At 41.2% G+C, this 142,394-nt stretch overlaps 10 protein-coding genes across 14 annotated transcripts; 7 read left to right on the plus strand and 3 right to left on the minus strand.

The window, feature by feature from the left end:
* The first annotated feature begins 8,548 nt into the window (after positions 1 to 8,548).
* Positions 8,549 to 14,203, plus strand: ip6k2b (inositol hexakisphosphate kinase 2b). The gene is made up of 5 exons (XM_061069352.1): positions 8,549 to 9,114; positions 11,532 to 11,763; positions 11,867 to 12,048; positions 12,186 to 12,361; positions 12,452 to 14,203. The coding sequence occupies exons 1-5, from the start codon at positions 8,901 to 8,903 to the stop codon at positions 13,064 to 13,066; spliced, it is 1,419 nt and encodes a 472-aa protein (XP_060925335.1). The 5' UTR covers positions 8,549 to 8,900; the 3' UTR covers positions 13,067 to 14,203.
* Positions 14,204 to 24,719: 10,516 nt separating this feature from the next.
* Positions 24,720 to 28,025, minus strand: LOC133000530 (uncharacterized). The gene is made up of 6 exons (XM_061070476.1): positions 27,985 to 28,025; positions 26,964 to 26,999; positions 26,736 to 26,817; positions 26,430 to 26,588; positions 26,182 to 26,274; positions 24,720 to 25,784 (listed from the first exon to the last, which is right to left on the minus strand). The coding sequence occupies exons 2-6, from the start codon at positions 26,993 to 26,995 to the stop codon at positions 25,458 to 25,460; spliced, it is 693 nt and encodes a 230-aa protein (XP_060926459.1). The 5' UTR covers positions 26,996 to 26,999; positions 27,985 to 28,025; the 3' UTR covers positions 24,720 to 25,457.
* Positions 28,026 to 30,621: 2,596 nt separating this feature from the next.
* Positions 30,622 to 36,500, plus strand: LOC132999995 (protein transport protein Sec61 subunit alpha-like). The gene is made up of 12 exons (XM_061069814.1): positions 30,622 to 30,728; positions 31,385 to 31,452; positions 31,573 to 31,638; positions 32,288 to 32,366; positions 32,448 to 32,579; positions 32,659 to 32,768; positions 33,149 to 33,302; positions 33,430 to 33,590; positions 33,726 to 33,923; positions 34,084 to 34,275; positions 34,366 to 34,442; positions 35,358 to 36,500. The coding sequence occupies exons 1-12, from the start codon at positions 30,722 to 30,724 to the stop codon at positions 35,542 to 35,544; spliced, it is 1,431 nt and encodes a 476-aa protein (XP_060925797.1). The 5' UTR covers positions 30,622 to 30,721; the 3' UTR covers positions 35,545 to 36,500.
* A 2,074-nt stretch (positions 36,501 to 38,574) lies between these two features.
* On the plus strand, positions 38,575 to 46,197 carry uroc1 (urocanate hydratase 1). Its single transcript, XM_061069245.1, has 19 exons — positions 38,575 to 38,811; positions 39,890 to 40,020; positions 40,445 to 40,538; positions 40,634 to 40,693; positions 40,772 to 40,900; positions 40,986 to 41,047; positions 41,182 to 41,248; positions 41,620 to 41,763; positions 41,848 to 41,936; positions 42,524 to 42,586; positions 42,701 to 42,880; positions 42,965 to 43,062; positions 43,158 to 43,230; positions 43,353 to 43,542; positions 43,634 to 43,732; positions 43,840 to 43,939; positions 45,319 to 45,400; positions 45,492 to 45,591; positions 45,711 to 46,197. The coding sequence occupies exons 1-19, from the start codon at positions 38,686 to 38,688 to the stop codon at positions 45,849 to 45,851; spliced, it is 2,028 nt and encodes a 675-aa protein (XP_060925228.1). The 5' UTR covers positions 38,575 to 38,685; the 3' UTR covers positions 45,852 to 46,197.
* Positions 46,198 to 46,809: 612 nt separating this feature from the next.
* Positions 46,810 to 52,772, plus strand: LOC132999906 (MAP kinase-activated protein kinase 2-like). Its single transcript, XM_061069705.1, has 10 exons — positions 46,810 to 47,438; positions 49,054 to 49,193; positions 50,131 to 50,195; positions 50,728 to 50,807; positions 50,916 to 51,042; positions 51,223 to 51,298; positions 51,422 to 51,546; positions 52,032 to 52,117; positions 52,208 to 52,288; positions 52,387 to 52,772. The coding sequence occupies exons 1-10, from the start codon at positions 47,139 to 47,141 to the stop codon at positions 52,600 to 52,602; spliced, it is 1,296 nt and encodes a 431-aa protein (XP_060925688.1). The 5' UTR covers positions 46,810 to 47,138; the 3' UTR covers positions 52,603 to 52,772.
* Positions 52,773 to 57,090: 4,318 nt separating this feature from the next.
* On the plus strand, positions 57,091 to 71,664 carry pfkfb4b (6-phosphofructo-2-kinase/fructose-2,6-biphosphatase 4b). Of its 4 annotated transcripts, none has more exons than XM_061069111.1 (14): positions 57,091 to 57,192; positions 64,482 to 64,598; positions 64,722 to 64,818; positions 65,573 to 65,639; positions 65,745 to 65,819; positions 65,906 to 65,962; positions 66,515 to 66,636; positions 66,713 to 66,920; positions 67,004 to 67,150; positions 67,240 to 67,344; positions 67,436 to 67,565; positions 68,164 to 68,226; positions 68,551 to 68,615; positions 70,682 to 71,664. In XM_061069111.1, exons 1-14 carry the CDS (start codon positions 57,150 to 57,152, stop codon positions 70,739 to 70,741), a joined length of 1,356 nt encoding a protein of 451 aa, XP_060925094.1. In that variant the 5' UTR covers positions 57,091 to 57,149; the 3' UTR covers positions 70,742 to 71,664. The 4 variants fall into 4 exon arrangements, with proteins under 4 accessions (XP_060925094.1, XP_060925092.1, XP_060925093.1 ...); XM_061069110.1 differs by lacking the exon at positions 57,091 to 57,192 and adding an exon at positions 62,892 to 63,062; XM_061069109.1 differs by lacking the exon at positions 70,682 to 71,664 and having other exon boundaries at positions 57,093 to 57,192; positions 68,551 to 69,384.
* A 789-nt stretch (positions 71,665 to 72,453) lies between these two features.
* arpc4 (actin related protein 2/3 complex, subunit 4) lies at positions 72,454 to 75,212 on the minus strand. Its single transcript, XM_061069113.1, has 6 exons — positions 75,154 to 75,212; positions 74,233 to 74,351; positions 74,034 to 74,145; positions 73,837 to 73,932; positions 73,181 to 73,351; positions 72,454 to 72,947 (listed from the first exon to the last, which is right to left on the minus strand). The coding sequence occupies exons 1-6, from the start codon at positions 75,154 to 75,156 to the stop codon at positions 72,942 to 72,944; spliced, it is 507 nt and encodes a 168-aa protein (XP_060925096.1). The 5' UTR covers positions 75,157 to 75,212; the 3' UTR covers positions 72,454 to 72,941.
* Positions 75,213 to 77,906: 2,694 nt separating this feature from the next.
* On the minus strand, positions 77,907 to 86,271 carry LOC132999897 (ras-related protein rab7-like). The gene is made up of 6 exons (XM_061069696.1): positions 85,936 to 86,271; positions 82,202 to 82,264; positions 81,536 to 81,662; positions 80,811 to 81,029; positions 79,397 to 79,525; positions 77,907 to 79,297 (listed from the first exon to the last, which is right to left on the minus strand). The coding sequence occupies exons 2-6, from the start codon at positions 82,252 to 82,254 to the stop codon at positions 79,202 to 79,204; spliced, it is 624 nt and encodes a 207-aa protein (XP_060925679.1). The 5' UTR covers positions 82,255 to 82,264; positions 85,936 to 86,271; the 3' UTR covers positions 77,907 to 79,201.
* Positions 86,272 to 90,480: 4,209 nt separating this feature from the next.
* si:ch211-157b11.8 (fibroleukin) lies at positions 90,481 to 93,645 on the plus strand. Its single transcript, XM_061069234.1, has 6 exons — positions 90,481 to 90,750; positions 91,362 to 91,557; positions 91,899 to 91,976; positions 92,061 to 92,173; positions 92,325 to 92,587; positions 93,303 to 93,645. Exons 1-6 carry the CDS (start codon positions 90,481 to 90,483, stop codon positions 93,643 to 93,645), a joined length of 1,263 nt encoding a protein of 420 aa, XP_060925217.1.
* Positions 93,646 to 107,038: 13,393 nt separating this feature from the next.
* On the plus strand, positions 107,039 to 113,522 carry gata2b (GATA binding protein 2b). 2 transcript variants are annotated; one of them, XM_061070342.1, is made up of 5 exons: positions 107,039 to 107,264; positions 107,768 to 108,358; positions 109,902 to 110,047; positions 112,264 to 112,389; positions 113,238 to 113,522. In XM_061070342.1, exons 1-5 carry the CDS (start codon positions 107,039 to 107,041, stop codon positions 113,520 to 113,522), a joined length of 1,374 nt encoding a protein of 457 aa, XP_060926325.1. The 2 variants fall into 2 exon arrangements, with proteins under 2 accessions (XP_060926325.1, XP_060926326.1); XM_061070343.1 differs by having other exon boundaries at positions 112,306 to 112,389.
* The last annotated feature ends 28,872 nt before the right edge of the window (positions 113,523 to 142,394 follow it).

The raw sequence follows: 142,394 nt of genomic DNA on the forward strand, positions 1-142,394 counted from the left end.
CCTCTCTGCACAATCTGTCCTCTGTGTCAATATAATGTTATGAGGTTTAGATACCGGTCATATTGAATTCACTGAACCTTTACCTAATACAACGGTCACCTGCCTTCACCCCCTCCCCTCTCTCTCTCTCTCTCTCTCTCTCTCTCTCTCTCTCTCTCTCTCTCTCTCTCTCTCTCTCTCTCTCTCCCAAATACACATTTTTATATCAGGCATGCACACACTTGCCCGCACACACACTCACATGCACACAAATCCCACACATTTGTGAGAGCAACCGCAAAAATCCCTTTTGCACGAAACCGGTGAACAACAGAGTGCACATGACAGCACGACCCCTGCACACAAAGGGGAGGACCTTCATGTTAATGATCTTTGCATCTGAACAGAAGTTGAGTTCCACATCTCGCCAGCCACCAGAAACAAAAAAAACACAAAGTCAGCATTTCATCTGCTACTCATTAATCTGATTTGCAAGGACAAGCAGGCCTTCTCTTTTTCCTAGTTTAAACACCTGACACAACAATTCATCCCATTCCCACTCTGTTCAACTGTCTTTAGGATTGCAAACAAGGATAGCATTCAAATTTAATGACGCTTTAGACTTGAGCTGAAAGTTTTAACCAGGTCTACATCCAATGTGACCCAATGAACTTCACTTATGTGGAAATCCTTAAATGGTAAATGTCTCCCTGCTTTGTTTGTTTTGGGCTGAATCTTCTGTGTGCACGGTTTCTGAGCTCAGGCACACTTTCTGTGTGCGTGGGTGGGTGTGTGGGTTGGTGTGTGGGTTGGTGTGTGGGTGGTTTGGTGGGTGGTTACGTGAGCGCGCTCACACAGGAAAATCAAAATATTATGCTTCTAGATTGTGGCAGTCGTCGGTGCCACGTGACGTCCTGTGGAGCACGTGGAGAGCAGAAGGAGTGGATTTGTTTATGACTTTTTTCTCTGCATACTTAGGTCATATGGAACTGGTTAGTGTGAGCTCCAGGGAGAAGTGCAGAAACTACAAGGGCTGCACAGACACAAGTATTTCAGACTGATCTCTTCCATCACACATTTACTCTGTTGCTGTCAACGAAACTGCAGATTTTGAAGACGCCACGGGGAACATACCAGAGATGAGGCAGCTTGTGTTTCTCTGGTGCAGGCTATGAGATTAGAAATGTTGTTTTCATTTTCCAATGAGGCTCCACCCACCAAACTTTTGCTGGACTCTACTGTACTAAGTCTGTTACTTTATTTGAATCCACCACAAAGTTGTAAATGCATAAAAATCCCTTTGTTAATAAGCCAAGTAAGTGCTTATTCCTGCACCACAAAACCAAACTTTGCATTGTGTACTTTTATTCTGCCCGGTAGGTTTTGCTGTGTTGACTGGAGAGCAGAAGCAAGTCCTTGGCTTTAAACTTATGACCGCAGTGCTGGTACTCGATGTTCATTCGCATTTATTTGATCCGCATGTCAATGAGGGGGAAAAAAGGTTGATTTATTCTTGTCCAGGAATGAGGGAGGCTGAAGTCAGGCCTTGTTTTGGTGTGTTTGTGTGTGATGGGAATTTTGAGTTTAAATCTTGCTGTAATTTGTTAGTTTATCTGTGTGTGTGCACGTGTGCATCTGTTGTTCCCAGTAGACCACTTGAGCGCTGTAGCCCTCTACTAAATAGGGAAAGTGATTACAGATAGTTTGACTGTGGTTACAGTGAGAAATCCCAGAAAAAGGATAACTACGGTGCAAGAGCTCTTTGTGTGATTAAAACAAATAATGATCTGAAAATCTAAGACCTCAAAGTCATTGACAGATTTCATATCTACTTCGAAAAATAATTGTTTAACCTTTTGACTATTTTAGTATTGGTTGTTTGAGTCATCCCAAAAGCAAGAGAAGGGTTGTGGCCTCATTGGCAGAGTGTAGGTGTGAAAACAAGAGCTTGTAGAGCTATAAGAGGTCACCACATAAAAGCAACACAGGCTATATATACCCCAAGGTCAAGATGCTTCACTATCGACTTTTGTATGACATATGTTTGTGCTGTTGTCATGACTTGAATGGAGAGAAGGAAGAACGTTTTCCATTTGATAATTCCGTTGCCACTATAATATCATTATGGTATTACTACTAGCAAAATGAACGCCCATGTTATTCAAATGCAACATCATCGGAGGAAAAGACCACAAGCAATTCTCTCCAACGAATGCAAAGAAGTGTTCACACTGAATATAAACCAAACCAAGGTTCAGTTTGATCCGGACAAAGACCACCTCTTTTGTCTGAACTAAAGTTTGGTCTGTTGTTCTGGGCTGTGGTCCAAAGCATGTGTTACTTTGGTTGGACTTAACTGAAAAGTTTGAATGTCCAGACCAAACTAGGTAGCTGTGAGAGATGGTTCAACTGCTTTATTAGTAAGTGACACAGCTGAAAATTCTTTGCTAGCATTAAACTTCTTTCTGAGAAATAAATGACCCTTCGTTAAACCGCTTTGCATCCTCTCCGATCTCAGCACAACCCAGGAAAGGCTTGGGCATCTCTGCCCACACAGCTCACACATACATCCCGTCCTGAGACAGTTCCCATGGTGATGCACTGGTGCAATACTAGCAGTGATCTGCTGATAACAGTTAAGTATGTGAGTGGGGACATCGCAACAGACAATATCATAAACAGTGACACTCCTGGAAGTTTGATGGCTCACACACTTCCATACAACACTCGTCATTTCTCCAGAATAAGCCTGCACACCTCTCATTGTTCTGTATCCCTTAAACCAGGCACTCCCTCCCCGCAGACTCTGAGAGAAGCAGTCAGCTGCTTTCTTCAAAGTGGGTCAGGGTCTGGCTGGTTGTGCCCTGGCAGGCTGAACGTGTCAGGCTGATAGCATGGTATTATCTCCAACAAGCTAAAGAAGCTGCAATCTTCTGGTGTCGAGGCATCTGGTGACAGCATCTAAGGACTTCTGAGGGCTTTCCCTCCACTGCTCGATGTACCAAGTAAACATTGTTTTATCTGGTATCTACAGTATCAGTGTTTTCAGGTGATCAAGAGTTTGCTTCTCATTGGAATATTGATCTGTTTGCAGAAGTTTACAGATGCACTTCCAGTTCTCCCATTGGCTGTAACCTGGAGGAGGAAGTTGGTTTACGAGGGTCAGCAAGGCAAATAGTGTCTCCCCCATTGTAGCACATGGCTGTGCACAGTTGCATTCCATAATTAATGGACTCTGCAGCTTCAGGAAAGCACTTGAGGAATGTATCAGTAGCATCTGAAGTTAAACTTGTAAGGTTTGCCTCAGTCTTCAACCAAATACCACAGATGAAGCTGGTCATAAATATATATCTTCACGTATACAGTGTGTCAAGATATACATTGTTGATCCCATGCTGGGAAAATGGACGAGTAGTATAGAATATGTACATAATAAACACCTTTCACTATTATTATATAACATAATATTTGTAGAGAAACACACTTGAGTAATGTTCAAAAGACCATTTGCATCTAAATGTTTATTTGATAGAAACATACTCCCATTGTTATCAGTCAGTGTAGAATTAATTTTTCCTATAGCCTCTGCCTCTGATAACCCCTCCTTGTGTAAACAATAAAAGAACGTACACCTGGAAAACCCCGACTTCCTGTTTATTGCAAACCCTCAAGTTTTAATATTAGGTGAAATACCTGGCATCAAAAGAGGAATTCCTGCCCCTCTGATATGATATTTACTCCCTCTATATTACTCTATTTCATTTTTATCATTAAGAGTTAAAGTTGTGTGATCAGATGAGCCTTTTATTTTTCCACCTTAGACAAAGAGACGGGCAGAAGGAGTCTCATGAGGAGCTGGGTCTGTGCTGGGGATGACAGGAGTAAACAAGCGTGTCCTTGATTTGGCAGTGCCAACAGCATTCGTCACTATCAACACGCTCATATTTACTAGAGTGGACCTCTGCCTAAACGAAGGCGCATATGGGCCCTTCCCCCCCACGTGACAAGTTTTTCTATGCAACCATGTTCCACTTCCTCACGTGTCTGGGAGTGAGGGGTTGGGCTTAAGAAGCCACTGGAAAGTGGGTTGTCAAGTTTGTTGAATATTATAGTTATGATTTCATCCCACATAAGTTCCCCTGCCCTCACAGCACAACATTCTTATCCCCCAGTTCTGTCTGTGCTGTGTCATCAGTACATAGTCAGTGCTTTCAAATACTTTACCTTCTCAAAAACTTTTCTTATATCCTGTAATATTCTCAAATCACAATCTGCCTCATTGGGCTTTACAGGGTGCAGAATTTTCTGCCTTTAACCCTCGACTTGAGTGAGGAAAAATTACCAAAATAATTTTTTTATACAAGGAAAGAAATCAGCAAGAGACACATTTGAGGGGTCGCTCTCCCAGGATGGGCAGATTTGCAATAGATAGAAATATCAAGAACACAACTACTCGCTCCTTCGGACTTTCTGCTGACTTTTGACCGTGGGGCCTGGGACTTGCTGGAGAAAGTCAGCAGAGAGTCAGTATATCTATAGGGTTCAGTGCATGTCAAGGCAATGCAGTCATAATCATAATCCACGATCAGCTGCCACCATGATCCACGGCCCACAGTGTGTCCGCAGCTTCAATCTTGGATATGCAACGATGTATGTGTATGTATTGATGAGACATTAGTGTGATGAAGAGGGAGAGGAGGAAAGTGGAAGAGGATTCCACTGGACAGAAGCTTGAGAGCCAAAGGCTGTGGCCCCTACTCTACGTTGTAGGATGTATCAGTTGCATTTTTATGTTTAGCAAGCTCTTGCTAACTTTTCCAAAATTACAAACCCTTGCTTTAATTTTTTGGTTTGAAATATAGTTCATTACTAGGCCACAGCTTTTTTACTGACCTGACCTTGCACACAATGTATGTCATTGTAAATGACAGTAATCAGTTCCAATGAGACCATGTAATATTCAGAATAATCCATTAGACAAACTGAGCCAAAATAGATGAATGTTAGACTTCAGTGATCGCTAAGCTTATTCTCTGCAGGCATGCACGTTGGTGCTTAAGCAGGCGAGAGTCACTGAAGTGTCGGTGTGATGAAGCTACAGGCTGACATCTCTCTGTGATGGTTACACCTCACATTTCAGAAGTTCTGTGACCCAGACCAGATCCACCATCTGTGTTCCTGGAGCCTGGATTACTATGACTGCTGTGCTTGTAGAAGGCCATCCGTTATCCTGTGTGTATGGAGGAGGTTGGAGATTGCATCATTGTTCTGTTTCATAGCTGGATTGAGGGGGCAGCGGCCTATTGTCCCAGGGCACGCACCCATGACACGAGAGGGGAAGCCTGGCTAAACTGACATAACACTGATGCATCAGTGAGGCCAGGGTGACCAAGCTAAAAAGATGACAACTCATGCTCTCCCTTAACAAATACTGTCTTGCCTAGCTTCAAAACCTGAGTTTTAAAATGGGCTGTTTGCTTAGCCTGTGGTGAGGCTGGATTCTGAAACCGTAAAAGTGAACTTCAGTAATTGAGGCACGGCAAGTGAAGACTGGCTGCAGGACTCGGTGCACAGAACCCTAAATCTGCTCAATTGCTGCTGCATAAAGAGCTGTTCACCTGTTATAATCATAATTTGCGTTGTCATCAACATGCTGTTGACGTGATTGACATCACATAAATTGAGGAATCTCCAGCAACAGATCGCTTGTCATCTTTTTATTAAACTTTTATTAAATGTATCACATACCCAAATCGTGCCAAATTTGACATTGCACTTTCTTGAAACCTTAAAGGCCAATATATGCTTGAGCGTATTTTGTAAAACGGATAGATAAGACCGCCCTATCCGTCGTGAAACGCCCTCTCCGAGTGCTTCGGACAGCTTTTCGTACACGTCTGATTTTTCTAACTTCTCCGTGTTGTGTCGGAGAGCCCGCGGACAGCTCTTGGCTGTGATTGGTTCGCGAACGACATAATTTCCGTATGTCGTCATTTCCGTACGACGTCATTTCTGTTCGACGTCATTTCCGGACCTGTAACTTCCTGATTCACAATAAACACATAAAGAAATACGATTCTACGATTAATGTGACGTGTGTGTTAAGCCAGCGGAGTTGTCCGGCTGACGGTGGCTCGTTCGAGCAATGACGACATGTGTGCACGGTCACAGACGGTTATAACGAGCTTTCAAAACGGCGCTAGCAGGCTAGGCTAGCGGGCTAGCAACCATGCTAACTGCGGTGGTAACAGTGCATAACCCCGCCGTCACGACTTTAATTCCACTTCTATCATGAAACTGTTTCTATAATAAATAATAAATAAATAAAACAAGACCGGGGAACCGCTGCGCTAAGAAACGATAACATCAGCATCTTGACCCGCTGGGTGTCACTTTATTTAGTTCTGTTAGTTGCCATGGTTTAGTGTGTGGGAGGCAGGCTGACAGAGAAATATAAACACAAGTGGACTTCTTCTTCCGATAATTGGGGTAGGCTTCTCTGAGCTCGTCTTCCGTTGCGCCACCTATGGGTTTGGCGGTGAATTTTATTCGACATACAGTGGTCGGAGAAGTAAAAATCAAAAAGACTCTTCGTCTCCCGCTGAGCCCTCTCCGAGAAACGTATACGTAGAAGTATATAAGAGCCTTAACAATTCACTGACATATATCAGACCGATTACATGAACAGTTCTTGAGATATGCAAGCCATAAACAATGAGAGTTTATGGATTTATGTTAGTTCCAAGATAAATAGCACTATGTGGGACAGACTGAAATTACACATCTAAATGCTTCACTAAAATGACGTGGTCTTCTAACTATCTAAACTTTGGAAAAAAAGAGTGGGTACACTGTCCCAGTTCTGATCATTTAATCCCCTCCCTACTCAGGTCTGGGAATCTTTCCTCCAATTTCTAATCCCAGTGCAGAACTGGAACATCAGAGATTAGTGTGTGATTAGGCGGTAACCTTCTGGTCACCCGAGCCGGTCTTACAGTACCTCCGATTTGTCTGGTCTGGCACACCAGTCAGACTCTTTAGAATCAGCTGCCCTTCACAAGACACATGTTTCATTTTAGTCTGTAAATATATATGAAGCTTGTTGGGGAGCAATAATCCTCAAACTAGTGAGGGCCCATGCACCACAATGTGAGGATCTTACCCACTATAACCTGCATTTTTGACCTGCAGGTAAAATCCTTGTTTTTGTTCCAGCATTATTGTAGATATGAGTCTGAGCCAACACAAAATAATGATTGTTTTCTGACATTTTATTTTATAATACTGTGAAAAAAGGGTTTAGGGCACCAAAGGAAATGTGACTAGATTGTGGTTAGCATATTATCTCACAGTGTGTTAAAATGTTCTTGTTTTAAACAAAACCTCAATAACAGACCCTCAAATATGGCTATCAGGGCTCTATTTATCAGAGCAGCAGCCAGAATTCAGTTATCTATAAGATGTTGTTTGATATTTAGGTGATACACTTTAAAGATAGTAGCTGTCCAATGAGTGCTAGGCTTGGATTGTGTTTAGTGTTATATATGTACATTTTAGTGGGAGTTTCTGCAGGCTTTTTATTAGCGGCCTAGGTGGAGTAATACTGCAGAAACTCTTGAGTCTTACTTGTACATTTGCGTTAAGACAAACACGTCATCCTCCAAACCTCTGGAATTCATTGCACAACTGAAAGCAGCTTCAGTCAGTCGGCCTGGATGGTTTTCAGTGTCCAGCTGCTGAACTGCAACACAAAAACACCCAATAGTACGCTTATCAAATCTCAGATTTCATTCTTCAAGGTAATTTAACCAAATGTAATGGTTAGTTCTGTTTTGGGCAGCATGCAGAGTATTTTCAACCCTCACATGATCAGCCCTGACTGAGTTGTCTGATGATGTAAGCCGTAAACATGGGGCCTAATCTCAGCCCGGCCATCACATATGATGTGAAGAGAATAACACTCTCAGTTAAGCCTCAGTATCTTGTGTAACTGATGTGAGACAAAAGCAATCCTCTTTAAAAGGTCTATCAACCTTGCTTTTTGATGAAGACATTGTTATTTACCCAATATACAAATATTCATTGATTATACAGGCAACATCTTTAAATTCTGAATTTCAATTTCCATCATTCTTTGCATGTATCCCCTCGTTATTATTGACACATGTCAAAAATGTTGGATTAAAGAGAAATGCCAGTGCAATTTGCGAGTTCCCTCTTGTCTTCGTTTTAAATTCTGCTGCTTCCAAGGACATTCGATGTTGCAAGAACCGGATCACGCATAACTCGCCCCCTGCAGCCCGTCTCCTCGGATGGGGGTCGTGTGTACAGTGAAGGAGAGGTGACTTGTTGTGTTGTGTTTTTGTGTGACTGGTGTTTTTCCTGCGTTACCCTCCCCCCCCTGTTTTCTCCTCTTCCTCTTTGTTTGCCGGATCCGCTTGATCCTCTCCGAGGTGTTCCTCCCAGCGACAGCCTCGGCCCTCCGATTGGCCGGCACGGCGGAGGGGGCGGGGCGGTCGAGGCTGTTTTTCTCGCTGCGGGTCGGCTGCGGACGTCAGTTTCGGTAAGAGCCTCGTGAGGAGCACGCAGCCTCCCGCTGTCTGGAGACGTGTTCCGCAGCTTCTCACGACCACCCACAGGGTCTTTTATCACACGTACACACACGGAGCACACAAGGGGACCGTTTCAATCCATCCTCCGACGAGGGAAAAACGGGGAAACCGCGGATTTGGTCCCTGGCTCCGTCCTTCCTGTTCAGCCCTTTGTTTTTCACAGCGAGCAGGCGACCGGCCGGCAGCGCCCCCGTGCGGCACGGCAGGATAACGCGTCCGAGGATAGGGAGCCAGACGAGCGGAAGAGCGTCCTGCCTCCCCCCGTGCGACGTGGGCCCCCCCAGCTCCCAGGTCCGATGCGGAGTGAGGATGAGTCCCGCTCTCGAGGCGCTCATGCAGGCGGACGGGACTCCGTACCCGGGCAAAGGGGTAATGCTTGAGCCCTTCGTGCACCAGGTGGGGGGGCACTCCTGCGTGCTGCGGTTCGGGGAGCAGACTATCTGCAAGCCCCTCATCCCCCGCGAGCACCAGTTCTACAAGAGCCTCCCCGCGGAGATGAGGAAGTTCACCCCGCTGTATAAAGGTAAGACCACCCCCTCCCTTCCCCTTCTAGATCTGCAGGAACTGACGCCTCGTCTGCTACAGTGGAGTGTGTATGTGTGTGTGATGTTGTGTTGATGCCCAGCAGTAATCCTGTCTCTCTTCTTCCTCGTCGTCGTGCACGTAGCTTCACATGCACGGTGCCCTCTTGTGTGCATGTAACAATAAACCCAGACGTGTCCAACATGCACGCAGATAATAATAATGTGTGGTTCTTCCATTTGCTCAAGAAAAGGCTGCACACACAACAGCTATGAATAGATGCTTCAATTCCTCTTTTACTGGCCCCACACATTGTGACTTGTGAGAATTGGCAGAGCATCACAGCCACAGTCTCCTGCCCCCTCCCTTGTACCCCCAGGGTGGACTGTGTGTGACTCTCTGCCAGCAGCAGCACGATTAAGCCAGAGGTCAGTTCCAAGTCCCTGGCTTTTAACTAGGCTACGGTTTCAAGTTTGAGATAGAGTTCCACACAGGGATCCAAAATAAATGGGCGACATCACTGAGGGAGTCATGCACGACTGCACAGGCCCACGTTGAGGAAAATTCCAAGGTGTCAGGTGCAGGATGGAAACACAGACGTAAACATATCTACGCAGGATATTCCGCTTGAAGCTGAATATCACTCACTCCCCTGGATGCGTTCAGGTCTGCGGTCTCTAAATAGTTTCACATTCAGACTGTAACACCCAGTACATGCTGATGCAGATGTCTGTGGGCAGCCATATGACGGTGAGGAAAGACATGCATGGTATCTGATGGTTCCACTAATGCATTATGGGACTATTATAAGATCTGGGATGTGGATTGGGAGAAAGAATTTCATTTTAAGAATGCCTAAAGGATTCATTGCCACATTTCACTGAACTAGAATTTGGCTGGAATTTATACTCTGACAGTGAAAGCAAGAAATATTAGGGACATTCCTGAAAGTGTATGTGTAGATGAAGTGATCACAAGTTAGGGGTGGAGCTTTAAGTTGTGCTACATCAGTTGATCTATATCAGGGGTAAATCATGATTGAATCTCTTATTCCAATGCAAAGACCTGAAATCTAAATTAGACGACCAAACCTTGATAATAATCTACATTCATGTCCATTCAAATAGTTGCTATCAGGTTGTAAAAATCTCACTGGATTGCCCTCTGGCGTCATCACAAGTTTACAAGCCGCTCTATTGATTTAAAGTCCCGGTGACTCAGAAGTTCCCACACTTGTATGAGGTGTGGTGACGGTGCAGCTCCTGAACCGACACCACAGTTCATCAGGACATACTTTAGAGGCGGGGCTTCCTGTGGGATGGTGATGTCAGTGCTAATGGCGTCAGAGAGGCCTCTGCCTGCAGCGGAAGGAATGCGAGTGCTGGGTCCTCAGGTCTGCCATTTTACATTCAACCACATCACAATCCCTCTTTTACAAACTAGCTATTGTTGTCAGGCTGTTTTTATTAATTACAAACCTGTCTTTTTAAATCTGACCACTACTACTATTACTACTTCTGTTGCTGGATACACGGTGGAACGTTTGTGAGTTTGGATGTTTTGTATTTGCCACAATCTTCAGTCGATCTGTTTCAACCACATCCTTTCTTCATGTCTGTGGTTTGATCCTTATCAGCTGCTGCAGCTGTGATGTTTATTCTCAGAGCAACACCTCCCCCACCCTGTCATAGACAGGCCCTTTTAGGGACTTTTACTAGGGGTCCATGGGGGGGGGGGGGGGGGGCTTTACTCCGGTGCCTGTTAGTGGAACATGTCATTAATTAGCATTGGGCATGAAGGTACACTGTGTTTCTTCAATCATCACGACGAGTCTAGGAACATCTGTTAGCCTCATCTGTTCTGTGTTCTTGAAATTGTGATGAGAATGGTTGATTTCACATGTGTTTTCTTTGCATACCACAACTTTTTAAGAAATGGACAGTTTGGACTGAATCATGACATGTTCGTACTCTGTACTATGGTTAAGTGAGTCTTCACTGTGGCTTGTATTGCTACTGCTCCATGTATGTTTCTGTAAAGAGAGAACTGTGTCACATTGTATTATTTCATGCATCATAAAACAATGTATTCAGATTTGTTGTGTGTTTTTAGGAGGATGTTTGGCAGTTGCTTAATAAATCTCCTTCTCAGTTTGACACATTTCAGCCTTGTGTGGTATTTTGTGTCTCTTGTTTTCTGATTGAGTCATACAAACATGGCTGCTTTCTTCCTTCATCTCTTCCTATTACATCCACATCCTGTGTGTGTGTGTGCGTTTACTAATGTGGGCATATGATCATGTCAGTGGCTGTCAGGAAATGTGTTTTAAATATGTAAACAAAAACATTGTATTGAGGAAAACTGTTACCAAGCAATTATTACTCTACTAATGACCACCTTCCTTCTTCTCCCTCTTAGGTGTAGTCTCAGTCAGCTTTGAGGAAGATGAGGAAGGGAACCTGTGCCTCATTGCCTACCCCCTCCACAGTGAATCAGGGGACCTGGAAAACAAAGACCCCTCAGCAGACTGCGAGCCCAAGAGCAAGATGCTAAAGTGGAGCAACAAGAAGCAAGCCGCTTTGCTTCTGGAGAATGACAACTACAGCAAAGACAGAGGTCGAAACAGTCGTAAAGAAGACAAGATCATGAGGTGAAGATGCCTGCCATAGCGCCGTCATGCATTCACAGACAACAAGATGCACCATGAATCCGTTCTGTAATACTAAAGCTGATATCTTTTCCCCCTTTTGCAGTTATAATCTTGATGAGGTGGTGGTGCAGCAGCAGCAGCAGCAGCAGCAGGCGGAGGTTCTTTACTTCAGCCTGGATGAAGGCAACGTAGTTCCACAGATCAAACACAACCCCTGGAGCCTCAAATGCCACCAGCAGCACCTTCAGAGGATGAAGGAGAATGCAAAGCACCGCAACCAATACAGTATCCTTTCATTAGTGGACAGCAGTTAGTTGGTGGCTCAGTGTCCATCGACGTAAATAATGATGCTTTATTACAAATGCATGACCTTGTTAGTTTGTGTCTTTTGTTGGTGTTTGTTCCTTGACCCCCTTTCAAAGAATTTATCCTTTTGGAGAATCTGACGTGGCGCTACAAAGTACCATGTGTCTTAGACTTGAAGATGGGAACTCGCCAGCATGGGGACGATGCATCAGAGGAGAAGAAAGCCAATCAGATTCGCAAGTGTCAACAGAGCACATCAGCCTCTATTGGAGTGCGACTCTGTGGCATGCAGGTATGGTAGAAATGCAGCTCAGCTTCACTAGTCTGGAGTCCTCTGTAAGTTTAGAGCTGTAACACTCATGTGTCTGTGTTACTCCTGCAGGTGTACCAGTCAGACTCAGGCCAGCTGATGTTCATGAACAAGTACCACGGTCGTAAGCTAACCCTCGCAGGCTTCAAGGAGGCCCTGTACCAGTTCTTCCACAACGGGCGTCGCTTGCGTCGGGAGCTGCTGTCCCCTGTGCTGCGGCGACTTCGGGAAATGCAGGCGGCCCTGGAGGCCTGCGAGTCCTATCGCTTCTACTCCAGCTCCCTGCTCATCATCTACGATGGAGACCCTCCCAGGACTCCCGCTAGACCCAGACACCGTGGTGGTGAAGAGGGGGATGAAGACGAGCCATCAGATGAAGAGGAGGACGAGGAGGACGATGATGATGAGGAAGAGGAGGGGGCCTTCGGTTTCCCTTGTTCTTCAGCGGGTGGCGGTGCCGGTGTGGCCGCAGGGAGCAGCAACAGTGGGAGTGGTCGCTCCTCCCACAGCACGGGAGAGGCCAGCAGCCCATTGGTGGACGTGCGCATGATTGACTTTGCTCACACCACTTGTCGGCACTATGGCGAGGACAGTGTGGTGCACGAAGGCCAGGACAGTGGTTTCATCTTCGGCCTGCAGAACCTGATTACCATCATCTCCCAACTGGAGGACCACAGTACGGATTGAAGCTGCACTGGAGCCAATATGAGCTGAATTTCAAGCCTGGGGGAAAAGCTCAGTGAGCTGCAACCCTGCTACTTCAAGGTGCATCGTCCTTATGCCCAAACGGGGGTCTGATCCTCCTCTGCTCGGAGTGACAATCAGACGCCTCAGGGTGGGGGGGGAGCCTGTGTGGTCGTTGTGCACGCTCTCTTAACTGCCGGAGGACAGGGCTGCGTGTGCCCCGCTTGCACTTTTCTCATTCTGGGACTGCTCCTTTCCTCTGCTCTAAACGGCAGCAAAAGTGTTTTACAAGGCGAAGGTCTCCCACCAGACACCAGGACTCCTGTAGCATTCTAGGCCTCTCCTCCCCCCTCTGGTACAGACAAGATTCTTTATTGTTAAGTTCTCTCTGAGAGAGACAGAGCGAGGCAGAGATAACTGAAGCTCCAGTTTAGTTTCTAGGAGCCTGACGCGGTGCTTTACCTGTGTTATTACATAACTTTTGTAGATGAAGTTTGGACTGCCAGTACTCTACAGCACAGCACATTATTGGTGGCGAAGATGACGTACACGCTGACCTTGGCTGGCTAGATCAGCAGTCTTGTAGCAATTGCTGAGTTAAGCTTCTGATAAGGACATTTTGTGTTTATTGGTGTCTCTGAAGACCCTCTTAACAAACGTGGGTTGTGTGTCCACCGGCACCTGGATTTACACTGTCTGGTGGAAGAACAAGATGATTTAGGTCTAGAAGAAGGGATTTGCCTTTTTTCAGCAGTTGTTGTCCCCTGTGCTTTTTTGCCTAAAAACAGACATTTTGAAAAGGGGATTGCAAAGGCGATATTTTCCTTCTTTTGTCACTGTCTTTTTATTTGTATTTTCGTCTCATTTCTTTCCTATTTTCATTCCCAACACTTTGCCCAAGCAAAGAAAATATATTGGTAGAAACACTAGCTATAAAGAGTATAGAGAGACTATTTATTTGAAAGGATTGTTTAAAAATAAAAAGTGGAAGCCAGTACATTCCATATTACCACTCTAAATGTTCTGATACCGACTTTGATTTATTTGTTTATTGCAAGAGCCGATACCTCTCTTGTATACCAGTGTGTTAACAGTGTCTTGGTTAATAAAGGCATTAATTTCTGTTTAAAAAAACTAAAAGTCTGTGTTCTTTTGTGTGTTCTTTTACGTGTGTTAGATGCTAGCATATCTCAAAAGCATCTGTATAGTGATATCATTATTTAGTTATACATAAAGACATGCTCATATTCAGCTTCCTAATCTATATTGGTGTTATTTGTGTTAATAATAAACAGTTAATGACATTTTTGATGTGTAACGGTTATGGCAACATCCTTATACTCCATCAAAACCAAAGAAACAGTGGTCTAAGCTTTTGATGACAAACCAAGTTAATTGAATCTAATTTAACATGTCCCAGTAGAACAGTGTCACCTTTTCCTCTGAGTCAGCTTCAGGTTAACCCGTTCTCAAGCTCAACTGGAAGAACATTGTCACATTCTGGAGCAGATGTTTGTTTTTCTCTGCAGTGAGATCCTTTAGCTGCATAGAGCTTTTAAAACCAAAATGAAGAAATGTGATGAAGCTGTATAAGGTTGACAGGGTCTTGTGACAGTCACGTTTAATCTATATTTTGATTCTTTATATTTTGTAGTGTCTGTGCCCCTGATACTTTGCTGCTCTCACACAAGAATTTCCCAAGTTGGGCTCAACAAAGCACATCCATCCGGGATGTCATGATGTGAACTAAGACCTGGTGCTGTTTATTTCTTAAGATTATGTAATTTAAACAAAACCCATTCAAAGAAATCAGGCGTTTGGGATATTTCTTTTTGTATGTGACAGCACAAGTACGCAGCCTGCAAACCTCTCCTGTGCGTCATCACTGTTACAGAGTTCCATATTAAGCAGGTCAGTTGATGTTCTTGGACAAGTTGCTGTGCAGCGGCGACATCGGGACTGATCTGCACCAGGCGGCATTGGCCGCAGATTACGCACTTCAAATAAGAAAACCCTCCATTAAAGCTGTGGTGCTAAGCAGGAAGTATTCCAGCTCCTACATATCCCACCCGCTCCAAAGTAGCAACCTCAGGTGACCAGTGTGTGCCATGTGCACTGTGCGTTGTAGTGGAAGTTATTGCCTGTTAAACCTGCAGCTTTGTAGTCAGCCTAATCAGCTTTCCAGTGCAGGAGAACATTCAGAACTGAGGAGAGTAAAGCGTCCGTGGAAATACTAGCTGTGTGGAAAAACTCTTTGGAAGTAACTTGGTGTACTTGCCTCAAATGAAGAGTGGAACTGCAGAGTACATTTATAAAGAGCAGGGCAGCATACAGGATTCACTGGTCTGACTACGTCCTGTTCATACCATTGGTATAGCAGCCAATACAGACACACCTGAAATAACAAACGTCCTGGGTGATCCGACCACAAGTGGACAACGTGTACATCAGTGGATAAGAATGTGCCTCCAGATGTGAAATGAGGGGCTTAGTGGATTGATGTGCTCCACACAGCTGTGCACAGCTCTACCAGCTCCATATGTTTTTAACAGAATTGCCGCTTTGTGTTTGTGTGCCTCCAGCCAGTGCAGTTTCAGTACCTCAAGGTGTTAGATTACAATTGTATTTAGTCACCATGACCTTTACCTATAACTTCTGAAATCCAACCAGTTAATCTGTGAGTGAAGTGAACATTTGTACCAGATTTGAAGAAATTCCTTCAAGGTATTCTTAAGTTAATGCATTTACAAACCCAATAACAGGGCATCTGCCCTTTGATCGCTGGTTAAAAACATTTGAGCCAATTTTGTAAGAAGTTACCTAAAGTTGTGGTTAGATATCTTGTTCAGAAGAATGACACAGACGCACAACCTGACAACATGACGCATCCCGGCCCTGCTATCGCCGGGACAGTTGATATACGTTGATGTTGTGGCAGATGGCCCAGGATGCATTTGCTTCCACACAGCTGCAAGAATTTGTGACAGAACAGCTCTGACTGGGGTCGGAGTGATCAGATCTCAAATGCGTCCTCAGTGCATCTTGCATGTTTTCAGATCTGCACTTAGAGCTGTTCACTTGATGCTCGTTACTATAATGCCAGGTAAGAGCAGGGTCCTCTTAGGATAGAAACTACAGGTCCAGATCATCCCAACACATCACAACCCCACCTTGTCCTTACAACTAGAACAGACTTAACCACAATGAATTAATTTCAGCCACAAACATAATCATCCATAGGCCACAGAAGCTGTAACACAGAGATGCAAATGCCTGCACATGGTTGGATTTTATCTGCTTCCTGAGCTTGATTGGATAAATCACAATCAAATCCATTCAGAGGTTGGATGGATGATGATAGCGTGAGGTACAATATGTCAGGGTTTATCTACTAAATTGTACAAAAAATAACTGCACATCTGCTGCTTTAGGAAAAACTGATTAAGATGAATGTGTTCTACGCCTTCAAACGGTTTGATGATGAAGGCTTTAAATATATTTGAGAAATTGGATTTAGGTTAGATGACAATACACAATCTCCTTGATGTTGTGTGTTGACGGACATGATAGGGTAAGATTGGGGTAAGTCAAGTTACAGTGTGTGTGTGTTTGTGTGTTTGTTTATTATGGGGACATGTCTTTCTCATGGGGACAAAAAAAACAAGTCCCTATAATGTTAGTGTAAGTGTGTGTAGGACAATAGCCTTGGTGACTTTTCTTTCACAATGACATAACTATGGCAACTTCATTAGTAATTTTTAGCACTTCTGACCCAGTGCAGCAGTGGGTTGGCCTCACTGATCATTAAAATATTCTCATAACCTAATTAAATGACACAGTGTAGAACTAAATTAAGGATGAGGGTGATGATGAAGGTCATGCTTCCTCTTGTATTTGATGGATCAAAAGGTTTGCTTCATTTCACACAAATCTCTCATGAAAACCTCAGTGTAACACGCACCAGTTTACTCCAAGTGAGATCAACCTGAATGTTATTGGATCAAGGTGGTGGTTTTGAAATTTCCTGAAAGCACAAACAAAGCCTGATTGACCTCAATACCACTAAGGAAAGTGTGAGTAATGATGCAAGAGCTGCTGTCATTAATGTGATAACACGTGAGTGCACAGTTCACGAGGCGTACGTGGCATGCAGGTGTTTGGGAGCGAGTGTGTTTGCTATGAGTAAGAGAGTAAGGAATTCGTCACAGTTCAAAGGTCATGGAATTTCTTGTCTGTTTGTCATGTTGTCTTTTCAGATGCATGTCTGAGTGGCTATGGAGGGCTCTATTCTGCAGGATGGCATCTCGTGCTGCAAAGGGGAAGTTGGTTCTAAGAGAAACTAACCAGTGAAAGTGAAGAAACATATTTGAATCTTCAGTGCAGCACGTACAAGTACATGTGCAATAATAACAGAGAAGTGTACATGAACTTACAAAAAAAACCTAAAATAACTGCAAAAAAGCAGAAGTAAGTATAGGAGCTTATGTTAAGTTACCATTACTTTAACCAACGGATAAAACAGTGGACAGAGAAATACCCAAGGATGTAATTTATCAAAGAAGTGATGACTGATCCCAACATATTAATAAATTAATTGTAAATCGTCTTTGTTTATATAGCACTTTAACAATATGCAGCACATTTCAAATTTACACACATCAATATACATACACTATATGCAACAATCTTTCTATTACATCATTCATATACTGCTATCAGGGGCAATTTCAAGAACTCATATGACTGCAGCCAGGGATCAAACCACTGACCTTCTTACTGGTGGACAGCACGCTCTACCCTCTGAGGCACAGCCGAATGCAATTATTAAAATTACTACTGAAGCATATCACGGGTCGGAGCTTGTGTCATCCCAGCCTTAAGGAAGGCTCAAGGGAAAACGGAATAAGCTCAATATTTTAGGTTCCATAAAACCATAAGAATCAGAGCAAAATATTATATTGCAATGGTACAAAACATGTATTTAAACTATTGCCAACTCATTTGGGCTTCTGTTCTTCCCATTGTTTCTCTTTAAATTGCTCTTGAATGAAACGCACTTTGTACCATGAGTAAAGTTATCTGATAGTTACTATCCTCGCTCAGGTAGTTATGAGGTCAAGTTTAACTCATTATCTTGATATAAGTTAAATATTATCCTATATTACAGTGTTAAACGGTTTGCTCACAGATCTAAAATGGCTACAGCTCAGACTCAACACGAGCAGATGTTCTTGTAAAGGAAATGAAACTGTTACACAGTTGCCAGTGAAACCTCTGGGCTGTACAATATGGCATGTGTTTAAAGAGTGTGATGTCACAGCGGGTTATGCAACCCTCTTTGAACCCTGGTCGACAGATTGATAACAAGCGGAGGAATCAAGTGACAGTTGATCAGAGGGAGGAGTTACAACACTATAAACCTGAACACTCTGTGCTCTGTCCTAAAAGCCCAGGTCCATATCAGGCTGGTTGCTGTATGTTTTGTTCTGACCTCCATGGCTGTAGTGATCCTGCAGGCACTGTCTTCATGTACAGTCTTATCACATCTTTAACCTTTGTCTCTGAATGTTTCAACGACATCAGCTAAGAGTCACAACTTCAATAAACATGGGATGGATGGATGGAAGGATAATGATAGATAGATAGATAGATAGACAGACAGACAGACAGACAGACAGACAGACAGACAGACAGACAGACAGACAGACAGACAGACAGACAGACAGACAGACAGACAGACAGACAGACAGACAGACAGACAGACAGACAGACAGACAGACAGACAGACAGACAGACAGACAGACAGACAGACAGACAGACAGACAGACAGACAGACAGACAGACAGACAGACAGACAGACAGACAGACAGACAGACAGACAGACAGACAGACAGACAGACAGACAGACAGACAGACAGACAGACAGACAGACAGACAGACAGACAGACAGACAGACAGACAGACAGACAGACAGACAGACAGACAGACAGACAGACAGACAGACAGACAGACAGACAGACAGACAGACAGACAGACAGACAGACAGACAGACAGACAGACAGACAGACAGACAGACAGACAGACAGACAGACAGACAGACAGACAGACAGACAGACAGACAGACAGACAGACAGACAGACAGACAGACAGACAGACAGACAGACAGACAGACAGACAGACAGACAGACAGACAGACAGACAGACAGACAGACAGACAGACAGACAGACAGACAGACAGACAGACAGACAGACAGACAGACAGACAGACAGACAGACAGACAGACAGACAGACAGATAGATAGATAGATAGATAGATAGATAGATAGATAGATAGATAGATAGATAGATAGATAGATAGATAGATAGATAGATAGATAGATAGATAGATAGATAAAGTGTGTTAGGCAAAGCAGGTTGGGGGCTAAGCTGAGCGGTTCTCCTAAGCGGCTAATTGCATTAGGAATGACAGTCATGTAGGGCCCTTGCGGATTCTTGTGCCTGGGGCCCCCAAAATAACACCACATAGTCTGTTCCATCATTTTAACATATCGTTACCCTCTTAAACTAATAGCGCAAGTACTTTTTCAGGTTTTTCAGAAAACACGGAACAATTATCCAAATATTGAAAATATGATATTTATTAATAATTTAACTCAAAAAGGTTTTGAAAAAAAAAAGGATGACTATTGACAAACTAATAAAAATGTCTGTAAATTATGTACATAAAAGGATTAAATGACTGGCAAATTTTTGAACATGCCTTTGTGATTTAAGCATGTGCATTGTATTTCTGTGTCTGACTTTGGTCTCCTTGTTTGCCTTTGACCTCATTGGTTTCTGTATGGTCTTTGATCACACCAGATTCAAGATTCAAGATTCAAGATTCAAGTTTCAAGATTTAAGATTCAAGATTCAAGTTTCAAGATTCAAGATTCAAGATTCATTGTCTTCTCCATCTGAAACAGAGTCTTGGCCTGGTACATGCTGCTTCATCTCTTCGACGGCCTCATTATTTTCAGTGGGTGAGGCTTGATCAGTGTCAGAATTGTCAAGTGCATCTCCATCCAAAAAGGAAAAACATTTCAACCCTTTGAAGTGTACAGAACAAATGTGTGATCATTCTGAAAAACATTCATTGCCTCATGATCACTTGCATTCAGCTACATCAGGGATTCCCAAAGTGGTGTGTATGAACCCCTAGGGGTGCACAAGCTGTTTTAAAGAGGATCCTTTGTAATTTTTTAGTTATACTCATCATTTATAGCTGTTAGATTACAATGCTTTGAAAGTATCATAAATGTCATCGGTGGTTAAATGGGAAGTTACATGTAATAGATTATATTTTAGGCAGTCAACAAGCGGAAATTAAATGTCTGGTGCTGACAGCTCCCATTACCTTTGGGACTGATTTCCAATCGCATTGTTAAACTAATGATATCCACTCTGGAGAAAAAAATTCTGAGAACTTTATTTGAGAGAGAGTGAGGATGCAAAGGCATGGTGTGTGTGCGTGTGTGTGTGACTTTGTAAATATTGTGTGGGTAATTTTAAAAGATAAACCACCTCTCGGCCCGTCAGAAAGATGTCTATTCAAAGATATGTGCACTGACAGCACACTGAAGCCCCCCCTGGTCATATACAGTGAGGCGTATGAGTATGTGCACTTAAAATAACCCAGACAGGACAAGACAGGCTGAGAAAGCTGAGTGTACAGTCAGTAGTCTGGAATAATCTGGATTAAGCCTGATGACAGACCAGTAAAGAGCGGTTAAATCCTGGCGGGTTTATGTTGTTGTTTGTCTGACCACATTCTCTGTTACGACTGTATTGGTTCTCTGGCTCGATTGATCCTCCTCACAAACAGTTTCCACCTCACACATGCCATGACCTATTTACAGTCTACGGCCCTGACACCAGAGTCTTTTTGTGCAATAAATACAGAGACCATATAGTATATAGTATATATATATATAGTTACATCATGATTGTTTTCACTAGACTATTGTTGGTTGGTTGTTTAGTTTGGTCTGGTTTGGTTTTGCTGGGTGGTTGGTTGGTTTGGTCGTGCTGGTTGGTTGGTTTGGCTGGTTGGTTTGACTGGTTTGGCTGGTTTGGCTGGTTGGTTGGTTAGCTTGGTTTGGTCTGGTTTGGTCTGGCTGGTTGGTTGGGTGGTTTGGCTGGTTGGTCGGTTAGTTGGTTGGTTGGAATAGGTAGGTTTTTTGTTGATTGGTTTTTCAACACTACTGAATCAATTTTTAGAAGGTTGTTCCGGCATTAAATTTTTTCCAACATTGCAAGATAGAGCTTGTCTTTTTGGTTTATTCTTTTCACACTTGGGAATAATTCATCAATCTTGATGTTTTTCTGGCATTTAAAGAGGACTGATATCGATGAGTGTATGAATTTTGGTGCATCTTGATTGAATTGAAGGTGGCTGTTCGGCCTTGGCTGAGTGCCATTTAATTTATTATGAACATTATCTTCAACAAACAGCAGGACTTTTAAGAGATTCCTCCGTTTGTTTACATCTAGCAAGAGAATACACATCTCCCTTGGGTTCATTTGACTGTTGTGTTTATGAGAAGAGTTTAGAAGTCAGGGAACCTTTAACATGTTACATAAGACAGTTACATTGAGGCCCAGCTGTTCTGGTGAGATAAGCAGGGCAACAAAGAAAAACACTCTCACACACACACACACACTCCGTGGGGATTTGAAAGTGCTATTATTTACAGGGCTTATCTCAAACTTGGACATCGCATGTCACATGTTTCTTTATCTTCATCAGACTGCTTCCTTTCTCTCCTTCTGTAAATTCTCAAGGGTTCGTCAGTCCTTTACTTTGGTCCAGCCTGAAATATCTACTAGATAGATTATTAGAATTGCAACCTAACATATCTTTGGTTAGGTTTATATAAATAATACTCTCTATTAAACTAGCAGCTTTACTTTGAGAGACTCTCCCTTGTTATAGGATGTGACGAATGTAAAGAACCACCATGTTTATTTCAAGCTGAAGAGCCTTGCCGGTCTCCATTAACCCTGTAGGGCCGTGGGAGCAGACTGCTGCAGAGCGGAGTTGTGGGACTATGATCTGTAGATGTTTGTGTAACCTTGGGCATGAGCTCGAGGACACAGTGTTCTTCTGTCGGCTGGATCACCACACTGGATTATCTGGAGAATTTAACCCACAGGCTAAAAACCCACCAACTTTAACCCCTGACCTCTTGGCAACAGATTTACTGTACGACAGTCAAAGTGAAACTGAGCAGCAGGTCTTGATTTGGTGATCAGAGCGACTGATTTACACAGAGAGGACCTGCTGACTCACTTTCTTACCTTTGTGAGTGAGGGCGCAAGTCTTGGCCAAAGGATCCACTGTCCGAGTTACCTTCTAGTTGCTGTTGTTGTTATTAAGGACATTATTGCATCATTATTATCATTTCAACAACCAGACTGACAGTTACACAGGTGTTCCAGGTCTCTCTCTCTTTTCTCCCCACTTTCTCTTTTCTCTCCCATATTTCTCTCCCCTTAACCCAACCGGTCAAGGCAGCTGGCCGACGACCTTGACTCTGATCAAGGTCAGTGGCTAACAGAGGAAACTGTTGGGTTTCTCTATAATATTGCCAGGTCTCGACCTTACTATGCAAAGTGCCATTAGATAATATACAGTATGTTGGGATTTGGCCCCTTGCTAATAAAACTGAATTTCAATCAAATAATTCACAGTACGCTCAAAATGATTATAAAGATTTGTAAGATTATAAGAAAATATGAAGACAAGAGAAAAGAGTCAATGAAGTCAATGCTATGCTGACTGACGAGTGGCAGAGTGGCAATGGAAAGGAGAAACCAGGAGAGGTGGGATCAGACAGCTGAGCATGGAGTGACTCACACTAGTCGACCTCATGGTAATCTTGTGACTCCTTACGCCCACCCACTCCCTTTGTGTTGAAGCTCCCACTGTTCCCCCCACCCCTCCAAGAACCACCAGTGAAAACTGCGTGGGGATGGGAAATGGAAGAGTCGTACAGAACATAGTATTATCCTGTAACAGTAAAGGCCTGTAACTGTGGCCTTTAAAGAGCCCCTGACATCTGCTGTCACATTCCAACTTCAGGATCCAGTTACATTCCATAGTCACGACAGAAGAGAACAAGAGATTGAAATTGTTCTGTGTTGCATCAGAGGAGGGTAAGATGAATTTGAGGAAAGGAGCGGGAGGTTAAGAAAAAATCGACACCCCCTCACATTACAGAGGAAGCGAGGACTCTTATGTAACACTAGCTGCCACTTTTTTGTGCACACATTGAGGAAAAGAAGCCACAGGAACTGGATACAGACACGTGTCTAAAACGTCATAATCACCACGACATTACGTACACTAACCTCAAAACAATGTTAGCGCAGGTTTCGGTTTAGACAACTATGAATCACTCCTTTTGTCGTCTGTCATTCATCATGTTTCTCTTCATCCTGTTCTGTTCAGTCCCTTTAGCTGAATCATGAGAAAGGGAATTAAAATATAAAAATAAGGGAAGAATACACATATTGACTTTTATACTAATAGTGAGATTAAACGATTGACACCACTGATTCCTGTATGTTCAGTAAGCTTAGTTTATCATGGCAAAAATTATGAATAGAAGCACAGGGGGAAACAACTTGTCTGACACTGCCCGCTGATAATGAAATCTGTCTCCCATGACTTCTGAAATTATGTGGACTGTTGTTGTTCTGTAAATGGTTCTAAAGGAGAGTAGCTGCCCTCAGCCAACCTCATGTGAAATAACAAATTATGATTTTTATATTGCATTTTAACTTTATATTATAGTGATTATAAGGGATTTCGGGGTGTTGGTAGGTGGGTTTTGTTCCCTTCAATATCTGGCCTGTGGTCTTTATTTCAACAATAATATATGTATAAAAGTGAAGCTCATCTCAGTCGCAGAACTTTTTCTTATAGTTTTTATTAGGCCGGCTCGTCTCTTTAAGGATGCAGTACACATTACATTAGCTCAATTAACACTGTATTTCCAAGATGTGGAAGCCGACATTTTTTTATATTGATTATGTCATATGTCTGTGACATGTTTCACTGGAATTTTTTTTTCCTGAATTGAGACGTTATTAAAAATGGTATACGACAACGAAATCAATCGAACAATATACACTGTAAAGTCTAATTAGTTGACCTTACTTAAAAAAAGTATGCAAACTTGTTGCCTCAAAAAAATTAAGTCAAGTTATCTTAAGATTAGTGAGTTAGAAAAGCTTGTTTATTTTAAGTGTGCAGTACTAAATCAAGTAGTACAACTAACAAAAAAAAATTAAGTTCATGTAACTTAATAACCATGCGTAGTGTTAAGTTAATTTTTTCAATTTGTGCGGACTGCTTGATACAAATTTAACCCCGCTTAGAATTACTAAATACCTACAACTTACTACTCACTAATTTTTCAAGTTCACTTAAATTAAACAAACTAATTACCCTTAATGGGTCCTTGTCCTTTTTCTCTCTCTCTCCCCTATTTCTTATCTATTTTTAGCTAATAAAGGCAAAAACACCACAAAAATATACTTTAAAAGAACACTCACTAGGTTGATTCAGCTGCATTACAACATTTATTAAAAAAAAAAAATAATTGCATCATTTACAGATCTAGGCTGAACAATAAACATCACCATTAGCAAACCAGCATAACATGGTACAGACTTGAATGGATTTTTTTTTTTTAAATCCAGACAGGAAGAGAAACACGGGGTCATGCTGCAGCTGACATTTTGTATAAATAAAATATAACAAACATCCTAAAGTCACATTTAAAGCCTGAATCCAAGTGGTTATATTCATTGTCAATGAAATGTTTCTGTCTTTTAATCATTGTTGGACAGTTTGGGGGACAGTTTTCTTATTCAATCTTTTGACAAGAGTGAGATTAGAGGATCAATGCCACCTTCCATTAAAATATGAAGCAGCATTTATCTTAGCTTAGCACCAAGACTGGTAACAGAGGGAAACGGTTAGCCTGGATTCCTGTGGCGTGAAAAACAGCCACATTTCAACCGTTCAGCTAGTAAAATAAGCATGTAAACAAAATGCCACACTACACCTTTAACATTAAGCCCACGAGCCGTTTGTGTGCACGTCCACTGAACCAAAACTTTCCCCTGGTGGGAATTAAACTACGACACTGTTCCAGGGGCTGGTGCCATTCTTTCAGACATAAAAGGCCCTTGTACGTACAGACATGACATCCTTAACAGATAAGTAGAATCCGTCAATTGAAACAAGCCAGCTCATTTGCATGAAAGCATCAAACTTTATCTGATAACATGAGAACATTAATATAACTTGCAAATTGCTGACAGCTGATGGCTCTTTACTAGTCTAATCCAGGAGACTGTTCTTCAGAGTTAACAGTTTTGGTGGGAGGTTTTTCTTTCCCAGTCCAAGCATCACAGTCTGAATGAAGTTGAGTGTATTTGCCATGCATTTTGGGTAATCCAAATGCAAAGCAAATGTAAGCCCAAACAACAGACAAACTGCCTGAGGCAAGTTTTTAATACGATCCATGACGATACCTCCCTCCAGAATGATGGCAGTGGAGATGGGCTGGAGGTCCACTGAACTTGGACCCTCTTGAGGACTATCTTCACTGACAACTGTCAGCACACCAACAGTGATACATTCTAGGGCCTCGTCTCTTGCTGTATCCTACACACACACACATTCTTCAGTATTGGCAATTTATGCTTTTCTAAAACATTAATTTTTAGTGTTGAAAGCATTTGCTAGAGAATATGGTTTTAAATATGTGTTAATACATGGATTGTCCAACAAAATAAATTTGGTATGGTTAAACTGAAGCTATGGTGCACAAGGTCCATATATTCTTGAACAGTGACACCAACCTTTCTACCTAGACTTCTGCTCCTTAGATTTAAAATGAATTAATGTACATTTTTATGTACGGGCTATTTAAATACCTCTCATATTAGCTGTGGAGTACAAAATGTATGTTGTATATTGTGCAGATAGAATTACATCTTCTGTCAGCACAGGTAGTTTTATATTATGCACACCAAACTTTTACTTATGTGCAAGTACTTACAGAGCATGTCTTGAAGAATTCACTGGAGGCGTCACCAAGTAAAATTGGAATGCCTTTGAGGACAACAGAGCGAAGTACTGTCACGTCTGGTGTCTAATGATACAGAGAGAGAGAAAAGACCAGTTAACAGAGTTATTTGGCACAAGCACAGGTCAGACAGAAAATAGAACAGGTTGGTCTGGATCATCTCATTTAGAACTTGATTGATAAACTGTCATACAGATCAAAAGCAAAATGAACCTACTTACCATCCAGCTCATGTGCTGCATCAGCTCACTGAGTTTCCGGCCAACAGTTCCCTTTTTTGTTTTGTTTTGAAATTTCGATGAACTGGTGTACTGGTCCAGAGCCTCAAAGAAGTCTCCCTCAAGATTCTTACTGGCGATTCTATTAAACTCGGCAAACACCTTAAAAAGTAGAGAGAGGGGTGGGTAGGGATGGAGAGATGGCAGAGGTGTTAACATTCCAACAAGTGTGTTTGGATTTCCAGCGACACACCTTAAATTTGTTTTTGACTGGCATTATTTTATTGGTTGAGAACAAAAATATCTTACCTGTCTCTCTGTGAAGAGTGCTGGCCATCGTTCAACCATGTTGTGTACAGCAGGCTCCTTTTTTACAATTTCTGCAGCAAATCTGCTTTTTAACCAGCAAAAATGTATGCAAAAAGTAGTAATAATAAAATGTTGTATTGCAAAACAAACGGTGTACAATCCTTTACACATGTATGTTAAATGTTATATCCAAGCATATTTTATTATGCATATAAGTCTGATACATACCTCTTGAGAAGTTGAAGTTGAAGGGTATTCATGCACCTGGAAAAAAAATAATATTACCTTTAATTCAATTGGATAAATTAACATTTTACACTTACACACACAAGCGTAAACTAAAAGTAAAAGACAAGCACTTGCTTGTCCAAAGAGGATACAAATCTATTACAGATTGTGGTCACTGATTCAACAGTTTTGGAAAGTTTAGTAAGCACATTTCAGTCGGGAAAGTACTGAATACACAAGCAGCAGAGAGAAAAAAATGTAATTTAAACAGTGGCCACTGAGCAGTAAGAGCCGTGCGACACACATCCACCAGAAGTATATAAATTAAACTAAGCTTTAAGGTGAGTGAAGGATTTTTTAGTCCACACACAGACAGAAATCCAACCAGCCGAGACTTCAGGGGACCTTGCTTGGCTCAGCACGGCGCTGAAACTCGACGTGCATCCGGGGAAGTAGTGTGTGCTCACCGGGACAGGCTCCCTCTCTCTCGCACGACCACTCACACAGCAGAAACCTCCGGTTAAGGGAGCTACGTGGCTAATGCTAACGTGCGTTAGCTTAGCTTCCCTGCCAACTATTTATGAAACTCCGCAGAAACTGAATAAAACCCGCCTGCACTGTTTCATAACCCACTCACACTGATGACAGGTCGAGTTAAACCCTTAGTTCACCGACTGAGATGTGAAAATAGTCCGTTAAAGTCGTTTTTCCCACACTGGCCTGCCCTACAGAGGCAAACTAACGCTACTTAGCATCACGCTAACGCTACTTAGCATCACGCTAACTGCTCACTCATTCATTTAAATGCCAGTATATAATGACAAGAATACCACCGGGATCAAATATAACTAGCAGAAAACACAAGGAAAGCCATCAACAGTATTTCCACATTTAGCATCAGCAGGTAACAGCAGTTAACTTATCATGTTTCACTATTTTAATTTTAAACTTAAATGATGAGTCTGGAGTGTATAAGTTAGCATGCTGGCTAAACCTCCATATAGAGTGATCCATCACTTACCTGAGATGCAGATGAAAGAGGCTGAGCTGAGTTGAAGCCGAGTAGTTCATGCAAGTCAAAATGCCAGCAGCCAATCAGAGTCCTCCTGGCGAAGGTGTCCAACCACATCCATCAGAGCAGGTGCTCCAACACACACTGATTCATCCGCTCACCTCTCTCTCTCTCTCTCTCTCTCTCTCATGCTCCTCTGATGTTTTCTAATCACTCACACTTAGAACTGATCTCAAACAAACACAAAGTAAACGTCAGTCCGTCAGTGAAACGTCAGTGAAAATTTCAATTAAGTAAAAACATATGAACACTTGAAATATTAAAAGTAAAAAGTAGCATACTCAATAGAGGAAAATGGCTCTTTTGATTATTATTATATATCACGTATATAATTACATATGCAGTGATGTAAAACATATAATGTTTCCCTCTGAAATGTAGTGGAGTAAAAGTAGAAAGTAATATGAAAAAAAACCTCAAGTACTTAAAGTACTTTGTACTTAAGCGCAGTATTGAGTAAATGTACTTAGCTACATTCCAACACAGAAAAAAAGCACAATTATCAAAAACTTACTTTTTCTAAATGAATCCAGCTCAAGCAGACTGAGCTGGTGAGATTTTCCAACTACAAATTACAAGTAACTTACTAAAAGCGAGTGTTAATAGCATTTTGATAAAACTGATTTAAGTCAATTTACTATTTTTAATTAAATACGATGTTTGCATTTAGAGTGTAGCTCTTGTATGTATTTACATTTGTCTTGAGTCTTGTTATAATTGCAGTTACTAAGTGTTCTCTTTACACTGATTTTTAAATCTGGTAAAGAGGAAAGTGACCAGAAACTCACTCACACGCACATCTGTTGTTGTGTATTTTCCATTGCTAGCCTCGGGGCATTTGAACTTCAAAGTTGCCTGTTACGCTTTTAGACTCGATGTCCCGAAAAAACCCGAAGGATGCCCAGAGGTTCAAAATGCTGGATTTGTTTTGCAGAAGAGGCTTCATGCACTCTGTCCTGAAGTGTGACAACTAAATAACGTGCTTCCATGTCAACACACAGAAACTTAGATAAGGTTTTACTCTCACTTATCTCGTCCCTCGCTCCTCAATACTTCAGGCCCTCTGTTCTCAAAAGAACGGAGCTACTTCTGCTACATCCCTCATTTTCGACTGTGCGACAATTGCCGTTGCAAAGCTTCATTATCAGAGAGGATTCTGTTTTTTCCGCCTTTAGATTGCAGATAAACAGTCACATTTTTCATGTTCCACACAAGTTATTTTGACGTGAAGCACAAGTTTGAATATTAACATTGATAACTCTAGATCACAACTTTGTTATTATTTTTAGGAACACTTGGACCCACTGTGACGTGTGTTAAATGTCTGCTGGATAACAGGCTTATAAACAATGTATTAACAGTTCATAGATCACTCAGCGACTCCATGTCAGCAATATTCAGATTGTTTCCCCTTATTCTGAATGAAACACTTTTTTATTATGACGTTTACAGAAGTTGCTCATATAATATTTAATTTATATCCGTGCACATCACCTCACGTCACCATTACACCCCACTACCTTTCGATGTGTGTGTGTGTTTCTGTGTGTGTGTGTGTGTGTGTGTTTGTGTGTGTGTGTGTGTGTGTGTTTGTGTGTGTGTGTGTGAGAGAGATCGTGTAACTGTAGTAAAACTGATATCTGATGTGTTTGTTGACAGTTCAGCTTCAGAAGCTCAGTCTCTGTCTCACAGTTTTCAGAGGCTGCATTTCCTGAGGTATATTTTACAGGTCACTGCTGCTCTCTGGTGGACAAATGTATGTATTTAATTTAATAGGCTTTATCTGATAATTTAAACAAAAGTAATTTAGAAGTATAGGTATATTATGTACAATGTAAGCAAAATATTGACAGAAGTAGTAATATAAAAAAAACTCGATTTTTAAACAGGGCCTGTCAAGGTACAGGTACAAATCAGAAAACCCCATTCAGGGTACTTGCTCCCATTTTTAACAGACGGTTGGAGGTCCTATTGTATTTCGAAGGATTTGTATTTCCCTTTTGAGGCTTTTTAAGAAAATTAAAATAAAGGATCGACGTTGCGTGACAGACACAAGAAGGAAAGCCTTTCTCCTTTACTCTTGTATTTTTTTTGACTCGAGTATTTTATTTGACTCTTGTATTTTATTTTACTATTGTATTTTATTTGACTCTCATATTGTGTTTGACTCTCATGTTTGACTCTCATGTTTGACTCTCATATTGTGTTTGACTCTCATATTGTGTTTGACTCATATTGTGTTGCCTCTCATATTGTGTTTCCCTCTCATATTGTGTTTCCCTCTCATATTGTGTTTGACTCTAATATTGTGTTGCCTCTCATATTGTGTTTCCCTCTCATATTGTGTTTGACTCTAATATTGTGTTGCCTCTCATATTGTGTTTCCCTCTCATATTGTGTTTGACTCTAATATTGTGTTTGTCTCTCATATTGTGTTTGACTCTCATATTGTGTTGCCTCTCATGTTGTGTTGCCTCTTCAGACGTCCTGCCGGTGGAGCCGCTGTGTTCAGCAGCTCAGTGGGAGCTGTGTGTAGTGGTGACGTGTCTCTAAAGTTTCCCCTCCTCTCTCATGCTGCTGCCTGACGAGCCACACATTGGCTGTGGCACAGTGAAGAAGAAGAAGCAGCAGCAGCAGCAGCAGCAGAAGGATCCGACCTGTGGACGCCTTAGCCTTCATACGCATCATGGGCAGTGAGTATCTCCTCTTTACTCAACCTGTGTGACACTGGAAACCACAGCTTTCTCTACAATAACCCACACGACGGATGGGGGCTGTTTTAACAACTTGGTTCGCTGACTGTGTGAGCGCCGGCTGTGGAGAAGCAAGCGGCTAGCTTTCGTTGCTAACTAGCTAGCTGAACATTTGCCTTTGTGCTATTATTATGAGCCATTTCCGATCAGGAGACGTTTGTGAATTGAATGAGGGTTGGGTGGTATTCCTATTATCAGAGTTGTGTGCTTGTAGTGGGATTGTGTTTGATTTCGTTCCCCGCTGGCGTCTGGACACGTCTCGTAAGCTAACCGGCGAGCTAACCAGCTAGCCTCTCATTCAAAGACATTGACAGTCTAGTGATGACGACGCATAACAGCGCCGGTATTGTCTCGGGCTCAGGATCGAGATCAGCTGCCTGCTCTTCTCTGTCAACACGTCACAAGTATCATGTAAAGAGCCAGAAGATCAACAGGGGACATTATGATACAAAAACCCGCTGTGTGACATTACATCTCTTCGGTTTTGATTTGTGAAAAATCTCATTTGACTTGAGTCCGCCCCCCATTCACTGCCACGTCCTCCTGACCACCAGCTATTATTTCCACTTTTAACTCTCATCTCTGCTTGTTTCCAGTCAAATTCCTAGAGGTGATAAAGCCCTTCTGTGCCGTGCTGCCAGAGATCCAGAAACCCGAACGAAAAGTGAGTATTTTTTAATCACATCCACGTTTTATTCTGTTATAGCAGTGCATTTATTTTTAGCTTTATGCTGGCTTTGCTTTAGCTGCAGGGTAAACTTGTGCAAATGTGCTTAACCAACAGATCCAGTTCAGAGAGAAGGTATTATGGACTGCCATCACTCTCTTCATATTCCTGGTGTGCTGCCAGGTAAGAGTCACCATCCCTCATTCCTCCATAGTCTCTTGCTTCAGTCATCTTCAGTTGTGTGATGCATTTGAATAGGAAAACAATACAATCATTGACTGTAACACCTGAGTGATTCAATCATGTTATGTCATCACCAAGTCTTTGACAGACTAATGGTTGACTATTCTCTGTTAATCTATAGTGTTTATTTAGCATGTTTCATACACATTGTCCTAGAATCTGATTACGGGCAATCAAGTTATGCCTTGATTTGGGTCATTAATACTAGAGAAGCACTTAATAAATACAGATTATTTACAATTTTGTTTTAAATTAGTAAATTGTTTCTATCAGACACAAATGTAAAAGTCCATTTAGGGTGAAAGGTAACCGAGAAAAAACCCTGTTTCTAAGTTTCAACTAAGAATGTCTGATGCTTTTAAAACATTTAATTAATTAACTGTTGCTTTTCTGACAATATTGATTAGCTGATTAGTAACAGTGTTATTAATAACCTGCAGTGAAATTGGGAACACACATTATGAGAATGACGTCTGTGTCTGGACAATAGTCAAACTATCCAAACTGAAATATCACTACAAGCGAGTTTTCTTTGATTGCATTTTTTTAAATCAATTGTTGTAAATGTTACTTACACTTTTTCCTCCAGATCCCTCTCTTTGGGATCATGTCCTCAGACTCCGCGGATCCTTTCTACTGGATGAGAGTAATTCTGGCCTCAAACAGAGGTATATTTCAGCTAACAGCAGAATAAAATATAAAAAGCACGTCTCCCCTCCTGCTGAACTAACTCACGTATCTGCCTGCAGGTACGCTGATGGAGCTGGGTATCTCGCCTATTGTCACCTCGGGCCTGATCATGCAGCTACTGGCCGGAGCTAAGATCATCGAAGTCGGAGACACACCAAAGGACAGAGCCCTCTTCAATGGAGCTCAGAAATGTAAATATACTCTCATCATTTGTAAAAACTTGTTTTTTACTATGATATTCATGGACTAATGTTAGTTAATGATTTTCAGTGTTTGGAATGATCATCACCATTGGTCAGGCCATCGTATATGTAATGACCGGCATGTATGGAGATCCCTCAGAGATGGGAGCTGGAATCTGTTTGCTCATCATCATTCAGGTGAGAACCAATCCAGGAGCCCTTTGGCTATCTTATGCATTTCAAATAAAAATATTATAATGTGATAACAGAGCATTAAAAAACTAAGATTTGGATCATGACTACATTTTCGTTTTATGTCTTTTTCAAATGATGTTAGCTTAGATCAATTCAGCTTGTGTTTCCCAAATGTTAGATTAATTGAGTTGTCTCACAAAGTAAAATGTGTTCCAGTATAACTTTGTATTCCTTTAAAGGGCAGACACAAATTAGATTCGGTTATTAGAACATATGGTTCTCAGAATCAGCGACTGCGACTCCAAAAAAAGTGAATAACTGGATTAGTGAAACAGTTTCACGTGTCTCTCGACTGACTGTATCTATGGTGTCTTCTTCTTCAGCTGTTTGTAGCTGGGCTCATTGTGCTGCTGCTGGATGAGTTGCTCCAAAAGGGTTACGGTCTTGGCTCAGGAATCTCACTGTTCATTGCCACCAACATCTGTGAGACGATCGTCTGGAAGGCCTTCAGCCCCACAACCGTGAACACTGGAAGAGGTAACAGGCCACAAAGTGGTTGTAAATATTTGCGATATTTAAAAGCCACCCTAGTCATTAATGCCAACCTGCTGCTATACTGCAATCTGCAAAAATGTGACTCTCGTTTGTGACTTGTGTTTTCTAGGAACCGAGTTTGAGGGAGCCATCATTGCTCTTTTCCATCTGCTGGCGACTCGCACAGACAAAGTGCGCGCTCTGAGAGAAGCGTTCTACAGACAAAATCTGCCAAACCTCATGAACCTCCTCGCCACAGTATTCGTCTTTGCTGTAGTGATATACTTTCAGGTGAGACACTGATATACCTTTTGTGCTATAAACCTGCTTCTGTTTTTTAAAAGGTGAAGAATTTAGTAACATATTCAGGAAATACTCACGGTTCAGATACTCACTGCTCTCCTACACATTTTCCTTTTGTCAAAGGGATTCAGGGTGGATCTGCCCATCAAGTCCGCTCGCTACCGTGGCCAGTACAACACCTACCCCATCAAGCTCTTCTACACCTCCAACATACCCATCATCTTGCAGTCTGCTCTGGTCTCCAACTTATACGTTATCTCCCAGATGCTCTCCACACGTTTTAGTGGCAATTTCCTGGTTAATTTGCTTGGAACTTGGTCTGTAAGTATACATTTAATCTGAGCTTTTTACACACAAGTTTCTGTTCAGTTTCTTAAAAAATGACTCCATAATTACTTGACTGTCTTACAGTTACTAGCTTCCGTGACCTCATATTCTGCCCATTAAAGCATGTATTTCTTTTATTTTCTCATGTTTATAGGACGCAACGTCAAGTGGCCCAGCCCGTGCCTATCCTGTGGCTGGTCTCTGTTACTACCTCTCCCCACCGGAGTCGTTCGGCTCAGTTCTAGACGACCCGGTTCACGCGGCCATCTACATCGTCTTCATGCTCGGCTCATGTGCATTTTTCTCCAAAACCTGGATTGAAGTCTCTGGCTCCTCTGCTAAAGATGTAAGTTGTAGCTCTTACTGAATAGTTGATGGTGTTGACAGTCCATTCCAAACAGACTGCTTCAAAGCTCTGATCTTTATGTTCAACTAGGTGGCAAAACAGCTGAAGGAGCAGCAGATGGTGATGAGGGGACACAGAGAAACCTCCATGGTGCATGAACTGAACAGGTAAAATCTAAAATCTTAGTCTTATACAAATGTATTTTTGCTTTCACACCTCATTAGCTGCATTAACCACACATGGAACAAATGTATCAGGTAGAATGGTTATAAGCCATCATCATGAATTTACATGATCTAATCCGCTGTCTCATTACAAAGAAATAGAGTAAAATAAAACCATTCACAGAAAAGCGCTTTGCAGGCAATAGTCCAACACAATACGTATCATGCACAGATCCATCACACCTTTACCATCATCATGAATCATGTAACTTATTTTATTTATATATTAAATATTTTATTGATTTATTTAGGTATTATATAATATAATTGAACAACATGCTTGTTTCACATTGTTAATAATAACCACCTGTAAGGTGTAAGCACCTGTAACTACTTACTGTGTTTTTCAAACTAGATTCCGGAAGAAATAAAATAAATAATAAATAAATGTAGAAATAACAATAGACCTTTTAATGAACAGCATGGTTGTAATAATTGAAATGCATGATGGGATTTTCTTTGAAATTATCTTCTACAAGATTTAGTTAGTTGTTTGAGAGCTATGTGTAAACATGTCAAAGCTTGAGCTACAAGCTAATTCGAGGTAGTGCACCGTTCCAAGAATGCAACTTCTTATTACTGATGTTCCCTCAGTTCTCTGCAAATTCCTCATTTTGGTGTGTATCTACACAATTTAAAAGAATAGTTCAATATTTTGGAAACTGCTTTTGTCCAGGATTACTATTTCTCTATCCAGCTGCTGTATCTTCATATTTAAGAGACATACATGAGGTTTTCCTCATTTAACTCTCAGCAAGGACTCTAGTAATACCAAAATGTCAATCACAATCATCAGAAATGTATTAAATAGCCTTTGTTGTGTATTAATATTGTCACACTCCTGTTGTTGCATTCTAGGTACATTCCTACGGCTGCTGCCTTTGGTGGACTGTGTATCGGTGGTTTATCGGTGATGGCGGATTTCCTCGGAGCCATTGGCTCTGGCACCGGTATCCTGCTGGCTGTCACCATCATCTATCAGTACTTTGAGATCTTTGTTAAAGAACAGAGCGAAATGGGCAGCATGGGGGCCCTGTTCTTGTAGAGAAGCCAATATCCTCTCACCTTCAACCAACTTTTTATTAGGACGATCAACCTTGCAATATTTTTTCCATCCATGTGAAGCGCCTCCATCGTCAGCTCTCCAGTTGCAGGATAGTGCTTGAGGAACCTCCTTAGGAATCTCGGTTGAAACAGGACGTTGGTACAACTCCACAGCTTGTTGCTCCCTTTACATATCTTCCAACGTATCTTCTCAACAAAACAAAAAAGACATTTCAGTTGTATTTCATCAGGTTTTCTAACTGACTCGAGATCAAAGCCCTCCATGTTTCTTGTTAAGGCTTCATTTGGGTATCAAATGAAGTCCTGTGGGAGTTTGGTTCTTATTTCAGAGCGACGTGAGCGCTTCAGTATGCAGGCACACTCGACTTGGAGGATGTCGATCAACTGCCTGCTGTGTGCGTACAAGCCACGCTACCATCTGCTTCATGTTAATTTAGTTTTCACTTTTACTCTCAACTTTATTTTATTTTTCTCTTGACCTGTCACTCGGGTAAAAGTGTGGAAGAGAACTGAACTGTCAGACTGTTGTGTACTGTACATTTTTCTGTGACTCTGTTTTAGGTTTTATTTGAACAGGGTCTTGTAAGAAGAGGATGTGAAGCTCATATTGGGCTCCAGCTGTCAAATGAAACTGTTCATCGTATGACTGTGAACAGTCATACGATGAACCATTCATGTCTTAATGTATGGCATTCCCAGGGAGCTGCAGTATTAACACACGTCACATTCACTCTTGTTACCCATGTTTTGTTTTGATTTTTAATTGTTTGCTTTAAGCATTCTTTAATTAATCACTTTTTCCGACGCAACATATTATTATTTCTGTACATAGGCCATGCATTGAAAAAATGTTGAGTTCGTATTAAGTGTAAGATAAAGTCTTTTGAATATGTAAAAAATAAACACATTTCAGAACAAACTTATATAAAAACAAAATTTGTGGATCAAGACTTTTACTTATTATACATTGCTTAAGTTGTGTCTCCTATTACTATGACACAGTTGATACCTTGACACATTTTGATGTTTCCAGGCTCTGTTGAACACAGCTCAAAATACATGGAGGTACTTTATGTTTTTTGACTAGAAGAACATTTTATTTCTGGTGCTATTGACTCAATACAATAGGTCAGTTATGAATTTGGGCACAACAAATAGACTATTTAAAAAAACTATTTGTCTTGGTGATCACAATTGAATACTATCTGGTATTTTATTTCAATATATATATTGTCCCATTAATTGTGATCTGAAGTACATGAGAACACTTTTTTGTGAAATTCAGGAGTCATTTGAGTGACATGTTAATTCATGTTTTTATCATGTATCCTGTGATTTATTTTTTATAGATTATAATCACCTGCCTCTAAATTGAACTGGAGTGGTAATAAATCAATTTGATTCAATTGAATTAACTAGCAACTGTATTCAGATTATCAGAATTGCTACAGTCATTTTTTTAAAGCGATAATGTTTAGCATTAGTTGGTTCCAACTCCTTGAATATCAAGACCTTTGATGCTTTTCTTTGTCATTTTTGACAGTATTTGAGTATCTGTGGGTGTCAAACTTTCTGACTAAACAGGAGATTTTAGGGTGTTAACTTGACCTTCACTCTAGTTTCTGACATTTTATAGACCCAAAATGTACTTGGATAGATGATCATCTGAATAGTCAATAATGAAAATAATGTTTAGTTGCATTGTTAAACATTATTTTTTAAAACATTGGTGACAGGCTTATTGTTTTGGATACTTCTACATTTTTCCTCCTTATTCTCGTTAGAAATATAAATATTGTATTTATAACAGAAGCTATTCATAATGTAAATGCCTCTTTTCAAGAATACCCTGTGCTTCAATTTCTTAAAGAAACTGTTGAACTAAAAACATCATATTGCAAGAAAGGAGCTGCACAAAAAAAAAAAGAATTCTGTTTTCCGTATCATCTTTTGAAAGACTGTTCTGACTAGTTTGGCCTGTGGGAGGCAGCAGTGCGCCAAGGAAACGTCAGCGGAAAACGAAGAGATGAAGAAGGTGAAACAACACGAAACTCAAACAATTACAATAAGAAAATTTATAATAAAGATAATAAAAGCAATAGACATCACAAGCTTTTTAAGATGTGTCTTAAGAAGGCTCTGTCTCCATAAGCTTTCCAGCCTATACTTTGATTTGGTTAGTGAGACACACACAAAAAAAAGCTTAGGAAATAGAGAAGAAATGTATATAATAAACAGCAACTCACGTTTTTGGCTATCGACCTGTCACAGTAAAAAACAAAAGACGTATTTGAGGAGTGAGGAGATGATTCTGTACTCAGGGAAATTAGGGAATCTTGTGGAGTTTAAAAAAAAACATGCTTAACCTTTCCTCCTCTTTCATAGATTTGATCCTAGATCTGACTCCTCTCAGCGGGGACATCAACTGGAACTTACCTCATCTGCATGGAATAATCAGTGGTCCTTGTGTGAGGAAATTTAAGGACACCGTCTCCATTTCTATCATGATAAAGAAGGTTCCTGACTGTCTAGGGCAGATCTACCCACATGAAGATGAGAAGGAAACCAAATCTAGAGAGTTCAGTGTCAAGCTAGTAATGAGCCTTCACAGAACAATGACTTTTGTCTTGCTGTTATTGTTAAAAGGAAGGAAAACGCTTTTTCAGAATTGGTTTTATTTACTCTCAGAGTCTGGAGAAGTGTGCTTGTTCTGTCCTGCACCACAGTGAGTGCCAGAAAAACTGAAAAGCAGAGTAGCAGCATTTTACATGATAGCTGTTGACCTGTCCAAAGGTTCTGGCATGCATTTTTGTTTAACTGAGTTACATGTCTGACCATCAGGGGTCAGAGGTCTGTGGTGTTTTTCCAGTGAAGCATGTGCCGCCTCGAACTACCTCAGAGATCAATTATTACCAAACACACTTTTCTACCAGAGCTGTGCTATTGGTGGATTGTGGAGGGCAAAGACTACCAAAAAGCCAATGGGGCTGGAAGGCAAAGAGGGATCGCCCTCAAATCCTGACAAGATCACAGTTTTCCTCTTCTCTCTCTCATTTGCTGTTAGGGTGAGAGCTGCCTGATTTCTGTCTCCAGTTCTGAGCAGTCGAAACGAGCCACCAGGATGTCAGATTTAAAGGAGCTATGCAGTGGTTTACCTCTGGACCCTTTGCCACCTAACCGGGGAAGAGACCCCAATGTGCCACATGCACCCATCCGCACCCCGAACCTCACAGCAGAGGAGGAGCGGGTGAGTTTTCTGTGCATCCACCATTTTCTTATCTTTGCTAGTAGTAATCCAGATGCACTTAATGATATGATGCCTTTTGTGTGGACAACAGTGCGAGTGTAACATTTTATTTGACGCACTCAACACCCCTCATGGTTTATATAACCTCGATAATGGCTACATCTCATTTTGTGTCTGATCTCAGTCACTTTTGAATTATTATAATTATTATTGTCATGAGAGATACTTTTTTGCTGTCAGGATTACATTTCCTAGCGGGCTGAATGTGGCCCAGAGGCCTGTGGTTCTTCATGCTTGTCTTACTCACACACCTAAATGCAACCAAGCTGTCATTGATGTTTGTTATAATACACCCTTTAAGAATAAGTCAAAAATGTTTCTGTGAAGAAAAGTTTGGATCGATATGAAACACACTATCAGAAAGAAAAGGAGGCTACTAGTGACAGTGTCATGAAGTGACCTGGGATCTGAACAGGGCTGCAGCTCACTGTTAAATCAGACTGTTAACTCTGTTATAAAATTATCAGATACAAGAAACACCATTATGCCACACTGTGTACTCTGTCTGATTGCATCATCACAGTTTGCTCATGGGCTGCCTGAAAAATGGATTATTCTCCAAGGTCCTCAACTGATTTCACAAACTCAGAGTAAAGGCCTCAGTCAATAATTAAGAGAGATACAGGGAGTTTTGTTTGACCCTCTATGTATTTTAGGAAGAACAAAGAAAAAGTCAAGTTCCTCTCATCTGTCTGACTTTGGAAGGACAGCAACAATTAGACTATTGACCTTATTCTAAAAAATATTTCATTTTCATTTTTATATTTTCATGAGTTGCAAGTACAATATTCTGTTCATTCTCACAAAATGCTGTGAAAACTCTATTAGGAGGTTATAAATGAATATGACGAAGATCACATGTCTTCATTTGATTATTGCTTATCCCGTGTGAAGCTTTTGTGTGGGTTAAGGGTAATCTGTTTAGATCACAGTGATTTATTCCGATTATTAATATTGCTGCCTTTGTTAACATTGGCACTGAGCTCCCTAATCTACTGTACATGCCTCTTCCCTGTAGTTGGCGTTGAGAAACGCGCTGCGTTATTTTCCTCCCTCTCACCACGAAACTCTCGCAGCTGAATTTGCTCAAGAGCTGCGGCAGTATGGACACATCTACATGTACCGCTTCTACCCCACGTTACGCATGAGGTAAGGCAACCTGAGAATGAGAGCCTGACTTATGGGCTCTTTGATAAATATATTAGTTGGTATTTATTGTACACTTAACAATATACAGAGATCTGAAATTCATCCTTCTGGTTAATAATGGTCTGTGACACAGGAATGTCCAGAGGCACAGAACAGTTTCAAATATGAGACAGTTGAGACAGATAGAGCAAATACAAAATGTGATCAGAAAAGTTTGTAAACCTAGATCAGATCATTCAAAAATGAAGAATAACTAGAATGACTCTCAGTGAAGCAAGTACCTCCACCAAGGCCCAACAGTCCTTTTGAATTCTGTTAAAGATATACAGAACGTTGTATTGATATTGATTTTTTTCTCATGATGGCTTTGTCTAGCTTCTTTATTCAACCATAGTCACGGTGTCAATTCTGTCTGTTTCCTCAGGGCGTACCCCATAGATCAGTACCCGTGCCGCACACGTCAGGCAGCCTCTATAATGTTGATGATCATGAATAACCTGGACCCAGCTGTTGCTCAGGTGAGCCTCGTCCACTTCTTGTACAAATATAGTCAAGTTCAATTTGATGGATCGTTTTACTCCTTAAATGTGTTGTGTTTTTCTGTATTGTTCAGTTTCCCCAGGAGCTTGTCACCTATGGAGGCAACGGACAGGTGTTTAGTAACTGGGCCCAGGTAAGTCCTGAAGCCATGCGTGATTTTCCTTCTAAATAGATGCAGGTTAATGATTTGTGCGTGTGTGTGTGTGTGCAGTTACGCCTGGTGTTGCATTACCTGAGCGAGATGACAGAGGAGCAAACTCTCGTCATGTACAGCGGTCACCCCATGGGCCTGTTTCCCAGCCTGCCCTCGTCACCTCGAGCCATCATCACCAACGGCATGGTAACTCTGCACCACATACATCTGACTCCAGAACGTGACTCACTGACTGACAAAGAGTTCACTCATTCTCTTGTGCTTAACACAGGTTGTTCCAAATTACTCCTCCAGAGACCAGTATGAGAAGATGTTTGCTCTCGGAGTTTCAATGTAAGTTTTAAAGGTGCATTTCAGCTGCTGGTTTCTATTTGTTATTGGGTAGAGTGAGGATTATATCAACCACCTTTCCATATGGAGCCTATTATGAGCAGACAATAAACTGAACTTTTATTGTCTAATTTCAGGTACGGTCAAATGACAGCAGGCAGCTACTGCTACATTGGACCTCAAGGGATTGTTCATGGCACACTGGTTTGTGAAATTATGAAAAGTTAATGTGCAAACACTTTGAAAATATGGATTACTCTAGGAGGATATATTATCACAGTGTCACCACCAGGGTTGTCACCATACCATAATTTTATACTTCTATAATAAAACGATACATTTGACAAACTTAGGTGTCTCAAGATAATAACAAAACTCTTAAAAAAGATATTATTAATTTTCTTTTTTTTTAGACATTTTTCTCGCAGCTCATATACATCCGTTTTCTGCAATGACTTGTCAAGAGTCCAAAAGTTGAAGAGCCATTGCTTGTAATCATAACAGTTGATGAAGATAAATATAGTTTGTAGTTCCTCTTATAAATGTTTTTCAAAGCTGTTTCCTTGTCTGTGTAGCTGACGGTGCTGAATGCCGGCCGGAGGTACCTGGGCACTGACGACTTGAGTGGGCGTGTCTTTGTGACCTCTGGGCTGGGGGGCATGAGCGGAGCTCAGGCTAAAGCTGCCGTCATCGCCGGCTGCATTGGCGTGATTGCAGAGGTAATTTCCTGTTAATACTGACTGCTAAGCCCAAATTAAGGAAGTCCTGTGTGTCAATGTCATTGAATCTGTATTTCTGTGTAGGTGGATGAGGCTCCTCTTAGAAAAAGACATGAGCAGGGCTGGTTGATGGAGGTCACCAGCAGCATGGAGCACTGCATTCAACGCATCAGGTAGGAAAAGATTATTTCGATTTATTATTAATGTCCAAATATCATGCAAGGCCCAACAGCTTTCTTATAAAACAAAATTTTAAATGACAAGATCTGGATTTTTATATGGATCTGAACTCACTAATACACACTCCCCTAATTATGTATTTTTTACTCATCAACATTGTATGGGTTCTTTTTGATCAAAATCGAATCCTTCCACCAAGTTTTGTGTTTAATCATCCAGAGTTTTTTGCATAATTCTGCTAACTAACAGACAGACTAAGTGAAAACAACAGTGAAAACTTAATGGCAGGGGACACATTGTAGACATGGCAAATTGAACCACAAGCCAATATACAATACAGCAACAGAGCAAAATATCAAGTTAGAGATCTCTTATGTTTATCTTCATGTTTTTTATTTAAAATATTAACGAGTAAATATCAATAAATGCAGAATAAAAAATTAAATATTTACCTTAATTAACATTTGAAAAGTAATGGAGTAGAAGTATGAAATAACATTTAACTACAGTAAATGTACGTGGTTACATTACACTGCAGTGACCAGGGACAATTCCACAATGTTATTATTTTGTTTCTCAGAGACTCCAAGAGGTCCAAGATGCCCCTCAGTCTGGGTTACCATGGCAACATCGTGGACTTGTGGTGAGTGAGACCTCAAATGCTCACCTCTGCAGCTACTACACAACGGAAAGAGGCACCATTTATATTAAACTCTTGCTATCTTTTCTTGCACTTCTCCTCCGCTCCTCTAACCAGGGAGAGACTTCAGCTGGAGTACGAGAGGACGGGTGAGCTGCTGGTCGATCTGGGTTCGGACCAGACCTCCCTTCACAACCCATTCAACGGAGGATACTATCCAGTCCAGCTCAGCTTCCGTCAGGCAAACCAACTTATGTCAAACGATCCTCAGCGTTTCCGAACCATGGTCCATGAAAGGTTAGGTGACCACACTTTCCTGTAGATGTTTTTTGCCATTTGTTTCTCCATGAATCTAAAATATTGTGTCCTGTACGTTCACAGCCTCAAGAGACAAATAAAGGCAATCAATAAGCTTTCTGATGCTGGCATGTTCTTCTGGGACTATGGCAACGCTTTCCTCCTGGAGGCACAAAGAGCTGGTAATTGATTATAATACAGTGTTATTATAATGTCATTATTATCACTCAGTCCATGTCAGAACAATAATGAGAGTTGGGTTCTTTGTTCTGTGTAGGGGCGGAGGTACAGAAGGTTGGAGGTGGAGCGACAGAGTTTATTTACCCTTCTTATGTTCAGCACATTATGGGGTGAGACACTTCCTGACTTATTTGATTTAGTATTGACCCTGTAAAGCAAAAAAGACTGAGACATTATCTTTTGCTCCTGATGAACCGACAATCCTCCTGCTCTCCTTCTTTCTTCACCACAGAGACATCTTCTCTTTGGGCTTCGGCCCGTTTCGCTGGGTGTGCACATCTGGCGACGCCCAGGATCTCGTCGTGACAGATGACATCGCTGCTACCGTCTTGGAGGATATTAGTGCCAATGTGACTGATCAAATCAGGCAGCAGTACAACGACAACATCCGCTGGATCAGAGAAGCTGGCAAACACAAAATGGTCCTTAATTAAAAAAACAATCACCTACGTATATCTTTTTCTCACAGTGCAAATCAGCCTTATTCAGAAGTAACTACCTGTTTTTGTTTAGGTCGTGGGATCACAAGCCAGAATCCTCTACTCTGACCAGAGAGGAAGAGTCGCGATTGCTTTAGCGATCAACCAGGCTATCGCTGATGGAAGAGTTTCAGTAAGTGGCTGCTAACAAGATTGTTTCATGAGCACAGTGTGTTTGCAAGATATCAAAGTTGTTAGTGGAGTTGTTCAACAGTGTGTTTTGTTGATTCTCTCACTCAGGCTCCTGTGGTTATCAGCAGAGACCATCATGACGTCAGTGGCACAGACAGCCCCTTCAGAGAGACCTCTAACGTTTATGACGGATCTGCCTTCTGTGCAGGTATGTGCACTTCACTGTATGCAACTGAGGACTGAGGATGCATTTTGCAATGATAATTTGTCAACTTTAGATTGATGGATTTTGAACACCACAATAGCATGAACAAAAATATGACTTGTTGTGGACTGTGAACGTGTGTCAATCTGAAGGAAATTCTAACTGTCTACATGTATCTGTAATCCCAGAAATGTCTTGTCTGTATGTGACTCATATCTCAAGATCCGTTTAACTCATCGGCTTCACACTTGGTATGTGTACTGTTAAGGGTCAGAGGAAGTATATTAATAAACCTTGAATAAACAGGTGCCCAGAGCTCTATAGCATCATATAGAAAACGGATTCTCCAGTTCAGGGCTCTGCTTCACTGAGCTTTGAAAAAACAGGTAAACACCTCGTTGTGTAGCAGCAGAATCAGGGTTCTGTTGACTAAGTTCAGCAGCCGGTCTTTACTTTCCGCTGCTCCATTACTAAAGGTCACTTTAATAGCATCGGGAACAAAGCTGCAACCAGCATCACCACAGGCCAACTGATTTCCAAAACACTTACTGTGAGGATGGGACATAGGCCAAAAAAGAACCTATTCCATTTTGGCTTTGATCTGAACAAAGTGGTGGATCCAGGAATCATTTTTAATCTCTTCCTTTAACATTGGGACATTTTTACAGATTTCCCAGGGAATGATGAATGAATCTTGATGAAAAAAAATCTGGCATATTAAGGGGACTGATATCTATGAGTGTGTGAAGATTGATTGCATTTAAGGGAACTCTTGGTCCTTGGGGGAGTTATGAGCTTCACTGATTCTAGTGCCATTCTAGTTTGTTATCAGGTTAATACTTTGTTCTGTAGACAAAGCTGTAAGATGAACTGTATTAGAAAAACTGACCATTTGATGCCTTGAAAGTGGAGCCTCTGGAGATTTTGTGACTAATGATTAGTCAGCAAACTTTAAAGGTTCAGTGTGTAAGATTCAGGTAAAAGGGATATATTTGCAGAAACAAAAAATAAAATAATCCTAGTCATGTTTTCACTATTGAAAACTATACGAATTGTTGTTTTCTTTACCCTAGAATGAGACCAATATATTTACATTGGTAGCAGGTCCTGTTATGACAACTGAAGGCTGCCTCAGGTTCTCTTTCATGTTTGGAAGGGGAGGGTGATGTCAGGGGTATTCAGCTGCAATATGGCACTTTACCACTGTCACTCAATTCCACACCCTGAACATATAAAGCAGGACTAGAACCCACAGATCTACATACTGACATGAAAATAGCTGTGACTGAGAATTTACCAACAAACTCAAAATGTAACTTCTACTTAACCCTTTTCCAGCGTCTCTCTTGATTTATATAAAGCTCTTAATGTCTTCCCTTTAGACATGGCTGTCCAGAACTTTGTTGGTGATGCATTCCGAGGCGCCACATGGGTCGCGCTGCACAACGGTGGTGGGGTTGGCTGGTAAGGCTTACTGGGTTTTCAGTTAATAGTCATTCTTGTGAATTTTCATTTATGATTCATCAAAAATCATTCACCTATATGTCACCTTTAGGGGTGAAGTCATGAATGGAGGCTTTGGCTTGCTGCTGGACGGCTCGGAGGACGCGGCAAAGCGTGCCAGTTTGATGCTGAACTGGGATGTCTCCAATGGGGTGAGAGTGTAGAGAGAAGAGAGGCTCTGTTAAATCCAGCCTCACTCATTATTTCCAATCTGCTCAGATTTGCAGATTATTGCTGACTGACTGGTACAAATCTGTGCGTCTCTGTGCAGGTGGCTCGTCGCTGCTGGTCTGGAAACTCCAACGCCTACGAGACCATCCAACGCACCATGGAGGAGAACGGTCAGCTGCGTGTCACCATGCCCTTTCCTGTGCAGGATGAGCTTGTGTTGGACCGTGCCCTGCAGGCCTAGCTACACTTCAGCACAGGATACCAGTCATCAGAAGCCACACAGCAAAGGAGTACAGCTGTAATCGCATCATCACATGTTTTCATTCGTTTGAATCAGTTTTTTTCTCATACTACAGACAGTCAGAAATCACCCACAAAAATGTCACTTATAACCTGCAAAATTTTCTGCCAGTCCTATAGTAGTGAATAAAGCAATGACAATGTTACACAAGTAGTTTGCTGTGAATACAGATAATGTCAAACAGTCTACAATATTGTGCTGGGCTGTTTTAATCATTTAATGTATAAGGATATGTTCTTTATTATTTTGTGTTGATAATTAAACTGCAAGTCTGTATAAATGATAACTCTTATGGTGTTTGATTCATTTGTGTGTAGATCTATACAAAAACAATCAATCAAGACAAAATGTGACTGTAGAAAGTCTTATTTAATTTTTTAATTAAGAATTTTATATTATAACAAGAGATGTAGTCCTACACATGACAATTTGGGGAATTTCTGTGGCCAAAGCCAAAATTAGGTCAAAACTTGATGCACCAAAACTACAGGTTGGATTTTGTACAGACACAAACTTGTTTTCCTCTCTGATGCCTGACTTGGGTTACAACAACATGGGTTAAAAGCTTAATAACAGACCACACATACTTCTAAAAGTGCAGATCTTTAAAATCAAATATAAAGTAAAAAATATTTTTTTGAAAATGTTCAGTTCAGAACAATATTCCTTCAAGGGACCTACTCCTCATTCCTACGCCCCTGGACGTCTTCACAACATTATCTTCTTGTCCTTAACTCCGGTGCCCCGACGTGCGTCTTTACGCGTGGTTGTTCCTTTAAGAAAACCGAATCAGCGTCTGTGGCTGGATGGAGGATGAATTTGAGCCGCTCTGCACTGACGTAAGGGAGTTGAGAGGTTGTTGTACCCTGCAGGAAGAGACGGATACCCGTGCGGAGGAGGAGGAGGAGGAGGAGCAGGCCGGGTCGGGACAGAACTTTACTCATTCCTTTTACCTCGGATTTAGTGTGTTTTTCTACGCTTGAAACCAGTGTCCAGTTGGACTCTCCTTTAAGTCTCCATGCCAGTATAACGGTTCGACTTCAGACCTCCGCCCTTTTCTTTACACCAAGGAGCTTTTATAGATTATTCAAGATGTTGTGTCTGGACGCAGGAGAGTCATCAAGACACACGCAGCTGGATTAAGATGTTACTGGATGTTTTCCGTGCCTGAGGCTGGAGACATCTGTTCTGCGCCACAGTCAGGTTTTTACTGGAAAGACAAACAAAATGCATCATAACCAGGAGGAGCAGCGGGGAAAACCGATTCCTGCGCAGCTCGGGACGACGCAGCGCGGCGGCTCCAGCAGCAGCAGCCCGGGGAGCAGCTTCGACAGCGGCCTGTCTGACCCCCTCCTCCCCCTCCTCCCCCAGCAGCAGTCTCCACCACCAGCCTACTCCTCACTGCACTTCAGGAGAAACGCAGTCACAGACGATTATAAAATCACAACTCAAGTTCTCGGTCTGGGAATCAACGGAAAAGTGCTGGAATGTTTCTGCAAGAGGACCGGAGAGAAATGTGCCCTCAAGGTGTGTGTGTGTCCGAGTATTACGGATGTTGTGGGGACCTAGTCACATTATGGGGACTTTTCTTCCTTGTGGGGAAATAAATCAAGTCCCCATAGTATAAAGCCTTAAACTTTAGATTATGTTGGGTTCTGGTTCAGGTTTAGGGTTAGATTTAAGTGAAAGTTATGGTCAAGGTTTGGGTTGGTTTAGGTTTACATTTAGGTCAAGTTTAGGTTCAGGTGAGGGGGCAGTTAGGTTTAGATTAATTTTACGATAAGGATTAGTTTAAGATAGAGGTGCGGCTTAAAAATTAGGGTTGGGGTTAGGTTTAAATTTGGGTTAGCCCTTTAACTCATTAACGTTAGGTTTGTGTTAAGGTATAAGTTAGAGTCTATGGTTAGGGTTAGTGTAAGTCCCCTGAAAATCAATGTAAATCCATCAGTGTGTGTGTGTGTGCTCTTGTAAAGCTATCTTTGTAAGGACCACTTTGAGCCTACAACCTACGGAGGACATTTTGGGAAAGTGAGGACATTTTGGCTGGTCCTCACTTTCTGACCACTCTTTAATGGACTGTTTGGGGAATAAGACTTGGTTTTTTGGGTTAGGGCTAGAATAAGGTTTAGCTTAGTGTTAGGGTTAGGCATTTAGTTTGGATGGTTAGCGTTTGGGTAAATGGCTAGGGAATGCTTTATGCCAATGATTGTCCTCACTAAGATAGAAGTAAAAACGTGTGTGTGTTTGTTTGTGTGTGCTCATCTTAATTCTGCATGATCTAACCAGTCCTCTGAAGGCTGCTGTAACTGGAAAGAGAGAAAACATAAATTATTCATCCCTAATCTGTCTTTGTGATTCTCACTGTCTGATTCTTAGATAGATTTTTATATTTCAATAGATTTTTCCCTGCAGGACTTTTAAAGTTTTAGTTCCAGTGATAGCTCTGAATGATATGACGCAGATTGAATCTCATGGATGAGGCAGATTCATTTGCTGAGCTAAACCCAGACAGTCTGACAGACAGTGATGATGCTGTCTGGGACATTTTGACACAGTTTCTTCTTTATGAGGACAATGATGTTCTCTGTTAATTCTTCGCACAACTCTCCGGGCCTTTGACATTTATCAAAAGTTAAAATCTGCATCTCACCCATCCGTTCAATGTTAAGTATTTGAGCTTGTTACATATTATTACCTTTCACCTCCAGTGCTCAAAATGCCTTTTAAATCCCACACGAATTTGGTTCTGGTGTCTGCATTTCTGGTAACATAGAACATCCTCCTCTTGTCTTAATGATTCCACTGCTGTTGCTCTGTGTATACAGAGATAAATCATGTTGTCAAATGCACTCTTAAAGTATGAACGCTTCTGTTTTCTCAGTGGAAATGACTGCTATAACAGCAGTAGATTAACGGCTCTAATAGTGGCCATTAATAGTGAATGACTTCACACTGGAGCATGAGATAATGTCTGCATGTGATTATAGATTTCTCTGCAAAATATATTTACAACAGATTTTTAAGAAATCAATGAAGCTTCTCTGTCCGGAACACTGTGATCGGAAAATATACAGTACGTACACAGATGGAAACATATGCATTTAGACATCTGATTAATTTGATGTTTCTGTTCTTTATTCAGATTCTGTACGATACTCCTAAAGCCCGACGGGAGGTTGAACTGCACTGGCGAGTGTCCGGTGGTCCCCACATCGTCCCCATCCTCAGCCTGTACGAGAACATGCACCAAGGAAAGAAATGTCTCCTCATTATAATGGAGTGGTGAGCATTACCAGCACAATGTGATTCACTGTCTATTTATTATAAGACTGTAAAGGACTTAAAAAGATTGTCAGCATCCTTTTTTCTTTATTGTAGTTCGGTGTTGTGGTCGTTTGAACGAGAATGACATTCTGTAGAGCACAAACCACATTTAAATTCACTACATCCAGGTTTTTATGTGGATATGCACCAAGTAACACACACTGATAAATAATGGTCCAATAAAAAGGATTCATCACAGACTTACCATCATGTCCAGTTCTTCACCCACAGATCCAACATCCTTCCATCCAACATCCTTCCAAGTTACATGGAAAGTAGTTCTTGTGTCATCCTGCTAACCAACAAATAAGCAGATTCTGAATAGGAATTGAGGATTGGAATTTACACTTGCATAACATTTTTGGGAAAAACATAAATCACTAGAGACAATGTCTGTTTCTGTTGTGCTTCAATATACGACATGGGATCTTATCATATACAATTTTGTTGCAAGGTTTTCTTAAAAAAAAGTATTTAGCAGTGTGCGGTGGTGAGTGGTACGCATGTAAAATCTTTTAATGCTAAGAATTCCCCTAACCCTAAAGAAAAGCCATTTCTATTGGATTATGGACAACTTTTCTTATTTAGTATAAACTGTACTTTGAAATGAAGCTTGTTTTTCTTTGAACAATAACACCATTACCTAATTTGCCACTTATGTGATTGTATTCAATTTACAGTGTAAAAGTCGCACGATGAACAAAAACTTTTCAAGTCATTATTTTCTTCAAATCATCAATGCAGTCCTCTGATTGTGCCTTGGCTCAGAAGATTGGACTCATCTAACCAGTAGATAATGAGGCACAATGACTTGTTTGTCACAATGAAGCCATAATTGCAGTGATGTGATTCCCCCTCGCTAACCCCGTTGTGATCTGTGTTCACCTTGTCTCAGTATGGTGGGAGGGGAGCTGTTCAGTCGTATTCAGGCCAGAGGGGACCAGGCGTTCACAGAGAGAGGTGAGATGGAGTTCAGCAGGTTCAGATCCCCATGTCACTGTATCCTGTAATGGTTCTATTGTATGGCCACTCCTGCTGCCAAAGGTTTAAATGAAGATATTAGATGTTTTCTTTCATTTAACTTCTTACATCCTGAGTCCTATCTACCCCCCCATCTCTCTCTCTCTCTCTCTCTCTCTCTCTCTCTCTCTCTCTCTATCTATCTATCTATCTATCTATCTATCTATCTATCTATCTATCTATCTATCTATCTATCTATCTATCTATCTATCTATCTATCTATCTATCTATCTATCCATCCATCCATCCATCCATCCATCCATCCATCTTACTATCCATCTATTTATATATTTTTGTATATATTTATGATGTGGGTATCTAAGATGGCGACTCTGTATCAGTACACAAAATATAAGAAAGAGTATATATGTGCAGATTTTCTTCTCTTTCCAAAAGTTCTGGGATTACTTTCTTGCTGTGTGTGTGTTGTTTTCATGTTTTCTGGTCCATCTGTTCTGTCTCTGTCCACCAGAGGCCTCAGAAATCATGCATGACATTGGCATGGCCATCGAGTTCCTGCACCACATGGACATAGCTCACAGAGACGTGAAGGTACTGCCCCTGTCAAAATTATTCCTCACAGTAAATTCGCAAACAAATTTCCAGCCGTGTGCATGTTATTTAAATCCTCTAATGTTTTTTTGTTCTGTCATCCCACAGCCTGAAAACCTGCTGTACACCACCAAGGAGAGCAACGCCACACTAAAGCTCACTGACTTTGGCTTTGCTAAGGAGACAACGCTGCACAACTCGCTCCAAACTCCCTGCTACACTCCATATTATGTTGGTGAGTGTTAACTTCATGGGGTTTCTACCGGTAAAGAAAATATGTAAATACAGGAATAGTGTTTGGAAATATGGTTACCGTCCTTCACTATCACCATGTCCTTGTGTATGTGCACGTTGACCTGCTTTTTACATGTGTGTCTTTCATTCTTCACATCACTGTGTTGTTCTCTGCGTTCAGCCCCAGAAGTGCTTGGGCCAGAGAAATATGACAAATCATGTGACATGTGGTCTTTGGGCGTAATCATGTACATTCTGTGAGTATCATGTGCGTCTATTAAACCGTTTCCACTTAAAGACATGTTTATAGCTTCTCTGGTTAGATGTGGGTTTATGTTGAAGACATCAGGGTAACATAGTGTTCTCTCTCTGTTGTGTAGTCTGTGTGGGTTTCCTCCGTTCTACTCTAACACCGGTCAGGCCATCTCTCCAGGCATGAAGCAGAGGATCAGGTTGGGCCAATACGAGTTCCCCAACCCGGAGTGGGCAGATGTTTCTGAGGAAGGTCAGTCCATTTACATAAAGTATATTTGTCAAACAGCAAAAAGATATTACAGCTTAAAATGTCATGCAGAGTTACTTACACGTTAGCTCTCACTCAGTCTCATGGCCCGACTCAAAAACCAGGACTAAGTAGGTGACATCAAGGATTTAAATTAAGACTCACATGTTTATCTGAACTACATCATGATGAAACATATCAGACACATTTAGGGAACTGATATATATGAGTGAGTGAAATTTGGTGCAACTTGATTTAATTGACAATGCTTGTCTCTCTTTAACAGTCTTTCAGAGACTTAATTTGTAGTTTACAGTTCTTCTCTGCTGTCAAATTTGACAGCTTTAGAAATAGTAACCGTTTGTGTATACTTGTCACCTATCCTCAGAGACGGCATTTTATTTCCAACGATGCATCCACACTACCCCGAATTATTTCAATCTATCAGGTTAAATGCTTGAGATTATTTTATTTCATGTTCTCTGCAGCCAAACAGCTCATCATTCAGTTACTGAAGACCGACCCCAATGAAAGGATGACCATTACACAGTTCATGAATCATCCCTGGATCAGTGTAAGTTTAGACTTGATACGCTTTGTGGCTACAGGCCTGTTATTTCTCCCGTGTGTGTATTCATGTACGATCATGTGTCTCACACTGCAGCAGTCAATGGTCGTCCCTCCAACACCCCTGCACACCTCTCGTGTTTTGACAGAGGACAAGGAGCTGTGGGACGATGTGAAGGTGTGAACATGATCCGATTAAGGCCATGTCAGGCTATCACCACAAGGTGGCAGTAAAATATCAGAATAAAACACAAAATGTCTCCTGTCCTCTAACAGGAGGAAATGACCAGTGCTCTGGCCACCATGCGAGTGGACTACGACCAGGTGAAAATCAAGGACCTGGACACGTCCAACAACCCTCTGCTCAACAAGAGACGCAAGAAGCCTGCGACTGGAGGAGCCGATGGAGCCGGACAAGCTGATGGAGGAGATGGGGATGGAATAGTGTGTAATAATCACAGAGAGGTGACATTTTCTGAAAAAGTAGCATAAACAAGTCAGGGTGAGCAATATTTCCCCATCTACAAGTCCCTCGGATTGTTGTATTTTGCTCACTTTTTTCTCCCTTTTCACATCACTGCTCTCAATAGTCTTATGAATGTTGTATAATTAGATGGGCACCACTCGAACATTTTAAATAAAACTGAGTTTTTTATGTTTTACAGGTGTGTTCTGTCACTTTTGTACACGAAGATACATTTGACTGTGTTCCTTAGTTTGAACCTCTGTCTGTGAAGTGTGTCAGTCATCCAGTGCATGATAGTTCCATCTATTTGGTGATTATTTCTTGTGAGAATTAAATGCAAATTTTTTGTGGCAGTTTGAGAAATTGGATCCTCTCGCTTAAAATAAAGAAAAAACTATAAGTGGAAGACTTAAAATACATTTATTAGGCAACAGTACATCCAGCTAATGTGTCCGGTATGGGGACTTTTGGAATGGTTAAATATGTGAGTATTGTGAGAGGCACAATCAAAGAAACAATGAAACCATGAGAGGTCAAAGGGTTAACGTGCCTCTTGTGTAGATCTATCAACCCGTCCAGACATTTCCACTCCATTTAATTTCCTCCCTAGAGAGGCTCTGCCAAGACATTAATGCTGCCTGTTGTATTAAAGTAACTCCCTGAGCTATTGTCTTTAAGTTAAATCGTTTACTTTTCAATTAAAATGTTAAATCCTTGGAGGAAAATACAAGAGCCTCAGAAAGCATGAGCCTTTCTGTTACCTGTAAATCCACGCATGTATGTTTTATTCTGTCCAGGACTTAAGTCTTGCATTCAACATTTTTCTTTACTAAAAAAAACAGCAATGAAATGTACGTTTAGTAACAAATCTGAAGATAATCTCAGTTATAGTAAGATATCAGCTATCATATTTTTATTTTTTATAAAGGAAAGAATTTTAAGTGATATTAATGTTACAGTTAAATGGGCCTGACTCAGGTAGAACTGGTTTACAGCAGTTTCCTGTTCTGTACATAAAAGACACGTCAAAAAACAGAACAAAATCAAGACAGGGAAATCAATAGAGAAGAGAACAGAGACAGCTACACAGACACAGAGGGGAAGGACGTAAGTGATATAAAATAACAAGTATTAGATAAATCAGTGGTTGCAGGTAACTCTCGAGCAGAAAGTGTTTATATGCCTTTTCTTAATGTGTAACAGAGTCAAGGAGCACTCAAACACATTTAGGCTTTGGGATGGCAAGAGTTTGATTTGCAAAAAAGAATAGTGTCAGCTATTGATAAATATTTCTTAGGTGTGTGGAAAAATATAAAAGTAACTTATAGAGTAAATATTTCGTTAAACAAATGTAAGATAAAAAAAATGTCACTCACACAGAAAAAAGCATCTCAGCTACTAAAAATGATGTCTGGGACTAGACTTGACAGAAAAAAGTTGACGGAAAAATATCAGAGTTCAGAAACTAAGCATAGTGGATAACACTTACTGGACCACATTCCTCTCAAAGATCATTTTGGGGATTTGACAGTTTGTGCACAAGCAGAGAAGAGCAGAGAGAACTCCACACATTAGAAATACTTTTTTGGGAAGCGTTAACAATATACTGGTATTTAAAATTCAGTTTGTTAAATGATAAAGAAGCCAATCATCATGAGAAATCAGTAAGTACTGGGGTATCCATTTGTTTCACATCATTTCTGAAGGGCAAATGTTCTACCGTGTGATAGATATGCACAAGCAACATAATTCCTATTCTTAAATCCTGCAGAATGTAAATTTTGCTTTTATCAACATGACTACTGGTGTATTTCAGCTGATCAAATCAACAGTAGCTCAGGTGCTGGAGGCCAAAGAGCCACAGGGTGAGAGTCCAGGCTGGCATTGTTCAGGCGTGGGGTGTCTCACTGAGGATGAGTCTGTTCATTCCTCTTCCTGCATCTCTGCTGTGTCAAGGTTAGACAAACATTTTTTAGATACTCCACCCACACACATCAGCATGCACATGAGACATGTATACCACCCCTATCAATGGGGAGACAGAACGTTTTGTCCTCGTTATATAGGGAGAAGTTGAGCTGCAGGCATGAGACAGCTGTTTATATATGTAATTATGTCCTTCTTTAACTATAGGATTTTTTATCCTAATGAGTGTGCCTGTACTTTTCCTCATGATGGCATGTTGTTCTTTAACCCCTTACGTTTCTTCCTTTCATTTTACCTCTACCTTTTGTTTCCTTAACACAGCATGAGAAGCTACTGTGGCAGCAGGAGTTAAACGTCCCATGCAACTACCCGGGACCTGGCACGTTCTTCCACACTCTCCCTGCAGATGCAAGTGACCCTGTTTGAAAGCATCTGTGCCTATTACATGTTATCACAGCATTTACAGGATTAGGGTGGATTTGCTGTGTTTGCTCAGGGCCACCAGATAGCTGTAACTTTGCAAATGACAGAGACTGAGGAATTTTATCAGGCGGTGAACGCGGCCCAGAGGAAGCAAGATGAGAATGGCAAACAAATAGATGACGCATGTGTATCGACGCACATAAAATATGTGGTGGCTCTCTCCACACGATAGGAAACGAATTGGTGAAGCTATTATTCTGTATCATCTCTGTTCATCATCGTTGGTCTCAGTTTATATGCACTTGCAGAAATGATGATTGGCATGATTTAGATGACAAACGCTGAAAAAATAGGCGCTGAACAAGTGAGAAGAATCAAACCAGTGGATCATTTGGACGAGGAGGAGCATTTCACCAGTTCAAAACATGTCCTTGAAACACTCATACAGGGGCCAAACAAATCACAATTCTCATCATCACAGACAGCAACTGAGTCCATAATCAGTCTCATTCTGTTATGTATTTGCATGATGAAGTTGCAGGATCTGGATCTGAATATCCGGTCTAGCCTGTTGGTTGATGCAGGGCAAAACTCCCAGAAGAAGCCCTGAAAGAAAAAGACTGTGCCAATGCTGTTGAGTGCATCATCACAATCCAGAGGAGTAAAGGCTTTGAAAAACAGGTACTTTAATTTTAAATTGCCCTACATCCCTCATAAGCTGTTCATTATGTTTAAAGGTAATATGGGATCTTTGAAGATATAGCATTTTGGTGTGTATGAAAGGACCAGCCTCTCAGACTTTGATCAAGAGCTGCAGGAGCATCCATCTCCACTGCTCTAAAGAAAGGACCCTTACCACCAGTGCCCTCTATGAAAGGCAACTCCAACTCCCAGCAGACACTTGATGGCACAGAGGGAATAGACAAGGCTCAGATTCCTCCACCAACGTCTGCTCCAGTTCCAGTTGTTCCATAGAGGATCAAAAAGAGTGCAAGTTTAAAATGTGTAAGAGGGCAACAATTACACACATTTCTTCAATATCTATTTAAGCACTAGTTCATTTAAAATTTTCTCTGTGGTTAGTTGGGGTCTTCAACAGATCCAGATAGTGGCTGACCTCATCCTGACTGCACTGAATATTCAATATTATTAATGCACGACCCACATTATATAGTATTGTGCTTAATGCAGGTATAATCAACCTATATCAGTGTATCAAAGACAATGTGTGAGAGAGGTCACTGATAGTGACAGATATGATGTTGACATGAATATCCCACTTCCCCTTGTTTTGTTATTTTAGCTTCAACCCATAACTTAACTGTTGTAGTTCATTGAACAATACCTGCTCAGCAAAGGTGCAAGGACAGAGAAGGAACACAGTGATCTATACAGTGCGGAATTTGGCAGCTAAAAGACCAGCTATGTACCCGTCGGTTGGTGGAGAACAAAAACAGAGCTAAAAGGGTTTAAAAGGGGGTATAGCATGTGGGCCTCCTCATGCAATAGTGCAGCCCTTCAGGCCTTCTTGCGGCTTGAACAAAATGGATGTGAGCCTTTGTTCTACGTGCTGTATTGCTATGGCTTCATTCCAGATCTGGCAAACTGGAGCAGACCGCACAAGTGCATTCATTCCAGGCACGTGGTATGTGGGCTGGATGACTATGTGACAGTGTGACAGTGTGGGCCAGAGCTGGGCCAAAACAACACTTGTCATACAGCCTTTGCCAGGTGGCCAAACCTGACTTCAGATGAATGATGATGATGCTGTTTAACTGCTGGAAGTAATGTGTGCAAACTTTTAGCCAAAGACAAGTCAGCATCGTGTTCAATGCTTGTCTCTGCTTCCAGGTGACCTAAATACCAGTTTAAAGTGAAATGGTAAAACATCTATATCAGATTTTTTCATTTATGAGATTATCATTTCAACCTGTTGTGGGGTTCAGGGGGTGGGTGACAGATAACGGTTGAAAACCCCTTCAGGTAAAGATAGAGGTGCAGCTAAACTGTGGAAGATGTGGGTGTGCACGCGTGCCTACAGAAAGCCCCGCGCACACGCCCCCCCCTCTCTCTCTCTCTCTCTCTCTCTCTCTCCCTCTCTCTCTCTCTCACACACACACTCTCTCTCTCACTTTCTCTCTCACTTCATTCAATGCTTCACCCTGAGCTGCTGCGGCTCACTCCCTGTGTCACACCGGGAACAAACGGCTTTTAAACGGGCACCATGAGAGGCTCCTGCCGCCCGAGGAACACGAGGGACCGGGCAGGTAAGGACGCGAACTCCCGCCGAACATACACTTTTATTTCTATTCCCTCAGGCGTGTGTACAGCGTTTGTGTGTGTGTGTGTGTGTGTGTTAGTGAGTGAGTGAGAGGGGGTGTGTGTGTGTGTTATGGAGCAGCTGGGTTAGCCGAGGTAAACAAGTCTGTGTCACGTAGGCAGCGAGGCTTCACAGGAGCTGACTGCGGTCTCTACTCAGCGGAGACACGGAACTGACTGCGACACACAGCTGGAGGACACACTGGTTGTCTCAGGTTTCATGCGATGGAGACATAAGTTTGTCACTTTGCTGACAGCAGAGGTGTTTTAGGGAGCTAGCATCGTCTGCTGCTGGGGTTAGCCTGTGTGCTAATCTGTGCAGTGCAGGGACAGTGAAGAGGAGGATGTAAACACGGCGGTGTGGTGTCCTACATGTCCACAAACACCCTGTCACTTTGCTGGTGTAGAGCCACACAACATGGCTGCTTTGTGTTGTAGATCCACTGTGAAGACAACTTGACCCTGACCTCCAGGCTCATGTCCCTGAAACTTTTGTTTCCCCAGAGACACTGTGCACATGATCCTTTGGGTAAAGGACAGTATGAGGAGTAAAGTAGAGGAGCTCCTCCTGTGGCTCACTCATTGGTTAGAATGTAAATACATCCGGTCTATTTGATTGTCCCAAAATGTCAATTTTGACAAGGTATGTGTTTCCTACAAGGAAGTCTGCGTATTAATCACAACATGGAAGACAGATGCCTCAAACCCCTGGTGGAAGAAGTGTTGTCCCACTACATCTCTATTATTGTTGAAGGTGCTTCAGTTTGTACATTGAGTACTAAACAAGGCATCACATTCATACTAATGGCATCTGGACCACTGCTAATACCCTGGCCTATATAATCCAAAGACTCAGTTATTAAAAGAATAGACTGTTATGTAATTCTATTAGTCATGTAGCCCAGAGGGTAACAATACATTTCCCCGTGCTGCCGTGTTGTGACAGCTTTGAGGGATTCGCTGCTGTCCTCTGCATGGATGTGTTCGCGGGTGTTTTTAGTGTCCGCAGCTGGAGCTGTTGTGGTAGATGTAAAGGGGATGAGCGTGGCCCAGTGTTGGTGAGGCAGGAACTGTGTTGTGTTGTGCTGTGCTGGCTGTGTGCCTCCACACAGAGAGGTGGGGCAGGGGCTGAGCAGAAAAACAGGAAAAACACATTATTAAGTCACATCTTTGTATGTACGTAGGGCCTTATTTTAAGCATGCTGGGAAACAAATAAACATCAGATCTGTATTTTACTCTTTCTCTATGATGCTGCTAACCATTTCTGTGCACATGAATCTGCTGGAAGGGCAATGGAGACTGGTTGTGAAAGCATCAGCTTGCTGCGGTTTGATAGAGCCCCATGTTTTTATTGCTGCAGAGGGAGAGAAATATGCTTCAGTGCATGCAGCAGATCCAGATCATACCCCTAAGTGCATTTCACAGTATCCGTATACCCCACAGCCCATCATCATCCACATCCCTCAGAGGCTGCCTCCTGCTTTTTCTCAACCTTTCTTTCAATCTCCTTATTCTACTCAATACTCGTTCTATCTCCGTCACATCCCTGCTCTAAATAATCTCAGGATATCATTCCTCCTCCTTATTCACAGTCTCTCTCTCTCTCGCTGCACCTCCCTCGCTCGATCCCTCCCTCCCTCTGTCTGCTCTCTATCTGGAGGAAAGTTCACCCGCTCGCTCTGAATCTCATTATAGGATTCAGGCAGAGCTGTTGCCTCTGTGTGTGTGTTTGTGTGTGATGCAGTTACAGTGCGCTTGCTCAGTGCACTGACGAAGCAGCTGTTTTTGCATCTGGGAGCATTCAAGGCCAGAGATGATGATGGTGTTATTTTGTATGTTTGATGTTCACACATGTAGTGGGGTTTCTGCATAGCAGAGACATGACTTTTTTTTCAGATGAAACTGTTTCTTCTCTCATCGATAACACAATGGATTCCTATTGATTCTGAATTACAGTTTTTTCAATTTAATGCTAAAAAGACTAGTCTGTTTATCTTTGTTGCCAGTGTATTTGATGATCACATATATTCTCTAGCAATAGGGCTGAAATGCTCTGTTTGCTGCTTCTCCAACTGGAGCACCGGCTGTGTTCTTTAGATTAGTGTAAATTTGATGTCTGACGACTGCATCATCGCTTGGGCTTCTGGGAAATTGAGGAGCTTTTTTGACGATTGCTCATCATAATAATTACTAGTCAAAATGTAACCTGTTATTCAAAACATAATCAGTAGATTGATTGATAATGAAAGAATCTCTAGGCCTAATATAAACCACTACAGACCATAGAGGGACAGTTTGTTAACCATATGGACAACCCTGGCCTCATGCCAACTCCTTTAGGGTGAGTTCAGTTGAGGACAGCAACTGTTGTGTGGGCAAATCTTTACAGCCAGGGTCCATACATCTTTGCGGTAGCGGTTATAGCGACAATCACATATGAGTGTGATGTTCTGCCCTCAACTTACATTTGGCCATGTGGTGTAGACGGTCAGCAGAAACCTAAATTCTCAGGTCTTGATGTCTTGAGGAGAAAACCACTCAATGTGCTATTGTCTGGATCAGTATAAATGTAAGTGTCACCATTGTGTTTTTTGTGGTCACTCTTTTATAGTATATAGTAAATACACAACATCAGATAAGCCAGTAATTAATCTTTTTGGAACTTTGATGGTATACCTATTAAGGGTCTAAATAGTGTGAACACTTCATCCTCTGGATTTAATTTACTGGGACTCGTAATCTCAAATCCTACTACCCAGGTGCATCATACTGTTTTCATTTAAGTAATTGTTAGTCGCATTAAAGGGATAGTTCACTAGTTCACATAACTGATTTCAGCTGTTGAGTCAGTGCTTGAAGAATAACTTTGACCAACTCGTGTGCAGAAATATGATTTCTAGCGGGTTTTTGTTTGTGTTGAATGTTAACATGTGTTAATGGGATTACTGTTACAAACTGTGAGGTTTAGTATCTCCCTGATGGGATTAGTCCTGTTGACTTGCTGACTGACCTCTGGCTGTGTTTACTATTACACTTGATGCTGGACTGATCACACCTCTGCTAACAGAGTAATTCATCCTCTTTAATGCATCTTTGTCCTAATAGCTTTGTGTGTTCATCTAAATTCAACTCTTGTGGCCTTTAAAGATGGGTGCACAGTGCCACCTGGTGTCAAATGTTTGACAGTGCAATAGGCTGACAAAAAAAAATACAGTGCCGCTACCTAAGTCATAACAAGTCATCACAAGGCTGCACTCTTCTTTTTCTTGACTCTTGTACAGAGAAATGATTGATAGACAGAAAATAAATGTACGTTTTATGCTTTAATTGAACAAGAGAGCTCCTGGAAATCTAATCAGTTTAGCAAAAATATCAAACAGTTTCTGGCACTTCTTTTTAAATATAAGCATTTGTTTTCTAAATAGCTCGAGGGAATCACTTTGGAATGTGCCGGGCATTCCCTTGCTTTAAAAAAAAATGTATTTATAGATTACGCTTTTTAATTAATTACTGCTGATAAGTAGTAATTATTAAGTAGTAATTGATAAAACATTTTGATATAGAACACCAGGAAACACTGAAAATGTCCATTAGAATAAGAGACCAGGTTGACAATTCATGATTTATTATGATTTGTTCTATTTGTCAGAGCCCAACACCAAAAATATTGAATTTAATGGATAGTAAAGAAATAAAAACAATAAGTCTTGACACCTGAGAAGCTAGAAACACTGTTTGTCAAAATCAAACCTCATTATTGATTGATTGATTCTGTGAATGGACACTTAGGTTTGTAACATATCCTTCAAGTCTTTTTCGGGCTATAGACCAGACGTGAATCATAATCAGAAAAAATAACAAGATGTATTATAAAATCTACTGCTCTTAATGTATCTATTTTTAAACAAATACAATAGATTAACTGCATTCATCTCTTGTTATTATAAAATAATAACATTAATGATAATTATCATTAATTCAATAATAAATGAATGAATAGTTAATGACGTCTAATACCAACAACAAGAGCAGCTGATTTAAATCCTGGATGAAATATTGACATAGTAACAGGAGGTGTTGTGTGTGTGTGTGTGTGTGTTATGGAGCTGTTGATGACGTTTGCCATAAGAAGGATGCCGGGTCGTTACCCGGGGGGGGGGGCCGTGCCTGGGTCGTGTCGCTGTTGAGGCTGCGATAGTTTTCTTCATCATGCACGCCCTCAGTATCCCTGGTACTCCTCTCCTATTGGCTGTTGGAGCCGTCGTCTCTTCTCTGATTGGTCCAGTCGCCCGCTGCATTCACTGCCCATGCGTGTTGCGCGTGAACCGAACACTTGTTTTTCTTCACTCATTTCCTTTTGTCCTGCTTCAGCTCAGTCCTCTATACGAAGTATTACGGTAACGCGTCATTCCCAGAAACAAGGATCTAGGCTTGTTTGTCTGTACTGGAAATGTATTTGTGAAAAATATTCTAGGAGTTTTATTTGTCATATCCAAGACTTTTAGCTAAATGTGAAACATTAACTAGATGTCAAAAAACAGCCACAACAAAGTACAAAAAAGGAAATCCCCAAAATTCTAACCTATAGTGCCAAATACCCAAATTTTGTGAATGTAATCATTTACAAACTAAGTAACTTATAAGGGAGACATAATATCGATTGGTCATCTTCCTGAGTTGTTTTATCTCAGTTTGTGTCAAACACTGTGAAACTGACATGTATTAATAATACGCAAATAAATACACAAATCCTGCACTTTACCTCTTTAGGGGCATTTTGTATACTTCTTTATTAAGAACGTGCACAGCATAGGGCTGAAGTCGCATGGGCAGTAGCCCGTTTGTCCTCTTTGAGATCTTAACAAGATACTGAACCCCAAATTGCCCCTTCTCAAAGAGAAAGGGCTGCACATGAATTTAAAGCTTTGAGTGTTCATGAGTACAAGAAAAGTACAAACCATTTCGTGCACAACTCAGATGCTTTCACTACAGCACATGACAACTCCGGATTGTTCAGATGAGGGGTGGTGCAGCAGGATTTTAACGTATAAATTCCGCTGTGGAGATCCCTTGTTTTTGTTTTTAGCACATCGACACTGGCATCACTCCTTATTATGGCAGTGCTTTTTCATCCTGAGGCTTTTGTATTTTGCTGTAGCGGGTTCTCATCAACACACCCAGTCACTTGTATTGAATCCTGCGGAGGATCTCCTGTTGTGTTTTCACATGTGGCCCCTAAAGACTGTCTGTGGACATTTTACTTGAAGACTGGAAACAGAAGCTCCACCGAAAGTCCAGAATCTCTCACTTGGACATTGTCCTCTCACGTACAGCCACTCCGAAAAATGTGTGAAAATTATCCAGAGTTCAGTGCATGTCTGAAAGCAGCTTTTGGCAGTTACCACGATGCACTTGTGATGTGATTGTTTGACATTATGTCGATTATCACAGAATTTGCTCTATCGTTATAATGTATAGGAACAAATGTAGGAAATAGTGGTTACAGTGCATCCTTCTCCGCGCGCTTTGTTTTGCTCCATCACTTTGGGTTGCGCGTGTGCTCCGGTCGTTACGGTAACGCGGAGCTGCTGTTCCTCAGCTGATATGCTCCCCCCTCCTGCTCCTGCTGCTGAATCAGTACGCCGGGTCTGCAGCCCCCCGCCTCACTCAGCCTGTGTGCTCAGGTTAGCAGGGGGACATCCAGCATGTTGGACAACGAGGACTTCGTGTCGGACACGTCCCCGCGGGAGCTCACTCAGAACCCGCTGCGGAAGATCTGGATGCCGAATGAGACCGGCCACATAGCGCAGCGACGGGGTAAGATGCTGCCGCGCGTCAGAGGATGGGACCGGGAGGAGGTGGTGTCTCCGATCGGTCCTGCTCGCGTCTTCCCGTGTCCCTGAGCCCATCTGTCCTCTCACCTCTTTAATATTCAGTTGTATTACGGTTGTTTTGGAGGTTGCTTACAGACTTGCTGAGTAGTCCTGCCTCTTGTGTTGCATCATCTTTACCATGAAATCTCATGCGCGGAGACAAATCAGAATAGCACTTAGAAATAATTAGAATCCCGCTTAATTGAATCGGACCAAATGACACACTCATGACCCAAACGAATTACCCAGGACTACCTCTCTAACATCCTGTGTGTGTGTGTGTGTGTGTGTGTGTGTGTGTGTGTGTGTGTGTGTGTGTGTGTGTGTGTGTGTGTGTGTGTGTGTGTGTGTGTGTGTGTGTGTGTGTGTGTGTGTGTGTGTGTGTGTGTGTGTGCCCATGCAGAGCAGTTTTCAGTCTGGTCTGCTCTCTCTGCAGCGCACCTGGTTTTTGCTGAGTCAAGCTCTGACCGTTTCAAGCTGTTTTATTTTTTTCAAACACTCTGCAGCCAGCCCAGCCCTGCAGGAGGCAATTAACCCTCTTCAACTTGATCTCTAAACTTTGATTTCTGATTGTATAAAATTCTCACTATATGTGATGAAATGTCATTCTCCATATCATCTGTGACGCGAGGAAGATATCTGATATCGTTTTTTTACTTTTAATGGTTTTAGTTCTGTATAGGCAACAGTTTTACACTTTGAACCAATTTCATTGTTAAAAAAAGTATCCCAATTTGAAATGCTGGCAGCAGAATCTAAAATGCTGTTTATGACAATTCCCATCGAGGTGTCAGGAATAACTGTTATTTGACTGTTTCGAGCTCATTTGTGCCTGCTGTTCCTCAGTACAGCAACAATGATGCAGCAAACTGTAGTGAAGTCAAGGCAACAGATTTGATCATCATTTGAAACTGTAGCATTCCCCTATTTCATCTGATACAAGAACAATACATCATACAAGCTAACCAACTAGTCCTGACTACATTAGCTGTAAAAGCTAATCTTCTCTACTAATATTTTTCTCTTGATATCCATCAAACAAACATGAAACATGGCAACATGAATAAGAATCTTCTTAGCCATCTACATACATATGTACATGCAACAAGTAAGTAATAGCTAGTTGTGCTTTCTTGTTTTTAATGGATGATGTGTCTCCACTTTCTTGCACTGTCCGGAAAAGAAGCTTAAATATCCCGGATAGGAACGCTGCCATCTTTTGCATTTGGAGTCTGAGCTGTAGTGGCAGGGGAAGTTGTGCTATCATGGTCCCGCTGATACACACAATCAACCAATCACAAGACACGGGGCTGCAAGTAAAATCTAATAAAAGTTTGGGTTTCTGTGTCTGCTTCACTTTCAGTCTGTATGACCAATTGCCCGACGCTCATTGTGACTGTGGGACTTCCAGCCCGAGGGAAGACTTACATTTCGAAGAAGCTCACACGCTACTTGAACTGGATCGGTGTGCCAACCAAAGGTAGAGACTGAACTCGCAAACACACAAACCTTGCACAGGGCGTTTTCTTTTTTTGCAAATGTCAAGCGCAAACAAATTTGAAACGCTCCATCATTAAACACAAATTATGTCTGTTTGCAATAGAGTTCAATGTCGGCCAGTATCGGAGGGAGTGTCTGAAGATCTACAAGTCCTTTGAGTTTTTCCGTCCGGATAATGAAGAAGGTTTAAAAATCAGACGGTGAGTCCACATTGTTTTCTCCAACACTCGACCTGTACCATGCAGGTGAGGTCTGCTGGATACAGCCACCAGCCACTCTGAAGAACTGTGAAATCTGCTGGACTGAAAACCAGCAGTCTGGTTATTCTATACAGTAATTACATAATACTGCAGTTGCTAATCCTACTGTCTCGTAGGTGTATGATACAGAACACAGTTAAATTAAATCTGGGGACCCTAAGACAAACATTATAGAACAAATTTGAAGTGAGCATAAACCTGAATTGAAAGCATTGGTGAAAATCACTGATATTGTCAAAATGATCTGTTTACCAATCAGATTTCCAGAGTTTATGAGATATCAGTTACTTTCTGGTGTAAGTTTGATTCATTAAACTTCCCAAAGTTTTGTACACTCAGTTTTTAGGGCAGTGGATGGTCATGAAAATACTTTCTACTTTATTTTTACTTCTTTAAAATCTTGACGAACAAAACATGATCATAAAGGATTGTTTGATCCTCATTTGTCTTCAAATAATTAATATCTTATTTTCAGCATGTCTATCTCCTTGGAGAACTTATCACTGTTGTAAATGCTATAATTTTTGTAAACCATGGTCAAATTTAACAGTCTCTCATAATTTTTTCCACGCATAACATAATACAAGGCCTTGAGATTATTACATCTTGTCTTGCAAACTTCCAAAGTAGTTGCAGCTACTTGGTAAAGTGTTGGACATGCAGTGACCTGACTGTGTCTGCTGTGTTTCAACAGTCACTGTGCGATGGCAGCTCTCAATGATGTTCGGCAGTACCTGTGTGTTGAAGGAGGGCAGGTGGCGGTGAGTCCTTGATACTGTCCCTGAAGTCTGCTTGACACATTATTAATACAATAATTAAGCATAAGTCAGGGCTTAATTAGAAATTATTTTTTCCGGCCCTTTCAGGTCTTTGATGCCACAAATACAACAAGAGAAAGAAGAGGAACCATCGTGAAGTTCGCTGATCAGAATGGGTTCAAGGTATTTTCACCAAGCATTTTAACTGAATCATTAGTCCTCTTGACTTAATGTTTCTCTGAGTCTTAAATATTGTTTTGTCAATGCAGGTGTTTTTTGTGGAGTCTGTGTGTGAGGACCCTGATGTCATTGCACAAAATATAGTGGTAAGTGTTTTTGAATCCTGTCTCTTTTAAATAGATGCATACTTAAGTGATACTTTCAAATCAAAGTATATGCAATGTGAGTTTTGTAGAGGTGCTGATTGGTGGATTTTTTTACTTAGTTATGCAAGCTGAATTTTAGCTATAATTTTTAATACCTGTTTTACACCAAAAATAGCAGGTTTTTAACATGAGTAAAACCGTTAAAAAAAGCGATTGACTCCTTTCCTTTTGCCAGTTGAGGACATTGCCTTTCTGTTTTTCCTGCCTGTTCGTCATGTTCAACATCACAAACGCACCAAAGGCTGGGGCGCTCTCTCACTTCACTGTCTTGCCAAATTAGCCGAATTAATATTCATCAGGGGATCACGTTTGCAACACTGCCCATTGAATCCAGAGCCGATTAAAACCTGCATCTGCTGGTCAGAGCAGAGGGAAGAGAACAGTGGAGCTCTAGTTCAGATTTGCTCGGCATGACAAAGTGCTTAAAGCGTCAGGCAGCCGTCACGCCTGTCTCTCTGCTCACATCCTCTCCTTGTGTTTCCTCTCCTGTAGCAAGTGAAGTTGGGAAGCCCAGACTACATTCACTGCAACACAGAGGAGGCCGTCGAGGATTTCATGGAGAGAATCAAATGTTACGAGTCGTCCTACCAGCCTCTGGACGAGGTTCTGGACAGGTGAGGACACACAAAAACAGTGGATTTAAATCAGCTCCAAAATATCATAGGTGTCTAACTGACTTTCCTGCTCTAGGGACCTGTCCTACATAAAGATCATTGACGTGGGCCGTCAATACTTGGTGAACCATGTTGTCGATCACATCCAGAGTCGAATCGTCTACTACCTGATGAACATCCACATTACGCCACGCTCCATCTACCTGTGCCGTCACGGCGAGAGTGACCTCAACATCAAGGGACGCATCGGAGGAGACTCTGGTTTGTCTAACAGAGGGAAAGAGGTGTGTGTTTGTCACTATGGGTGTATTAAAAACCTGAGTTTTCATCGAATAGATATAATTTATACAATGGTCTGGATTTCTAGTTTGCCAGAAGTCTGAGGAACTTCATCCAGGAGCAGAATATCAAAGAACTGAAGGTGTGGACCAGCCAGATGAAGAGGACAATCCAGACGGCAGAGGGCCTTGGAGTTCCATACGAACAGTGGAAGCCTCTCAACGAAATAGATGCTGTACGTTGATTTCTGTATTTGTGAAATGAATACAGCAGCTCATTTTAAGCCTTTATCTTCTTGAGCTAAACACATCTTCTGTCTTTCAGGGCGTGTGTGAGGAAATGAAGTACGAAGAGATTCAAGAGCATTACCCTCTGGAGTTCGCACTGAGAGACCAAGACAAGTACCGCTACCGCTATCCTAAAGGAGAGGTGAGACTGGGATTCTTCCACATGTCTCATCCTTATTGTTTGTAGGCGCTTCTGTCCTCATGACTGTGTTTGACGTGTCTGTGATTTTCAGTCGTATGAAGACCTGGTGCAGCGACTGGAGCCGGTGATCATGGAGTTGGAGAGACAAGAGAACATTCTGGTGATTTGTCACCAAGCAGTGATGCGCTGTCTTCTCGCATATTTCCTGGACAAGTCTGCAGGTATGAAGGACAAAAGCTTTTTTATTTTGCCTATTTAGAATATATATTGTATTAGTTTTATGGGAAACTGACTTGGAATGGGGAGAATTGTGCTGCCTTTATTCCCACGCCTCACCCTGAACACCTGTTCTTGCTCTATGAAACTTTGGTGAGCCGATAAGATTTCCTGCTAGGATCATGTCCAGGAGGTTCAAGAGTGATGCCAAACTAGGGATCACTTCAAAAGACTGAGACATCATTAAAAATATGCTTCTATCTCTGATAAGTGAGGAAACTTAAACTACAAAGAATACTAAACAGAGTTTTGTGTATTTCTTGTTATTTGTTTAGTTGGGTTTCAGGTCAGTGAGTGGGACTGCACAGTCAGAGCTTCAGTCAACTCATTAATAGGCTTTGTTTTTCTCTACATGAAAATGTCATTAGATAGAATAAACACGTTTGGCTGCAGGAGGCGCTGTTGCTTATTTCGTTTCGAGTTTAATTTGGAACATTTTGAAAAGTTCTTAGTTTAATTTGCAGATTCAAGTGAAAATATGTTTTACACTCTGACCTCCACAAATTAAATGAAGATGTTGACTTCCTGTCTCTGTCTCCACAGATGAGTTGCCTTATCTTAAGTGCCCTTTGCACTCTGTATTAAAGTTGACCCCCGTGGCTTACGGTGAGTTATACCATTTTGTATAAGCTTATATGATGTAGTTACTGTAAATTCCCAAATATTCTACAGCAGTAACCTCTTGTAGTTATATGTTGCTTATAACAATGATGTTGAACTCTCGTTTTATTTTGCGATAACCTGTTACTACCAAAAGAAAACACAATAATGAATCCTCTCCAGTATATAATTTTGCTTTGAAGATTCATTTATAGCACAAAAATAAACATTCAGCATCATATGAGTTATTTTTCTATCGTCACATGATCTACAGTTGTCAGATAGCGTGCACCTAACTGGATCCTTCTTGTTTTGTTTGCTCTCACTCAGGATGTAAAGTGGAGTCTGTCTATTTAAGCGTGGACGCTGTGAACACCCACAGAGACAGACCAGAGGTAGGTATCCTAGGCAGCACACAAAGGTCTGTCAGCAGACAATGTAATCAAGTTGAATCCACGTCATGGGTTTCACCTCAAGTTCAAGACAACGTCCTCTGTGATCTACGACTGAATCAGGACGTCTCAGAAACCGCTGTGTGTTTACAAGCAGTGTGAAGCTTGATCTCTGGAGAGGCACAGTGTGTCCTCCACACTTTCTTCATCTCCCTCCTGAAGCACGCAGACTAGTCACTGGGGATCCGTCCCGCTCTTCTCATCAAGAATGTAAATCTTTCACAACCAGGAAGCTGTGTTCCGTCCACATGAGATCCATGGTGGTAACCATGACAACTGTGACATCCCTTAACATTGACACTCCTACCTCCACCATGACCTCTGGTTTCATATTGGTCTCTCAGTGGTGACAGAAAGGAATGTTACAATTCTGTTTGATATTTTTGTTTGTTTGCTTTTTCATGTTGACTGACATAACTGGAATCAACTGTGTGTGTGCGTGTCTGTTTGTGTGTGTACGTGCCTACATTTGTGAGGACCTATTAGACTTTTTGACCTTTGTGGGTACATTTTGACTGGTCCACACCTTTCATCATACGTACTGTTAGCATGGATGAACCAAACTCTGCTGCGACGTCACAGACTTTCTGAGTTTGGAGCTAAAGATGAGATGTCATCCTATGTCGAGGTTAGAGGATATGAAATGCATTGGTTCTTTACAAGTGTAGGAACGACGTGTGGTGGAACAGTCTGAATTAAAACATAAAAACAAGCACATTACGTTTTGTTTTTAATTCTTATATAAATTAATTTTTCAAATCATGAATTCTTCCCTGATTGTATTTACATAAATTGTTTCCATGTATGCTTTATAACCTGACTGACTTTTTACTTGTGCGTACTAGAACAAATACATTTAACATCGACATTAATTTTGCTGCAGAGAAATGCACTATATCAATACCATTCTCTTGTGTTTAGAATTTATTTTCTGTTTAAAAATGAATGATAATCTGTGATGTCCTGTCCGAATTTTCAGTCACTAGGTAAATTAGGATTTACCTAATTTATTATGAAATCAGTAATAATTTTTGACGTCGCTGGCGAAAACAACTTTTATATTATTTGATCAAATGAAACTATTTTATTTGTTTTTGTCTTTGTCAAGGTTTACTCATTGTGAATATAAATGTACAAATTGAAAAAAAATCACTCTTCTGTTCATTTTTCTGGTGGAAACATCAGTGTTCATTTGTTTTTATGTCAAACATGAACTGCACTCATGTCATGACTGTGTCTGGAAAGTGCACAATCACGGAACACATTTCAGAAGCAATTTGAGTTTGACTTTAATGATTCGTCTCTGAAAAACCTTTAAGGAGTAGTTTGAAAAAAGGATCGCTGGAACAAAAAAGGGGTTAAATTAAACAATTTTAAAAGCTAAAAATTTTAGACACTGAAACATGATCATTATTCAGCTGTAAACACATTTGTATCTCATGTCAACAGTAAGGTGTTTATGTGAACCATGAAGTAAGTTGAAATCAACATTAAATGATATCCATTGGATTTTCAAACATGCATTCAAACAACTATTTTTACCATCACACAGTAAAAGCATTTACAGAAGGAAACCTTTCATGGTCAGTATTAGAGTTTTTAACTACATCAAGCAGAACCTGTTTCATGGTTCAGTTGGGCAACTGACTACTGTTGAGACAGATGAATTGCTCCCTACAGTCACATGCTCACATGTGTATTGCTTCTCCTGAAAATGTCTGTTCTGTTGATTTGTCATTTAGTTGATTGAGGTTGATTTTTAATGTCTAAACTCAAAAAGGTTAAAATTGATTATTACGTATTAAAACAAGCAACAAAGTACTTTCACTGCTGCCACATTGACTATCAGATGAATGAATGAATATCTTGAGCCATTTTACTCACGATTGCTCTTCATGAAGATAATATGACATCAAGGGATTTCTCTGTGAAAAGAATCTAATTTAAAAATGTCAGATAAGTAATGTGAGACTATAACTCAGTCCGCTCTTCTGTTATGGCTCTTTCAGAATGTGACTGTGGTCCGCAGCACCGAAGACGCCCTGCTAACAGTCCCAGCTCACTTCTGATCTCCTGCACTTCCTGTTACAGCTGAGACCTCGTCCGACAGCGTCATTTTAACGGTGGTCCTCTCCATCTGTCACTGATCCGGAGAAATGAGCATCTCCCCAGACTTCAACTTTAAAGCACTTTGAGTAAATACGATCCATTTTTATACATCTGTTTGTTGTGAACTGAAATGGTCCTGTAGCTCGAAAACGCCAATATTTTTTATATTTAGTTCAGTTGTCATTGTAATATTCCCTTCACTTTCTCTGTCTTTTCTCATGGATTATATTTAACATCTACTGTATATTGTGCTCTTTGTATATTGCCAGGTGCTTTCTGTGTTTGTGATGTTTTTCCTTGTATGAAGAACATGTACCATGATCCCAAAAACACCTTTGATCAATGTCCTTAATCCCTAAAGACACAAAATTAATATTTACATTTTTGTAAAAGAACATTTTTCCTGGTTATCGATTTATAGTTTAAAAAAGAACCCGCTCATGTGTTGGGTTTGCCTACTTTGATTTCAGATGGTAAAAAACATTCCAAAGGTGCTGAAAAAAAAAAAAAATCACCTTTAAAAGTGGAACTAGCATTATAAATGCAACCATTTTCTGTCAAATGTGCAGTGAATAGTCATAGTATTAACCTTTTTGTTGCAGTCTTATGCCTATATATAGAAAACATGTCCCCCTCATCAATAAACACTCAATTCCCCATTATGACAAAGCAAAACTAGACTGACATTTTGCAGATTTGGAAAAACTCAAATATTTAATTTACACAAGTATTCAGACCATTTGCTGGTACACGTGAAGTTTAGCTTCGGCCTTAGGCCCTTCTCACACATTTGATCAATTGGGCAGCCGCCTCTAAGAAGAGTCCTAGCTGTGCTAACTTCTCCCTTTAAGAATGATGGAGACCACTTTGCTCTTCTAAAACAAAATTGGGGGGGGGGGGGGGGGGCTCCACACACTCTTGTCTCTGAGCTCTGCATCTCCTTCAACCTTTGCTTGTCAGCTGTGAGCAGACGTGTGTGTGTGCATGTCCAACAATTGAATTGACAAAAGACAATCAAATCAAGGTGAAGAAACATTTCACATGAAACACTTTGTGGGAACTCTCAGTTTTTACTTTTTAGTACATTTGAAAACACTTAAAATTGCTTTATCGTCATCTGGTATTGAGTCTACATTGAAGCAAGAAAATGTTTTTTTTATACAGCATGAGGCTGCGGCAAAACAAAATATACAGTGAAGGAGTAGTGAACTTCCTGAATGCCCTGCAGCTCCTGCTCTGTCATTCAAACAGACTTCAGAAATAGGAACCTTTTAGGTTTCAGTCTTTAAGAAATGAGGTAAGAGTTATATCAGAAATCTTCAGTCATAAGTGTAACACTTAACACTGAATGACTGATAATATATAATAATTATATCATTCAATCGAGTACCTGGTTGTATTTGGAGTATAAAAGAAGGTACAGTGCAAACTGTACACGCATGTTTGTTTGATGTAAGTTTTGTGTGAAAATTAACATGTATTATATTTGTCTTTTTTGAAAACTGTACAATTTCTGTAATATTTTACATTTGATATTGTATATAAAAGAAAAATATTCTCAATGCCTTGTTTGTGGTCAGACGTCACAATCTCAATAAACCAGTGATGTTTTGGGAGAGAGACAGCTGCTGTTCATAAAACCACAACAGATTAAAAAAAGAAATCACCAAAATACAAAGAATAATGTTTTTATTTATCTTCACCTCCAACATGTCTTTTCAGTTAAATGGTCCATCAACAGTAGGGTCTACTCTGTGTACTAACACAAGAAACGTGTACTGGTTGATTGCCTTCATTTCGTAACAAAACAGCTAAATGAAATGTGCATACGTGTTGTGTATGTATAAACATTTAAATACTAATTTCCATATAACCCTGTGCTCATTAATACTGATTCTTGTTTAAGGACCCGACTTCACATATTCCAATGTTCTAAAAGGCAGAAGTTCATGTCGGGTGTAAATATTCATTATGTACAAATGTCAATATTTCTGAGCACAGGGAAGTTTTAAGCTTTATTGGCAGAACCTTATTGGCCAGTACATATTTACTGTACATCTTATATTTCTGAACTTCTCTCTGCGTTTTGTCTCGTCTCTGTCCTGTGATGTGAACGCTCCAAAGTGACGGCCAAGATTGCAAGAAGAATGTATTCCTGTTTCAGAACTGCAAGAGCAAAACAAAAACAACGTCTGAGCTAAAAAACATCTCACAAACAAGAAATACATAAAGATTTTATATGAATAATACACAATAATAACTCTTTAATAACAAAACATTTTTGTAATTAGCAGTAAACTGAACACAATCAGAAACAATATTAAATAGTTTGTCACCCTAATATAAAAAATAATGCAAAAACAAACCACTAATTAAAAATGTAGAAGAATAAGACTTACGTTTTTGAGGAACTCTTCAGCGACGATACGAGCTCTAGCGTTGACCGACAGCTTCATTTCACTGATCTCTTTGTCAATTTCCTCCATGAAATGAATGACATAGTCCACCAGTTTATGTTTGTACATCTGCTCTGTGTGGAAGTTGGTGATTAGAAAACTGATGTCGTACCCCTGCATAGAAAAAGAAAAGAGATGGATGTAAAGACACAAATAATTCAGGATGCCATCAGGAGAGTGGATAGCTAACCTGAGCCCATCATGCCAAGAAGTAAGTGGCCATCACTGTCTGTAACTCATGATGCCGAGATGAGGAGATTGGAGTTCTGGGGCTCGATCCGGTTTGAACCAAAAATATGTCAAGTCTCTAATCAAACAATTACTTGTTTCTGGGCATTTCCTATGTCTTCATTTCATGATAAAACATACATTACATGTCGTAATTTCTGGCTCAGAGATTAAATACCATCCATTTTTTAAACAGAGCACTGGGTTTTTTAACATTATATTATATTCAAGAACCCAAACCAGTCAAGATCATTCAGGGTTTTATGAAGTAAAACTTGATCAAATCATAGAGGAAATGAAAAGAAATGTCAAACTAAACCCTGTAAATGTGTTATGTGTTGTCTGTTGACCCTTTTTCAAAGCCCACATACCTCCACTGGTTTCCTCCTGAGGATGAAGAAGTTCTCTGCTCTCATCATCATGAAACGCATGAACTTATGGCACAGAATCTTCTCGATCTCGTCTGCCTAAAGCAGCAAGTAGAGGGAAACAGTCGTCAGTCATCTAACATTGACGTTTGATCCTTTTATGCGATACTATGCGCCCAGCAGTTTGGAGGCCGACAGACCTGCTTGACAGCGATGCTGACTCTGACGGAGTTGATGGAGCCTTCGATCAGAACCTTCTCCTTTTCATTGCGGCTGATGATCACCGGCTGGAGCAGCAGTTCTTTACTACTTCTGGAATTGGAACGAAACGCATACTCTTAATAATGGTGTTTTATACTTGTTTACTTCTTTGTTTTAAAGCCGTGATGACAGGCTCACCGCACTTCCACTTCTGGCTTGTTGTGTCTCTCCACCACTTGCGATGAGAAGTTCTCCAGACAGAGGGCGGCCTGCAGGGTGGCGCGCACCGCGTTGAGGTATGGTCGCAGGGTGGCCGTCTGAGGAGGAGCACAAGTGATCCATTAGTCAAAGAGAGCGAATCTGAAACCACAGCTCCAGCCTGAGTGGAGACATGTTTCCATTACACACTTCCTCCCTGGTTACACTGATTACAATCTGTCTTTGGTCTCAAACCAGAAGAGGCGACTGCTCGGCCACGTTGGACCTGCACATGACAACTAGCAGTTCACCTGAAGCTTCTTCATATTTAATAATTATGTAAACGTTATGTAAACATGATATTGCTCTTGGCCTCATAAAGCTGAGAGCAGCTGGCCTGGTTGAGATGCGTCTGAGGAGCAGACCTCCGTCCAAGTACATTAAAAAAAACATTGTGTGTCGGTTGTGTGCATCAGTGTCACACTACGACATGTGGATGACACTGACGCGACTGTGGCTGGTAACATGAATGAGCAGCTGCACAATAAATACATTTAAAACCGGGCCGGGTCATCAGGAGGTCCTGCAGCAGCAGCATCTTGTGTCCACCACAGTCTTTGACATTATACTGAACAACAACCTCTCACTATGTCTCCACCACCGACAGTGATACGTCTGATGGCTTCTAAGACGCTGAATGAGTTCTCGTTTGTTTCCTCTGAGCCTGGACCAGCTAGCGTTAGCCTGTTAGCTAGCTTAGCTGGAAGAGATGACAACATTTGGAGGAAGAAACGCGCTGCGCCCCCCAACACGTATGTGACGTTGGTCGAGGAGCTGCAACAAATTAATGTCGATGCGGCTCAATGTTAAAACGTATTAAACTCGGTCGGTGTATCAGGGTAAATGTGTAGTTTGTCTCACCATTTCTCTGGAGGAGCAGAGCAGCTAAAGGCGGAAGTAGCTTCAATTGTCAGAACACCGGAAGTCCGCTCTGCCTCCACCGAGCTGCTGCTGATCTATCATCCATCACATTTATAATATCAATAACAAACGTTTATTCACAATGAATATGATACATGTACAGTTAATCAATCTATAATGATATATTACAAGCAACAAGCACAACAGTCCCTGTGCTCAAATGATTCAAAGCTGAAAGTGAAAATATGTTCCTGTAGAAACATCAGTTTAAAAGGTTACTGTCATTTTATTTTGACATTCTGATCAGTCACATAATAATGATGTGGGACAACATTCTTTTTTATCCTGATTTTGTGTGTGTCTTAATTTCTACTGCGGTCAAGCCAGCCGACACAGAAATTCTACTGCGCGAGTGCGCGCATATACTGACACTTATGGTAAACGCATCCAAAGCGTTTTTTCAAAATAAACTGTTGACATGGAGCATAAAAAATGCATAATTGAAAATCAAATAGATTGGATTATAGTCACAAGAAGTATATATCGTCTCATGTGTCATTTTTATGAATAGCATTTTGACTATCAATTTAGAGATTTTACAAAATAAAAGTCACACATTTTTAGCTTCAAGTAGCTAATTTCTGGATATTTCAAAGTATTATAAAAGCACTGCTTAATAAGTTCAGAGAGAGACTGATATGCCTGTGTTCAGGACCTCTCTGACTACCTACATTCTGAATATCAAACATATTTGCTGTATAGATTAAGATATTTTTCAAAGTAAAGTCCAACATGTGTAAAAACAAATCAGTTAATTTCTGGATATTTCAAAGTACTATAAAAGCACTTTGCTCAATAAGTTCAGAGAGAGACGGATATGCCTGTGTTCAGGATCTCTCTGACTACCTACAAACTGAATATCAAACATTTTTACTGTATATATTTGGAGATTTTTCAAAGTAAAGTCCAACATGTGTACAATCAAATCAGTTAATTTCTGGATATTTCAAAGTTCTATAAAAATACTTTGCTCAGTAAGTTCAGAGTGAGATTGACATGTCTGTGTTCAGGACCTCTCTGACTTCCCTAGAGACTGAATATCAAACATATTGACTGTATAGATTAAAGACCTCTCTGACTACCTACATACTGAAAAAGATGTAGGTAACATTTTTACTGGATAGATTTGGAGATTTTTCAAAGTAAAGTCCAACATTTTCACTGTGGAATAGATCATTTCAAGATTTTTTACTGTAGAAAATAAATCATTTCAGGATACTGCAAAGTACTGTAAAAACACTAAATAAGTGGGTTAGGGTTTAAGGCTAGGGTTAGGGTTATGGGTAAAGAAAGGTCGTAGAGACTTGCGAGTAGGCTCTACCCCCACTAATGTGGGCACTCCTGATCGATTGGTCCCATCCATGGTTGGGGTTGCAATTAGGGTTAGGGTTATGAGCTAGGGTTTAGGGCTGCGTCTCGGACATATTTTTTCCAATCAAGTCCAAGCTAGACATGTAAGACGAGAATCTCGGCCTGATGACATCTACACAGAAATCATGGCTTAAAATCACAGCGCCAAAGGAGACGATGTTGTCATAACTCCAGTGTGCATTGTTTTATCAGCACCAAACTTCTGTCACATGATCAGAGGAGTCCAAGCTTGAATAGCTCTATGTGTCAATATTAATTCAGTGTCATAGCGCCACCTACTTAGTCACCATGAAACAGGAAGTACTTTGTGAATCCACTCTGCATTATCCAACCAGCTCTACTAAACTGCTGACCTATGATCACAATCCTGACCTGAACACATCCATATAGTAATATAAGTTCAGGGTCATAGCGTCACCTACTGATCAGTGTGAAAATTAAGTTGTTGTAACATTGTCCAATCGACACAAAATTGCTCACACTACATCAGAGCCCCTACTTGAACAGATATATTAGTCTGTATGCAATAATAGTGATGGCGCCACCTACTGGCAACAGGAAATAAGCCTTGTTTTACAACTATCATGCGATTAACATACAATTTTCACAGTGTGATGTGCAATTGATAGCATGGAACGTAATGAGCGATGAGCAGGCAAGGATCGACATCGCTCGACAGACGCAGGAAGTGAAGTAAGACTTTTATCTTTTTTAAGTCATTGCTGTAGTTTATTTATAAACACATAGCAGTTGAGAATGGTCTAAATATAGCTAGTAGGGGCTCAGTGTCCTGACACACTGAGGAAATGATGTTTCAGAAAACACACAAATATATACACATAACAAAATTAATGATTTTAAAACTATATTAAGCTGTTAAGAAGTTTGTTGTGCATGTTGCCTCACTGGGAACCTTGAATATAACAGTTGACTCTCTCAAAATAGAAAGTGTCAAGTCAATATGGTTGCTGTCTTGCTGGAAAGTAAAGTAATAATTGTGTATCAAATTGTGAGTATGGAGCAAAGGCTTGAGTTTGGACAACATGGGAGTTTGTGATGGTCACCAAATTTAAGAGATGTAAAGTTGTCCTGCACCTCGTGAGATGTATAATTAGCTAATCTAAGTGAAATCCCCTTTGTGGAAGCATTTACCAGGTTTTCCAAACACTGCTGCTCATCCTAACATTCCATCCGACATAACCCACGTCTCAAATCAGACACAAATGCCAAGAAAAGTAAGTGCATCTCAGGCGAGGAAAAGCCTGGATGCAGTAAGGAAATGCAAGAAATTGACCACATTGACACACAAAGTCATACACAGATATATTCAAGAGTTTTATTATTTGACATCCCAATTTAGTTTGACTACATCATTGGCATCGAAGTGAGCATCCTCTATAAGGAGTAATAGCAGGGCAAAACGTTGGATTTTTTTTTCTTTAAATGGAGAGAGAACATCGATTTCTGTTCAGTCCATCAGCCTTTTACCATTATTGTCTATACACCGTAATACACAATCCATTAAAAATATTAAGTACTTAGCCGACCTGAGCTACAAGCAGATAGAGAGAACAGCGATAATAAAGACGACAGAGGCAGATGTATGTGTGTCTGTGTGTGTTGGTGACACGTACTGTAATTCCATAGCATTGAAAGATGTCTGATGAAGGACGTAAACACACAGCAGTAATAGAAGCGGTACAGGTAATGTTACATAAAAGGCAAATATTAATATATTAAGAATTAATCCATGTTTTACACTGTGACTGCATCATTAGCTTCAACATGTCTTCTCAGGAATATTTCCGCTCGGTGAGGCCGGTGTAAACCCACAAACCTTGACAAGGCAAAACAATCACCAAACTGATTCTCAATGTGTATTAGAAGGAGAATGAACAGGGATCATTTGAAGGTGTGTAGCCGACGTTGCCCAAAATCAGTCATCCCACTATAACATTTAAAAGACAAGAACATAATAGAAAGTGCAAAAAAAAAAAAAAGTATATTTCAGATTGGCTTCAGAAATATTATCAGCCAATTGAGGAAAAAAAAATATATATATATATATATATATATATATATATATATATATATATATATATATATATATATACACACACAAATATAATTTGTTGAAAGACAGGCAATATAAAGCAAATAGAAAACAGACGGTGAGAATAAGATACTTGGAATGCCGACACTAGCCAACATCGTCTCACACTACAGAGCATCAGCCAGTCCATCCAGAGTTCCCAATTGCAGTGTTTAAACATAGCTCCCTCGGACCCCTGTGTGTGAGAATCAGGGGCAGACAATTGGAGATCACTCGCTATCAAGTCAGGGACCGTGAGGTCAAATGGGGTGTCATTCTTTTCATGTGATCTTTGAGCAATGGATTTTGCAGCGAGTACGCTAGTGTATTAATTTGTGTGCTAAGTGGGCGGTGGGTACATCCATGTGCAGCGTACTTTGTGTGGGGTTGTGTTGATGGAATGAACAGAGATGTGAAGAAGGAAGACCAGCAGGGAAGAACTTTCCCTCGGAGCAAGGTGCAGGTGATGTGACCGGTGACGGGGTGGTTCAGAAAGCCAAGTGAGAAGATGGTCCGAGTTGTCCTTTAGCAGCTGCAGATTTCTGCTGAAGGTTTTGCTCTGTCGTTCCTATCCAGTTTTATGGGCTCTGGGAATTCATTATACAACTCCACTTCTGTCTCCTGTGAGGAATCAAGAGACAGACATAAGCAGTGTAGACAAATAAAAAGACGTGACACTAACTCATTTATCATTTTCATTTTTAAGTAGCCGTGACTCACCTGTTTGAGGGCGTTACGTGCAATTGTCTGGAATGCCTGTTCTACATTTATGGCTTCTTTGGCACTGGTCTCAAAGTAGGGGATGTTGTTCTTACTCTGACACCAAGCCTGAGCTCTTTTGGTGGTTACCTGTGTGTATGAAGAGGAAGAGAATTATCAATAGAGAAAGCTTAAATCAGTAAACTTGTCATTAAGAGATTCAATAAAAAATAACTATTCTTAAATCAAGCCTGTAATGTCAATATGAATGTTACTATTTTTCATGCTTAAAATCAAAAAGGGATTGGGAGCATCAAAGGGTTGCATTGAAAACCTATAACCAGGGGTGGAAAGAAAATGTACTCAAGCACAAGGAAAATTACGGGTGTAAAAAAATGACAAAGTGATTCACTTGAATTGTAGTCTTCAAAAATACAGTCAAAGGGGAATGGAGGGAGTGTTACATAGTTCTAATAATGATAATAAAACTATGAAAGAATACCGTAAAGCCTTAAAGTATTCTTTCATAGGCCAGGTGTACTTGTATTTTAATACATGCAAGATGTTCCAGGAGAAAACGGCACCGAAAGGAGCCCAAAATAGTCCACTTTGCTGCCTGTCCACACAACTGATAAATCGATACATACAAATCTACTAATTAACATGACAACTGGTGTCAATGCATTTTATGGAGAAAAATTAAGCTACATAGATCAAACAGCTTGTCATTTCTTGCAGAATTAACAGCAAAATTAAGCAGCAGAAAAAGCCATGGTGTATAAACGACACACAACACAGCCGCTTTCTATGCTATCATCTATCAGTCATTAGTTGCACACACATGTGAACCACACTCTTGAATCTTGTGCACCAGCATGACTTCTACATTCTGCTCTAGATCTGAATTTGATTATTTATTTTTTAAGTAAAATCTACCACTCCACTCAGCCACGACAGGAATAGTGGACAACATCAGAAAGGTGAAGCACACCTCACTGAGGGTGAAGTGAATGTAGAAGTCTCAGCTGAAGGATCCAACATCAGTAAAACAAAACAAAGACAACAGAAAAGGAAGTCAAGAACAAAATAAAACCGGCTTTGATCACTTCCAGTCAGATCAAACAATTTCACAAATAACCATATTTTTTAGCCACATTCCAATGATCCACTTGATAAAACTATATTTAAAATATGACCAACGTGACATATCCTGAGGCTGGTGTCAATCCAGTTGTTTAAGAGCATCAGCCATGTGCAGCCAGAAGTGTTTCAAAAGCAATAAAACCCTCAATGTGGCTCTGTATGACTGTTCACAGCTGAAACACACCCACAAGGCCTGGGCCTGAGCTTTGAGGTCTGACATATGGAGAATGCAATGGAGGATAGGTCAGGATTTAAAATGTGTCCAATGGAGGCACTATCTACTCATACCAACCTGTCTATTCTCCAGGTCGATCTTGTTGCCTAGCACCACAAAGGGGAAGTTCTCCGGATCCCTGGGACTGGCCTGGATCAGGAACTCGTCCCTCCAGCTGTCGAGGGTCTTGAACGTATTGGGTGCGGTCACGTCGAACACCAGAACGCAGCAGTCTGCTCCACGGTAGAACGCAACACCCAAGGACTGGAACCTCTCCTGTCCAGCTGTGTCCCATATCTAGACAAAAATAGAAAGACAACAATTCTAATAAATGGAGAGGATTACAGGAGTGAGGACAAGATGGAAACAAATACAGCAATATGATGATAATCTAAAAAGAATGCTGTTTAAATCCTTGAATTATTTAATGCTGCCTTCCCCCAGTACCTCGCTGACCTCCTTCTCCCCTGCACTTCATCCCGGAACCTAAAATCCTGATATAAAGGTCTGCTCGCTGTGCCTTGCACCAACCTGCCAACTCGCTCCCGGCAGAGATGTGCAATCCCCCCCCATCTCTAGGCACTTTTAAATAACCGGTTACATTAAATAACTCCTTAAGTTCTCTTCCAGCTTTTGACTAGTAAAGTTTCATTATTTCCAGCTAGAGTTTCCCCAAAATAGTTTTTGTCCTTGTTCTGATTCGTTTTTCAAACTTTGTATATTAGCCTTTGGCTTCTTGAAAGGTGCTATACAAACCCAAGTTATTTATATTATTATTATTTTAAGTTGTATATGTGCCGCACCTGCATTGTAACGAGCCGGTCGTCCACCATCACCTCTTTCGTCAGGAAGTCTGCTCCTATTGTAGCTTTGTACTGGTTACTGAACTTCTTGTTCACGTACTGGTTCATGAGGGAGGTCTTTCCAACACTGAGCAACGACAGAGTAGACAACAGAATAACAGACACTGCAGGTGGTAGAAGAGGAGAAGAAATAAACTGGGGTACATGTTGACTGATGAAATAGAGCCATGTGACTTTGGATGTAATCAAGACCCTATTTACTCTCTGTACCATGTTATGCATGTTGAGTTTTTCAGAGAGCACTTGATGTTCAAATAGCCAAACGCAACCAAATGCATGTTTCTAAGACAACCCAGTGCAGTACTAGGAATTATAATGACATAAGTATTGTAACGGAAGAGATCATGTCTGGTTAATTCTGCAGATGGTTTAAAAAACGGTAAAGCTGCATTGGTGAAGAGCAGAGGCCTCATTCTGCCTGGATACAGTTTGTGTCACAATCATAACTCCTGCCAACAAGGAAGTCATCTTAATACAGACTGATTTAAACAGAGGATTCAACTCCAAAATTCAATGACACCGTGGCATTTAGGTGTTTTCCCACCAAGCTATTTTAGAACATTAATAACCGATGATTGACGTGAAATATGACACGTTGGGACTCACCCAGAATCTCCCAGGATGATGACTTTCAGGAGCACTTTCTTCCTGGATGTCATTTTTCAGCAGCTGCGGAGAGAAAAACAGTAAAATGTTTAGTAAGTTCTACTTTACACTAATATATATTTGTCACAAACTAATGACCACATAAAAATCCATGAAAAAATATGTCTCAGAGCAGAGAAATGCCATTGGGAAACAGTAGTCTACAAATTTGCGCGTAGAGCTTCTTGCGCATGGACCAATCTGGTCTGAATGCCATTTATTCCAGTCATGTGCTCTCTAAGCTGCTGGGCAAATCACGAGAACCACATCATTCTTTCTCTTTCCCCTCTTACACACCACAGGAAGTCACCTCCTTAAGAACGGACTCTTCAAAACCGAGTGACACATCTGAAATGTTCTGCTGATCTCCCCTTCACTGTGCAGACCAGCTACTACACGTGTCAATGATCTCTGAGCACTCTACAGACAGTACACTACACTTACAGCAGCATACACACCATGAGTTAGGGGACTCTCTACATGTGCAATTTCAATAAAGCCCTATTGTCTGAGTCTTCATATTACATTATAGTGAATGAAAATCTAAAATTGTACTTATGAGTTCTCACTATGTCATGCCTTCAAATGTAGCGATCAAACACTAAAATATCAAAGAATGAGGAACAACTTTGGCATCTTCATGTGTAAAAAAATGTTTCCTCAATTCTAGCGTCTGCAACAAAATACATGTTGTGTCAGTGTTCGACTTATAACTGTAGGAAATCTTCATTACGAAATCTGTGTAATTTCTGAAAACTTGAATGCAGCAGTGAACAGTAATGTGCATCATTTCCTTATATCAAAATTGATTAAGCAAGATCAGAGATTTTGTCAAATGCACAAGTGAGAAAATCACATGACAATTCTTTAAAAATGCATTCAACCATGTGTCCACAAGAAGTGGTTGGTAGTAGTGCACATACGATATGGCTTTTTGGAAGCCTATGCCGAAAATAGGGAGTCCAATTTTTATAAATATAGAAGTTACATAAAACTTACTCTGCATTGTGTATTCTTTTAAGTTTTTATATTGGTGTAAATGATTTGCTTAAGCACTGTCCTGATGAAGACGCATTTTTAGACCTCCTCTATTTACACAATATCAGGACTTTTCGAGACTACTACTCATAACCAAACAAAGTGTAGAACAGTAAAATAAACAAGTCTATGTTCCCGTCCTGGGGGATTTTCTGAAATAAACCTTGTTTACATAGCAGTCTGCTTTATCCTTAGTTAACATGCGTGCGCACTGATTTTGATAAGAAATAAAACCTTAGAAAGTCTACAGTAGATGTGCATGCAGTCTGTGAGGGCGGCTGCAGTAGTGAATGTCTGAAGGGCATAAGATGCAGTGTTTCCCTAATACAATGAAGATTATCTTAAATGTGACTAAGGACAATCACATGTGTTAATTACTAAGGGCTGCAAAAATAGATACATTTTTCATTGATGATTATTCTCCCAAACAGATATTTTGTCCAAGACTCAAACGTATTCAGTTTGTATGAAAAGGATACAACTATTGAGAAGAAGATGCAAAAAAAATTTCATATTTTCCTATAAAAAAATACTGGAACAACTGTCGATCAAGAAATCAATGTGTGTGTGTATCAATGTGAAATCAAGCTGCCCTGCTGTCTATACTGTTTCTTAACAAACATCTCTTTAATCACAAGTTCTGTGGCTGGCTTTAGGGAAATTAAATGATTACTTCCATCTGTTTTTATGAAGCGCACCAACCTGTTACACAACAGTCTAAAAGAAAAGTTGACCACTTCCTATCTGAACATCACGTAAGTTCGGGTGTTCCCTAACATTATGAGACGTGAGACTTCGGTAGCTAAGCTGACTGAACAGAAAAAACAAAGATAGTCAGAATCATAGCTTTCACATATGCTGGAATCAGAAAGACTGAATTCTGACATAGGATAATTGTTAAATAAAATAAATGTGTGAGATGAGTCCAAAATTCTAAACTTAAGCCTATGAAACACAAACCCTTCTTCAGTTCCCATCAGGAGCTGTAAAGTACACTTGCATCCTTTCTGGGTGGAATAAGCACAGCACTCCGGTGACTACCATACTGTGAAGACTGTGAAGAGCTGACAGGAGCAAGAGCAGCAGCACATCACCGAAGTCTGGGCATGCTCAAACCACAGTCACATGACAACAGAGCTAACTAACCCACATCTTGATCGTCTCACAGACAAACAGAGGGTTAGACACAGAATCCTGAACGAGATTATAGTCCGTGACAGGAGACTTAGTTTGGAATCCGGTGGACTTCTCACCAAACTGACTGATTCATATTATTATGATTGTTACATCAATGTTTACTGGAAAATGTGACTGATACAAATATGAGCATTTTGTAGGAAACTGAATACATATGAAGAACAATATGTACAGTATTTGCAAGTTAATAGAAATACTAAAGGAATGTGTTTACTTTGATCCTACACAAAGAAATAGGTGCTAGGTTAAAGTCACTTGTTTACTCAATTTTAGCTGATAAACAACTGTAAATGATACATTGTGTATGATGCAAGCACACTAACAGTCGAAAACAAACTAGGGACTAAATATAGATTGGGACAGCTGAGTTCAGATGTTGCTCAATGCTCTGTCAACCTCTACATGTTAATAGAATAACTCATTAGAGCACTAACTTTCCTAGTATGTTGTGAAGCCAAATGTTTCTGTAAACCACGAACATCACACAACTCTGCCTTCATAATACAGAACTATATTAAGAGAAAGGCAAAACATTTGTTTTCCACAAGAGCTTACACAAAAACCTGCTAATTTGACTGTAAACATTGAAGTGCACCACTACCAGACCCTACTGGAAGGTAGATGGTGTAATGCAGCAGGAACATCATGATAACATAAATAACATACTGATAATATGAATAATTAGACATGTCACCTTGTGGGATAAGAGAAGAGCTGGAACTGAAGCTGATCCAAACAACCAGGCGGGTAATTCAGACTCAAATCATTTCAATTAACTTGAGATGAATAGTTGTCATCTAATGCAATTAGTTCAAAACTAAATCACAGCGCAGGGACTCATCTCACTGTTTATACACTGCATCCCAGGAAAGAGGTGGGGGAGATTAGACGAAAAACATGAGGACTTCTCAGTTTGGACGTGAACAACACCGGTGTCATCTCAACCCAACGCGTTGGGACAGGTAATAGGCGTAGAAGCCACCTAATCAAATACCTTTGATTAAACAAGGTGAGAACATGTAGATGCATGAGTCACAACCGAAACTAGAAGTCCCGTGTTCCTGGAAACACACCGACAGACACACAACGCTGCCAACAACAACATGTCGCCAAAAAAAGAAAAACCACCTTTGACCATGACTAGCACAGAAACTTGGGAGTTTTCAGTGGAAGGGCAGAGCTTCTCTCTGAGAGCATGAGGGCTAAGTGGAAACTCTAGTGATTCAAACTTCCACACTCTCAACATTTGACAGAGGACACATCTCCACGGAGCTGTGTTGCATCGACGTCGTCTCCGCCGGAGGAGCCACAGGCCTCGTTTTCGCAATCCAGCTTCTCGAAAAACACCGCAGCACCATTAACATTAACCGCAGCTGCATGAACAGGAACCCGAGATCATGACGAGAGAGTTCACGTTCACCACGGGATCAGACTGACGTAACCTGGAAGGAAGAACTTACTTTGGAGCTGGACCACAGCGGAGAGGACCCTCGAGCACCGGGGCAGGCTGTTGTTGTTCAGGGGGCAGCTAGCGTCGGAGGCTAACAAGGCGTTACGGCTGTTAGCTAGCTAGCTTCCTAGCTGCGGCTCCACTCGTTAGCTCGCGTTGGTTTGGCAACCCCTCGGTTCAGATGCTAGTAAAAAAACAGAGTCGCCCTTTGTGTAAAAAACACAGTGTCGTCAGCGGAGGAGGCAGATTGAGATGATTCGATTTGGCACTTTGTTAGAAGGCTGTTCTGCCTGGAGACCTGCTGCTACTGCTGCTGCTGCTGCTCTGTCTTCCCCTTTCACTTCCTCCTCCAACAACACGTCTGCGTCCTACGTAACACGCAGCTGCTTTAATGTTCCCCGCCCACCAGCACTACACAAAACAAAATCTGACTCAGAACATTCTGCTCATCTGAATAAAGTATAGTGATCACAGGAACAACAACAACAACAACAATAAAAGCAAACTGTGTTTCTATAGCACATTTTCATTAATTTTTATTTATTTCAATCATGTAAATAAAAAAGATAAATTATACAAACAAGTGAAAACAAGTAAACAGGAAGGAGTATTATTTACAAACAGTGATGAGGGATAAAAAACACCTCATGATTTAATCAACAAAGAGCAAAAAGAAGTACAAACTTAATCAAAACAAAGTTACGAGGTGCTTTACAAGTTAAAAATGAAAAATTGAAGACTAACAATAAGAAGATCACACAGCAATAGAGCACACAAATGAAATTTTGATTGTTTCATATGAGAAAAGATTAAAAATAAGATCAAATAAAAGATACAAAAATTATTAAAATAGAGAATAAGACCAGAACTAGGCGAACGTACACCAATAAAAGTAGAGTTTAGAGATTCAAAAGAGATTCAGAAATTCAGAAATATTTGCATCGGGAGAAGGTCCTCTCTACGGAGGCCGCCATTCTTTTTTACAGTAGAACAAACTGGACAAACCAAACACCTTCTATGTTTGAGGGCTTCCTCGGGTTCTCTTTCATTTTTGGAACGGTAGGGTGAGGTGAGGGGTATTCAGATGATAAGTTGTATTGACATTCCTACTATACATTGCAGCTATAGACATGTATCACATTTTTATGAGAGGACTAGCTATACCGTATGAATTCTGTATAACCGATAAGACTAGAGAAGTGCAGATTCATATTTTACACATTTTATATCCAACTGTTTATACTTCTACAAAATTTTTGATATTTAAATTAATTTAATAGCCATTAAAGAACTCATTCTGTCGTGTTGAGGGGTGTGAATCTCTAACAGCCAAAATATAAGACCTCTTTAAAGGACTTAAAGAAACTGGCCATCCTCCTGTGTGAGAGCACATAACTCCTGCTTCACATCAGTCCCCCCCCCACAAGTGACGCTTTTTCATCTCCATATGATCAACATAACGTTATGACTGTGACTCTTCATTGTGCTGAATCACTGTCAAAAGGGAAAGATGCAATAGTTCACCACTAGAGAGCACTGCCAGCTTATTTTATATGGGTGGACCAAGCGAAGCCGTTGTCCCAAACTTTGTCCTATACCTTCATGTTTTGCACCCTTGGTAAAGTGATGCCGCACTGTGTGATGATAGCATTGTGCTGAGAGAGTGGGCAAGAATAGATGAGTCATCTACTTAAATAAAGGAAAGATCAACGATTACTGTATTTTTATTTGTGCGATCGAAAAAATCAAAACCATGACTGACAACACCTCTGTAATTACTGCTCCTTTCCTCTCTGTCAGAAATTTTCTTTGTTATAAAATACTTTAAACATTGATATACCTCTCAATTCATATTAGACAAGGTTTTTTCTCATCAATGCTGTAAATACTGTTATTTTGCTGAAGTGCTCAGCTACACGCTGCACCTATTGCACTGCTGTCCACCCTAGGTGAGGGATCCTCTAAGAACAGGGTTGTTTGGGGGATAGTTTTTCCTTGTTCTTGCTGAGGGTTAAAGGCAGAGTATGTCATAACTTGTTAAGTCCCATGAGACAATCTGTGATTTGTGATTATGGGCCATGCTAATCAAATTTGAAATATGAATTTGATTTGAAAGGTGACTACACATTTGCGGTTGGGACACCCCTGACACCTGTGTGTGTGTGCTTGTACTTATGTATTTGTGAAGACCATTTTGGGCATAGACCTTACAGACATTTTCGTGAAAATATTTTGGCCAGTCCTTACTTTTTAAGTAAAGACTTGGTTAGGGTTAAAATTAGGTTAGGGTTAAGGTTGGACATTTAGTTGTGATGTTTAAGGTTAGGGTAAGGGGCTATGGAATGCATCGTGCCTACAAGTGTCCTAACAAATATAGAGTGACGTGTGTGTGTGTGTGTGCTCTTGTACAGCTATCTTTGTGGAACCAGTTTGAGTTTACAACCGACGGAGTGAGGACAGGTTAATCCTTAACCTTAAGAAACCTTAAGAAAACCTTACGCCAATGTGTGTCCTCACTAATATAGATGTACAAAGATGTGTGTGTGTGTGTGTGTGTGTGTGTGTGTGTGTGTGTGTGTGTGTGTGTGTTTGTGTGACCATAAGAAGAGATCAAAACCTTCATGTTGGAGAAAATATCTGGTGATAAATCTGATAATGCTTCACATCAGTTTGCCTCTGTCGTCAGAGTCTCTGCTGATAACTGTTTCCATTTTAATCCACCTCCCTGCCAGTCTGATGTGAATGGGAAGGAGAGAATAACGAAAGGTAAGGTGATGAGATTGAAAATGCTGATCAGGCAGACTCCATTTCTCAAATCTAAGGATTATCTAATCTGATTATACCTACTGACACAAACACACATGAAAGAGACGAACCGGAAGCCAGACGCTGCACATCGTAATCCACAGAAAATACCAGGAGAGGGTTTGACAATTAATTAACAAACAGACACAGTTAATACAAGAGATAGATGAGTGTGTTTGCATGTACTCATTTTTGTTGCCTCTTTACCTTTTCCAGCACTAACACTGACCTTGTCAGGACCAGTAGATCTCATGGGGACCACAGTGCCAGTGAAGCAAATTCTCATTAAATCTGGAGGTAAGATGTAAATTGTGGTTAGTTTAAGGTTAGAGTTAAGATTTTGGTCAGACCTAATAAGGATAGCTGCTAAAACTTTTCACTTCCACCCATGAACCATTATGTGAAAATAGTAACATTAAAATTTGCTCCCATTCCTTCCTTTAAATCTTCAATCTTAAATAACAAGGCTGAGCTGCCATCAGCCTTGTATTAGGACATTATCTGAACCTAACGGAGTTCTCATCTTGATTTCCTTCTTCTACGTGTTCACATGTGTCTATATGTTTGTCCTCCTTGTTACTGGGAGTGTGCCTGTGCAGAGCCCTTATGACTGGGACGACTCCGGTGTTTATGGAGGAATTCCTTCTGTCTCGCACCTATTGAATGTCAAGTCTTTACGGCCTCTTTGGAACTCAGTTTGTTAACACAAATACTGGCGTTACAAAAGGACGTGAAACGGCACAAGGGGAGGAAGGAAGGAGCCACATACTTGAAGCATCTGCTGCATTTTCATCTCTACAAACACTGTCACTGATGCACCTTGAGGGTTGAAGCTATGAGGTGTTCAGTGTCTGTCCGGGATGAGTTCATGCTACTGGAGAAGAATAAAACATTAATGCAGAAATAAACTGCGTATATCAGTGAAGGGCATTCATACTTTTACATCAAGACTAATTACAGCAGTTCTGTCCACACATGAGGTGTACATGTGTGTGTGTGTGTGTGTGTGTGTTTGTGTGACCTTGTGGCTGTATGGGAGTCAAAAAGAGGACGAAGGAGATGAATTGAAGAGATGGACAGATTGTTTGCCAGTGTGTGTGTGTGTGTGTGTGTGTGTACTCATATAGATATCTTTGTGAGGACCATTTGCATCCTACAACCTACAAAGTGAGGACATTTTGGCTGGTTGTCACTTTCTGATCCACGTTTAATGAGCTGTTTGAGGGTAAAGACTTGGTTTTAGGGTAAGGTTGAGAATTAGGTTCAGGTCAGGATTGGGCATTAAGTTTTGACGGTTAAAGTTAGGGCAGGGGGCTAGAGAAAACATTATGCCAATGAGTGTCCTCACTAATATAGATGTACAAACGTGTGTGCGTGTGTGTGTGTGTGTGTGTCTGTGTGTGTGTGTGCGTGCATGCATCAGGGGGTGGGTGCATTGGTCCGTGTCAGACAGCAAAGAGTGCCGCAGTTATCTAGGAATCTCAGCCAAAGCAACCTCACTAACAGAGAGGAGCAGGAGAAAGAGGAGGACGAGCAGTGAGGAAGAAAGGAAAGCAGTAGAAAGAATACGGCAATAGAAAGATCTGGATCCAAAAAAAGAGGACACACTTTCCACCTGAAGAGGCACTTACTGAGATATAAAGAAAAGCAGAGAATCAACAACAACAAAAGGACAAACAGCTTGGAGAGGAGCGGCAGGACTACTGCTCCAGAGATTAAAACAAAGTTTGGGAAAAGCCTCCATTTTCCCATGACTCCTTTTGGTTCTTTTGGTGTGCTATCACTGTATGTGGGCACCCTGCTGTCCTTAGATGCATCCCCGGCCTGCACACACCCTCCCTGCAGGGACAGTCTGGTGGCTGCACCCATGCCCCCTGGGACGGGGGCAGGAGTGGGCAGTGGGGCCTGTGAGGGTCAGACTGGGACAGCAGGCTGTCGCATGGGGGTTGCACTTCCAGCCATCTCAGACGCTCCACGGCGGTCGGAGCACAGGCACGAGTCCCCCCAGGTTCAGCCTAAGGTAAGTGGCATCAAACCTTGGGAGGTGCGGTTATGCAATTTTCTCAATTAGAGAATATTTTTCAAAATGATAAGAAAAGTGAGATGATGCAATTTTGAATCAGATGTTTCTCAGTCACTTAAGAGTGACATGGGTCTAATAGAGCAGAGCTGAGCCTCTGCTCTGTTCATTCATGTGTTCCAACAACGACTTAGCGGTGGACTATCAGGTACAGGCCAGCAGGTCCTCTCTCGTGGGACAGGCGGCACACTAAACTTGGCACCCACTAACAGCCATGGAGCATTGACAGTCAGCAATGACAGTCACAGAAGGGATAAAATTAGGTCTGTTTTAAAAATGTCCTCATCATATGGTTGTGCTGAGCTCATGCAGCAACAGGTGCGGGAGGGACACGATCACAATGGCTGATGTAAGTGTAAAGAGACGGATTAGGAGTGACACAGAACAGGCCGCTCAGCTGTAAGCCTCTGACATGTCAATGATGCACAACCATGCAGATGCACAGTTGAACCTCTCTGTGACCTTTTCCCTCAACATTTATAGATATAACATTTCACTGAAGAATAAGGAGGAATAGACAATATTTAACCCTCCGGACGTTGTCTTTGCAGACTGGAGGTGTCAAAGAGCGTCTCGTTCAGCTGCAGCGCTGCATGCACTCTCTCCAGGAAACAGGAGGGGCCTGGAGCCACGGGGGCCAGGAGAGCAACTCTCTGGGAGCCATTCTGGCTCTAATGGCAGCTGTGCTGACAGAGTGTGACCTCCACTGTCACAGCCAGGCCCTTGGGGTGATGGCCAAACGACTAGGTGAGTCGTACACATTTATAATCCCCACCTCTGCACACACACGCACACACACACGCACACACACACACACTCACACACAAATGCCAGCATGCTCACTCCCCCACACATAGTAAACAGAACCTCAATGAGGCCTGCTAAGTGTCGGTCATAGGTGAGTGCATAGGAATTCCACTGCACAGAGAGGGATGAGAAAAACTCACAATGTGAAAAAAGCTTTAAAGAGTTATCAAACAAACAGGGAGCTCCCTGCACAGTAAATAAAGACAAAGCATTTGTTTCCTGAGCTTGACGACAGCGTGATGTGTCTCACTGAAAAACCTGATCTCTCTCTGGACCCACAGAAAGTGCAGCAGTGGGGAGAGAGGGGGAGAAAGACCTGCTGCTGTTCCTGAAGAGCATCACACAACACACACCGACAGGTACGGGCTGGAGGTGTGGTCACATGATCCAGGTAACGTGGATGAATAAGTTGGGATGAAAAATGTCCTGTGTGTGTTTCTCAGTTTCCCCTTTGGAGAGGTTACATCCTCAGGACTGTGCAGAGATTTACAGGCTCGGCATCAAGGAAAGTGGAATCTACACCATTCAGCCTGACCTGCACAGGCCGGCACTTGAGGTATTTCAGATCAATCATAAACACACACACACAGCCCCCCCACCCACCACATACGCACGTCTACTGCTCTGCTTCTTTTAGAGATGTCTAAGCCATCTGTGGATCAGCAAAATCTAGGCTTTATAATATCAAAGTCTTTGTTATGGCTCAGGCTAAATGTGACATGGAGACGGCGGGCGGTGGTTGGACGGTGATCCAGAATCGGCGGGACGGTTCGCTGAACTTCAACAGGACATGGCAGGAATACCGCGAGGGCTTTGGGAGTCCGCAGGGAGAGCACTGGCTGGGGAACGCAGCGCTGACCGCCCTCACCGCCGTCGGCCAACACCAGCTCCGGATTGAGCTGGAGGACTGGCACCAACAGAAACGTCAAGCTACCTACAACAATTTCAAAGTGGCCTCAGAGGCACAGAGGTGACGCACACCGCACCAACACACACGTCTAGACAGATGGAAGAAATTAACTCAAAGCCTGAAATTGTGTCTTTATATCTTAAACATGAATTAAGAACCATTAAATCAGTACAACTATAAGTCCAGGAAGTTGTTCATTTTATATTTTTAAATAAATAAATATATATTTATGTATATTTATTAGGGCTGGGCCAGTTAACTCGTTTTAATCGAGTTAACTCAAGTGATGAGTTAACTCAATTGTTTATCCGCCAATTATTTTCTTTTTTCCTGTTCTGCAGCATTATTTTCTTTTTTCCTGTTCTGCAGCAGTCAGCAACAGACTTTCACAAAATAAAAGCCTGACTTTCACAATAAAACAATAAATAATCAAACCTGAGTGAATGCGAGATAAAATAATTAATCGAGTTAACTCATCACTTGAGTTAACTCGAGTTAACTCAATTGAAACGAGTTAACTTGCCCAGCCCTAATATTTATATATATATATATATTTGGTAAAACACGCAGCTTCATAGTCCTATTAAAATGTAATCTTTTATTGCATTGCAAAATAAAAACGAGCTAAACCAAACCTTTTTCCCACCCTAACCCTAATTGAATGTAATATTATACCACTAGAGGTTGTGTATAGGTTAAGTATGTCTTTGTCCACTTGGTTCCACAGTACATTCATGAAGACAAATGCGTCATGTGTTACTTTTTTTTCATCCAGGTATCGTCTGACAGCTCGTGAATACTCTGGAGATGCAGGCAACGCCTTGAGTTACAGCAAACGCTACAACCACGACGGCAGATCCTTCAGCACCGCTGACCGGGATCATGACCGCTACGCAACAGGAAACTGTGGTCAGTACTACGGCACAGGCTGGTGGTTCGATGCCTGCCTGGCGGCCAACCTGAATGGACGGTACTACCGTGGGCGCTACAGTGGGGTGACCAACGGTATCTACTGGGGGACGTGGTACATCCTGACAGACGGACGGACTGGAGAACGTTACTCCTTCAAGAGGGTGGAGATGAAAACGAGACCTAGGAACTTTGTGGGGAGGTCTTAAATCTAACATGACTCGACTGAAAATAAGTGGCACAACCGGCTGTAATGATCATGTCAGTCACAGTTGAGGAACAGATGTGAGATATAGAGTTACAGCGTGGACATCACTGTGTTTAGAGCAGCTTTCGTGTCGCTTATGAAATCTATGCAGACGGCAGCTAATAGATTCAAGAAAAATATACTTAAGATAATATTTAAGCAATATTTCATATTCACTTGCAGACAGTTTGAGGCTCAACCCCTCATTACATTACACTACTGTTAATTATGGGGCTACTCCATAGGCTGTACATAAAGATGGACGATATGACTTCTCCCCCAACGTGACGCCAAAGTGTCTCAATCGCCACCTGGTGGTTGGCTGCAGTAGAGGTCATAAACCCCACCACCATCGACCAAACTAAAAAGACAAACAAATGTTTCTCAAATAAGTTTTCTGTCATTTTAAGTAGTTCCTATCACATGGATGATTGTTAAAGTGCTAGAGTTATTAAATGATATAAAAATGGGGGGGGGGGGGGGGGTTTGAAACCTTATGATTGACAGCTGAGACTAACTCACGATTGGTCTAACGTATGGATTGGTGGGAACTCGACTGGCCAGTCCCTGATCGCTACTGCTCCACATGTGCAAGATGGCAGCGTTTGTATCTGGGATATTTTGGAAATATATTTCTGGACAGCGGGAGGAAGTGGAGACATGTCGTCCATCTTTTAGAACAGTCTGTGATAACACCTTGTCAGAGAAACAAAGAACTATATGTTGAAATAACTGTAGCTGTTACTGTTGTTGTTCTACATTTACCGATTTTACTTATAGAGGATGAATTTATTGCAATGCTGCACAGGCACAAACAGCTCAATAAAGAAAATAAAACATATTTATGTAAATGCATGGATTATGCAATGTGTTTATGCTACCACCTGCCAAGTCAATGTATTTTAGTTAGGGTTATTAACTTCCTGAAGTCAATAGGTCATTGTGATGCTGCAGAGGGAGACTGACAGGGGGGGTGATACACTGTTCCCTCACTGTTTCATTCATGCAACAGACAGGGGGGGGGGGGGGGGGGCTCATGGTTTGACAGTCAACAGAGAGAAGCCCAGTTTGGGAGAAACCATGTATCTCACCCCACCACTTTCCCAGGAGCTGAGACACACAGATGCTGAGACACACTGTTGCTCAGACACACTGATGCTGACCCCTGCGAGGTTCATCCTATTATCATTTACTCCTGGTACCCACCCTCCGCCCACTACTATCAAGTCAGACACACACACACAGACAGAAACACACACACAGCCTTCCCTGCTTTTTCACATTGGCGTCCTGCAGAGAGCTCCCTCCGGCTTCACAAAGGCATTTTGGAAGTTTAGTGTTGGTGTGTGAGTGCTGAGGTTGACTCAAAGGTGGTGGTTGTGTGTGTGTCTGTTTGTGTGTGTGTGTAAACGGCTGCACCTATTTTAGCAGTGTACATCATACGCTGTCAGTCGCTCCAACAAGCACTGTTTCTAATATTAACCAGTGGCCTAAACACACAGACACACACACACAGTGAACAGACTCTCGAGCAGCTACGGTATTTCACATACACCACTTATACACACACTTTGACATGCCTGTATTCATGTGCATGCACACACACACACACACACACACACACACACACACACACACACACACACACACACATACACACACACACACACAAACAATCACACAGGAGACTGAAGGGCTTCTGTCAGCACACAGAGGTGCATGATTTGCTTGACTTCATTGAAACAATTTTGGAATAAAATGGCCGTTTGATGGTGCCGCCTTAATTATTGTTATGCAACCACAATCTCCTTTTACCCCTTTCCCTGTTCACACACACACACACCGAACACAAAAACACACACACACACACACACACACACACACAACCAAAAGTAATCAAGATCAGTCACCCATATATGCTATTATACATATCAGCTTTCCCTTTTGATTTTGAATGTGTGTCCTTGTGTGTGTTTTGTTGTATTGCTGGGGAAAACAACACAAGGTTAAAAGGTGAAAGGCTCCATATTCTGCCCCCTGGTGGCTACTGATCATATTGGCGAGGCTGAGTATAAAGCTTCGACTTAGCTGATGGTATCTGTTTTTAGTTTTCTCACCAGTTGTCCTCAGCTGGCATAAACCTGAATATAACTTTAATCTAGATCCTGGCAAAGGTCCTTTTGGTCCATATAAAGGTTTTGTCTTTGAGAGATACGGAAGTGATTTGTATAATCAACCTTTCAAATGCCTAGAAGAAGATTTTCACCTTATGTTATCACTGATAACTGAAATAAATCACTTTTGACTCTGTTCCTGCCTCTTCCTTTATTTTCACTGATTCTCTAATTCATTATCTTTAATTCACGTCCTCATTATCACATTATCTCCCAGAATGTTCTTCAAACTCTGAACTTTTGTCTCTTTAAATATCAATTAGTCGTCGTGTCCTCTTCTTCTCTCCTCTCCTCCTCCTCCTCACTGCTTCCATCAGTCTTGTTGACAAGGGAGGAACAGAGGCTCAGGGTTGTGTCACCACAGTATCCTGGCACAGTGTCTGGAGTGGGTGATAGTGGGACTGCTTCAGGGTGTGAGGGGTACCGGTAGATGCTGCTGCCCCAGGGCCGGAAGCCCCAGCCTGGCCAGCAGTTAGCTGTGCACATCCCTCGGAGGAGCCCAGTGAGGGCTCCTCGGAGGGAGGTTCCTCTGAGCCCTCTGTCATTTATTTCGGCATGCCACAGGATTGAAAACATGATCCTACATATATTTGCATCATAAAACTGTGCGGATCCGCATATAGACATGAACATGCCAGCAACCTCTTCACCCTCGGAGACACACTTGTCTTATCCGGTTTGTAAGGTTATGATAATCACAGAAACATAGTTCGTACAGATTTACACAGTTCATAGAAGTCCATACCTCCAACAAGGCCCTTTATGAAACCACAATTTAATTAAATATCAGACCCTACGTATGTCTGATTCTTTTGTCATCAAAATACATTCTTTGAGAAATCCAGGAACATGTTGAATAACGCCTTATGAACTGATCCAGATCTTCACCGACATTCAATGGCTTCTTCCCTGAGCCGTATTTCATCCCTCCATCAAGATTTAGGATGATCTGTCTATATGTGTGTGTGTGAGCAGGTCTCCATATGGCAACTGAAACCAATTTTTTTAAATAATCTACTCTGGCATTATCCATCCATCTTTTTAAATTATGATTAGCTATGCTGCTCAATTAATCAGTCTGAGTCTGGGTATATAGGGACAGTATCAGGTGTGGATGCAGAGTGAGACTCTACTGTCATTTTAGTATAAGTATAAGTTCCGGATTTAGCTGCGATACAAACTGACTCGTGTAAAACACATTAAGTACAGAGCAGGATTTTATCGAACTGCACAAGTTTGCTGCTCAAAGCTTCTTAGAACAAATGAAACTGTGGCCCAGAGATTTATCTGATTAACAGCAGGGGGCAATGTTGTTTAGCAAAGAGGAAACTTTTCCTTGCAGGCTCTTCCTTCCTCATGAGAAACTTTGATTCAGTCTCAAACAAAAAAGTCCAGTAAAAAAAGGTATAGAAGTGACCGAACAATAGATATTGTGTTCTATGTGAAAATAAACAGTCCGAGACAATAAATGGGTCAAACACAGAGTTTAAACCTGCTGTGTGGATGATGTCATACGTCTGTGTATTAAAGCCTCTATGTTTCAGTACAATGTGATTTCTGTTGGTGGCTGTGATGTCCAACCCTGATATGTGCACTTTCTTTCAAACCATATCAAGGAGCCACTGAAAACATGACGGGTTTAATTTACTTAATGTCAAATCAATAAACCTTAAACAAAAAGACAATGGATTACAGTGTGTCAAACTAGGGGCACAGCTGTTGAGGTTAGAGGTCAAAGAGCAGAAACCGTCTACAGTGAGAACAGTTTGAGACATTTTAAAGATTGTGTTTATAATATTAAAATAAAGTTTTAAAGTGGGATTTTAACAAACAACATGTGAGGCTCAACAGTGGTGTGTCAGCATTAGAAAATGATTTGATCATGTGACAGGGTGAAAAAGGCGAGAGGACGTGATGAACTCAGCGGTTTGCAGTAGAAAGAACCTTTCATTCATTAATCTGCTCTGATGGTGATAAGGCCGTGAACTGGGGGACTGTCAGGGGTGAGGAAGGCCCAGGGGGAGGAAGCCGAGGGGGTGATGGTTTTAAAGGTGTGCAAGTGTAACGGGCCGTTGGAGGCTCCCCCTGCCTGACCGCAGGGCCACTGAGAGACAGCCTGTGCCTGCTCTTAATACTGGTCATGCAGAAAAGCAGAGCAGACGCAGCGTTCCGTTTGAAACCGGAATTCACCAAGAACAAGTGTATCCTGATGTGGTGAGGAGCTGGGGGGAGGAGGGGAGGGAGGACACAGAGGCCATGTGGCAGACCTCGCTCCATCTCTCATCATTTCTAAACCTGCACAAGATGGCGGAGGTTTCACAGGGAGGGGGGAGGAAGTACCCGGGGCTGTGCTGTGTGTGACCCTGAATGAATTTATTCTCATTCTATTGAATCTATAGAATCTATTACAGCTGATATCCTCCTCTGGCAGCTCCTGTACGGGTTACCTAAAGTTAGACATCAAATCAGACTGCACACTGGTGCAACAGCAACATTACAGGCGTGACCCTGAATGACCTTTCACATCTGAGGTGAGGACGGTGAAGAGAAGGCCAAGGGAAATGACTACAGGCTCACTGCAGCCACAACATTTCTCTGTAAAAACTGAAGCCTTCAATATGATAAAGAACTAAAGATAAAAGGTTTTTAACCCCGAATTTCCATCTATTTTGTAGATTCCGAATATATCAAATGCATTACAGTTTAAATGAAAGTATATTTTTTATATTTTCTAACAATAAACAGTGCATCAAGTCTATATTTTCTAACGATGCCATTTATTACCTCAGCCAAGGAGGTCATCATCACCCAAAGGAGAACCCATTGCGTTTTGGACTAGCTATGGATTAACAGGTGGATGGGTGTGTGGCCTCTGAGCGCCCTTCCAGCTCGTTTCATAATCACGTAGGTGTTGTGGTTCTGTTAAAATTACAACAATGTCTGGTTAGCTGTGGAGAAAACATACAGGGAACATCCAAACTCCACCCAGAAAGAACCAGGATTCGAATTGGGAACCGTCCTGCATCTTGTAACGGTGCTGCCGCCAGTGAAAATTATGTGGCTGCATTTCTTACTGTAGCTTTGTGTCTCTTTGTAGCAGTTTTGAGTCTCCCTGTAGTGTGGTCCTTTTTGTGACTTTGAAGTTGTAATTGTTTCAGTTGCATTACTTTGTGGTGGTTTTGTTTGTGGTTTTTCTTTGGCATTTTCCTGCCTCTTTGTCGTTTGATTGACTTTACAATGAGGAGAGTTAACAGTCACATCAGCGTCTCTGCTGTTGACTGTTTCCGCTCTAATCCACCACGCTGTCAGTCTGATAGCGATAGGAAAGGAATTTCTCAAATAAAAAGAATTATCTAAACTGATAATACCTACCCACATATGAAAGAAACCAGCCGGAGGCCAGAAGCAGCTCATAGTAATCCACAGAAAATACAAGGAGATGTTTTGACAATTAATTAACCCAAAGACACAGTAAATACAGTTATGAAACATGAGGAGAGAAGAGTGTGTTTTTCATGCATGTGAGGGTGGAGTACAGAGGATGTGGTAAAGCAGACTGATGGTCAGCTGTGTTTCTCTTCTCCTCTGTCTTGCACCTGCAGAGAGTTGTGGCAGAGCGACAAAACAGACACACACACAATTCCTCTACGAATGGGATGCTGTTTTGTGTGTGTGTGTGTGTGTATGTGTGTGTGTGTGTGTGTGTGTGTGTGTGTGGCAGGATCAGCCTACGTAAAGCAGCAGGGTATTCAAACATCCACACTCACTGGGGATCAGACACAGATTGAGCAGAGAGACACACAAAACATGACACAAAATGTGCACACACCTATAGGTACACACTCTAACATACAGAACACTATGAAGCACACAGATTTTGTATTATAAACTCTTTACAATCTGAGGTGTGAATGTGTCTGGAGGTCGGGGTCATCGCTGTCACTCAGTTTCCTCTGTGACACACGGATGAAACTTCCTGACTGACAGACAGAAACACTGAGATAAATAAGAGACATTATCTATCTCAGCTCATTTTTTTTTTACTCTTAATAAGCTTGGGGCCATCCAGTGATGAATGTCAGTCAGTCAGTCCAACACTTTTATCCTGACTGAAATGTCTGAACAACTATTGAAATTCATGTCATGAAATTCAGTGCAGACCTGCACACACACTTGCACACACAGGAACTGGAGCTTCAAGCAAAGACTAAATAAAAGCAGTTTGTGGTGGCGGGGTTTGAAATTCTGAAACTCCCTGGACAGCTCCAGTGTTACAGAGTTTGATGGACAGCTTGTCAGTGACAACATGTAAACTTTCACTTCCTGCTGCTCTCCAGACAGGAAGTCAGATAATGAACCTTTGACCTCTAATGGCTGAAAAAGTCTTGTCCAGACGATACACTGGGAAAGTAGAGATCAAGACAACTCCAGGGAGATGTGTGTAAACCACCTGTAACAGGAAGCTGATGCTATAAACATGAATTTGTCCTGTATAATTTGACCTTTCATAATAAAAGTCATGTATTTTAAATCTTGCTTTGGTACAAGTACAAAGTATTAGCATCAAACACAACAGAGGAAATTAAGGACATATAATGTGGAAGGGCACATTTTGGAGGAATATATATTCTATTATTTATTTGAAATTAAAATGATTCATGCATAGATGTGTCATCTAATTATTCAATTGGTGAATCAATAAGATCTTATCCTGTGTTATTTCCAGAAATAATAATACATTATAATACAGAAATTAACATACTTAAAAGGGATGAAGACGAACGAAGAGACCAGCTCTCCTCCACCAGGTGTCGCTCTCCGTCTGTTTATTCCAACATCCAACAACGTTTCTCGCTTCAACCTCAGTGGTCCTAAATGGAGCAAAAGGTAAAAAAAAAATCGAGATTGTGTTAGTTTAAATTAAATATCGTCGAATGAAAAGTGGAAATTAAAGATTAAAATTAAAATTAAATGAAATCCAAACAGAAATTGACTTCGGTTTGAATTGCATTTTGAATTTTTCAGAATTGGTTAAAATATAGATTAAATCACATTTAAATAAAAAAGGTTGAATTGAGTTAAATCAAGACATATATTAAACTGAATAAAAAGTTGTGGATTAGTTAATCTAAATAAAAATAAAGTAAATGAAAAAATATTTAAAAAATAATTAAATCAAATGAAAATTGAATTAGATTAAACGTTTTGTTTGAATATAATGTAATCTACAATAAAAATATAGCTTTTAATGAGTTAATTATTGTTGGATCTTTCTTCAAAACACTGATGTGATGAGCTTTAATAGAGAATCTACGAATCTCTACAAGCAGGTCTCAGTGACTGAGAAGCAGTCACCTCTAACTTCTGTTTAACTTAAGTGCTTTGTGAATTTACCTTGAAGTGTAAAACGAATCTTAAAGTTACTGAAGGGCTGACATGTGTCTCCTAAATCAAGCAGTAAGAGGCTACACTTGACCTTATAGGATATTTTGTGAATGAGGCCTCTGACAATCCCTGACTCTCTTAAATTATTCGAAATGCACCGCGGCCTGAGGTACAGTACATCCCTACATGTGCTACTGATGTGACTCTGTATCATCTTATCTTTGTTTTGTGTCTTGAGTCAAGAGAAAGCAATATTTGGGTCATGGCGGACAAAAGAGATGATATGATTTTAGATGGATAATACAAACACAGCGAATACTCAGCAGAGGAGATAACACCAGAGGAAATCAATGTTGAAGTCGCACACAGAGGTCCACATGAGAATATTAAAGGCGATGCAGGGACGTCTGTTGTCTGCTGTGGGGAGGTTTGCATCTATCAAAGCATCGTGTCAGCAAAGGTCATCACACTGGTTTTAATAGATAATGGGAAAAATGGGAAATGCTCTGTCAGTGTAGGAGGAAGGTGGATGAGGAGGAGACGGAGGAGGAGGAGGAGGAGGAGAAGGAGGAGGAGCACTCCTGGCTGGCTTGACTTTATGTTTGACCTTTTCGGGGAAGGAGAACTAATCCTTGAATATAATAGACTGTAAGATATGGAAAATGACTGCGCTGTTATCTGTGTTACCCTGGAGACCATCAGCAGCACCGAGGGCTGCTGCAGCTGCCAAGTTATTAAGAATCCAGTTTGTGTATATTGGAAAAATACCTTTTCTGCCATTACTGGTCACCCCCCCACCCCCCCCTCACACACACACACACACACACACACACATATATATATATATACAAAAACGATTCTCCTCTGTTCTCTGTGCTTATACTTGGAAAAGGTTTTATTTTATATTACTATTCTATACATTACATGGAACTACAGCTTTTGAGATGGAGATTACTTTATATTTTATTTTTAATTATTACTTTTCAATCTATTGTTTGGACAAACCAAAATGGAATAAATGTAAAACAGATTTCTTGTTTTCACTCTTCAAAATCTGGTTTGTAGGTGTTCAAGTGAAATTATGAAATTAGTTATATATTAGTTAGTTATATATTAGTTATATAAGCTATATATCTCTAACTCTTATGCTGATGTTTATGGTACACTAAGCCTATATAGCATGTGACTCATAACAACACGTATAGGATTAATCAAATTACCTTCAGCGCTCTCAAGCAGAACTATCCAAGATTGTAATTACATTTTTTAAGGATTGAAATCAAGATAAGAAAATTAAATAAGAAAACAAAATCCAACAGCTTGAGTTTCATTTCTCCAGTAAATCTAAGCAGGCCCGTGTGGAACCAGTTCGTGTCGCATCTGTACACGTGGCTCATTTCAGGCTAAATGTGCAGCAGATGAAAACAGATATAAATATATATATTCACATCTCTCTCTGTTTCCCTGCGTGAAGCGGCTGAGTCTGTTTAACTCTTATCCAGTCAAATCCAACATGAAAGAAATAAGATCCCAACAAAGAACCGGAACCTCAGATGGCTCCTTCAGATAACCTCAAAAATCAGGGCGAAAAAAGGGCGAGTGTGCATAATGCTGCCTAAATACACAGAATAAAGACTTCGCACATGCAGAACATTAAACTTGTAAATAATAGCCAACACCACGCTACCCCTCCATCCTCCACCTCCACATATCTATCCATCAATCTATCAATCATTCTCACTGATCTGCTCCCAGCACATGATGCATTCCCCGCATTAGATGCGTGTGTTGTGCGGGGTTTGAAAAGGCGGCGATTATCTGGTGGAGGGAGATAAGAAATGGCATTTATTCCGCGGCACTTTGGAGCCTATTTCCCCGGGCCGATCAGCCCCATTCTCCGCGACACCTCCAGCAGCTCGCTGATAACGATTAGGCTATTTATTATCTTCACAAAGAACAAAGATTAGCCAGCACCGGTGAGAAATTACCCCGGGATGGGTTATAATCAGTGGGAGCCGGGGATCCTGCATTGGATTCCTCCCTCTCCCTCTTTAAAGCTGCGACTGAACACAATGTGACGTGCTCTAAAAGTGCAGAAAATAATTATGTTTGTATACAACAGGGTCACGTGATGTAAATAAATAGAAAGAAAACAAAAGATCAGAGAAATAAAGATTAGAGAAATAAAACTATAAATAAATAAATAATAGGCTACTTGTAAATAAATTAAAATAACACGTGTAAATAAATTACAGATAATACTTATACAAACAAAATTACCCCCAAAACAAATACAAATTTGTAAATGTGTATAATTATTATTGTTGTTGTTCTTCTTCTTCTTATCATCATCATCATCATCATGGAGCTTTTGTTAATGAACCAATTCTAATAAACTAAAGGCTATAATACTAAACTAGAGGATGAATGCAATTATTATGATTATTATTAGAGGTTTTCTTTATTAAACTAACAATAATACATATTATTAGCGTATACTTGCCTGTTGTCATTTTTTTGCATGGCTATATTAATACTATACTAGTATACTACAACTATATTATTACTATAGTGACATTCAGTTTTTTTTTATCTTTATTGTTGGAGCCTCTTCTTTTTCACATGGTGCTCCTTATATATAATGAGATTCTTAGAGGTGCGACCTCTCTTTCTCCGGGGCTCCAGTGAGAGAAAGAGCAGCAGACTACAAAAAAGAGATAGAAAAAGAAGGAGGGGAAAAAAGCGGATTGAATTAATGTCAAATCCTAAAATGGAAGTGGATGTTCTTCGACGATAAGGTTTTATCGCCACGCCAGATCAAAAGGGCTCACACTCAAAGCATGTGTATTTCCACATTATCATGCTGATGAGCTCTAATACTGCAACACTTGTCCCCCCGGTGCGATCTGCTCTCTGCACCACTGTACCCTGGATTTCCTCCTCATGCAGGGACACGAGAGGTTTAATAATCACACTCAGCTCTTTATGGTAAAGCCTTAATCAAACTGGCCCAGATTCATCTACACTGTTGTGCACGAGTCATATGTAAAGTTACTGTTATCTTAAATCACTTTAGTCGTGCTACATGTTACAGCTACAACAACAACAAAAAATACAACAATATTTTTTGAATCAAAGAAAGATAGATAGATAAATAGATAGATAGATAAATAGATAGATAGATAGATAGATAGATAGATAGATAGATAGATAGATAGATAGATAGATAGATAGATAGATAGATAGATAGATAGATAGATAGATAGATAGATAGATAGATAGATAGATAGATAGATAGATAGATAGATAGATAGATAGATAGATAGATAGATAGATAGATAGATAGATAGATAGATAGATAGATAGATAGATAGATAGATAGATAGATAGATAGATAGATAGATAGATAGATAGATAGATAGATAGAGATAATCAATTGAAAATGGGTTTGTCTGAATTCAATGTGCACAGAGCAGCAGGTGCAGGAATTTGTGGTTTTAAATCCTAGTTTTTCGGGTTTTAAATGAGATCACATTAAGTGTGTCTCATAATTAGTGGCCCCATTGTAATTGGTTAGATAGTAGAAATCATTGTGGACTATATAAATGCTAATGTGTGAAATAGCAATCTTTTGGAAATTAATAACCTTTTATTTTTAGATGGCTCGATGCAAGTGACCAACATGCAGAGAGATGAAAAACGACACAAATCTGAATCTCTGGATCTGTTGCATCCAAACTCTAACTAAAAAGTTTCACACAAACCCCACTCACATGATGTTCTTAGACAATTCATTCATAGAGAAAAATAGAACAGAGTTTCTCCATGGAAACACTGTTTTACTTGATTAGTTAACTTCATTACAAGCAAATAAAACTTGTTGGTGTGATTCTGCAAAAAGAAATAATATATATATAGTTCTCTAATCTAATCTATGTAGTTAATCCACTTTGCCAGTCGCGTGTCGTGCAGTGATAGTGGACCTGCTCTTGGAAATCACAGTCGCTCTGGATGATGTACTTGATGTATTATTAATGTGGCCGCAGTGTAAATATCAGTTGCAGTGTCCTTCCTCGAGTTCATCCGCTGGGACCGCAGCAGCAGACTGCAGGCAACCCCCGTCTGTGTGTGTGTGTGTGTGTGTGTGTGCGTGTGTGTGTGTTCGCCTAGAAAAAGTTCATGTCCTGAATCTTTTTCCTTTTTTCCCTCTTCTTCTTCTCCAAGATGCACATGACGTCAGGAAGCGGCGTCAAGCAGGCGGCAGTGTTGGCTGGCCGGGGCAGCACGCGCTCCCTCTCCAATTATTGTCTGTCAATCATGTGCGCGAGGAGGGAGGGAGAGATGGAGGGAGGGAGGGAGGGAGGGAGGAAGGGAGAGAGAGAGACATAAAATGTGTAATAAATAATGAAACAATAACTATATTTTCTTCTTTTCCATGTCAAGTAATACACCTATAGAAAACACTAAATCCATAGAATCATTATCAGAAACGATCACAAATCACTTACATGGGGGAAACTATAGAGTTCTTAAAAAAAAATGTCACCTTTATTTCCCCGATATTAAAACGATACCTAAAGACTTCAGATTAACTGGAGTGTTGTGATAAGTTGTGTTGTTTATACAAATTAAAACCCAAAAGATGCTGCAAGAATAAAACCATTATCGAGACATACCTCTGCTGTTGGAGAGTATCATCACATTTTCTTACCAGCAATAATTAAAGACACAAGTAAAATGGACGATCATAAAATAATAGTGACATAACACATGGATTTATTGTTTTCCTGATGAAACATTAGTCACATCAAAGTCACATCAAATGCCAAATAAAAATCATATTATAAGTCTGGGCTTATAATATGATATATGATTATTATATAATATTATTTAGCAGCCCAGACTTATAATAGGATTTTTACATGAACTCTCTGTGTTAGCAATGTGCTGGTGGCTGGAGTTTGGGGGGTGTTGTGAGGTTTTTGTAGAGGTGCTGTGCAATTGGCTGAGTCAAAGCTTTATTGGAGACTCCTCCCACGGGCTTGACAAGCTTGGCCCCGCGCTGTCAGCCGCACTCAGCCTCAGTCAGACGTGTTGCTCTCAGTCCCAGTGGACGGAGTTTACTTTACGCCGACAGACAGCCACCACAGACAGCCGGAGAGGAACCTGCAGCCCCGACACAGACACCGAGTTCTCCACGGAGGAGTGAGCTGGTCGGATCCTGTGGATGAAACAACAACAGACAAAGAGGTACGACATGTTTGTCTTCTAGACACCAAGCCTGTCCGTATTGGAGTGTGTGCGTAAATGTTGTGGGTGGAAATGTTTTTTTATTTATTATTATTATTATTATGAAGTTGCATTGCACCATGTACAACCTCAGTAGTGTGTGTGTGTGTGTGTGTGTGTGTGTGTGTGTGTGTGTGTGTGTGTGTGTGTGTGTTTGTATTGTGATGCTTACAAACAGAGAGCAAGCTTCATAACACCATCAACACTTGTGCCTTTCAAATATTAACATGTGATATTTGCTTATTGAAGGTTTCCAGTGTCAAACTCGACTCCATGTCCTGGACCAGAGAGGGATTTAACTCCGAGGAGAGAACAACACAAAGCATTAGTCATCTGCTGTGAATGGACACGGTGAAGATCTCATAAAGGACTAATTTCAAACCTGTGTCCTCGCCCTGGACATTATTTGACTCTCTAAATCGCAGCACGCACACACACACACACACACACAGACCCCCCCCCCACACACACACACACACACACGCACACACACACACACACACAGCCATGGATGTGACGGCCGAGCAGCCGCGCTGGATGCACCATCACGCCGTGCTGAACGGACAACACCCGGACTCCCACCACCCCGGCCTGGGTCACAACTACATGGAGCCCACGGCGCAGCTGCTGCCCCCGGACGAGGTGGATGTTTTCTTTAATCACCTGGACTCGCAGGGGAACCCGTACTACCACAACTCCGCCCGGGCCAGGGTGTCCTACAGCCAAGCGCACGGTAAGACGCAGCCATTACGCAGGAGTGCCTCTTTAATAATACATTAAAACACACCTAAGACTAAAAATCACCTAGCTACTAAAATATGAGTGGTAAAATATTTCATTTACCAAAATAAAACACCATCAAATCATGAATTTATATTTAGCATTTCTTTTAAATGAAACGCCAAACATGTGACAGGTTTCTATTAGAATTGTGAATAATCTGTGTGTGATGAAGTTTATCTTTTTGTGGTGATTACATTTTTTTTAACATTACAATTTTATGCAGGCTATTTCAGTCATATATTTCAGATGTTAAAATGTCAAACAAAATGGTAAACGCAACTTTGAATTTAATGTTTTTTTTTAACTTTATTTATAACCGATTGAATCCAGTGAATCAACAAGTCTTGTTATTTAGTTATGTCTGCATCCACCATCAAGCCACAGAAACCCACTGATAAAAGAGTCTGTCATCTCTGTGCGTAATAGACACTCTTCTGTTTCCTGATTTCACAGCTCGCCTGACGGGCACTCAGGTCTGCCGGCCTCATCTCATCCACAGCCCGGGGATCTCATGGCTGGACGGGGGCAAAGCAGCCCTGTCCGCCCACCACCACAACGCCTGGGCGGTCAGTCCCTTCAGCAAGCCCAGCCTGCACCACCCGGGCTCCGCGTCCCCCGGCGGCCTCTCCGCGGTCTACCCGTGCAGCAGCAACTCCAACACGGTCTCCGCGCCGTCGTTAACGCCGCCGTCCCACGGCAGCCCGCACCTGTACGCCTTCCCCCCCACGCCGCCGAAGGACGTGTCTCCGGACCCGGGGGCCGTGTCCCCCTCGTCGCTCACCAGGATGGACGAGAAGGACTCTATCAAATACCAGGTGTCGCTGGCGGAGGGGATGAAGATGGAGGGCTCCAGTCCGCTGAGGAGCAGCCTGGCCTCCATGGGCGCCCAGACGCCCTCCACCCACCATCCCATCCCCACGTACCCCACCTACTCTCTACCGGCGGCACACGAGTACGGCGGCAGCCTGTTCCACCCGGGCAGCCTGCTGGGAGCATCGTCTGGCTTCATGCACAAAAACAAGGGCAAGGCCCGTTCCTGCACCGGTGAGTCCACTGCAAACACCACACTGACCATCAGCACCAAAATCCAATCAAACACATCTTATACAGAGACTGTCTTTACTCTTTCCATCTTCTTCAGTCAGTGGTAACTAAAATAACACTCAAAAGAAGGTAGCAAAGGAATACACACTTTAAAAAAATCTCCCGTGACACATTATATAAGAGATTATCCTTTTTTGAGTGCAGCTTTATATCGGTTTGCTCTGTTTTTACAGGCATTGTTTAAAGTCATTGTGTAATGTGCCTGTAAAAGGATTAGTATCAGATCTCATTACATATGAACAGACCCAAACATAAACAAATAAAACGCCCATTAAAATCCAAGTCGTTTAGTGATGTTATGTCAAGCAAATATACAAGATTATTCTCACACAAAGCCTCATGAGCTGTTTTGATTATCAAAGAAAATAAAATACTTTATATCAGTTGAATGAAATAAAAGATTTTTGATAAGTGCAGTCTGAAAGATGATCTCCTGTTTTATTAAATCCTCTATAAATTAAAAAAAAAGCCACGTTAAAGTCATTTAATTTATACCATTGGCAATGTTGTAATGCCAGATTTATTTATTTATTTTTGTGATATTCTGTAAATTATATTAAATCCAGCCTATTGCGATGTTTTGTGATTTTAGCAAACCAGCTTTATGTATATTAGGAAATTGAAATATGGAAAAAATAATTGAATAAAAAATATAAGTAGCAGTCATAGGCCTAAGCCTGCCCTGCCCTGTTCTCAATCACAGAGACTGTGATAATCTTCTTTTGTTAACCGTGACTCTGTGATTAAACGTGTCATGTGGCTGCAGCACCAACACTGAGCTGGATCCAGCCCAGAGGTGTGAAAGGAAGATCCTCAGGTGCTCTGAGCCAAAACCTCAGTTTATAGGCTACAGTCGCTTCTCTGTTACAGAAGACTACATTGGCCTGATTGTTATTTGATTACAGACCAGGAGGCTTCCACCTTCTAACCCGATCATGTTTAACTAGCGTATTAGCATGGTGGGTAACCTGACCTCAGTTTAAATAACAAGTCTTTGAATGAATTATGAGCTGACATCTTAACTGACTGCACAATGTGTTTTGTTAACTTTCAAACAAATATAAAATTGACTTAATTCTACTAATCTATTTTATAAAGAGGGAATGTATAGCCCTGCTGATGTGCATATGCATCCTCAGGCTGTTTTATTCTGTTAACATTCTTTGAAAAGAAAATAGGCATAAGAAATGGAGGGTGAAGGCACAGAGAACTTACTGCAGATGGTAAAGCAAACTCTCTTATGCAAACTAAAGGAGTCAATTCAATTTCCAGCACACGCAGATGCTTAGGTACGTGGTATAAAAGCAGAAGTACATGCTGTGATCTAAAGAAATTGTACATGCACACTGTGTACAAGAACAAATCAATTCTTGTCAAAGCTGCTGATAAAATCAAAATTGGTGACGACATATATGATGATTAAATGTAACTCCTTGTTAGTAATGCTTATTAAAAAAATGTCCTATGTGTGTTTTCTCTCCAGAGGGCCGTGAGTGTGTAAACTGTGGAGCCACCTCCACGCCTCTGTGGAGACGTGACAGCACTGGACACTACCTGTGCAACGCCTGCGGGCTGTACCACAAGATGAACGGCCAGAACAGACCACTCATCAAACCCAAACGCAGGCTGGTGAGTTTCACTTGTTGTGCATGTGTGAATGTTGGATGTGGCAGTAAATTAAAAAAAAAAGGTGGAGGGGGAGAGAGGGTGGGGGGGTGCGTACAATGCCAGGAAAGTTATATTTTCCCAATCAGTTTCCGGGCATTGTATTTGTGGCTCACCTCGTGCTCTTTCAGCTCAGGCCGTTAGCAGAGTGGGACTATCTGTGTTGTTTCTGTTATCATTATCACTGCTACTTCTGATGCTGTCACTGATAGCAGGGCCGAAGCACCATCACCTTCAACTCATAGGGAAAGTTGTTGTGTGAGGTGTTTAAGTGAGGGCTGTTTTTTTTGACACACAAGGGAAGAAGAGAACCTGTCTAGTGAAAAACATGTGCCTCAAAATTTGGTGATTTTTGAAAACTTCAAACGCACTGAGAGATTGCTGTTCCCTTTTGGTGGTTGAGAAATATCTCCTGTTTATGAACAAACCATGTGAAAGTTTTGTGAAAATTCATCGTCACTAAGCTGTAGTCCTTAAGTTGACTTTTTTTAAGATTCACAATTTTCAATGGACACTAATGTGTATCAAGCAAATTTGGAAATGACTCAAGGCAAATAATCCCCACCATGCCCTGCTTCAAACATCAGTGTTGCCCAGATACAACTTCATGTCACACTCATCCAGCTGCACGATTAAAGGAGACTTCAAAAATTACACACCAATTAAAGTACATCTGAAATATTTGATCTAATTTAGGAAAATGCTTTGAAGCCGGAAAACAAGAATACAACAAATCCTTTATACCTGTAATTCAACTACAAGATTAATTTTGTTTCAGCAGCAGCTGTGATATATTTTATAATATTTTATTCCTAGATTCCAGAGATATCAATTTAAAAGGAAGGTCTCTGCAGCCTGAATGCATCCATGCAACACTGTGCATCATTTGTGTTTGCAGCAGGAGGCAGCTGTGGGATGAAGACAGTATTTGCAGAGTAAACAGACGCTGCTCATTAAATCAGTAGAGGCCTAATTAACAATGAACGACAGTGAGCTGCTACACTTTTAAACCTGGTAGTGATGGAACTGTGTTTAAAAGCTTTTATTTTGAAGAACCTACACCAGTATGACGGGATGGTTTGAGACAGACACGGGACAAGAGATGTAAAAGCGGGACTTGCTCTACATATTTAGTTTCTGCTCTTATTATGAAGCCTGGTTCACACAATAGTCTATAGGCTGCCGCAGTGTTTATTTCAGTGCCTTTTAGTCCAGGTTATAAATGCATATGCGGCCGTATATCAGGCCTGGTTTCCGTATTGCTGGGCCGGGGCTCGCTGCAGAGCTCCACAGTGGCAGCAGCCCTCCACCAGCTTCCTCTCCGGATGCCTGACCGGTCCAGATAGAGCAGCGGGGCGGGCAGCCTGCTTCCTCCTGCGGCCTCCTGACTACACACTCCCCGCCCGGGCTGTGGTGGTCAAGCTGCTCCGCTGCTGACCGAGAAACGCACCGAGCAGCGAGACACAGGCCACTGAGAGAAGTTATGGAGGCTGAGGAGTGCCTGACTAGCAACAACTCGCTCATGATATCACTATATTTATATTGGAAATACGGCTCGTTAAAAGTATATATTCAGTATATATAATTTATTTTATTCAGGCGTGAAAAATGTACCAGAACTGAGATGAAGCTGCTCCCTCATCAGTTTAGGCATTAGAGGTTCGATTTGTGAATTTTAGAAAACTAAATTCAGTGACTGAAATCCATGTGACCATTATGGCATTTAAATTCAATTCAAATAAACATTGTGTATAAACATGGTATTTAAAACAATGCAAAGTTGCGCTGTATATTGTAGATACATAGATAGATAGATAGATAGAAAGGTAGATATAGATAGATAATAGAAGCCTGAAATGTGTTTGTGTGTGTGTGTGTGTGTGTGTGTGTGTGTGCGTGTGTGCGTGTGTGCGTGTGTGCGTGTGTGCGCGTGTGTGTGTGTGTGTGTGTGTAAAATAAAATACAATAATCTTTACTGACAGCCAGACAAAACAACACAATGGACTATGGACACCTATCTTTAACATTTCCAATTTGACTTACTTTATAATAGTTAGTTGTGGCCCTAATGCCCATACTGAACTATATTCTTTAAGTTAAATGCATTCTCCAACTTGCCTTCGCTGTGTCTGCTTGTGCTGTTGACCTCTCATTAAACTCAGTCTTCATTTTCTCCACAGTCCGCTGCCAGACGAGCAGGCACCTGCTGTGCTAACTGTCAGACGACCACCACCACACTCTGGCGGCGCAATGCAAATGGCGACCCTGTGTGCAACGCCTGCGGCCTCTACTACAAACTGCATAACGTAAGTCTTCGGCCGACGTTCTCCCTCACAGGAATAGGCAGGCAGGTTGGACTGATTGTAGAAGGATAAGTGGCATGAGAGAGAAAAAGCAAGAGAAAGGAGAAGAGGAAGAAGAGAGTGAGGATTGTTTTACTCTCGGGCTCTGTTGGACTCGTTGGGGTTTTCTGTCTTTGTGCTTTATTGTTTCCCTAGCAGGCGTAATCCCCTGAGAGTCATAAAGGTTGGACTGCTGATAAGTGGGACTGCCACAAGTCCAGACTCCAAAAAATTAAGCCTCAAGGATAAATTTTAACAAGCTAAAAATGTATATTGCGATGGATAAGTCTGGTCCTGTTGTTTATTTTTCCTATTTTTAACAAATCCCATGAAATCACCAAAACCAACAATTAACTAATTCCAGTGTTAACGTGCTGTCTGTTTAAAGGTCTGATATAGCTGCCACATTGTTGCACTTGTTGACGTGTGACTGTGGTTTATTTGAAGTCATTTGCACATTCACAGTCCTGCTGCTGTCAATGCTCAGAGAACCATAAACACTGAACTCCTATTTGAGTTACGGTTGTTGAGCTTTGAGGAAGCTGTTTTCAAAGATTTACATTCTCAGTAGGAACCAGTGTGAATAGGGCCACACATTGGATAGGGTAATAGGATATTGGGGGATGAATGAATGTGTTTTGGTCTATTCAAAAAATATGTTGACAATAACAGGTGCATGGAATATTGTAAACTTAACAAAATAACTATCATGATTCATATTTGAAAATGTATTTGACTGCTAGTTCATGAAATTCATAACTTGTGGGTTTGATCACATCACTAATCTCATCACTTTTCCCCTCTGCACACAGGTGAACCGGCCTATGACCATGAAGAAGGAGGGGATACAGACACGCAACCGGAAAATGTCCAACAAATCCAAAAAGAACAAGCGGTGTGGAGACAGCTACGAGGAGTTTACCAAATGCCTGCACGACAAGGGCTCCCCGTTCAGCGCCTCCTCTCTGGCCGGACACATGTCCATGGGCCACTTGCCACATTTCAGCCACCATGGACACATGCTCCCTACACCCACCCCGATACACCCTTCATTTGGCCACCCGCACCACTCAAACATGGTGACGGCCATGGGCTGAGGAGGCGAAGACGGGGCTTAGCTTCGAGCTACTTTGAGAACCTGAAACAGTTTGATGAAGGGGGTATGAGGGTCTCACCAGAGGACAGGGAGGACAATGTTTGACATATGGTTGGTGCGTCTACATCTTGACTGTCTCCTGATTGGTTATGCCACTGGTATGTCGGAGAAAAGATGTATCATGGGAGGAGAGGACCTTTTTACTTCTTATCTATCTAGGTACCTATTTTGATGGAGGAGGATTGTGCCTCCTGTCAGACACGTCATCACACCTCGTAGATCTCCTCTCACCGTCCCCGCCGACGCCCTGAGTGTCTGCAGTGAGGCTCAGTGTGTGCTGAGCAGGTTTATATAACTGTGAATATTGTAAATGTGTTCGACAGAGGGGGAGGTGGGGGGAGGTCCCAGACAGAGTAATCCCCTTCACAACATTTAACGAAAAAGATGCTGGATTTTTTTCCCACTGGACAATTTTAAAAATGAATTTTCACAAAAGAAACTAGCAAACAACAAAGGTTTATGGATCCCAATTTGACACTGTTTATTTTAATTATTGTTATTATAATAATTATTGTTATTCAGATAATTTATTTTTACTGCCTTCTCTTCTTTGAATATATCATTTGAATCATAATATGGATAATGTTATCCCAGTTATGAATATATTTCTAGCTGAAGTGCTTTGTCTGAGCTGTCAACATTTATACTCATAAGAAATAAAGAGATTAAGTTCGTTATCCAGTCTGTTCCGTCTATTCAATATCAAACATGTAAGTCTCTGAAATAAGAACCGCTTCAGTGGTGTTCACATTGATTATTGTACTGTATTTGATTTGAGAGACACAAGAGGTGAATGTATGTTACACAGTCAAACTTCATGAGGGCACTATTGCAAGATCACTTAAATGAAAGATATAGTAATAACTTTTAAATTCATTACACAGTTAATGATCTTATGGTAAAAATATGCATCAGAGGCTCTGTATCTTTTCCTGTGTCCTTATTTTTCTCTGGATCGAGCGTTTCATAGTTTTTTGTGTGTGAACCATTTTATCCTAATATTGCTCCACAATATCTTTGCATCCCCCTACTGTGTAAATGCACCCAACACTTCTCCCACCCTGCCCATCAGAAAGCACAGGTTTGTAATCGTAAAAATATGCTGGCTAATGTTGTTATTAAAAACATGTAATTAGCAGTAATGACTGTGAAAACTTATTTTTCTTGCAGGATTCTACAATCATAGAGAAGTCATGCCCGATAATCGTATATTAACATCGGATCATGTATATTTATGTGACTTTTAGTTTTTCTCTCAGCTCCTCTGACCGTTTTGTACCATCAGCTTGTTTCAGTTTTGTGTTGAACAGCGTTTTGCTCTCACAGCATTGTGGTTAGCTGCAGCTGTTTTTAGTGGAAAAGCTTTAAAACTCGACTCTACACTCTCTACTCAACATCAAACAGCTGACAGACAAACTTAGCCACACTTTAAACATACTGTACTGGAGCATTTAGCACATTTGGAACACACACAACCCCTCCCTGTATGTTAGTGGAGACTAAAAGCAGGTCAAATGGAATGAATATTGGACCGGAGCACGACTGCAAATGAACACAAATGGTGCTCCCTGTCTGACTAATAAGTAAATATGCAACCTCTTGCAAACAAGTTGGTCATATCAACAAGGAGGGTGACATGCAGTTGTTAGTTTTACAGCATATTTCGGTTTACCTCCCAAAATGGGTTTTTACAGACAAGACCAGAAAAAGAAGAGCAGTGTAACATTTTTAATGGATAAAGTTCCCTTCCGAGTTTTAATAAATTTGTTCCCTGACCAATCCCAGCCAATGTTCAACAGTTTGTTTACTATATCCAAGTTTTTATTTGAATTCGCACCAAATTTAACACACTTTTAAATATCAGTCTCATAAATGTATTAGTTTTTTCATCAAGATCTTTATTCCCTGGAATACATTGTGGAATCGTCCATTTGTACAGATTTGACCCAAACCAGAATGAGTTCTTCCTTACCCCATGGTCAATCATTTCACCAACTTTTGTGGAAATCTCTTGAGTAATTTTTTTTGTAAAAATGTTCACAAACCACCTAACCAAACGAAGGACAGAGGCGAAAGGATAAACCTCCTTGTTTATTTCCTCTCCTTTCAGAACAGCCTTTGCAGAATAGATGTCAAAAGTGTACAGTATCAGCGGAGTTAAATAACCCCTCACCCTTGTTGACATGAACACCCACTTTCTAACAAATAGGTTACTTCACCGGTCAGGGGAGATTAGTGCTGTTGACAGAAATTGAGCCAGTTGAGCCATATGTTCCCGTTACTTAACCAGTTGCATCTGCTCGTTGGATAATACTCTTAGGAAATAGTCCCTCTCATTGTCAGCCTGGTGCATGAGGCTAATCCCACAGTTAAATAAGACAAATCTTAAAAGACCAGAAGAGCTTATTTTTTCACAATTTAACCTAGTTGCTTCAAATTGTGTAACTAACACCTGTGTTATATATTTCTTATATTGTTTGTTTAAAAAATCAATTATCAGACCTGATCTGGCTTGAGGTAGATGATTCATCACTGTAAGCATCCCATCTAGTTTAGGGTTGAAATTGTCACTGTGACATTGTCAATTACCTATTTCAAGTTGATATAAAACCTGTGGATGTTGATTTTAGGGTATGGAAGGAAAACGCTAAGTGTGGTATTATTGGTAAGATTAAAAAGAGCTTGAAAGTCACACTCTCAATATTTCAACTACTAAAGAACAAAGTTAGGGAAACGGTTAAGGTTATTTGTTAAACAGTCTGTGACACAGATTCAAGTTACACAGAGTTGGTCTGTGAGTGCAGGAGTTCCTCAGAAAGCTCAGGAACGTCGCTGCCCCGGAGCTCCAGCAGCGAGCCCGGAGATGACACACTTTTCAGGGTCAATCCAAATGCAGCCTGCAGCCTCCTCTCAAAACTTCGCTGACCTCTCACCGTGGAAGCACTTACTCTGTCATTCTCCCGGGCCCTCCCACAGACTTATTCACAGACCCTTTTAAAATGTCACCTTCTCCACCGAAATATGACAGGATGAAAGAACAAGAGATTCCCTAATGAGGAGATAAAAAGCAGGCGAGTCCCTTTGAGTTGAACCTCTCTGAGGAGGAAGGGTTTGGGGACTAGGTGGGCATCTTAAATCAGCTCTCGAGTGAGATTTACGGCTTTCACCTTTGCATAAGTACCTACTCCTTGGAGCATTTGTTTTTCTACCAAACTCAATTAATGTAATCAAAACAAAGTCTGAATGGACTACAGGGATGAGTTAGCAGAGAGATGGTGATCGAGGAGATGAAAGTGGAAAGGAAAGGGAAGATGTCACGTAATAATGATGATGAGCGAGGACGTCCATATAAAGTGGAATCGTGGAAGTATACAACTAATTTTGTTTGCATCGTTTTATGACTAAATGAAGGTCCAACTATAGTGGCTTTCCAATCAATTAATGGCTTAATGCCCCAAAATATCCCAAATATAGGAAGATGAAAAATGTGTGTTGACAATCCTCATGAAGTTAACTGGGACAGTTACCTAATATTATCAAAGACATTCAATTTGGCAGAAATGTTTGAATTGTCCAGTTGTCATAAAATGTAAAGCCGGTTATCTAACAGTGACAGTCTGTTTAAATACAACATATTTAAAAAAAACGATTGATACAACCAATCAAGCTTTTGTCCACAACTATATTCTGGAAAAACATGTGCTGATTTGCGGAGAACAAAGTAAATCTTTGTCCCTGGGTAACTAAGAGACAAATGAACCTATGACATAGTCTCTCAACAACATGGCTTCTCACTTCACTCTTGAAGGACCAGGGGAATTGAGATGTGTCACATCTGCACCCATGGGATTCAGTGCTCTGTAACAATCTGGGGCGAGCTTCTGTGAGATCTGGGTTGGTTCAAAGTCTCTGCTGTGATCTCAAGAGGACCAGAATACACACAAATAGTAAGAGGGGAGAGAAGCACAGGCCTCCTATCCCTGATCCCCAGAATAAATGAAAGAATCTGTTGTGTCCCAGAGGAGAAAAATGTCAATGACATAACTTTCAGAGACAGTGAACACACTGGCATAAACACAAGTGTGGATATGGACATCTTCTAGTTTCAACCATGATTATTAAACACCTGGCAGTGCACACTCCAGCAGATGCACACACTTCACAGTCACACACACTGTGAATGTAGAGCGGGCTCTCCAGAAAAGCTAGAAAATGCCGACACATGGTGCATTCTTTCAAAAAGTGAGACACCAAAGAAAAGTGGGACACCCTCCAACCACCCGATCCACGACCAAGTACAAGTCTCTTTCAAACTGCCTTTCTTCTCCTGTCTGAGGCAGACAAATTCATCCCTCTTGTCTCCAAACAATCACCTCTTTTCTTCTGCCTGTTGCACCAATGAAAGAAGGAGGGAGGGTCCAAGAGAGAGAGAGGGAGGAGGAAATGCATCTGCTCCACAGAGCTATACTGTAAGCACCAGGCTAAAGTCCTGTGTGTTAGGGCCCCAGGGACTGGGCGTCTGGGTCCCACTATCTTATAACACAGTTGACAAAAAGCCCAGGGCTCTGCCCTCAGGAAATCTGAGAGGCGGGGTATCTAGGCCGGGAGGGAAGAGCTAGGGAAGGAGGGACAAAACATCCAGGTACGTTGCACCTACACTGGCCTATATACTCTCAGTTGACATCTCACTGGGTTGATCTAGCCAGTAGAGTCTCACAATAACTCCTCCGTGAAGGTTGAAAAAGATGGTGATTCAACTGTTGAGTGTAGGCTGTGGTGCAACTATATGATCATGCAGTAGTGAATTAACACCTCTTTAACACAGTTTTATTACAAACTGAACATTATAACTTTAATGAAGTAGGATTTTTTGTAGAAATACTGTACTCGATTGCATTTGTTTTAGCTAAGTGCACCGAATAAGCTGACAACTAGGTGTAGGTGTAAAGTCCAGGGTAAGGATGCAACAACTCATGTGTACATGTTGTTCAACATCAGATGAATTTGTTTGTAGTTGTTTCAAACGGCCACTCTCCAAGATGGTGCTAACTCATAACTTAAGTTTCTGTCCAAATTTAGCACAGAAAATGAGAATCATGATAATTCATGGATCCAGTAGCAGGACGTAGATTGTGGCAGAATGAAGCAAGAGATTTTCAGGTGAATTGGTGCAGCTTGGGAAGTTAAGGAGGGCGTGTGCCGGACCATTGTAGTGAAGAGGGACACAAAAGGCAAAGGTTTTGATTTACAAGTTGATTTATGTTTTGACTCTCACCTATGGTCATGAGTTTTGGGTAGTAACTGACATAACGAAATTGCAGACACAAGAGGACAGAATTAGTTTCCTCTGCTGGGAAGCTACACTCCCTCAAAGAGGTAGGGCAGGGAGCTCTAATATCTAGGGGGAGTTCAGACTAGGGTTGCTGCTCTTTTGCAACATAAGGAGTCAGTTGAGGTGGTCCGGGAACCTCCTAGGCAACTGAAATTGAAAGTTTTTAGGGCACTGGTAAACCACTGGGTAGATTCAGAACACTCTGGCGAGATTATTCACGCCATCTGGCCTAGAAACACCTTGGGATCTCCTGTAAAGAGCTGGAACAAGGAAGATGCTGTTTCTGCCATGACTCAATATGCGACATAATGAATGGAGGGATGGATCCTGCAGTCAGGCCCCATTAATCCAACGCACACGAACAGGATGCAAGGAGATGTCATCATTTTAAAGACCACTATTCAAAAAACATGGCAAACATGACAGAAACCTGGCATTTATGTTTTCAAGTAATTACAAACTACTTGCAGTTAGTGACTCGTCAGAATGTGTGTTTCATACGGTTGTCAAGCTCAGAAATATCTACAACGCAGTCTAGATGCAAAGACACACACACTCACACAAACACACACACACACACACACACACACAAACCAACAATGCACTTACTACAGACTTATTATGTTTTGGTATGATAAGATTCGACAGATAACAACACAACGATGTGACACTAGTGTGCACACAGTTAGCAGAAGGTCCCTGGACACCTCTGTTCCATCTCGCCGTGGGATTTAACCATTTTATTTTGTTGTATTATCACATCAGCTGTAAGTGAAGCTTTCACTTGGGCCCACACCCTTCCACTATTTACACACAGTTATGTTTCACTTTCACTACAGTGCCATAAAAATGCAATTTTTCTGCATCTGGCAGAGTCAAACTGAGACACTACTTTTCTTTGCTTTCAACACTGATTTGCCTCTTGTGCCTCGAACGAATTGCAGTGTCCTGTGATTGCCATGTGCAGGACTGCCTGAGAGAGTGGAGATAATCATTTCTAGGGATTTATGCTGTATGCCAAGTGTCTCCGTTGTTGATGTTGCCTCTCAGCTGACCTTACAGTGACCTGCAGAGCATAAAACAGCCCAAAGCAGGGGCCCCTTTGGCTGGAGACCAAACACTGGGGAGAAACAAACGCAGAATGAGTGAACAAGACGAAGAGAGAAACAAGACGGTTACTGCAGCGCAAGAATAACAATACAACAGACAGAAAAGAAAAGCTGTCTGAGAGAAAAGCAGAGAATCTGTAAAAGAAGCAAAGAGTGTTTTGCGGCTCTTGTTTGCTGATGTCCAGGAGAGAGATCAGGTCATCTTCAGCAGATCTGAAAAGTGTTAGAGGCTCAGTATTAAATCCCAGCAATGACGTACTCCTCATATGAAGCAACTGCAGCACAAATGTCCCCAGGCAGATCACAGCTCGATATCACACTGAGAGCACTGGAAATGACTGCAGTCAGAACTGATAATGAGCTAAATATGCAAAACACACACATACGCACACACACACATACACAGGCAGGATGACATGCGCAAACTTCTAAAGCTTTGATTCCCCCTCATAATCGCAAAGGTATCCTGATGTGACATGTGTGTCGCTATCTGTCTCTTTTCTCTCTGTCACCCCACTTTTTTTATTTGAGCTGATTGTCTTTTTGACAAGTGCACCTCTTATCACCATTCACCATCAAGCTGCTCTTCATTTCCTCTCCTTTTTATTGCCTTTTTCTTCTAAAAGAAAAAGTATGTGTCTCTTTAACCCTTCCACCACCCTGCTGAGCTGTATCAGACATGGACCGACTTATTTATTCAGCTCAGTTACTCTCTCATCAATAATTGTAAACGTTTTTGTTTTTTTTAAACCTCTCACATTTCAGAGTGAGAAACACACAAACAATCTCATATTGCCTCAAAAGAACTGCAGTTTTCTGAGAAACACATCAGTTACAGTAACTTTCACACACTCAGGTGGGGCGAGGGATGGAAATCGGGCCAAGAGAAACTGGAGACATGGATGTGAAGAGAAAAAGAGGTGAAGTGAAAAAAGAAAAGAGTCTGACGGACATGGATCTGCCTCACCTGTAGCTTCTGCAGCAGCTTAAGTGTACATAACCTAACTGAGCCCCCCCCCCCTCCCAGCACAATCGCTGCTCTGTAACCATTTCCACCCAGCCTCCGCCAGCTTCTTCACATCTTTTATTTCACTGCTATTGTAGTAGTGGCCTAAACACCCTGTTGTATTGTTCCTTATACAGCCCCGGTATAATGAGGCTGTTTTGTCACCTCCAGAAGAGACGTTTTATGCAGACAGAAATCACTGCAGGCGATTGCAGCTGCTACAACTCAATGAGCCCACAGACAATGTGTGTTTCCTAAACAGTTTAACGTCATTGAGGGCCACACACATACAAAAACAAACACACACACATGCACACACACACAAACCATAAAGACTTAAAAAATAAAAAAAGTAAAAGTCAATATTTATGTGTCACGATCTAAATAGATTTGCACAGATATAGATTTTTGGGGAATGTACATTACATTTTGTATAGTATGTAGTAGTAGGGACGTGTTTAAAAAGAAAAAATGCTCCATATTAATTTTAATACTGGTCTTCTATTATTGCATTACATGCTTGTTTTCAAAATCTCAGATTTTAAACCCTTTTGGCTCCAATACTGCGTTGTAGTAGAGAAATCATTGTTACACAAATAATTATTTAGTTTGAGAATGAAATATCTCTGTGCTCAATAAATGTATGTATAAGTTTGCCTTTGTCCGGAAAATCTTGTGAAATGTATCACAGTATCAAACTTGACCTGTTATGCTCCCCGAAGACAGTAACTAAATACACCGTTATTCAATAAAATACCTAAACAAATATATAAATACACCTCTAGGATTACAAGTAAAAAGAGTAAAACACATCAAATCAACACATATAGACAGAAACCATGCATGTTCTCATTCACACATTAGGGCATTTTAGATTCAACTAACAAACATATCTTGCATGTCTGTATCCTGTGGTAAGATTCATCAACTTTTAGCCAAACAGTAATTCAAGGATGCGTTCAAATGAAAAGTGAAGCAAATCTTGCACCATTTACCCAAATGTGACCACTGGATTGTTTGTATTGATACTCCCCCAAACAGCTAATGTAGCCATGCAGACATTAGCTGTAAGCTAGCTAGCAAAAGAGTGTAGCTGAGCGGTTATGTTCCCCCGGTCTCTTTCATATCTAAACATGTTTGAAGCAGATTCATAGCCATGGGATATGCATGAAATATGTGGTTCTAGAAGAAAAATGTATATGTTTGTATATTCGCGTCAATTCACATCGCCCTGGGCCTATTCAGAATCTCTTTGTTCTATTGATTTTTAATGCTTTTTGTTTGATTTATGACTAAATTTGCTTCATGTTCTATCTGAACATAAAGTAAGTCTATGGTGTTCTATTAGCAACACATTGGTCTCAGATACTTCTATGGCTAGCTTGGTTAAGAGTAAACCTCACAGAAAAACTGAGCTGACAAATTACACATAAATAATCAACTTTAATAAATATGCACAAAATGCCCCAACAAAGATATTTGAGGAGTCAATGCTTCCTTGGTCACACATCCAAAAATAATGCTGATATTTTTTATTTCACAACTATTGCTATGCTACTACTGGTGTACCAGTCGGCCTGCATGGTTAGTATGCCCCTTAAGTGCAATGTGAAACCCAAACTCACAGAATCAAATGATAGCAATGTAACGAAGACATGAACGTTGGTACAGACCTTCAAGTGTGAAAATACTATTATTCAACATGGAAGTATTTTTTTCTCCAAAGTCAGGGCAACTTGACATAACAAGAAACTATTAAAACGTTCTATACAATAAGAGCAGAAACTGCGGAATTGATCTAGAATTATAATGATTTCTAAATCAAGTCCTTGTTTGGATTTGTTCTCTTGACCGAGTCAGATAGCATCTGAGCAGCCTCCCTCTGTGCTGCACCACCGCATCATGAGCGGAGCCGTGTGGGGGCTAGGAGACTGGTTTTAGTACAAAGTTTTCACTGTGTGGCAGACAGACCTCAACCATTGTGAGGACCCAGGAGTCAGTGTGGGCCAGAGCCCAGCCAGTCACATCAGTCTAACACACTGATCTTTACGATCAAAGACAATCACATGCACAAAATCCAATGTCAAAGACAGATAAGACAATAAGAAATGTTTTTTACAGAAAAGAAGAGGCACTCATGTGAGTTACGGTCAAACATGTGAACACAGACATTCACTCTGAGATTTTCACACAGTCCTCCTGCTCATACCTGAGTGTCCAGAGTGTAAGGAAATCCACCTGTCTCCTCTAAACTGGATCTTTTGTGAAATAAATATGATCAAAGTGCTCGCTTACACCCTCTTATTGTGCTTTTTATTGTCATTTAAGAAAATACTTCCTTCATGAGCCACTGCCCCAGGTCATATATGAGGACAATGCTGCTCAGATTGCCGTGACAACCCAGCCATGGAGATTCGGCACAATCAATGTGGATTGAGTGACACTGTGAGGTTATTAGTCCATGTTCTGAAACCTCAACCTGCTCACCCTCTCCGCTCCACACGGACTATAAATTACACCTTTTACTGTGCTGCGCTCCTGTTACACCTTCATGACTGTAAGTACTGTATGTAACTGTGTCACATAACACACTTTTCATTTCAGCACAAGCATTTTGCATTAAAATACTTTTTGAAGATAGAAGACCTCAATAGCTGCCAAATATAAAACTCAGAACCTTTATCGTCTATATAACCACTGTTATGAATTCATATAAGTTACTGCTTTTATCTAGAGTAAGAATTCATCTTGGATTCTTCATGTAAAAATGTGCAAAAGTCACATTTTATTCAGGAAGATTAATGTTACTCTCACTAACAGGCAAAATCAGGAGGATATTCAGTTTAACTGTGACGTATAAAAAACATGTTTTTTTGATGGATGTTTCTTGACATGCAGCATCAACGTACTTAACAACTTAGCTTTTACAGAGTTTATACTTTTGTGCTTTTACTTTGATAGTAAAAGATAACTGAAAAAAGTTCAAAACACAGTTCACTGGGCCACAATTGAGAAAAAGAGGCGTGGTGTGGGTGAGTGCCTAACCTGAACCCTACATGCTCCACCCTCTGGATTCTACAGATGAGGTAGAATTTCATATAAGGATTAAAATTGACTTCAGCTTCACACTTCACAAAGTAACTTCCTTTATATAATGACTGCCGTCAAGATAGGGACTAATTGATGAATTACCAATCACTTTTTTAACCTATGAAAGTCTGATCTCTGCCGACAGGGGGTATTTAATTTCTATCATTGCTGTTTGACCCGAAATAAGACACAGTGAACATTGAAATGTTAATATTTGCAACTTTTCAATAGATTACTACAGTGAATAGTGTATTACTGGCTCCAGCACCTCTGAAACCCTTAAAAAGCAGTTTAGATAAAAGATGGAAGGATGGAGAGAAATGTATGCTCCAGGAGCTAACATGGTTCAATTGTTCTGAGGTAGTTCATTAAACCGTTCTCATTATATTGTCTAATCCTATGCACCACGCTCCTTTCGAAAATGTTATAAACACTTTTAATTACATTTTTTGGGCCAGTTGATGTCATTGCAACCTAAACAACATCCTACATATTATTTAAATGGAAAACCCAGCAAACAGATAATTGGCAAATTTATTCATCTAGAAGCAACATTATCATTCATTTGGATTCATGTGTCTGGCTACCTGCTGAATGAAAGTCCAATGTTCTCGTCTGTCTTAGCCCTGCGAGTTAACCTCAACAGTAAAGTTACTTTAAAACCAAAACAATGTGCTGCTAAAACACGGATTTGAGGATGGAAAATAACAAGTGATTAGTAGGATATTGTTGTTGTTTATTCCCCTGACTTGGCATTGTTTTTCCTTGACAGAGCTAACCTGATGTGTCAATCAAAATTCACATAGAATTATTCGCCTCAACAGAGGATTCATTACATTACATTACATTATGCATTCTGAAGTATAATTACAGACATGTTTTTGACAGCCTGAAGCACCAAACACATGCGTGTGTCATGACATCACACCACCGGTTCACCTTTCATTCTGCAGTTTGGCTGATCTTGTTCTTTCTTTCATACAGACTCTATTGTGTGGGCAAGCAGGACACATACAGTACACCTCGCAAACACAGACACACACAATCATTCAACTACAAATGACTGCAGGGCTTCTGAGGAGTGTGTGTGTGTTTGTGTGTTAGTGTGTATCTGCATGCATGTGTGTGTGTGTGTGTGTGTGTGTGTGTGTGTGTGTGTGTGTGTGTGTGTGTGTGTGTGTGTGTGTGTGTGTGTGTGTGCGTGTTTGTGTGTGTGTGTTTGTGTGTGTGTGTGCATCTGTGTGTGTGGGGGACACAGTTCCGTGAATTTCTATAACAGGAAGCTGGGCTGGAGTCAGCCGGCACACTAAGGATGCTGGGACGCTTGAGGCCTTGGGTCCCAACAGTGGGAGAGATGTGGAGAAGTAAGAGGAAGTCAGCATCAGCACATTTAGCAGTTTATTAACTTATATGAGGGGTCACCAACCTTTTTGAGACTGAGAGCTACTTCGAAGGTACTGAGTAGTATGAAGGGCTACTTGTTTGATACAAAGTTCCTGAATAACAAAGTTGCACAGATCACCTTTTAATATTAATAATAATATATGTGAAGAGACTGTCTGATCACGTCAATGTTAATAATTCCTCACAATAATTATTAACAATGATTTCCACAACAGTGATGGTAGGAAACAGATATATTAAAACATGCAACATTTATTTCTGTTAATCTGTTTCAACTTTACTTAAATTCAACTTAATTGAAGTACTTTTGGTGACATTTATCACTACATTCCTCCATCAGTCTGTACTTTTTCAAAAATAGAGAAAAAATAAATTAAATTATAATCACTTTGTTACAACGATGAAAAAGCTCAACCAAAACGAACACATGCATGTGACTGGGGTGTAATGTTTCTAAGTGTCTTCTTAATTTGTTGGGTCTCATACTGTCAGCTGCCAGAGTTTTTGGACCTAAAATACACACTGGTCTCTCCTCATGTCCTCCTTCATTCACTGTGAACCCAAGAGCAACCATCTGGTATGAGTGAGGTAGTGGCGGTTTTAATTTAAAATTTCATCTTTTAATATAAGTCAGGCTACCCCTGACTTATATCAACCAGGCAGGTAAATAATTATTACAAAACTAAGAATTTTGGCATTGACTTGGTACCAAGTATGGGTTTTAGAGTTTTAGAGCCGCTAAAAAAAATTGGAAATTCTGTTGGCCAAGTTTATGTTTGAAAACTCTGCTGCATTTTAGCCTGTGCTTCCTGTGTACACAAGCTTTCTTTATTTTACACAAGCATCCACATGACCAGCGTATTCTATTCAATTCAATTCAATTTTATTTATATAGTGCCAAATCATAATATGCATTATAAAGGCACTTTAAAGTAGAGGGTCGAGACATTAGAAAATTATAGAGAAAGCCAGCACTTCCCACAATGAGCAAGCACTTTGGCAACTGTGGAGATAAAAACCTCCGGCAGAACCAAACTCAATGTGGGCGGCCATCTGCCTCGACCAGTTGGGGTGAGTGGAGAAAAATGGGGAAGAGAGGAGAGGTGTGTGGAAAGGTGGGGTGAGAAGAGAGAGAGAAGAGAGAGACCAGGAAGAGTTGTGTAACCATTATGTTTCAGTTCTGACAGACTAGTATACTAGGGGGTCACATGATCTGCGTTTTCAGGCTTGTTAGTATGGACGGGGAGTAAAACTGATACCGAGCCAAACCCTAACGAGGACAGAGGTAGTAGTAGTATGGATGCAGGCTAAAACACTGCAGAGCTTGGATTCAAATTGGGCGAAATGGTGGCGAGACCTGACTGAATGACGGCACACGTCCTCTGTTGAAACGAAAACAAGCTCCACCTCAGGTCACTTCATCTCCCTCACACCCTACTAATCCTTTAATGACAAACCAGTGAGAGCGAGAGTCAACACACAGGATGAGAGAGAGAGTGTTGACAACAGGGGGCAACAGACTGGGTCAAAACCTGGGATGAGGGCTGGACCATGTACGGGAGGTAACTGAAAACGTCTATGGAAAGTAGCTGAGGCCTGCTCTAAAAGTAATTTACGTCTCTCTTGCTCGCTCTGCTCACATATACAGTAACACAGCTGACTTCAAGACTGCACCTCAGAGAAATAGACAGACCTCCGTTCATTTGGCAAAACTAGCGACTCACTTCTACGTTGAGGTAATGGAGTTTTCTGGACCACATAGAAAACACAGCGTCAACTATTGATTATTCTCAATATTGCTACAGCTTCCATTAAATACAGCAAATGAAACAAAGACAGCGTTTATTTGAGTGTGAGTTGTTTTTGCGTCTGCGCGACTGTTTGAGTGTTTCTGTTGCATGTGTGTGTGTGTGTGCGTGTTATGTTCAGATTAATACTCCATTGTGACTAGAGAGGGAGGGCAGCGGAGGATCATGTGACGAGAGTCAGACTGAACCCGGCGCCTACACACTTCTCAGGGGTCATGCAGGGGTCGTCATGTGGCTACTGTCCCCACTGCCAAATATACACACACACACACACACACACACACACACACACGCACACACACACACACACACAAAAACAGAATGCATACAAAAGCACTCAAGCACACGGAGTACAGTTACAGTTAACAAGCATACTGTACATCGACGCAAATGCACAAATTAGGATCACAAATGTGATGAAAGAACAACCCAGGGCTAATTTCCACATGATGTCAAGCCCGTAATTTATATATAAGACACGTGTCTTATTATCACCATTACATGTATTCTCGTTATTTGAGCCACACATAACTCATTTACTCTTTTGTCCATTTCCACTTCTACGACCACGACCAATACTTTGTTTTCCCCTCTCTCCTCTTTTTCCTAAATCGTGTAACCAGATATTCCCATGTTCCGCCTTCCTGTGTGCAGCATTATACCGAACCATTAGTCATATCAACTCAGTTCAGACTGCGGGATGGGGAGATCAGTGGAAGGAGACATCAGGGAAATGACGGAGAACAAGTGAGACAGGGGGAAAAATATTTAGCATGGAGTAAAGAGAGACATTATTAAGGGAGAGAGGAGAGAGGTGGTGGATCAGGTTTCTGTGTGTTTTCATGTTCATCCCCCCATTACAGTAATGTGCCGGGGCCACTTAACTAATGCATGAAAGCACTGATACCCACAATAAACAGCATCACACAATGAATTAAGAGTATGAGAGGCAGAGAGAGGGGCAGTGAAAACTGTAGACTGTGCATACTTAACCCCTCTCCTATCTTCCTCTCTCTAAACACACAGTAAGATGACTAACTTCATTACCCTCCCCATTCCTCTTAGTGAGCGCAGCGAATTGAAACCTAATTACCACAACAGAGACAAATTAAAAGCTTTTCCTCTCAATGGCTGCAATCCATCTCCTGACAAATGAACAGCGCCGCTTCCACTGTGCTCCCGCTCGCCGTCTCCCTCGCTGCATTCAGACGTCTTCATTCATGCTTTGCACACGTCTTATCAAACTCAAATGAAGCTAGAGTTTTGATAGCAGCGGCACACTATCCCGTTTCTCTTTATAGAAATCAAGATTTATACAGTATCTGGGATTTAAGAAGAAAAACAATTCGGCCAGATCTGATTTGTTATTTAATAGACTTGGTGAAACAATTTGTAGCTTTCTAACACCTAAAGAAGAGATTACACTCCTCTATTGCTTCCCATCTCCAGTCCTCCAGTCATATGTCAGGCAATCACACAGCAGCTTAAGTTGTGTTATGTTATGTATAGACAAGCTAATAGTAAATGGTCTGTATTTAAATAGCTTATTTTTGATGACCACTCTAAGCGCTTTACAGGATTGTTTTTGCCATTCACTTATACAGACACACACACAGACACACAGGCACGTTTCTCTCTAGTTGTGAGGACACTCATTGACATAATGTGTTCCATAGCCCCTTACCCTAACCTTAACCATCACAAGTAAATGCCTAACCCTAACCTTAACCTAAACCTAATTCTAACCATGACACTAAAACAGAGTCTTAACTCTCAAACAAGCCTTTGAAATTGCGAGGACCAGCCAAATGTGTCTTATCAATGATGGTATTGAAGAAAAATTGGCCCTCACAACTATAGAAAGACATGCACATACACACACACATTCATACACTGCATCTATGTGCAGCACTCTCTCTATGAGAAGGGGCCATTTTGGGGTTCAGTATCTTGCCCAAGGATACCTCGGCATGCAGGATGGGGACGAATGGGATCGAAACGGATACCGTCTGGTTAGAGGATGACTGCTCTACCCTATGAGACACAGCTGCCACATGTAAACAAACTTATGCAAAATATTGATCAGATCTAGATCAGGGGTCCGGTCCAGGATTTGTTTTTCACATTCTTTAACATTGTGAGATAGGACAATTTCAACAATTTCCATGTTATCTAAAAAAAATGTCATGGATCTTGATGAAAGAAATCAGGCCAGTTTAGGTGAGTGTGTGTAGTTTGGTGCTTCTCCAAATAGAAATCCGTATCAAGTTAATTTGAACGTGTTTTTTTCTGTTGGGCCTTAGCGGAGGTATACTCTCTCTGAGTTCAATTTTAATTTCCTTTAAATGCTTTTCATACTATAAAGAATGCAGGATCAGATTTAGAATTGCTTAAAGCAAATAGTGACAGAATACTCTCAACAGCAATAGATTTTAAATTTTGGATCAGGGCTTTTTATCTTACTATTTATAGCAAACAGATGATAATGTTGGTCATAGAGAGGGACTGAAATATGTAAGGACAGAGATACATAAATAACCTAAAAGATAAACAATAGGCACAGTAGTGTAGACAAGGCCTTAGTCAGTGTGTTTCCTCAAGTGTCCGTTTCGTTCCTTTGAGTCGTGCGTAATTTCTTTCCTCTTCTAATTCTAAGACATTTAACCTTAACATTTTCTCACCTTTGTCTGTTGGACTGCCTTGTGTACCGAGCTTTTGCCTCTATTAAAGACACTTACTTTACTCAAGCCTCTAACTGTAAGTAGAGCGTATGAGCCAAGAATCGTGCCCGATCTTGTCACACATTCACATGCGATTAATGGTTCTAACAATCATCAGCTTATCCATGAATGTCCATCACAGCAAAGTTATATCTATCAGTGTGAACTCAGTGGAACAGAACTGAAGCAGTTTTACATAAAAGTACTTTACGCAGACATCAAGCGGCCTTTTTCCAAAATAAATCTCTTGGTAAGTACAAGAGAATTTAAGAAAAAATGATGAAAGTGCAGGTTAGTGTAAGACTTGGCCAGGGCTTTACTGTAATCACCATTCTACTATCTGTCCGGCTGTAATTTGCACTTAGTAATTAATAATGGCATGTATCAGTTGGGGATCAGATGTTTTGGGTTGTGGGAGGGTATCCTTAATCCAATGATGTCTTCTTATAACAGATAGCACAGGCTCCCAGACAGCAAGGTTATCAGACCGGCTCTCTGCTCACGACAACCTAATGGAGATCGCACAAGATTGCGGCTCACAAATTCACTATTACCGCTATGTTCTCCTATCTTTTCTTGTCTGTGGTATTTCTACTTTTTTACAGAGGGATTTCTCACTGACTTATAGGAAACAGCCACTGTCACCGATGATTCCAGGAACAAAGACACAAAGCTCGCTCTTAACCCAACACATTCCAGTCAGCCAGTCCTCATTGTGCGGCACAAAACAAAGATGGTCAATGGAAAGCTGGTTTACGACGAGATTCCATCTGATTGATTTACAATGACTCAAACCATTAAAAACAACCATTGCTAATACATGCAAAGTGTTCTCCTCTGTGAGATTGCAAATGCCCCATCTTAAAATGTATGGTTATCACATGGAGGGCAAAGTGCTCTTCATTTAAAACTCTTTATCACTAGTCAATCACCGCAGAACGGGTTTGGATTGACGACAGATCACTAGTGCTCGGTCTGCAGGTACTAATGCCATTACTTTCCTGCTGGTTCCATCTCTGTCTGTCCATCCTAATCCATTTAGACACAATGAAACAGACCCAGAGGAACTCAGCAGTGGAGCCCTTATAAAGCATATTTACAAATTTCACCTAAGTCTCTGTCACCAAAGTCGTTCTGTTTCTTTATAGTATGTGCTATTATAAAGTCCAGAAAGTAACAGCGAGTCATATTTTGTTGGCACGGCTTGTGGTTGATTGACGCAGATATGGTATCTTCCACTGACCTTGTGCATCCCATTACTCCTCCTTCCTGCTGCATCCGGCTCTCTTATCTGCTTGCTCCCCTGGGAGATGCTTGTAACGGCACTTTCTAGCATCTGTCACACGGTGAATGAGTGATGGTGCCTGCATTTAAATGACTCTCAAAGACCTCAAACAGGTCCCAAAAATAGTGTGGAGTTAGCATGTTTTAGCACAAAATCCAACAGACAGGATTTGCAAAAGACGACTGGACGTATCTGGATTTGGGGGTGGATCCACTTTCTTTAATATTGCCAGATTGCAAGAAGCAAGGCGTTTTCAGACATTTGTGTTGTTTTCACCGAGAATTACTTGTGGATCTGGATTAAAAAAAACAAAACAGGAATGTTGCATGGCAAAAAGTATGAATCCAAAAATCAAAAGTCAGTTGATCTTTCAGCGTTGTCAATTTGTTTTTGTAATGTCTATGTGAAAACTAATCGACAAATAATCGCAAAACATAGTGGAAGGATGTGGTATGAATCAGGAAATTACCCATTCAATGTTTTTCACTTACTTTAACATTGCCAGATAGGGCATTTTTCCAAATAATTTATTTTTCAGAGAATAATTCATGGATCTTGAAAAAGATTATCTGACATGTTTAGGGGATATTTTTTAGTGTGTCACATTTAGTATGGATTCAATTTAAAATCTAGATCCAGTGAATTTGAATGTGATTTCATAAGTGAGTTGGGCCTTGGCTCTGCTGAGTGCCATTCTAGTTCTAACATGTGACAATATATTATATTGAGGGAAGCTTGTATATGAAAGAAAGAGCTCAGACAATGCCAAACAGATCATATCAAACTCTTCTATCTAACCTACAGAAGCAATAAAAAAGATACAGGTTGACGAGGAATAACATGATGGTGTCAGTGTACAGAGGACAGTTTAATGCATAAAATGTCAAGTATGTGACAACAGGCAAAGAAGAATAAGAGCCAAACAGCGCGTCCAGAACAAAGATAGATTTATAGTGGGAAGCGTTACATGACTGGATGTCTTTTGTGATTGCATATAAGTGCTGGATGTTTTATGCAATTCCATAGTTTGTCATTTGAGTGCTCGCTCTGCTCTTTGTCATGCCAACAAAGCGGCAGGGGTACGGTGGGTAATCTTAGATTCGGCTGCTTGTTAGACTGAGCACAGATGAGGAGTAATGGGGGGAAGGTAGAAGAGGGATTGGAGTAGAAAAAAAGGAAATAGAGATGAATAAAACTACAGTGAAGTCATCTTAAAGCTGTGTCAGCTCAGTATATACAGAAAATCAGCTGTGAACATTGTAATTCATCCAATTCAACTAAGTTTGATTTGTAACCTTGAGAAGATGTTTCACCGTCAGCTTAATGATTCTATTTCAAGAAATACAGTGATAATATGTGAGAGACAATGGACGACTCCAAGGAGAAGGGCTCCTGCAACAGTTACAGAAAAAGCTCAGTCACATGAAAACTTTTACCCTGTGGTTATTTATTCTAAACAGACACAGTTGTTTGACAAATCAACCACAACATGCACTTACATACCAGCATTTAACATGTGAGCTCAGCAACCCGATTTCACCCATACTTTACCTCCCGTTCAGGCTGGCCGGAAGTTTGACTGAAAAACTGTTAATGGCTGAGTGATATGGGTTAAAGCCTTGGAAAAGTATGATAGTTATGATCATTTTACATGTTTCTCTTACATGGGTCTCAGTCAGCAAAATAAGTGTGTGTGTGTGGGTGGGTATGTGGGTGTGTGTCCTTGAGGTTTAACAAGCATGTTGATATCATTGTCTTCCTTCTAAAACATAAGATTGACAATTGTTAATCAAATATTTTGAATTATTTAAAAACTTGCATCTTCCTTAAGTTAACATCTTTCTGAAAAAGTGTAGAATTCAGGAACAAATTATGTCCTGCACATGGAATATATTGAAAGCACAATATAACTTGCTTGTATGGGCTACATCCGTCTGACGTTGTGTTATCCAGAGGAGAAACTCAAAGCAAAACTAATAATAAAAGTTTCAGCTTTAACCCTTTGAGTTAAGTACATCCAGCTTAACTGGGACATAAAGAGAATGGTACCAGTACCCTGAAACTGAAACAAGTGAACGGAATTCAGCCATCTTTGATTATGTGATTCTTACCTGAAAAAGGCCTGTTGGCAGGAAAGTGTGCCCTTTCAAAGGTACATCTGAACATATGCACAATTATAACACTAGAATAGCACTAAGATGCATTCATACCTCTGCCAGTCCCTGTATGATTCCAAATTTAAATTCACTAGATCCAGATTTTTATTTGGATCAGGACCAAATTGCACACACATAACAGTCCCTAAAACATGTCTTATTCTTTATTTCATCAAGATCCATGAATAATTCTCAAAAAATCTATGTAAATGTTGAAAACGTCCTATCTCGCAATGTTAAAGACAATGTGAAAAAATCCCGCTGATCCGATCTAGCACCAAAGTTTTATGGGTTCTTTCCTGTGTGTGTTTTACCCCACGACTCATGGAAAACATAAAATTGAGTAGTAGTTTTTGCATAATCCTGCTGACAAACAAACATTGGCGGAAGTAAGAGCCAAACAAACTCCACAGCTCCACGGTCAAAAATAGATCGTACACACTCTATGCTGCCCTTACAGACACATCACCTCTCTGGGATGAGATGAAGAGATGGTGGAAGAGAAGAAAAGAGATGCTAAGAGAGTTAAGAGTTATATTTCACTACACAGGGAGATCAGTCACCAGCAGAGATCCTGGTCTTATATGGAGCTGCAGGCCTCATCTCCCCTGCGTCGACGAACCAGCTCCAAACACTAAACCACTCTCCCTCCTTCCTTCTCTCCCCTCTCTCCACTGTAACCTTCATTCTGTTTGAGATAAGCACTCCTCTGCTTTGAATAATCTTCTGCTGTCCTTTCTCCCATTGCCCCCTCTCACTTTCAGCTCCCCATCTCTCCATTTCTTCTTTTATCTCAGTCATTCTCTCACTCTGTCCATCCTGCTCCCCCACTGAGACCGGCACAGCATCTGCGCCGCCACCTTTTAACCCTCCAGCCAACACCACAACACCACATGATGCTGTACGCCTGAGTCGGAGTCCAGCCGCAGCCGTGCTGCAGGCTGTAGAGGGTAAACAGTAAATACTCAAAGAGAGGGAAGAGTGTGTAGAGGGTGTGTGAATCAGGTCTTTGTGCCTGACTATACACAGAGGTGTAAAAGGAGGAGGGAATAGCATGGCTTTGTCCAGGCAACATGATACAGCCAGCACAGCAAAAAGGAAAGAGGCCTCACTTCTGAAATTTATTCCGTCTTGTATGTATGTGCCGAGCCCACGACGGAGGAGTTCATGACAAAAATCATATAATTTGAAACTATCAGTGTTTTTTGAGGCTGTTTGAGTGGAAGCAAAAATATCGATTATAGAGTGGAACTGTGGACTTGGGTTTTGTGCTTACCTCTGATCAGCTGATGTTAAAAGCCCAGGTGGAGGTCTGAGGTCCCCCCCCCCCTTCATGAACAGCCACCTGAGACGCCCAACTCAGCAGGATTCATACTGTAAAAAAGTTTTAATTATTCAGTTATCTAGGTTTTAAAGCCTGGGTGACATTCATAAAAAATAAGACACTGAATACTTGAATTATTGAATTACCTATGTGATCACAGGTTGTTTTTGTCATTCAACTGTCGATTGCAAAATATTAACAGTCAAAAGAAAACAATGAACATGTTGAATATTGGACTCATTCTCTGAATGGCAATGATTTTATACTTAATACAATTTTATATGTGTTTAATGAGTCTTTAGTGTAACAAAAATTTTTTTATATGAACAGTAAAAGGGTTCAGGCTGTAGAAGGGTGGCACCACTGTTTATACACAGCCATGAACTGAAAAAGTATTGACTTCAATTCTGCACAACTTTCCATATATCTTTGTAAAAATGTCATTGAATAAAGGAAAAAGTGGTAATGTACAGAAACACATAACATTTATAATTACATACCAATAATATCATAATGTAATAATGTGAAAAATGGTCATGCTTTACAATCCAGCAAACAGTGTACATATTTTGTTATGAATTCAGTACTTGACCCAAAACATTATTGAAGCCCTAATATTAATCTAAATCTATAAATGTTAATCTAAACCCCCACACTGTGGCTTTAGTTGACATAAATTGGTAAATTAGACATTTGGAAACATATAAAACAGCGAAAGTTTATATTTATTATGATAGTGTATTTCCTTAAATTAAGAAAACCAAAATCCTATTTGGTAAACATACAGATGACACAGATTCATTCAGATTTCCAGTGACAGTTGTTGATCCTTTAAAGCTCAAACTTTCCACTTCACCTGAGTCGTTTGTGTTCATGAGTTGAGCTCATTTTTTAACAGTGCACTTCACCTCGTCTCGGTTAACCACACACGATCTGGAACAAATCCTCAGCGCACACTTAACACTTGACCTTTAACTCAGCGAGAGGAACCACACACTACGAGTCACAGGCTATTAGAGAGGGATATAAATACTGAGAGGCAAGAGAGAGAGCAAGAGGAGAAAGAAGGAAGAGGGTAGCGAACATGTCCTTCCGCCTAATTCTTCTAACATTCAATCAGAGTTCTCTCTCTATTATCACACTATGGTAATTATGACAGTGATTATCTGCCAAAGATCGCGCCTTTCTTTGTGTTCTCCGTTCTCTCGAGCCCTCTGCCTGCACATTAGCCGTTATAGACTTTCTGAATCAGATCATAAATTGGCATTAGTGCCTATAAGAAGCCACAGTAGAGGAGAGATGAAAGCTCCTTCTGCTCTGTCTTTGTCGACTCCATTCATAGAGCCGTGACCTTGCTATAACAAGTTGTCAATACAAATGAACTGGGAGAGGAGAAAAAGCAATTACAATCTCCCTTTAATCCCTAGCAGTTCCAAAAGTCACAGATTTAGCCTCACCTCACCTACTCAGTGAGTGTGTGTGTGTGTGTGTGTGTGTGTGTGTGTGTGTGTGTGTGTGTGTGTGTGTGTGTGTGTGTGTGTGTGTGTGTGTGTGTGTGTGTGTGTGTGTGTGTGAGCAAGTGTGAGCAAGTGTGTGTGCTAGTCCTAATCAGGATATAGTGAACAGGGATCAAGTCTCTCTTTCACTGATCAGGATAACATGTCTAATTAATCCAATCTCTTGCTCTTAAATCTCCATTCAAACTCAACGTGAGGAGGAGGAATCTTTGAAAAGCCTCAATTCTTTTCCTTTTTCTTTTAAAGGGGAGACAAAACAGGTAGCGTGAGAGCGATTCAGCTGAAGAGAGAGAGGTGGTGAGCGGATGTGTGGAGTGACAGGACGGGAGAGGAGAGGAGAGGTGGCGGCAGGTGGAGGGGTGGATTAGTTTCTACCTATCCCCAACCCTCAGCCAGAGGAATTAGGCTGGGAGGAGGGGCGGAGGGTGAGGAGGAAGAGGGCCGATAGTTTAAACAATCTGAAAGGAGCCCAGATAAGGAGCAGAGAGAGTGAGGAGCTGGGCGTGGAGGGGGATCGAGATGGGAGGGAGAAGTTAATTACCTGAGCAGAGGCCATGGAGGGAGAGGTGATTGGAATGAGGGAGAGAGAGAGAGATATCTCACATGGCTACCCTCCAGAGTCCCTGATGCATACAGAAACAGATTTTAAGGGGGAGGAGAGGGATGGGGAGGTTGTTTAAGTGGCCTCACAGTTCCTCCGAGACCACAGACAACACTGGAATATTAAACAGGAATCAAGGGGGCGACACTCGCCTCCCACAGAGAATCAGACATGCAGCAATAAACTGCATGAAGGAATGTTTTAAGCAGGAGCAGATCCAGGGCAGGGTCCAGGGGGGCTCTTGCCCCAGCTGAAATCTCATTGGGCTGGAAAGTGCCCTCGTCTTTCAAAAATAAATAACTAAACTAGTCACTTACTAACAATTCTTACAAGTATATGACAATTTGGTAAAACTTCTAATTTCTAGTCTCTATTTAAAGTTCACAATGTGCTTGAAGGAGGAACAATTTTCAACCTTTTTTAATTGACGTTGGACTTTGCTCAAAGCCATAGAGCTAACAGTCAACAAACAATGACTTAAATTTGAATCTAAACTGGGCGTATACTGAGCGACTGTAAAAATTTAACCTCACACTGTTGTTGAGTAAATCATCCTTTACTTCACCCTTCATGGCTCTTGTTTCAGAAAAATCCTAGATCTTCCACTGGTTTTAAGTAAAGGTGGTATTGGCTTGAAGCCAGGTATTACTATACAATAGATGTACTCTATGCGCTTGAATAAACTTTTATATATCTAGAAATATATGAAATATTCCTGATGTATTTGTTATGATCATATCAACCTTAATATAAACAGTGTGATCTCTTAAAGACTGGAGGAACAAGAGCCTCCGAGAGGAATGCAGGGATGGGGAGCATTAAAGGATACAAGAGGGAAAAAGTAAAAGCAGAGTCCCATTAATAGAGCAAACTTCAGAGCCAAATTACTGAGGCGCCGCAGAGATAGTGATCAGAGCAGGGCTGTGCACCCTGGGTCTGTTAACGCAGCACTCAGTGCATTAACATCACCATCATTACCGTCCTTATCATTAAAATCACTCCAAACTTCTCATGAAGCCCATATTAAAGCTGTAATGGAGTGCATTAGTTCACATGGTGAGAGGTGAGCGCTTGGTCGGGTCTAAAGTCGTCTCACGGAAAGGGGGGGACTCAAAAAGAATCTGCATTTTGAAACTACTATTCCTTTCAAACAAGGAAGTGGTAGAGCCTAGGCCCTCCATGATTGGTCCCTGCAGACCAGCCCCGCGGCTCATTCGTTGGCTGGACTGTAATTTTGTTAAGGGCATGGGTTGCTTCCTGTGCTGGCTAAACATATCTGTGTAAATGAGGTTTGGGATGCCTGGGGGGAGCGGTTTGGAGAGTTGGAGGAGGAGGGGGGGCCCTAGTAATGGAGCCAGTTGAACAGATCACCGCAGGGAGACAGAAGGGGGGGGGGGGTGGAGGAGGCTGAATAGGGAGGACAGGGACGTGGATTGAGGAAGCCAGGCAAGAGGTAATGGAGGTTAAATGAAGTGGAGATAGAGGGAGAAATACAGCGGCATCAAACTTGCATTAGCTGTGATTAACGGACCTGGTTTGAGTTACCGCTCTAACATTTCCAGACGTCAAACAAAGTTGACCTGGCGAGCCGAGAGCCGTGTTCCTCGCTGACCTCTCGGGTCACCACCAGCCTAATGTCTCTCACAAAGCAGAACAAAAACAAACACAAGGCTCAAACTGCTTTGACTCAAAGGGGTGTAACGTGTCCTTAACCTTAGCAGGGCTCCATAAAACCTTCAATCAAAACCTCTTCTCGTCCTTCAGCTGGAATATGGCCTGGTGCTGCTCGAGTAGAGTTGATGTTCTTAAAGGTTAAACTGTAGACTAGTTTCTGAGACACTGCTTAACCCTGAGCGGTTTTATGTTTGCTCACACAGCTGATCACATCACATCTCCTGCTCAAGTCTGGATTGCAGGGGCAACTCTACCCCATGGTCCACTCCAAATCCAATTACAGCCAAAACAGTGACAGTTAGCGGCCCAGGAGCCAGGTACCCTCCACTCCCCCAGTCCCCTGAGGCCAACACGCCCCTCTCTCCATCCCATCCGTCCCTCCCCAGGCTCCATTGAGTCCCTCGCAGGCCTGTAATTGGATTGGTCAGCAGTTAACTCCATTACAGCTGAGCAGTCAGGCACTTGATGTTTTCAAGTTGTTGGCAGTAATTTGCTCCTATTAGCAGCTTTTACTGAGAATAAGGGTCGCGGTGTAAACAGTGAACTAAGTACGGTTTCAATGTACAGCATGTGTGTGTTTCTGTGTATGCTCATGTGCATAAAAGGGTGTTTGTTTCAGAGGGAGATTCAATTTGAGGAATCAAATCTAATCAGAGGACACAGAAGTCTTACAGGACAGCGTGTTGAAGTGGGTGTCGGAGGGGCCTGAGTGGCTCGGATTACCCCAGAAGTGATGCAGTAATGGGAACTCGGAGGCTGATGTCTGGTGCATTGTAGTCAGGGAGGAAGGAGAGGAGGATGTAGATATGGGATATTTGAATAATGTGAGTATATCTGCCACCCACAGTGTTATGTGACCGACTATTGGAGAACTTAGTTGAATGTACAGCAAAAGTCTGTGTACATAAAAACATCAGGGGAAATGAAGCTGAGATAATTAAAACTGATGGATATACCATACATGAGCGTTCCAGGAGAGTCCGGTTTTTGTGGGGCTGTTGCACTGTCACCTCAAACAAGGAGGTTATTTTTTTCACTCCAGTCCATTTGTTTGATTGATTGTTATCAGTATTACGTAAAAAACTAATAAACGGCTTTTCATCAAACTCTTTGGAAGAATGGAACTTGGGCCAAGAAAGAACCCATAAAATGTTGGCGTAGATCTAACCAAAGGGACAGATCAAGGATTTTTCTTTTTCTCGAGTGTTAACATTGTGAGATAGGGCTTGATTTACATTTTCACCAATTTCCCAGTGAATGATGAAAAAATCTGGCATATTTAGGGGACTGATATCTATGAGGGTGTCAAATTTGTTGCAGGTTGATTTACTTTTAGGGACCTTGGCAAAGGTTCTAAGTGTCATTCTAATACCTCCTCTATAAATAAGTGGTACGCATGTTTTTTTAAACGTGGGTAAAAAAAGCAGATCGACTTCTTTCCTATGGCCGGTAGAGGTGGTCCGGGACGTCCCCGGGAACGTGCTCCTCCGGGACCGTCTCCGGGACGTCCCCGGAGCACCCCGGGGAGGTGCTCCGGTGCGTGCTCCGGTCCCGGTCCCCGGACCGAGACGTCCCCGGACACGTCCCGGTCTCCGGAGCACCGGAGGGAGGTGCACCCGGGGAGGTGCACGGTGCTCCGGGAGGTGCTCCGGTCGCGTCCCGGTCGTCCCGGACGTCCCGGTCCCCGGAGAGGTGCTCCGGTGCTCCGGGAGGTGACCGAGACCGGGACGTCCCCGGGGACGGTCCCGGAGGAGCACGTCCCCATGCACGTTAACATGTGGGTAAAAATTTCAGCTGATTATTACTGATCAATAAAACTACACACACGACACAGTAAACAACAATGCTTCTATCTGTCCACTGTCTGTCCTCTACCTGTCTCACTCAGTGCTCCGGGACCGGAGCTGCACCTCCGTGCAGATTAAAAGTATCTGCTAACTATGCAGCTCCTGTAGATCAGTGATAAGGTCTCTGATTGGACAGTCCTGTCAGCATGATGTATAAGAAACCCTTTCATTGGCTGTAGGCGCAAGTGAAGTGCGCCCATGGCTCGAACTGTCATCCGCCATTGAGAAGCTGTCCTTGCTCAAATGTTCCTGCCCCTTTTGTTGGCTTCCATAGACTTCCACTTGCCCGGCGCCCACAGGGAGGAGTGGCTTCTCTCTCAGTGATAACGAATGGCAAATATATTACCAAATATAATATATTAAGTGGTTTTTGACAGGGGCTTACGGTCTCCGGCACACATTTAACGCTTTAAAACAGTACATTTCTTATTAAATTATTTGATATATAATGTTTTTTGACATGTCATTTTTTTTTTTTTTTTTTTTTTTTCATCTCAAAATTGTAGGGTGGGCGGCGCCCCAGCGCCCTGTATGACGAACCGCCACTGCTTAGGATCAAAAACTACAATCGCCAAAATGAGCATACAGGTGAATCGACACCTTACAACAGAAACTGAACATCAGAACTATCATGAAAGGAGGATCTACTGCAGAACTGATATATTACAGTGCTTCAGTTTTAGCTTGATACACCAAATTACCTGGGAAGAGAGTGTTTACATCTCAAAACGTGTCTATTATTTGTAATAAACATATTGTAAAGTGTAAACTGGATCTTTTCTTAGGTTTTCCGAGTGTGGCCTGTTATAATTTGGTCCAACATTATATTCAGGAAGATGGGGAACATAAAGCTGAGAGCAGAGGCAGCTACAGGTCTCCACAGGAAGCAATAATCTCACTGACGATAACAATCTGAGAGAGGGGAAGAGAGTGGATGGGGGGATGAGGGAAGCTGACAGTAAAAGATTCTTTTTCTTTTTTTTATCTAGCTCCACTCAAGGAAGGTTATTTTTCCGATTTAACCTGGAGTCTAAACTTCTTGGACAGACCAGGGCTGGGAACAAGAAGCCTCTTTTCCTGAAATGTCCTCCTGGTCCATCTTCAGAAGAGTGGGAATATCTCTCTGAAGATGGCGACAATGGTGACAAAACCCAATCAATCAGACAGAGGAAGAAAATTGCAGAGAGAAATAAAAATAAAAGGAAATGCCTGGACTCTTGTTCTCATGTTAAATCAACCTTTTCCGTCCAATTTGTCTACCTCCCTTTCTCGTCTGCTCACCATTTGCAAGGGAAAAACCGGAGAGCTGTTTCCTGACATTCTTTCTTCAGACACAGAGTGTGGGGAAACGTGACGGAGAAGGACCAGGCAGCGCCGAGTGGAGAATGGCTGAGGGGGCCGAGGAGGGAAGGGGTCTTTTGGGACTGTGTCTTAGCGTCTGTCTCTGAAGGGGACCTCTCCACCTGTCCGAGCTCACATTCCTGCACATTCCTGGGATCTCATGGACAAAGCGTGGTGAGAGGGCCAGGAACTGACCTTGGCTCTGCCTGTCAACAGCAGATCGCTCTGATAGAAACTGCAAGGAACCCATAGTCATTGATACAAGAAGATGCAAGAAAACCACGCTTATGACCAGACGAATGCATGTGCGCACACACACACACACACACACACACACACACACACCATTGTTTCCGTTTTTAATTCAATGTGGAAACTTATCTTGGAATCCTTGGTTGGAGGCAGCATCTTTTTTAGATTTGTTTCCTTTTTGACCAACAGCAAATAGAGATTGATTTCACTCTCATGTCTACTAAATATGTAGCTATAAGCATAGGTGATAGTTAGGTTAGCTTATCATAAAGACTGGAAGTGGGGGGAAATAGTTAGCCTGGTTCTGTCCAAATTTACACGTAATTTTTTTTATTTGGTTTTAGACA

Source organism: Limanda limanda, chromosome 4, assembly GCF_963576545.1.
Source record: "Limanda limanda chromosome 4, fLimLim1.1, whole genome shotgun sequence".
NCBI lineage: Eukaryota > Metazoa > Chordata > Actinopteri > Pleuronectiformes > Pleuronectidae > Limanda > Limanda limanda.

What these genes read in the sequence shown, in the direction of transcription:
- ip6k2b (XM_061069352.1), top strand. Translation starts at nt 8,901, where the DNA reads ATGAGTCCCGCTCTCGAGGCGCTCATGCAGGCGGACGGGACTCCGTAC. An exon ending in GTTCACCCCGCTGTATAAAG is followed by an intron (nt 9,115 to 11,531) that starts GTAAGACCACCC and finishes TCTCCCTCTTAG; the next exon opens with GTGTAGTCTCAGTCAGCTTT. An exon ending in AAAGCACCGCAACCAATACA is followed by an intron (nt 12,049 to 12,185) that starts GTATCCTTTCAT and finishes CCCCTTTCAAAG; the next exon opens with AATTTATCCTTTTGGAGAAT.
- LOC133000530 (XM_061070476.1), bottom strand. Translation starts at nt 26,995, where the DNA reads ATGAATACCCTTCAACTTCAACTTCTCAAGAG. An exon ending in CAACTTCAACTTCTCAAGAG is followed by an intron (nt 26,818 to 26,963) that starts GTATGTATCAGA and finishes GTTAAAAAGCAG; the next exon opens with ATTTGCTGCAGAAATTGTAA. An exon ending in TGCAGCACATGAGCTGGATG is followed by an intron (nt 26,275 to 26,429) that starts GTAAGTAGGTTC and finishes CTGTATCATTAG; the next exon opens with ACACCAGACGTGACAGTACT.
- LOC132999995 (XM_061069814.1), top strand. An exon ending in TATTCCTGGTGTGCTGCCAG is followed by an intron (nt 31,639 to 32,287) that starts GTAAGAGTCACC and finishes TTTTTCCTCCAG; the next exon opens with ATCCCTCTCTTTGGGATCAT. An exon ending in GTTTGCTCATCATCATTCAG is followed by an intron (nt 32,769 to 33,148) that starts GTGAGAACCAAT and finishes CTTCTTCTTCAG; the next exon opens with CTGTTTGTAGCTGGGCTCAT.
- uroc1 (XM_061069245.1), top strand. Translation starts at nt 38,686, where the DNA reads ATGTCAGATTTAAAGGAGCTATGCAGTGGTTTACCTCTGGACCCTTTG. An exon ending in TGTTTAGTAACTGGGCCCAG is followed by an intron (nt 40,694 to 40,771) that starts GTAAGTCCTGAA and finishes GTGTGTGTGCAG; the next exon opens with TTACGCCTGGTGTTGCATTA. An exon ending in TATGTTCAGCACATTATGGG is followed by an intron (nt 43,231 to 43,352) that starts GTGAGACACTTC and finishes TCTTCACCACAG; the next exon opens with AGACATCTTCTCTTTGGGCT.
- LOC132999906 (XM_061069705.1), top strand. Translation starts at nt 47,139, where the DNA reads ATGCATCATAACCAGGAGGAGCAGCGGGGAAAACCGATTCCTGCGCAG. An exon ending in CTACACTCCATATTATGTTG is followed by an intron (nt 51,043 to 51,222) that starts GTGAGTGTTAAC and finishes CTCTGCGTTCAG; the next exon opens with CCCCAGAAGTGCTTGGGCCA. An exon ending in GGCAGATGTTTCTGAGGAAG is followed by an intron (nt 51,547 to 52,031) that starts GTCAGTCCATTT and finishes TGTTCTCTGCAG; the next exon opens with CCAAACAGCTCATCATTCAG.
- pfkfb4b (XM_061069108.1), top strand. Translation starts at nt 62,951, where the DNA reads ATGTTGGACAACGAGGACTTCGTGTCGGACACGTCCCCGCGGGAGCTC. An exon ending in CCACATAGCGCAGCGACGGG is followed by an intron (nt 63,063 to 64,481) that starts GTAAGATGCTGC and finishes CTTCACTTTCAG; the next exon opens with TCTGTATGACCAATTGCCCG. An exon ending in TGTCTAACAGAGGGAAAGAG is followed by an intron (nt 66,921 to 67,003) that starts GTGTGTGTTTGT and finishes CTGGATTTCTAG; the next exon opens with TTTGCCAGAAGTCTGAGGAA.
- arpc4 (XM_061069113.1), bottom strand. An exon ending in AAGCCAGAAGTGGAAGTGCG is followed by an intron (nt 74,146 to 74,232) that starts GTGAGCCTGTCA and finishes TTCCAATTCCAG; the next exon opens with AAGTAGTAAAGAACTGCTGC. An exon ending in TCAGCATCGCTGTCAAGCAG is followed by an intron (nt 73,933 to 74,033) that starts GTCTGTCGGCCT and finishes TTGCTGCTTTAG; the next exon opens with GCAGACGAGATCGAGAAGAT.
- LOC132999897 (XM_061069696.1), bottom strand. Translation starts at nt 82,254, where the DNA reads ATGACATCCAGGAAGAAAGTGCTCCTGAAAGTCATCATCCTGGGAGAT. An exon ending in ATCATCCTGGGAGATTCTGG is followed by an intron (nt 81,663 to 82,201) that starts GTGAGTCCCAAC and finishes GTCGTTGCTCAG; the next exon opens with TGTTGGAAAGACCTCCCTCA. An exon ending in CACGTAACGCCCTCAAACAG is followed by an intron (nt 79,298 to 79,396) that starts GTGAGTCACGGC and finishes GATTCCTCACAG; the next exon opens with GAGACAGAAGTGGAGTTGTA.
- si:ch211-157b11.8 (XM_061069234.1), top strand. Translation starts at nt 90,481, where the DNA reads ATGACTCCTTTTGGTTCTTTTGGTGTGCTATCACTGTATGTGGGCACC. An exon ending in CCCCCCAGGTTCAGCCTAAG is followed by an intron (nt 90,751 to 91,361) that starts GTAAGTGGCATC and finishes TTGTCTTTGCAG; the next exon opens with ACTGGAGGTGTCAAAGAGCG. An exon ending in TGCACAGGCCGGCACTTGAG is followed by an intron (nt 92,174 to 92,324) that starts GTATTTCAGATC and finishes GTTATGGCTCAG; the next exon opens with GCTAAATGTGACATGGAGAC.
- gata2b (XM_061070342.1), top strand. Translation starts at nt 107,039, where the DNA reads ATGGATGTGACGGCCGAGCAGCCGCGCTGGATGCACCATCACGCCGTG. An exon ending in TCAAACCCAAACGCAGGCTG is followed by an intron (nt 110,048 to 112,263) that starts GTGAGTTTCACT and finishes TTTTCTCCACAG; the next exon opens with TCCGCTGCCAGACGAGCAGG. An exon ending in TCTACTACAAACTGCATAAC is followed by an intron (nt 112,390 to 113,237) that starts GTAAGTCTTCGG and finishes CTCTGCACACAG; the next exon opens with GTGAACCGGCCTATGACCAT.